This window comes from Phragmites australis, chromosome 2 (genome assembly GCF_958298935.1).
Source record: "Phragmites australis chromosome 2, lpPhrAust1.1, whole genome shotgun sequence".
Classification (NCBI taxonomy): domain Eukaryota; kingdom Viridiplantae; phylum Streptophyta; class Magnoliopsida; order Poales; family Poaceae; genus Phragmites; species Phragmites australis.
The window spans coordinates 46594998-46723950 of NC_084922.1; the positions used below are offsets into that span (position 1 = coordinate 46594998).

Here is a 128953-nt window from a genome sequence, read left to right on the forward strand (position 1 = left end):
GTATCAAAACTTGGGTCTTCGATAGGTTGAAAGCCTCTTGAAATGTTGGGTGAAGGAACTTCTCTCGGTATTATGGGTCGTTCGCACCTCAACTAATAGAGGCACCGGTGAAACTCTGTTCTTCTTAGTATATGAGGCAGAGGTAGTGTTCCCGACTAAGTTGCAGTTTGGATCACAATGATTGGAAAGTTACTTGGAAGAAGGGAAAGAGCAGCTGCAGGTAGATGATATCAACCTCATCGACGAGTATCATGATAGACCATCCATACGAGCAGCTAAGTATTAACAAGCGTTGTGTAGATATCATAGTCAGAAGATTCAACACAAGAAACTCATTGCTAGGGATCTTGTTCTACAAAAGGTGCAGAAACAGACTTGGCGCCACAAGTTATCACCTAAGTGGGAAGACCCTACATAGTAGTCGAAGTCACTCGACCTGGATCAGTGCAATTATCTACTACAAACGGTGAGACACTCGAAAACTCGTGGAATATTGATCAACTCTAATAGTTTCATTCATAAATAAAGTAAATTGAAGGTTATTCAATTACATTTAATTAGACCAACTTTTCCATGACATACTCCCAAAGACGGTATCTAAGGCCTTAACCCATACTAAGAAGTGGTGGCCCTCATGGGACCCAGGAAGGTAGTTTAATTGCCTTCAGACCAGTGTGGCTAGCGCAAGTTGGCATAAATGATTCGTCTAGCCCTTGCAAACAATGAAGATCCACCACTTCCAAGAATTCAAAAATATGTGTTGGAAGAGTGCAGGAAGTGGAGCCTTACTTGCCCTCGAACAAGTTGAGAAACCTCTTTTGCTCCTCCTTTGGGCGATAGCTGATCGCCCTGAGGACTAGCCGTCGGCAAGCGAAAAGGGTCGAGAAAATTGGCCGAGGCGAAGACCCTACCCGTGCTGGAGCAGCTGACTAGCGTTGACGATGTCGAAGGACCCTCCGCGGGACACGAAGAGGATCTAGCAATTGTCGATGGAGCCAATGATTGCGCTTTCTTCACCACTGGAGGCTAGGGGGCTCCATCGCCAAAGACCTTGTTGGCAACCTGGTCGATGATCTCGTCAATATCATCACCATCTTCATCCCCCTCTTATGCAGCATGTGTCACTTGTTCTTCGCACTGCTCGCTCCATGACATTAGTGTCGAGGAAGCGCCGGAGGTGCCGAGTGAAGGGTCAACGACCTCCAGCATTATTTCACATCTTCTTCTCCTAGGTCCCTCGCTCGACTCCTCCTCGTCGGAGGAAATGATGATGGTTCCCAGTGAAACCATGGCGAGAGGCTTTAGGGAGAGAGGTCACGAAAATGGGTCGAACTGTATATGTGAAATCGTTAAGATCCGATAACGCCAGTTACGATTTTGAGGTCACCTTGGTTGTGCGGTATTCATAGGCTGGTGTGTCAGGCGGACAACTATACCTCATAAGGCATAATGATATCAGAGATTATCAGACATCTCATGCCTAACTGCCCACAAGGTTCTGAAGTTCTAGTCAGTCCCATATGTGTTCGGTATTGTCGGAGGATTAACTCCTGTCGCAGGGATCCTAAGGGACCCTTTTTAGAGATTCGGCCGGGGGGATGATTCTGAATAAGTTTGCTAGAGAAATAAATGGATATGAATGCGATGACTGGTGGTGGAATGATCTAGTGCGGAATGAAGTAAATGCACTGGGGGTTTAGATAGGTTCGGGCCGCACGGAGGCGTAACACCCTACTCCTGTGTGGATGCTATAAATGCCCTGAGAATGTTTCTCGGGAATGTGCTAGTTACAAGAATGTCTGTCTATCCTAGAGCCTAGGGCTCCTTGTTCTTCGGCTTCTATGCTCGTACGAAGGTGTTCTTCGATCTGTGTGTATCTGTTGGCTTTGGGTGCTCTTGGGCTTCTCGATCTTCTCTACTTCCTTAACTTCTTCAACCGTGCAGAGCTTGTTGAGCTTTTTCACCGTGTCTTTGTCCGTGCTGCCAGCCGCTTTAAATACCCGCCAGCGGTAGCGTGCCCCGAATAGGAGGGCATGAGTTCCAAGGCACCATAAATGGAAAGGGCGTCATCATAGCCTCTGTGCGAAGTGACGGGGGTTGAAAACGCGCACCGCGCCCGGTCATCAGTCGTCTTGATGGCGCTGGCAGCGGGCGCCGTGGAGAGGGCCCACCGGGCAGCCGCAGAGCGGCCCTGCGTGCCCGCCTTGTCATGTTCGCCTGCCACAGCAGCACGGCAGATGGAACGCCTCGGGCCTCGCGACGCTATCCCGAGGCGCGTCGGATAGCACAGGATGGGACCCGTGCATTTAATGTCCCCACGCCCTTCTGCCAGAATATGGCAGGAACTGGCACTGAGCATGGAGGGTGCAGTTGGAGGTGACAGGCCTCGCGCGCTCTTAAATGCGGCCTCGAGCCTTTCACCGGTTGACACCTCATCGCTGGACCCCTGTGGGGGTCACTGACGGAGGGGCTTCCTGGGTCGTCGGGGAACCGAGTGCTCGGGGATCACTGTTCACATCCCCGAGCACTCTCTCCCGAAAACGCCCTTTCTTGGTCCTCGGGGAACCGAGTGCTCGGGGGCCACTGTTCACGGCCCGAGCACTCTCTCCCGGCCTTGACTGTACGGATCCTCGGGGAACCGAGTGCTCGGGGGCCGCTTCCCGCGGCCCCGGGCACTCTCTCCCGGAACTTCCTTCACTGGGTCCTCGGGGTACTCGGGTGCCCGGGGGGCCACTGCTCGCGGTCCCGGGCACACCTCTCCCGGTACTTGGCTCTCCTGGTCGTTGGGGGACTCGGGTGCTCGGGGGTCACTGTTCCCCTCCCCGAGCACTTTCTTCCCGATCACTTAGTCTTCGCAGATCATCGGGGAACCCGGGTACTCGGGGACCACTGACTGTGGCCCCGACGCCCTCTCCCGAGACTTAGTCTTTTTTACCTTGTGGAGGTGACCCCGCGGGATGGCGCCACGTGGCGGATTGCTGGCCTGGCCTCGGGATTCGGGGACCCCTGGTTCCTGATTCACCGACAGGTATTGAGTTCATGTTCGCGTACTGCTAAGTATGAAGTCGGATAAAGTTTGCAAAACCATCATATTATCTCTTTTTATAGTTTTGCACTAGTTTTCTTTTCCTTACTCTTTTGGTTACCACGAGTGATTACTCGAGGGCCAATGCATTTAGTGATGTGTTTAGTTGAACTTTCGGGTGTCAACGGATATGCAGTCAGCCAGTTCCGAGGATGGTCGTACCACATCCTAATTAGTATTGCATCTACTTATGCTAACTCTATTTCATTAACAAGAAAATAGTAGACAATAGCATACTAGACAAGTATAGTAGTGATGCTACATATATCCCTAAATCACCAGACAAGTTTTCAAATGTTTCAAGTTGAGAACTGCAGGAGATCAGTTGGAAGGACTACCCTCACTATCATTGTTAGGAAATCTAAGCGCTAAAGAGTCGACGAAGATGGGGATTAGGGGCTTGGCGCTTTGAATAATGTTCGCTGCTTCCTCTGTAGAGCACTCGAACCCCTCCATCACCACCGATGTGTAGAGGTTGGGGTTGTAGCTCTTGAGGAGACCAAGTATAGTCTCAGCACTGATGGAAGCCGACTAGTTCGTGCGGTCAAGGGTATGCTCCCTTAGCTTTTGAAGCGTTGTAATAGCAGAATCCTAGCTGGCAGCTATGGCATCCCGATCAATTTTTGCCTTCTAAAAAAACACCCCTGAGTTCTTCCAACCCTTTATCCTTCTTCTTGATGATTTTTTATTGTCTCATGGAGAGCATTAAGTTTGATCTTTAGGTCAACTTCGAGAGTTGGGAAAGCAAACGAAAACAATTCAATATTAGTTGACTTATGTTCGAATTATATATTAGTGATCTACAGGTAAACCAACCGTTGATCTTTTCTTGGTGAGCAATTTGCAGAATATCTTTCTCCTCGAGGGCCTTCTGGTGGCTAGAGTGGTCGATCGCCAAATGTTGATCCTTGGCGATCGCTACCTAGATGCTTATAGTTGTAAGCATGCCAACCCACGCCTCAGTTTGCACCTTAACTGCCTTATTAAAAAAAAAGGAGCAACGACATTCGCAGAGGGGCTAGAAGCCATGGAGCTAGGTTTCTGTGAGGCGAACGCGCTTGGGCGAAAAAGGACGAAAGCTTATGGGAGAAGATTGATGGCGAGAGGATGAAGGATGGCTACCGTCCAAGTTCGTATGGATACATAACCAGAAACTTACCGTCTCTTTGTTAATCACTCTCTTCACTGTGATATCTCATTCGACGTGAAAGGCACTGTGATGGTGTCGTGCGAATCTTTGTATGCCCATCCATGCATATTAAATGCATCTATACCCAACGGTTCAAATTTTGGAGTTTTGTCTTTTAACTCTTCTTAGAGTCATGTACCGATAAGTCAAGTTTCAAGCCTTTTCTGAATCTCTAGTACAGATAAGGGTAAGGTGCTCGACTCAACTATGTTTCCACTCGATATTTGTAATAGTATCTTTCCTACTCGATTCTTTCGACCAAGCTCGATCCACCTTACTCGACCGAGCTTAGATTTGGTGGTACTCGAGTGAGTACTTGTGGAAACCCTCCCTACTAAGCAAAGTTAGAGGGCTACTGTCGAATATCTAACTATAGGGTATATACGTACAAGGAGTACACCATAATAAATCTGGATATTACAAACCTGGATCTGTGGGACCTGGTATACTCGGAGATCTCGAACACATATACTAGAAAGGCCTCGATCGGGTTAACCGACTCGAGTATGACTAGTATACAGGTCGGATTCATCTGATTTGCCTTAGCTGAAAAATAAAGAACTCCCTATCGGCTATGACTGAATCTGAGATGTTACATCGACCTCTATATAAGGCTGAGATCTAGACCCCGGAGGGAGGAAAAAAGCAATCCACGCATACGCAATTCAAGGCGAGCGACACCAAGACCTTAGCAATTGGAGATACTTAGCGACTTCAATTATAGATTAGCCTAAATCCAATCCTCTCCATTGTAATAGGTTTAGACACATTGCTTATACTAAAGATAATCAATATACAATATCATCCACATAAGATGTAGGTATTATTCCAATCGAGGATCTAGACCTGTACATATCGTGTGTCTTGTTTACTACTTAATCCTAGATCTCGAAGGTACTCCTATATAATTTATCTTATTTACTGCTCGATTTCTGATCTAAAAATACCTTTGTATAATTATGAATGTATTATGGGACACTAATTTTCGACAACTATACATCAGATGATGACATGGAGCATGCTGCCGATGGGTTAAGGAGGAGAATACCGCCTGCACCGAAAGAAATTCCGCCGAAAGATCGACACCACGCCTGTCAAGTGGATCACCGGGCAACGGCAACGGGCGAATTGCTCGATCGGGAGGGATGACTGATCGAGCGACGCTCGCTGGTGCCGGGCAACGGATGCTTTCTTTCCTTTTCTGCCTTCCCTGATCCCTCCATTATTTGTTCGTTTCTTCCCTTGTCACCCACGCACGACAGGAGTCCGTGCCTGGTGTGTCTCTTCAGGCACGTGGCCATGGCATGGGCGCAGCAACCATGGACGGTGACAGGGTAGGTCCTCTTTGATCATTTTTTTTACAATGCAACCTCATATGTACAGTTTTTATTAGAGTTTGTAGGTAAAGGCCGAGCGTGGGATCTAACCCTACCGAACTCAGCTCCACCGTAGAGCGTTGTCCCCACGCTTCATACGTAACCGTGTGAGAGCCCAAAAATCGACTACTGAAGATCGAACCTAAAGCGCTTTAAGTGCTACTTGAGTCAGCTGACCACTCGGCCGCTCCTCGTTCGCTCTTCGATCATTTCTTTGACTCTGCGGCAGACTTGACACCGGCATGGACCGACACAGTTGCCCGTTGGCGAAGTTGCTGGCTAAAGCACTTTCATTTTTTTCGGCCTTCTCGTTTCACATGCTCCGATGGGTGTACTGCTTAGACACGTACTGATGCAGCCTTATCGCATGCCTAGCTACAGGGGAGATGTGATCTGACACAAAGCTCCAACTATCCTCAACGGCAGGAAGTGTTTATCCGAGTCATCGATCGATCCGACGGCACATTGAGGGTGCCAGAGAGCAGATCATTGACGAGAAATGGTTCATCATTGGAATCCGAATGGAGTCACAGATGGAATAGGATCCCCTCACTTGAAAAGGAATCATAGTCACGGTGACTTTAATTCCTTGTGAGGCATTGATCTCAAATGCACGGACAAAGGTAGCGCTACAATAACTCTATAGAGAGTTTATCACTACAGTATTTTTATTAATAGTGAATATGATCCTGGTTCGTCTGTACGGTATTATATCTCCTCTCACAAAGCACTGGCCTCGTCTGACTTCACAGACATCCGGATCGGCCATCGATCGTCCATGCATCAGTGGACCATGAGCAATAATTTAAGCAGTGGCCGTGATGGATACGGCGGGCGATCATACGTTAACTTGTTCCAATCAAGAGTTCAGCATGCCTTGCCGCCCAAGGACACCGTGGTTTTGTCCGTACTCTTTGCCGATAAGCACCTCTGCCTGCAGACTAATTACTCTGGCTCTTAACGCTGGCGAAGAAATGTAGGTGGCAATCAAGTTAGCCATATCTGATCTAAAAATGTTGCTACGCCCTCGTAAAAAAAAGGGTTGCTACATGCCGTATGTTGCGAGTGTATCTTGCTGCTTTAGCGTGCATCATTGTTTGGAGCTCGACCATAGACCACGGCGTCATGTTGAATGATGTGCACTACTCAAAAGTCTGATCCTTTGTGATGCTAAAGTGCTCAGAGAATCATCGATCGTGAGTTGGACCTATGAAGAATCACCTCAATGGATGATCCCGCTATTCCAATTGCGGTTGAGACGCTGACTACACGTCAAATGATTAGTATCATCCATCGCCTCGGTGCATTTCTCTGTGTCTAACCATGACAGCTAGAGTGCACACTGTATGCTCCCTATCTCACCACGCTTGCACTTCGTGTCACACACAATTCAAACTGCACTTTGGCTGTAGTGTATACAAGCGCAACTTACCATCATCCATGATTCAATGTAATTTCGAAGGCAACAAGAAACTGAAAATAACTTCAGAACCAAAAATCCGAAATATACGACGCATTAGCGCCACCTTGGACATTCAGATCATCGCTAGCCAAGGATATTTCAATGTTCAACAAGGTCCCAAAAAGTATATCAATTCTGAACAAACAGAAAAAAACGTTGTGCACGATTGTGGATTTGTGGTGGCTGCTGTGACTAGTGATAGTCCAAACCTAGTGGCACCAAAAGCAGGTGTCTCCCCAGTCCTCCCCAGTACCAGTCAAAACTCAAAAGAGGCTAAATTACTATCATATCATGTCTGACAAGAACATGAGACCGAATTCCCCAGTACGTTCGAGTGGGACATGAGCCAAAGTTGTCACAACACAGGTGCAATCATGGAGCAAACCTGCAATAGGTCGTCAATTTTTTTGAACAAAGGCATATTTTCCAGTCAGTCATGAATGTTGCATGAAAATATAGCTTCAGATTGTATGTACTTGGAAACGGACAGATCCTTTTGCTATTCATCAACAGCTGAAACAATCATCGACCATTCTTTTTTTCTGGTTCTCGGATGCATAGACAAGTTTGATCGATGTAATTCCATTACTGTCCACCTCACTTTAAGGCAAAAAAAAAGATCATATGCATGAGCAGGAACGTCCACTGCTGCTGCAATAATTAAGGTTTGTTTCTAAGAACAGATCAGCATGCACTTGATCGTTACACTGTTTAGGAAATTAGTGGTGGGTGAAAGAAAAAGTCTTCCACAAATAAGGTGCAACTAGAGCTAATCTATTGGAGTGGCTCAAGCTTAGGAAGAAATGAAGATAAAGAGAATGCCCTAATGAAAAAAATCCGTCTTTTGGCATGGTGGCTAAGGGTTAGTATTTATATTGTCATTCAGAGAATAAGTGTGCGAGCATATTTCTATGAGGTTGGTAGAGATACAAGTTATCACTATACAACCGGTACCTAGAGTCAATCTCATAAAACATTATTACGGCAAGTGGCAGTGACTGTTATGACAAGTGGTCATAATACTTGGTTGGTCATCTGTTGCGGTGCTGATCTTGACTTAGTATATCAAACCAGCCGTTAATCATATCAATATTAAATGTCGATCACTTCGTAGTGGATATTATATAACCAGTAGATCCTTTTCCCACAAGTCCTACTGGGGGCCATCGCTCCAGTAAGTCTCTGGGAGTTAGCGGCTTTAGAGTGTTTGTGGGCTTCGGAGGAAGTCTCTATGAGGACTCGAAGCCCAGGGGCTTCGGAGAGATTTGGATCCTAATGACCTTTCAACCTAGGCTGATGGAGCCTAAAGGTGTTGGGGGTCTTGACCGCGACCCCCACCACTAGCTGATGTAAGGGCGGTTCAGTGGTGCTTGTTGTTTAATAGCAGTGCAATGCACTTCCAAAGCCAACTGGTACTTTTCAATCCGACAGGGCGTATGCTGCTTGTGCATAGCCTGCTCCTGTGAATGGGAACTATGGCGCCTACCAGTTCACGGGGCTGATATTCAGTTGAGGAAAAAACAGCACGTTGCAATCCAATCAGACATGTAGATACAAATCAGTATTCTCTGGTCGTGTACAAAAATACTAGTACTAGAGAGTATTCTAACAAGTTCAAATCACTTCGCCGTTGTTCGGAATTCTTTATGAGCAATGTGTACATCAGGAGAGCGAGCTTATCTGACAGATAATTTTCCAGCAAAGTGCTCATGTGGCTGAGAGGAGATTTGGCCAAGCTAGGCCTACAGGGGCCAGTAGAGCAGCTTTCAGTTTGTGTTTTTCCTAAGTGAAATGGGTCACGGGGGCTGAATCAGCAGATCTTTGACTCGAATATCAGCGTCTATTTTCGTTCCGCTGTTCTTGTCTCGGTGCTTCCATGTCTGTCAAGATCAGATGATTCATGCATTGCTCAGTGTCGGTGTAACCGGTAAGGAGTGTCTTACGATGCAGGTCCCACATCGCTAAATGTCAGTCGTCAGTAGGTATTATCAAGATTATTTTATCAAGGGATCAGGGCAAGGCTCATGAGATCAGTCCCCTAATCGCAAAGCAAAATCCTGTGATTAATTCTGGCTGGTCACAGAGTAGGTACTTACCTAATCAGTTAGGTCTCAATTAATATTGCTCACTTCAGTATTTTTCTTCCTCAGACACTCGCTTTGGGCGAGTATAGTCGTGGAGCGGCGTGGTGTTGCAGTAACTCATTTTATAGCATTTAATGTCACGGGATGGTCGGACGGGTGAGCGTGGGGGCATTTGGTGATGGTACAGAGCGTGCAGAACGACCAGAGCGGGTGGACATGCTTACCCACCATTATGATGAGTTAGAAATAGCTAGGTTTCGTCAGACGTAGGTCTGTCACCTATTTTAGCACGATCCATTTGTATGAACATCTTTCCCCCTGGTATATACAGGGGTGAAGAGCATACTTGTAGGAACAAGATAACACACTTTATAACAAGTTCACCTAACTCATAAAATAATACATAGAACATAGGGATATTATCCCATGGGAGATCTGAACCTGAATAAATTCGTGTGCTCTTGGTTCTAATTCGATATAAATCCATTAAAAATGTAGATCAACGTGTTCATCATCTGGTATACCTCAGATTCCTTGTCAGGGATCATCCCTCGACAATTGGCGCGTCAGGTAGGGGCGTGCTTTTCGCATTTTTTGGAAGTTTGGAGGCTATGCTTGGGCTACCCACATCCAGATTCATGACGGCTGTGGAGTCCTATTCCGAAGACCTTGGCGGTCGCGAGGTTTTCGTCATGGCGTATGACCCAGACAAGCCCAGTGTGCTCTAAGCATGGGCCACCGAGCCAGAGTCCGAAGACTCCGAGACCGAACGAGAGGTTTGCATGGTGACCTATGTAGCGGGGGGAAACAAAGATGCTCGTGTTGTGGGAATCAGAGGTGAGCCACAGGCCGAAGGGCAAGAGGGAAACTAGTCTAGCGCCAGGCATGAGGATAGTCATATATTACCCCAGCAACAACAACGTCACCTGGAGGAACACCCACATGAGGTATAAACTTTGACGGTGGCATCTTCAAGGCCGTCGCACTGCACATGGAACGTGAGCACTGGAGGCTCCCCCCCCCCTCACGATGTCTTGCCGCTCTACGGTCAGCGGCTCGACTACAAGGCTATGACCCTCACGCAGAACTTGCATATCGCACGAGTACTTCTTAGCCACCCATCGGTGGCAGTACCATAGGGGTCACCGGTAAAACCGTGGCTGCGCGATCTCGCCTTCTTGGTAGAAATCGCCCAGCGCCAGACTGTGGAAGCCGTCACCTCATCCACCATAAGAGATGGTCGAGATGGTGGCCAACAGGGTTTACAATGGGCTCTATGGTAGGAGGAACCCTGGGCTCCCTCAGTGGCAGGGAGTATGAGGAGAACCCCACCACGCTGGGATAGGCCACCTGCTGACCTACACAACTCGCTTCACCATTGCGACCTTTGTGACATAATTCGGGGCCAGAGGGCCACCTGGAAATAGGAGGACCGCGCTCGACGAGAGCAAATAAAGGGAAAGAGACCTTGTCACTCACCTTCCCCTCGCGGGGAGGTGTCGGACTCCTCCATCCCCTCGTCAGGGCCACGAGATAATCGGCTCTCTCCCTGAGCGGGTGCAGCGGCCCAACGGTGAGCGACTCCCTGTTACGAGACGGAGTGCAATGCTTTCTTTGCTCGGCTACAAGAGGTGCACTGGTCGAACAAGTTCCAATAGGTCCTGGCCAAAAAATACGACATCTCGACAAACCCGGATGAGTTCCTGCAAATCTACACCACCATAGCACATGCCACGAGAGGCTACAGGAAGGCCATGGCAAACTATTTCCCGATCGTCCTTGCTAGTTCAGCACGGTCCTGGCTGATGAACCTTCCCCGCGGGTCGATTCAGTCCTGGGAAGACTTGTGCGATCAATTCATGTCCAACTTCCAGGGGATCTACGCTTGACTAGGGGTCATGGATGACCTGCATCAAGTTAAGCAGCGGCATGACGAGTCACTATGACACTACATTCGACGTTTCACCAAATACCATAATACCATTCCAAATATCATGGGTGAGTTTGTGGTCATAGCGTTTCGAAGGGGGGGGGGGGTTAGAGACCAGAAGATGGTTGAAAATCTTGCCACCAAAGAAGTCCAGAGTACCACCGAGCTCTTCGATCTCGTAGACAATTATGCTCAAGCCACTGAGGCCTGAGAGCGCCAAATCGATGTGAAGCTGTAGCCAACCTCTAACTAGCCCGCTTCTTCCAAAGGAGTCGATTGGAAGGAGGAAAAATAAAACAAGCACAAGGCAGCACCGCCCAACGTCACGGCTATCTAGAAAACCAGCCAACTACACCGACGCTTTGAGAAGATTGACCGGAAGAAGGGCAGAGGTTATTGTTCAATTCACCGTACCGATGCCGACGACTTGACTGAATGAAAGTTCATGAGATGCCTCATTGATCAGGAGCTTGGGGAACGCAAGTCCAGATGTAATGATGAGGGTGAGGATGGGGCCAACCCTGACTAGTTGGCTCTGGGCTTCTAGCAGGCCGAGTATATGATTCACCATATCTTTAGGGGAGCTGTAATATATTTCTTGAATAGGGAGTACAAGTCGATGGTCTGCGAAGTATGTGCGACCATGCTGGACCCAAGTCCGCGCCTAAAGTGGTCAGAGGTACCTCTCACCTTCAACCAGGTGGACCACCCCACATATGTTAAGCACCTTGGTCGTTACCCCATTGTTGTTGACCCCACGGTGCATAATCTCCGAATGGGGTGTGTGTTGGTCGATGGAGGGAGCTCCATCAACCTCCTCTTTGACGACGTGTTGGACGCATTGCAAATCCCAAGGAGTGCATTGAAACCATCTCCTCCCTTCTTTGGAATCATGCTTGGCTCTTCGTCCAAGCTGTTGGGGCTGATTGAGCTACTCGTTACTTTCAGCTCATCGAGTAACTTCAGGATCAAGAATGTCCTATTCGATGTGGTGGACTTTGGGACCACTTACAATGCGATCCTGGGGTAGCCAACGATGACCCAGTTCATGGCCATCGTGTACTATGTGTACTAGACGATCAAGATCCCTGGTCCCAAAGAAGTCATCTCTATTTTGGGCAATCCAAAGACGACCCTTCATTGTGACACCAGGAGCCTCAACATGGTTGAGCTAACTCCCGGGTTGTAGCTCGAGAGTGCCAAGCCTAGTGGTCTCCAAGTGAAGGCCCCACGTTGTCACCAATCTTGACGATAGGCTCAAGGTAGTTTGCCTGGACGACGCCAGCCCATCCAAGACGGTCTAGATAAGGGCTAGACTGGACCCCAAATAGGGACTCGTGCTCATAACTTTCGTCTAGACAAACACGGGTATCTTTTCTTGGAGTCTGTCTGATATGCCCGAAGTCCCTGGGGACATAATCGAGCATAAGTTATCTATGCGACCTAACGTGTGACTTGTCAAGCAAAAGATTATCGGTTCGCACCCAATAGAAATGAAGCACTTCGCGAGGAGATCGATAAGCTCCTAGAAGCAGGCTTCATCCAAGAGGTGAAGTACCTGAAATGGCTGGCTAACCCTGTCATAGTCCGAAAGCCTAATGGTAAGTTTAGGATGTGTGTCGATTTCACTAACCTCAAGAAGGCGTGCTCACAAGATATCTTCCCTCTACCTCAGATAGACCAGCTTGTTGATCCAACTGCCGATAGCGACCTGCTGGTACCATCAAATTAGTATGAATAGGGTAGATGAGAAGAAAACCACTTTTGTAATGCCCTTCAGGGGTCTTTTGCTATGTAAAAATGTCAATTGGATTGAAAAGCGTTGGTGCCACTTAGCAGTGATGTATTCAACTCATCCTTCGACCATAGATCAATAGAAATGTCAAGGCATATGTTGATGGCATGATCGTAAAGAGCAGGACCAAGGACGATTTGGTCATAGACCTTTAGGAAACGTTCGACAACATTCGAAAGTACCACATGAAGTTGAACCTGGATAAATACACGTTCGGATTCCCACCAGGGAAGTTGATTGGTTTCCTCATGTCAAGTCAGGAATAGAAGCAAACCCAGATAAGATTACTGCCATCGACCAGATGGGATCCCCCACCAGGTTAAAGGAGGTCTAGAAACTAATGGGGTGCGTAGCAGCATTGAGCAGGTTCATCTCAAGGATGGGGGAGAAGGGGCTGTCGATCTTCAAGCTCCTGAAGAAGCTACCGCTTCTGGTGGATTCCAGAAGCGGAGGTGATCTTCTAAGATCTCAAAAGGTACATCTCTTCCCCGTCTGTACTAACCGCTCTCCGACCAGACGATGAGCTATTATTCTATGTTGCAGCTACATTATAGGTCACGAGCGTGGTCCTGGTCGTCGAGCGTGAAAGTCTTCAATGACCAGTGTACTACGTCAGTGAAGTCCTACACAACGCAAAGGCTCGATATCCATATGCACAAAAGCTGCTATATGCCATACCGATGGCCTCTCGTAAGCTCATGCACTACTTCTAAGCCCACAAAATCAAGAAAATCCCCTCGCTCGCAATTAGAAAAATCCTCCATAGTAGGGATACAACAGGAAGAACACCAAAGTGGGCAGTATAGCTTAGGGAGTTCGATATTCAATTCTTCCCTTGAACGGCTATCAAATCCCAAGCGCTGGTCGATTTTGTGGTCGAGTAATCATCCTCTGAGCCCGTGCAGGAACAGCGACCAGAGGTAGACGAGCATTGGACCATGCACTTCGAAGGGTCGTTTATGCTAAAGGGAGTGGGGGCTGGAGTGGTCTTGAACTCACCTACTGGTGACTCCCTCAGATACGTAGTTCGATTATGTTTTCAGGCCACTAACAATGTTACAGAATATAATAGCCTCTTGTTAGGAATGAGAGCAACATTCGCACTTGGTACAAAACTCCTGCTAGTGAAAGGGGACTCGCTACCGGTTGTAAACCAAGCGCAAAAGGAGTTTCAGTGCTCTGACCCAACAATGATGGCATACCTCGCTGAAGTGAGAAAGCCAGAACAATGCTTTATCGGTTTCGAGGTTAAGCATGTACTGAGTAGGGACAACTTTCTTGCCAATGAGCTGACCTGTCTAGCTTCTTCTCATGCACATGTCCTGGTCGGAGTCTTTAAAAAAAGACTCACATGACCATCCACCGTGGTCTCAAGCCAACATGAAGAGGATGCTTCTCTTGGAAACAAAGCACCCGAGGTAACGCCTTTGGAGGCAACGCCTCCTTTGGTGCAATCCTCGAGCGGCTATCATATGGTCGCCCAGCTTGATTTAGGTACGACTTGGATGGATCAGATTTTGACATATCTTCATAATTGAGCGATCCATGACGATGATGCATCAGTAGAAAAGGTCACGAGTTAAGCCCGCATATACTCCCTCGTACAGATACGCCTTTACCGCAGGGGAGCAACAACCCTTTACTGAAGTGCGTCACTCAGGAAGAGTGGAGCGCACTGCTCTCTAATATCCATGGAGGCATATATGGTAGCCACGCTTCATACCACACTCTGGTCGTAAAAACATTCCGGGAAAGATTCTATTTACCCACGACCCTTCAAGATGCTTACGAGATGGTGAAACGGTGCGAGCCATGTCAGTACCATGGTCGATAGACCAACCTACTAGGCTAAGCACTGCAAACTATACCACTCTCTTGATATTTCGCTGTCAGGGAGCTCGACATTGTGGGACAATTCCCCAAGGCCCCTAGCGGGTTCGAATTCCTGTCTGTGACAGTCGATAAATTCACTAAGTGAATTGAAACCAAGCCAGTTAGGAAGATCACTGCCGCAACAGCGATCAAGTTCATACGAGGGATGGCAGTGTGGTTTGGAAGTCTAAACCGTATAATTATGGACAACGAGACTCATTTCATCAGTAGCACTTTTAGAGACTACTGTGTAGAGATCGGGAAGAAAATATACTACGCGCCTGTGGCACACCCCCAGAGCAACGGGTAGGTAGAAAGAGCAAACGGGATGGTACTGCAAGGGGTCAAAATCCGAGTCTTTGATCGGCTTCAGAGCTGCTCGAGACGTTGTGTGGATGAACTCCCCACAGTACTCTGGTTGCTACGAATGACCCCTAGTAGGGCCACAGCCAAAATTCCATTCTTCCTGGTCTTTGGCGCTGAAGCAATGCTCCCCTCCGAGATTGCCCCTAGTCTCCTCGAGTAATCGGCTACTCGGACGACGACCAGGTGGCTCAACGGGAGGATGACATAAACCAGATCAAAATGTTCCGCGATCGCGCTCTAATTCGAGCAGTCCAATACGAACAGAGCCACATGCGCTACCGCGATCACAAGGTGTAGGAGCAGACCCTAGTCATAGGCAACCTCGTCTTAAGAAAAATCCAGAATAAGGCAGGTCAGAACAAGCTCTCCCCTAAATGGGAATGACCCTACACAATGGTCGAGGTTACCCGACCTGGTGCAGTCAAACTAGTCATGGAAGACGGCTGTGAACTGCGCCATTCTTGGAATATAAATCAGTTGCGTAAGTTATATATGTAAGGCTTGTCAAGCACGAACCTATTTGTCTATTTTGAAGGATCCCCCGGACAAGATCGAACTGCCCTCGACTTGTAAGCTTTTTTGATTCAAATACCAAAAGATCTATTTTGCAGGATCTCCCGGACAAGGAAGGTATTCCCGTCAGCTTGCAAGTTTTCCAATTCGAAAGTTAGACTCCTTGGGTGGCAACTTTGCTGGCGACCAGACGGTCAGGGGCTAGAACAGTCCAGGCTTCCTTTTCTTGCTACTAGCCTTTTTCTTTTTACCTGGTTGCTCATGTGGTGAGCACCGAATTAAGGTAATGAATGAAAATAGTCATCCGCGTAGTATCAGGAATATGGGTTGCTGAGGGATAATGACCATGAGACCACAAGTCCTAACTCGGGTCGAACGATGGGCGCCACCGAAGGGCTTGTCGTGTTAAGGGCTATCGTGACACATGAAAGTGCATCTAGCCATTAAGTGTTGTTTTGGTAATTAATGATAATACCTATGGACTAACAATGTTGTTGAAAATTATTAATAGGTTGTTCCATAGGTGGTGCATGGACGAGAGATATGTATCAAGATTAATGAGCTCTAAATGATGCTCGCGTAAGTGATGACAATACTTATGAACTAACAATTATGTTGAGAATTATTATTAGGATTATTCCATAGGAGATATATAAGAAATGGAGTATGGATTCGTTGAAGAATGTCATGAGATCAAAAGAAATGCATTGTTGTCATTGAGCTCTTAGTGATGATCATGAGATGAATGAGAAGCTCAAGAAGATTGACAATAAGCAAAAAGATTAAGTTACTGTGGAGATCAAGTAACTAAAGGTATGACATTATCAATTAGGTTTTATAGACTAACCCATGTGCTTTGTAATTGAGGGTGAGTTGGGATTAGGTTCCATAAAAAGGCATGGATTGAATTGAGATATTCAATATGTTAAGTCAAAAGAGTAAGATCAAGACAATCTTAGTGGACAACATGTGTGCTTGATGCTTACGGTTCATGCCTAAGTGGTGAACTGGATGAAGATGATATGAAAAAAGAAGTCTTTCATGCTTGGTGCATGGGAAGCAATCAAGTGAACTTTATCAAGCTTTTGAAAGATCAAGTAAAGATAAAAATGGAAACAAAGATGATCATCGTCATCAAGAGAAGAGGAGTTGATATGAGCCTTGAAGAGCTATGAGAACCATCAGGGCTTGTATGATGTGTTCGTCAAGTCTGACAGGATTGTTCAAGACAAAGGTATAACTAGAATAGGTTTTCTAGTTTTGCCGGTCTCAAGAAGTTTGGTGGGAGACCGGGTTATAGGATCGATAGCCGTACTATCAAGAGAGACTGCCAAAAGCGTTGTTCGATTGTTGTGTCGAGTGCTCAAATCATGTGCTTAGTGCAGGACATGTTTATGTTGAGAGTTCACTTTAGCGGTCTAGAGTATCTAAAAGGAGTTTTAGATCTAACCCATTGTGTTATCTACCTTAGTGGCAAAAAGTGATTGTAGCCAAGCCGTAGTGGTGTTTGACATGTTCCATATGGTTCCTAGTTTAATCTTGGAGGATTGAGCTTTGGACAATGGGTGGAAGTGTCCGAATTAGTATTTGGAGTGTTACTAGCTTTGATCAAATATGTTTGAGATCATGAATTCAGTAGGGAGTTGTAACCCTCTGAATAAGCTTTTCATAAAGTCTGAAATCGTCAAAATCAGACTTCAGAATAAAAAGTTATCGCCGTTTTCAGAGTGTTAGCTGTGCTAAAATTGGAAGTTCCGATGTGTTAGGTCGAAAGTTCCGATTTCAGTCGAAAATTATGATGTTTTAGAAATCTGATGCCCTTGGGTTTGGAGTTAACTTTTAATTGGAAGTTCTGATCTAGGGATCGGAATTTCTGATGTGTGATTTTTACCAGGTCCAGGTGCAAGTTTTGCTTGGATTTGACCGTTGGGATACATGGGATCGGAAGTTCTGATCTGTGTAGAATCTTTCTAACGGCTAGTTTTTTAGAGTATGGTATTTGTACCCCTTGTCCTCCTAGCGTGGAGGAGGTTACTTGGCTAGCTTTGTGCAGCTTGTGTGGGGTGTTTTAACTTGGTATTCCACCTTTGAGTGCTCTCCTTCTCTCTCTATGAAGATTCGGTGAGAATCAAGCCTTTGTGACTTAGTGAATAGAGGGAGAAAGGTGTTAAGGGTGTGGTGCTTTGGTAGCCTATGGTTGTTGTATTAGTTGCGTGTGTTTGGGCACTCGGTATTGATCGTGCACGAGTTCGAGAGTCTGTTACTCTTGGAGACAACCGTCTCCTAGACGGTTCTGTGGTGGATTGCCGATGATCTCTTCAAGTGAAGATTGTGAGGAGGCTCGAAAGTGATTGCGGAACTCACAATTTCCGGAGTGGATGAAGAGTTGGCCATAGTGGAGGCGAGGAGTGCATGTGTGCAACCTCGTGAGGAAAAGGGTTGAAAGAGACCCGACTCAAGTGTGGCCAAGCTTTCTCAACAGAAATATAGGATATAGATGGATATCTGAACTTCGGTAACAAATTATTTGCCTCCGTATTTGTTTACTCTTGTACTTTACTTTGATATCCATGCTTGTATGCTTGTTTGTATGTGTATAGAGTTAATTTTAAAATTCTAAAATTTGCTATTTTGAACTGATAGGAGCTTCCAGTTTAAACAATCAGAACTTCCAATGAACAATACCGGATCTTTTGATGAACAGTTATTTCAGAATTTAGATTAGAGTTATCTTGCTTGATTTGAATAACCTTTGTCTCACCTTAGGATTGTAAGCTTCATATTGGTTTAGGGTGATACTGCACTAGTTAAACCTAGCATATTTAGGTTTTTACTTGTGAAAATTTCGTTAGTTTATTTCCGCTACAAGTTTAGGTCAAATAGTAAAATAGAACAAACTTTTGCAAAAAAATTTATTCACCCTCCTCTAAGCGACATCATTATCTTTTCAACACAACAAACCTAGCTAGCGAGCAGTACAGAAAGCCTTGATCCCCTCTAAAAAAAATAACAAGCCAACTGACCATATAAACACAAGGAAAGATTATATAAAAGCAGGTCCTTATGTTGCAAGGTGATTGCTCGGGTAAAGCTCGGGGTTGGTTCTAACGATTTTATTCAGTGTTCCCAGGATCCAAAGATGCCCCTCAACGGGTCGAACAGGATGGTCCAATGAAGGGAGCGAGTTGCATATAGAAATGAGTCTGCATGGTCACCAAGCTCCACCATGGTCCGCTAAACACCGCCAAAGCATGCAAAGACCACCAAAACAAGGTCGAGGTCGGAGAAGTGGTCGCTGACACAGGCAAGGGCAAGACAGGCATCGGAGACTCTAACCTCAAAAAGGCGGTCGCCGAAGGTCTCACAAAGCCTCTGCTCGAGGTCACTTGCCTCCTCGGAGGCCACAAAAAACCAGTCAATATGATCGGTCACAGTATCCCTAGGGGTGGGGTAGACATGAATGCCGATGGCCCGGAGCAACGAGTCGAAGGGGGTGAACGCCCAACTAAGTCAATCATAGAAATACGCCCGCTGATCATTTTCCCACATCGTCCACTCCAAGTCCCTTTGCACCGCAGGCAGTACCTCCTAACAAGCTGGTCATAAATAGGTCACAGAGCACACAGGAGTCAGGTGGTCAGGTATTACTCGGCTCTAAGACTACACGTGGCTTAGTCTGTGGTAAGACTAGCGCACCTCAAAGATCGCTGTAAAAATTCTCTCACTCGACTGTGAACCCGAGTTCACACTCGGCCAGCGCTTCCTAACTACGCTGGTTAATGGTGTCCACGATGGTTGTGGTCATGGGCTCAGAGCGAGCAGGAGATTCGATCAAGTCAGGGACTCTACGACCACATCAATGATGCAAGCCCATTAAGGAAACGAAAAAAACTTCATTCAAGGTATGATACAAGCCTAAGTTACAATCTGATAATTACCCTTCGATAGTCACCACCTGGAAAAGAGGCCCTACGTACTCCACCGCCCTCTAGCACTCCGCATACAGCTTTGCCTCAACTTTGGGACCAACGGCCACAACAGCCTCCCGAATGGCCTCGAGGTTGAAGTTGGGGCCATGGCTGCGGTAGCACTGGAGCACGTACCCCGCCGCGTCTTTTGTCGCCTTCACCACGTCCTCCGCTGCCCGTGTCGTCAGGATGCCCGAGAGCTAGGTGAACTTCTCCACTAGGACATGGATGGCGTAGGCCCAGCCCTGCGCGGACTCCTCCTTCGACTCGTTGGCTTCCAGTCCAACGGTCCTTAGAGGCCCCCACATCGCCATGAAGGCATCTCGTAGAAAGTCGCACATTGTCCGCTCATCCTCCATCAGCTTGGAATGTCGAGCGACGAGCACGACCTTCTCCTCTTGAAATACGGCCTTCTCCCGCTGAAACGCGGCATTCTCCCACTGAAGCGAGCATCTCGCCTCCTTTTCTTTGGCCACCACCGTCTCCAGATTGGTGCATTTACAGTCCGCCGCCTCCTTCTCAGCGATCAGCTTGCTAATGGAAGGCTGGTGACCAAAGAAAGCAAGTCAGAGGCAGGAGTGGGCCCTACAATAGGCTTGGCAGATGTGTGGGTCACCGTTGGTACTTTCGGCGTCGGAGCCACTATGGGATCGGGGGTTGGAATATCCATCCGAGGCACCGAGGGAGGGGTCACGACCAGGGTAGAAGACCTACAACGACAACAAATTGCAAGGTCAAGAAAGGACTCGAAATACCTATGCCTACCAGGATGGCTTACCGCGTGGTCGAGGGGGGGGGGATGAACTCAACTCCTGACCTCACGAAGCCATTGAGTTGACCAGGCGAGGTGCTCTTAAGCGATGCATGTGTGCGCTAGGGCCAAGGCTATGTCGTCGTGTCGACTGGGGCATGTGTGCTGGGGCCGAGCGGACGCCGGTGTGGATTGCTGCGTGTGAGGTGGCCGGGGTGCCCAAGGCCTGTGTTGGGCTGAGCATGGTGCGTGGGGGTAGCTACGCCCCATCGGTAGGACGGCCAGTTGGGCAGCCAATGCTAGCATGGTGTGTGCGCATGAGCAGGCTCAGATGCGGCTCACGGAGAGGTGCCACCGTGAGGCGTCAGCCCAAGGTATAGCGAGTTGACTAGTCTGCTGCGCACCCTAACACTTTAGCATGCAAGTTGGACTGAACCTAGCAAACAGTCGCCACAGGGTTGCAAAACCCCCTTTTCGGAGAACACCAGCGTTTACGTATGGCACGGAAAAAACTGCTCCTGCAAACCAAGAGCCAAAGATGTGTTCCCGGTTGCATGGATGTAGAAGTCTTCGGTTCATGGCTCCAGCTCGGAAGCTTGGATGAAGCAGACGACAAGACCTTAGATACAAGCTTCTCCAGTGCGCCGGTGTACCGCCATCGCACTCTATCCGCAGGAATGGCTGGACGAGTGGACGCGTCAAAATATCTTAAGCTAGGCAGTTTTGAAAAGTATCTCGCCACACCCAAGCGTGCCGTACGTCGGCAAAATCTCCTCTCTGATATATAAAACATGAGATGTGAATACGTGACTCGTTTTACTAATAAAATAAATAAAAAAATTAAGAAATAAACTAGTGAATAATCCTCTCATCTTTTTCATATTCTATCTAAAATCAAATTACGATATCATTACTAACGTATTTATTCGATGGTACTCCTATATCACATTCATATTTCTATAATTTAAATTTATATTTGATATTACTATATTTAATATTTATATTTTTTTTATAACGCACGACGACGAAAAAACGAGAGAACACAAACAGAATCTCGGCATCCCGCCTCAACTGGCGCACGGCCGCGGGAACGAGCGCACAGCACAAATCTCAGCGGCGCGCGTCACTTTTCTCCGCGGGCAAGTGGCGCGCGCCGTCCACAGAATAGATTCCGGGTTCCGGCGCGCTCGGCGCGTGCGTACGTTTTTTTTACCTCCCTCGTTGTTGAATAGATCCGGCTTGTTGCCTTGCGCGCGCGTGCGTCCGCCTCACTCCGCATGCGATGCGAATCGCGAGACGCAACGCGATGCACGCACCGGACGCGAGCTGCCGCGGGGCAACAAGTGGCGCCTGCGCCTCCTGCCCGCGTGGCCCGCCGCTCCGGCTCTGCTGCTCACCACTACTTGCTCCACTGGTCGCCCGCTCGGCTCCCTCCCTCCCTCACTCTCTATATCTACCCGTCCTCTCCTCCCCCATGGCCTTGTCTCGAGGAGGGGCTAAAGAGTTCTAGAATCTAGACTGGGCTTTGTCTTCCTAGCCCTGCACCTGGCCCTGTTCTACTCCGGTGGCATCCTACCTGGCCATGCACTTCCATTTCCCTGTTCTTGGCTTGTATCGCTGATCAGCTCAGATTCGCCAGACACTTCTCTGCCGTTTTATTATCTGTAAGTACGATCTTTGCTTTACGAAGACTGGATGCCTTTCAATTTTGCCATCTCCATTGTACGGTTTCTTTGTGCATTTCTTGATTCAGTCATAGTAGTATCTGTTAAACTGTAAGTTTGGCTGTGTTGTGGGGGTAGTCTAGCAAGTCTCGTCAGAAAGTGGAAAGTGCGAAAATGAAGGATTCCACACTTAGTTGCATGGCTAATATTTGGTCCTTGTATTGGTTTCCCAAGTTGCTTCACAAGTTTTGGGGCAGTGGTAGTCGCATGATGCATAGGCTGTGATTTTGAATTGATCTTGCGAGTAGGAAATGGAGACCTGATGGTGGGGAAGATTCAGCGCTCCATTCTATGGTTCATGACTGTGTCGATGTTCCTCAGTACTTGACAGAACCAGGATTAGCAGTAAAAACTAACGCAACAGAACCATTTTCAGATCATATAGTGGAGTGTATCTTCGCAATTTGCTGCGTTGGATCTTATGTGGTCCACAAGGATCAACTGTTTAAATTGTATCAAAAGTGCAAAACTTGCACATCATCATCATGAGGTACAAAAGTACCACTAGACAATGGCCTTGCATGCTAGAGACTGCGCTGATAAGAACCTTTTCTTTGATCCCGAATGGAATCATTCAGTGCATCCGCTTGCTGGATGAGCTGATACGAACACATACGAGAACTGACCATAACTAACTGAAAGGACGACAAAGGTATTGTGTATATTCACCGTATCTGCAAAAATATCTTATTTGTTACCGCGTAAGTCTCCGATGGATAGCGAGGAGTTTGATAATTCAAGATAGGAACAGAAGAGCGCATATCTCTTTCTAAAAAGGGGGGAAAATATCAGTGTTCAAATTTGTTCTATTGAGAAATATATCAGAAATGTTGGAGGGTTGCCATTGAGTACCCCCAACGCCCTTAGCTCTGCCCACCAGTCCGAAGGCCATCAGCCATAGAACCCCTCCGGAGCCACCACCGAGACCCATGCCTTCATTGCCGTAGACCCCTGAGCCTTGGAGGGGGTAGTAATACTAGCTAGAAGGGGCCCACCGACCAGGTGGTACTGCTATGATGTGATCGACATTTAATACCGATTTACTCGGGCGCCGACTTGACACGCCAGACAGGACTAGTGTCGTAGTCGGCGACCAACCAAAGCATTATGGCTCTACTGGGTTTACCCCCTTCCACCTCCAATAGAAATCAAGAGAAGCTCTTGTTTGGCGACGGAACTATGACTCCAACCGAAATCAAGGGACGTTCCCTCAGGGTGCAGCTCCCGGAGACCCTCGGAGAAAGAGAACTCTCCCTCGTCCTCACCGAAGGCACAAGGCTCCATGCTATCCAAAACCTCGACCGCTACATCGCCGAAATCAAGGCTTGGTATAATCCCAAGGTCACGCCATGAACCCAGAGACCTAATCCTTCAACGGGACCTGGCTTTGGAAAAACTGTGATACAAATGGGAAGATCCTTACCTGGTCCTCAAATCCAATAGACCTAGCTCCTATTGCTTGGCGGACATGGAAGGAACCCCCTCGACCACATCTGGAACGCGGAGGCACTCCACATGTATTACGTGTAGAAAACCTTTCCCTCTCCTCATTTTGTAATATACCAGGGCCAAGCCCTTGGTCACATTTTGCAACGCTTGGAACATCAACCAAATCTTTCCCATCTAACTCGACCTCGAAGGCCCACAGGCCTCGGTAGCGTTGAGTACGAACTTCTGCCACCTCGAAGGGCATAGGCCTCAGTAGCGTAGAGTACCAGCCTCCGCTACTTCGAAGACCAAAGGCCTAGGTATTGTCAAGTGTACAAGCTTCGCCACCTCGAAGGCCATAGGACTCGGTAGCGTTGGGTACAAACCTCTGCTACTTCAAAGGCCATAGGCCTCAGTAGCATCGAGTACAAACCTCCACCACCTCGAAGGTCATATGCCTTGATAGTGTCGAGTACCAACCTCCGCTACTTTGAAGGCCAGAGGCCTCGGTCCATCGAGTGTACAAAGCTCTGCCACCTTGAAGGGCATAGGCCTCAGTAGCATCAAGTACAAACCTCTACCACCTCGAAGGCCATAGGCTTTAGTAGTGTCGCGTACCGACCTCCGCTGCTTCGAAGGCCAGAGCCCTCGGTACCGTCGAACGTACAAACCTCTGCTACTTCAAAGGCCAGAGGCCTTGGTACCATCGAGCGTCAAACCTCCGCCACCTTGAAGGCCACAGGCTGCAATAGTGTCGAGTACAAACCTCAGGTACTTTGAAGGCTAGTAGGCCTCGATCGCATCAAGCGTTAAAACCCTCCTCCGCCTTGAAGGCCTCGATAGTGTTCAGGATCAAACATATGCTTCGATCGTAGGCCTTGAACCAAGAATCTCACGATGCGATCACTAGTGTGATGCTTCGTCACTCTAGTCGCACCTAAGACACCTAAGCATCCCTCTTATCACACCCTTCGGTCGCTACCGGCCACGGCATGCGAGGGGGCTAGAAAAGGGGAAGCTTCTGGAGTGTAGGTACGAGTAGTTATAAAAGGTGAGAAGGGAAGTAAAGTCAACACATCACAATCTTATTTATACAAAAGTACAAAAATAGCACTCGGCGATGTGCCTTACAGTCAATCCAATCCTAATGGGCGAGCTAGGTCGCGGCGCCTTCCCGAAGCACGGCAAGGCGCGGAGGGCTGACTTTGCCCTCTCGAGCCACCAAAAATTAGCAAGCAAAGTCAAAATACATGAAGCAGGAGAACTGAGTTAACATGCAAGGTCTCCGACCCAACCAACCCCCCCCCCTCCGCAAGAAAAGGAGAGAAACAAAAAAAAGCAAGGCCTACTCAGAACTATACCTCCAGCCGCTGATCCTGTGGAGCGTCGCTCGCGCGCGGAGGCTGTTTCTGCGGAGCGATATCCGAACAAGGAGGCAGCCCAGACAAGAAGGTGTCATGTGGTGGCAATGGCGCGCATGAGGAGGCTTTCGGGCGCGAAGCCTGACCTCCCACAAGGGGGTCCGAGTGGGGAGCTCCTAGGAAACTTGACTTCACATGATCAGCTATAAAACAAAGAGTCACTGGTCAGCCATGCTTCACCCATACCCCCAGGTGGTGGCCGTCTAAGGCTACATGGATCTTTGCTAGAGGCACCTCAGGTCGAAGGTCCTCAGCCACAAAGTTTAGGGCTAGCTACTCAAGTGCTTCGAACTGGCATGCCCAGCGTGGTGTCGCAACGCTAGCTGAAACAACGACGCCACGTGGACGCTGGAGCTAGCATAGGCCTTGGCAGTGCTGGCCGTCACCCCCGCTACGGTCTGAGCTAGCGGAGCATCAGGGCAAGGACCTCCGGGTTGAAGGGCAATGGTGAGACCTTGGCCCTGAGGCCACCTAGAGCCCTCTCGATGGCGTGGGCCGCCTCCGTAGCACGCTCAGCCAGCCCTGGCGCTCCACGCATAGGGCTTCCTCCGCTGCACGAGTTGCCCCAGCTTTTGCTGGGCTACGGCTACCACAATTCGGAGGTCCTAGGCTTCGCCTTCTGAAGTGATGTGGCCCGCGATGGCTTGATCAATAGATGCCTTCGTAACCCAACGAGTTTCAGCAACCTCCTGAGCTACAGCCTCCGCACGCTCCCAACGCATTGTCTCTTCTAGCAGACGACCCTCAACAGGCTCCGATCGCTTCTCGGCCTCGTCCAGAGCGCAATGGAGCCTTCTTGTTTCCTCACAAGCCATGTTTTGGGCCGCCATAAGGGCCCAGCGTTGCGAACAAACTAGCGCCTTCTCTAGGAGCAATAACTGCGAAGCACGATGAAGGAGAGATAAGGTTAGTAACCCAAAGGCCAAAACCTGGAAAGCTTCATTTAACAACATACCTATCAAGCCGCAACCTCCAGATGCGCCGCCACCTCCTCTAGAGGCCTCCAAGCTAGAGAAAGCTCAATCTCTCCACTCCTTTGGAGAGACGAGGTGAAGGCAAAGGCGCTCAATGTCTCCGAACGGAGTGTGAAGTCGTCAGCAATCAGGACCATAAAGCTCAAGCCCTGCACTAAGAGCACAGAGGCGGCCGCCGAGGAGGGTCCGAGTCCCCCAGCCTAGCTACGAGAGCCATATCATGGCCTAGAGGGACGCTCCAAGGCGATGAAGTCGTCGCCTCCGGTGTGGCTACCCCAAGTATCTCTAGAGTCGTTGTCAGGTCCTCCGAGGAAGCCAAAACCTTTGAAGTAGAGGCCGAGGTCAGACCTGTTCCAACAGCCCTATAAACTAGAAAAACACATAAATTAGGATACGTAGGAACCGACGCCTGCAAACCGGAAAAAAGGGGGCAACAATACCTCACCCATGCCCTAGTCCTAGAAGTAACGGGGCCTATGACATCCTTGTCATCGAAGGTGTCAACAATCCCACATGCCACATAATCATCAAGGGAGCCCCCCTTCCACCTTGGTCGTGGCCTATCAGGTCTGGGATGTCCAAAGCCTTCCAGAAGCTACCCCCTCTGGCCCAGGAATCATCCTCAGTCGCGTTGTTCGCACCTTTGGAGCCCTCGGCATGTCTCCGACGCTTTGTCCCATCTGACTCCACTTCGAAGGACTCGTTCACTGAGATAGCGCATGAGGCTACAGGGCCAACTAGGGGTCGAGTCCGAAGTGGGATCACGGTGACTGCGACACCCTTGCTTTTCCGGTGACCTAGAGCTCTGCCGAGTCTGGCCACACTGGGGCCGCAATTTCGATGCGGGAGCAGACGTGGTTATGCCACTCACAACTCCCAACCAACTCTAGACGCTAGTCCTGCTCTGCAACAGAAGGTTGGCCAAGGAATCAATCCACGTTCTTAGCCACGTGGTCCAGCACAAGGCACCCCTTTGAAAGTAAAATGTGTCTCATGTCTAAGGATTTAATGCTAGACAAAGTGGAGGACTCACTAGAAGCGACGGTGGGCCTAGAGTATGCATTCAGCTCATCCTCCTCACCTTGCTCAAAGGTGTGGTCCCAATCCACTTGAAGGGGTCGAATCTGTAGCATCGTGAACTCCTCCACAAGATCACGCATGCTTATCATCCATGCCACTTTCTGGAGGAGCGCCACCCTCAAAGCAAGCTAGGCCCCGGAAAGGTCCACCACCAGGATCTGGACGTAATGGATGTCCCGGTTGGTGGAGCGAAGGGTGGATCCAAAGCCTATGCCATAATATAATCAACCCTTTGGCCACTCGATATACCACCGGTCGTTGATGGCTTTCGCTGGAAACGCATCCTGATACTCCTGCCAGAGTTGGAAATTCATGCTGTCAAAGTTGAGGGCCTTCGTCTCCTCATCCTCCATCTAAGTCTTCGGTTGGCAGCTTGCTTCATGGATGGTGGCAAAGAGCTATGCTCGTCCCGAACAGCCCTCCGGTCGCATGGCCCATTTGAAGATGGTCATGCGAGCGATAACATTGGCTGAGACTTGGGGGAGCTCCATATAAAAATAGCGAAGCACCCCTTTGAGGAGCGGCACGGACGAGAAACCGAGGCCCATGTCAAAGAAAGCCTCGAAGGCCACAATTTTGTGGCCCTGTGGTGCCGGGATCACCCCACCCTCCCCCCTCAAGGCGCGGGCGACGGATTTAGAAGATATCTTTCCCTCTTCGACCATCCGGTCGAAGCTTGGCTGTGATAATGGTGGAGGCCCCCCAGCGCGCTGGTTTGTAGGGGATACATCTTACTAGCGCAACGAAGCATTATGCCCGACGGTGGCCCAGGCAGAGGTGGCGGAGTCGCTACCGCCATGGTTTTCGCTGGCGTGCGCACATCGATGACCTCACCTGCCGTTGGTGTGTGCATACCAGCAATGATGGAGGCCGGTTCCGCGTGATGGGCAGCAGCGGGTGATGTTGTCGATGCGACAGTAGGGTCCCCAGATGCCGCACGACCCCTCACCAGGGAACCAACCCTGTCACGGGTTCCGGAGCGATCCATTGAGTCCCTAGGTGTAGGCAAGGAGTGATAGGCAATGGTGGATGTTGGGAGCATTCAGGCCGACAATGTTCGTGCAAGAGCAACGGTTGAGGGGAACAATAATGCAAGATAAAGTCATCGCTTGGTCGGGATCTCTACTTTATAACCCAGGGGAGGAGCTGTTGCGCATGAGCATGCCCCGTCTCTTCACCCACGATCATGGGGATGCGAAAACACTCTCCAGACCCTCCAGCGCCAAGATGTCATGTGTCCCACTACCGTTTGGCAAGACATGACTGCACCACTAACCGCGGGTTGCATTTAATGCCCTCTCTCACTGGTGATAGACATTTAATGCCGATCTACTCACGCGCTGACCTGACACATCGGATAGGATCGGCGCCGTAGTCAGTGATCGACCAAAGCACTATGGCTACTTGCCGCCACAATCGCTGCCACGGTTAGGTGATGTTGTCGGAGTAGCTAATATTTTGACCTGGGCCTGAGTAATGTTCTACTAGACTGGTCCTAGGTCCCGGTTGTATAGTGACATCTTGTATCTCTACTCTGCGTAGGGACATGCTTGTACACTTACACTATGAAAGGCAATATAAATACCAACCATGGACAAATGATACCAAGGGAAGATCTGATTGATCACTCGAGGCATCCCCTTCCTCTCCACTTCTTCTCTAAGCTTGAACCACCCTAGTGAGTAGCTCTCGCCGCATCTTGTTCGCGGAAGACATTTTCTTCCGCCAACAAGAAACCATAGTCGCAAACAACAGTGATGAGGATAGCACAATAGGTTAGATGAAAACGTATCTATTTGATTATGTTTTATTACCTGGTCCCCATGATCATTCAGTAGCTGGGTTTCAATATATTGATACATCTTTTAACCTTTTCACACTTCAATTCCTTCTATTCTTTTCAATGAATGATCACTGTGATGGAAGTGAACTGCATATTGTTTTCGTTAGTTTTTTTAAGGTTAAATACTGTGTACTTTTGTGAAATATCAAGGTATTAGTATTGTCATCAAATCCAGTACGCCACTGAACTAATGCTAGGTTCCCTTATTTTCAGGTAAACAGTGCTAAGAGTGCAATGTCAACCTCACAGTTTCAAATATATTTCTGGTTAATTCTCGTGCTGCCCAATTTCGTAATATCAAAATCCCTACCTCAGGATAGAGATGCACTCTTTGACATAAAAGATCATCTGAAGGATCCACAAAATTACCTTCACAACTGGGATGAATCTCACTCACCGTGCCAATTTTACGGTGTTACATGTGACCACAATTCTGGTGACGTCGTTGGGATATCACTCTTAAATATCTCACTGTCAGGCACTATATCATCTTCATTTTCTCTTCTTCGCCAACTACGCACTCTGGAGCTCGGTGCAAACTCCATCTCAGGAATTGTTCCTGCTGCACTGGCCAACTGCACAAATCTGCAGGTTCTTAATCTGTCAATGAACAGTTTAACAGGCCAATTGCCTGATCTTTCAGCTTTACACAAACTAGAAGTTCTTGACTTGTCAACAAATACTTTTAATGGGGCATTTCCGGCATGGGTCAGCAAATTATCAGGCCTAACTGAATTAGGCCTAGGAGAGAACAACTTTGACGAAGGTGATGTTCCGGAAAGCATTGGAGACCTGAAGGACCTAACATGGCTATTTCTGGGACAATGCAATCTTAGGGGAGATATACCAGCTTCAGTGTTTGATTTATTATCATTGGGGACACTGGACTTCTCACGCAATCAGATAACCGGTGTGTTCCCCAAGGCGATATCAAAACTGAGGAACCTGTGGAAGATTGAGCTCTACCAAAACAACTTGACTGGTGAAATTCCTAGTGAGCTTGCAACTCTAACCTTGCTATCTGAATTTGATGTGTCTCGGAATCATCTAGCTGGTATGCTGCCTAAGGAGATTTCTGGCCTGAAGAAACTGAGGATCTTCCATATATACCAGAATAACTTCTCTGGTGAGCTTCCTGAAGGGCTAGGGGACTTGCAGTTTCTTGAGTCATTCTCAACTTATGAAAATCAGCTCTCGGGAAAGTTCCCTGCTAACCTTGGCCGGTTCTCACCACTCAACACAATTGACATATCAGAGAACTATTTTTCCGGTGAATTTCCAAGGTTCTTGTGCCAAAACAACAAGCTCCAGTTCTTACTGGCTTTGACCAACAACTTTTCAGGTGAATTCCCCGGCTCTTACTCTTCCTGCAAGACACTTCAAAGGTTCAGAATAAGTCAAAATCAGTTCAGTGGGAGTATTCCAGGTGGAATGTGGGGATTGCCTAATGCTGTGATAATTGATGTTGCTGATAATGGATTTCTTGGGGGCATATCTTCTGATATAGGCATTTCAGTCACTCTGAACCAGCTGTATGTTCAGAACAACAACTTCTTTGGGGAGCTTCCAGTGGAGCTGGGGAGGCTCTCCAAGCTGCAGAAGCTGGTTGCTTTCAACAACAGATTCTCTGGCCAAATCCCTACAGAGATTGGAAGTCTGAAACAGCTGACTTATCTTCATTTGGAACATAATGCACTGGAAGGGCCGATACCACCAGATATCGGTATGTGCAATAGCCTGGTTGACATGAATCTTGCAGATAATTCTTTGACCGGAGACATTCCAGACACACTGGCCTCCCTCTCCACTCTGAATTCACTCAATCTCTCCCATAACATGGTCTCTGGTGAAATTCCTGAAGGATTGCAGTCACTGAAGCTGAGTTATATTGATTTCTCCCACAATGAGTTGTCCGGACCAGTCCCTCCTCAACTCCTGATGGTAACTGGAGATGATGCATTCTCTGAAAATGCCGGCCTTTGTGTCACGGACACTTCTGAAGGGTGGAGGCAAATTGTCACCAATTTAAGACCTTGTCAGTTGACCGACAGCCGTCACAACTTCTCAATGAGACGGTTGTTTCTTGTGCTGGTCATAGTGATATCTTTGGTTGTTCTTCTGTCTGGGTTGGCATGTCTGAGCTATGAAAATTACAAGCTTGAAGAGTTCAACAGAAAGAGAGATATAGAGAGTGGCGATGACACTGACTCGAAGTGGGTTCTTGAGTCCTTCCATCCCCCAGAGCTTGACCCTGAGGAAGTATGCAAGTTGGATGGAGAGAATTTGATTGGTTGTGGAGGCACTGGCAAAGTTTACAGGCTAGAATTGAGCAAGGGAAGAGGGACTGTAGCTGTGAAGGAGCTGTGGAAGCGTGATGATGCAAAGGTTTTGAAGACTGAGATAAACACCCTTGGGAAGATACGCCATCGGAACATTCTGAAACTCAATGCATTTTTGACTGGTGGATCATCAAAATTTCTGGTCTATGAGTATGTTGTGAATGGCAATCTGTATGATGCTATTCGCCGTGAGTTCAAAGCTGGGCAGCCGGAGCTTGACTGGGACAAGCGGTACCGCATTGCTGTTGGGGCTGCAAAGGGCATCATGTACCTTCACCACGATTGCTCCCCGGCCATAATTCATCGGGATATAAAGTCGACCAACATACTGCTGGACGAGGAGTATGAAGCTAAGCTTGCGGATTTCGGTATTGCTAAATTGGTGGAAGGTTCACCGCTTAGCTGCTTTGCTGGTACCCATGGCTACATGGCTCCTGGTAAGTTTTTACAAGAAATAGTCTCCTACATGTTATCGTTTCGCATGAGTACTGTAGAAAATATTTTGTCAACGGCACTCAAGTGCTCTAGAATCCATTTTTGCTTGTCCTGGTAAATAATTCAGTCAACTGATATGATGTACTAATCACCAGATACTTTAATCGATGTAGTATTTGTCACTTAAGATATCTTTCTATTGATGGCTGCGAAGTTCTTAGTTGTTTCTTTTGATATTTCTTGATGATTTTGGTATCAATTGTTAAAGTATTTATTTAACAAGAGATGCGTTCATTACTATTCATCCAATATTGACATTTTATTCCTAAAACTATATAACTGTCAGATGTGTACCTTAAAGGTATTAATCTGAAGATTGAGTCTCATGTAATCTTAAATGAACATGCAGAGCTTGCGTATTCTCTAAAGGCGACAGAGAAGAGTGACGTTTACAGCTTTGGTGTCGTACTGCTAGAGTTGCTTACTGGGCGTAGCCCGACAGATCAACATTTTGGCGGCGAACAGGACATCGTCTCCTGGGTTTCACTCCACTTGGCTGACCAAAACCCTGCAGCTGTTCTTGATCCAAAAGTAAGCAACGTTGCATCAGACGACATGATAAAGGCCTTGAACATTGCCATTCTTTGTACTGTTCAACTTCCATCTGAACGGCCTACAATGAGAGAAGTCGTGAAAATGCTCGTCGACATTGATCCTAGCTCCACAACCGGGAGGGCAAAGAACAAGAATGATAAGAAGTAAGAAAAACAGGACTTTTCTTAATAAGATACTACCAGTCACAGCATCAGGGCCTTTAGGCACCCAGTAGCAGCTCAGAGGGGGAAGCTTATTGGGTCCTCAGAATGCCTGACTGGTGAATAACAACAAGTAAGCTTGTAAAATAATCTGGAGGTTAGCCTCTGTAAGCTTGTTCGTAGGTACAAGCTTTAGATCTATCATGTACAAAGTAGTATTGTACTCTGAAAGTTCTTGACAAATGTAATGAGCACCAGTATGATTTACTGCATTGAAAGCCAGATAATGGAGGCTAGCAATAGTTTATGAATGAGGACATACTGTTAAGATATCATATGCTCAATTTTGTCAAAAGGAACAGGACATGGTGACAGGCAAATGACATTTACCGATCATTCCAATACTCATGGAAATTCCGACATTCAGTCCTCTTTCTGCCTCATTTTAGCCACCCTTTTGTATTCAGAGTATGAACAGTCCAAGGGGTCATTACAGTCGATTCAGGAAAATTGAGTCCACATCCTAAGAGATCAGATATCACATCGGGATATGTCAACATCAGATAAAAACGGAACACACAGAATCAGAAGCCAGGTTTCTACATACTTCTTCAGCTCAGAGCAGTTTCTCGCTATTCTACAAGACTGACCAAGTAGGGGCGGAGAGAAGAGGGGGTGCCCCCCACCCACAACCGAAGATTTTTTTATTTTTATTTTTAAATTAAATATTTGCAAATATATTCGTGTGTTTTGAAAAATTGCAAATCTAGCATCCTATCGCTCGTTAGAAAGGTGATAGGTCGATGTGGCCTGCCGGTGTGGACAACCCGTGTAACATCCCGAGTTTTAGCATTTAGAATATAGCAAAATTCACTTATTTTTAGAAATATCTAATTATTTAAAACAACATAAAATTAAGAAATTATATATTTGAATATATATATATATACTTGTATGTATACATTCAAATATATTATTTTGGCTAAGTATTCCAGAGAGCACTAAATTAATTTCTAATTTAATTCTTACAATAATTTTAATCTTATGCATTTTAGTTTATTTTTTTCTATAGTTCTTTGAGTGGAGATTTGAATTTGAATATCTCTCAAAGTTAAATCTATTTCTTAGATTAAATTCAGCCAAAATCCAATTAAATTCAATTATTTTGAACTCAAAACCTCTCCCAATTTCCAAGCCTTTAAGTTCAAATCCTTTTTCCTAATTCAAATAATCTTATTTGAATTAAATGCTAAATTCAAATATTCCCATTTGATTTTACCCCATATCAAATTCCAGAATCTTTATTCCTTCTCGGGCCACTCTCTCTCTGTTTCTCTCAGCGCAGCCCATCTCCCTGGCCCAGCCAGCCCGACGTTCACCCCCTCCCACTCCTCAGCTCATGGGCCGTGACACGCGCGCGCGGCCCATCTCCTTTCTCCCCTCACGCTTGCCCAGCCCGACGCGCTCGCGCTCGCCAGCCCACCGCCCCGCTCTCCTCCCTCGCGCGCCACGCAGATGGGACGACCGAAGCTTCTCCAGCTCCCCCGCGTTTTCCGAAAATCGCCGCCGCCATTTCTTGCCTTCAATGCTCCGCGACTTCTGCGCCCTCCCCCTCTCTCTCCCTCTCTAGCTCTCTCTCTGCTCCTAGCGCACATCGAAAAGCCTGGCATGCGCTACTTTGGCGTCCGCCATTCGCAGTGGTTGGTGGCTGCACTGCCGTGTCGTGCGTTTTCCGGTAGGCGACCGCCGCGCTGTTCAACCGGGAGCACGAGCTGTGCCAGCTCTTCACTAATGCCTCCCCCCCTTTCCTTCTCTTTTCCCCAAAATCCACCACCGCCCAAATCTTCACCACCGCCACTGTCGTAGCCTCCCGCTCAAAGCTGAGGAGCAAGGAGGAGGAGGTTGGCCAGACCGTGTTGCCAGCTCAGACCGAGAGTGTTGCTGCACCTTACCCCTCGGGAGCACCATGCCACCAGAGCCCGGAGCGAAGGTCGCCTCCGTAATCTCCGTCACCAGCCACCTCCTCGCCCCGTCTAGCCTCTAGTGAGGATTCCCACGCCCCTTCATCCCTCGGTGTTGCTAAGAGCTTGGGAGTTGTCCGCCTTCGTGTGGTGTGCGGTTTTGGAGCCGAAGCTGGCTATGGAGGTGAATCCATCGTCGTCGGTGCTCCTTGCCCCCATCTGTCCGGCCTTCAAGCTGCGCAATTGTAGCTTAGTTTAGGTCGTCATGAAGGTGGTCTAGAGCCTTAGGAATAGGGGAGGCGTTGCCCAGTTTTTGCCACTGCCATGGCCATCTCCAGCCGTCGACTGGGCCCGCTCCGGTGATCGGTTGGCGTCGGTGCCCTGGGTTCGCCCAGACCTGTAGATCCCCAACCACCTACCCTTATTGTAGGGTAGCATTGGGAGCTCAGCTTTGGTGAGGTTGCCGGTGAGGGACCGCCGTGATTTCTCACCACCGGCCCCCTTCTTTGCTCCGCTCTATCCGGCGACGTGCGCGCGTGCCACTCAGGCCACCCGGCCATGTTGGCCCGACCAAGCCACTGATGGGCTGACCCATTTTTCCCTCCAATAGCCCAATCCAAAAACCGAGCCAAGGTCCGAGACCATTTTCTAGTGAGTCAGCCTCTATGCAGGCCTGAGCCTAAACCCAAGCCCAAGCCCAGGACTAGTCCAGCCGAGTCCAACCAAACACTGTACAGTGGGCCAATAGGGTACTGTGCAGTGGGGCTCACCCGGGGTACTGTATGGTGGCCCCACATCACTATTTAGTGGATCCCATCATGAATAGTATTATTTTTTAATTTCTCGATTTAAGTTTAGTTTACATCTTCCGGGAGTTGTAACTTCTTTGTTCTTATTTTGATTCTGGTAATTCTTTTGCTTAAATTCATCTGAGATCTATATTTCTATCATAATTTGATATCCATTAGGGCTCATTTGCTTTTCCATTTGGTGTTATTTGACTCTTCTCTAGTATAGATTGTTGTTGATCGTAATCGTGTTTGCAGAATTAGAGGAGTTCATTAAGGAATCGGAGAACCCCGACTTCGACTGAAGTTTAGAAGAAGACTTCAGAGAAAGCAAGTTCTATCTCCTAGATTATATTGAGCCCCATGTTTTCAATAATCTAAATTGATCAACTTAAAATATAACTTATTATCGCATGTGCTATGTATTATGCTATTTTCAACTGCTTACAGTAGTTACATCCTATAAAACAATTGTCATGCCTTAAAATATCTTATCTAGAATACATATCTCCCTAAGATTTGCCTGTCTTTATATATTAACGTCAGATAATGCCGTGACATCTAGCATGCTTAGGATAGAATATATCTCATCGGAGATATCTCTAGTTGAATACATCTCTTCGTAGATTTCACTTCACTGATTAATCAATTCAACTCATATGCCATAAATCTTTAATGAATGTGGAATCCATGATATAGGTGTGATATGGCAGGTGGTGTATGAAATGGGTGAAAACTTTTTTTATGGTGGCAAGTAGAGTAGTCCTCCAGTGAAGGATGTTTTTAGAGGTTTTAGTTACTTTTGTGGTATTCATTACCAGCTAGAGATGCCTATCCCGGTCGTATAAGTACCGAATCATTGCATCATCATGCTGACTCACTCCTGTCGAGGATTAATCCCAGACAATTATTCCAGAGTGTACCGGACAACTGGTGCGTGATCAATATCTTGGACGGGTGTGTATCTGCTACAACTGAAGAACACACAGGGTTATCCAGGTTCAGGCCCCTTGAAGTATAACAACCCTATGTTCTATGTATTTTGTTATGAGTTTTTATGAACTGGTTACATATGAGTTACTCCTCGTATCCGACCCCTTCTTTCCCCTCCTTTACAAACTGGGTCCTATCCTCTTTATATACAAGAGAAGGAGAACTTACAAGTAAGCCTCTTTCAATAGATCCATACCTAGCTAGATATTCTTTTCTCAGACCATCACCTCGTAGAGCGTGTGCGCTGCACCTTGTGCTGGCTGTACTGCGGGCTCATCTCATCCTCTTGGACACATCCACTTTTATTTTACATTGGTATCCCTACATGCCCCCTCGTCGTGAGCCGCAAGCTTATCTACCAAGTCATTCCATCCCAGCCTTCTATGAGCTCGCATACAAACTTGTCCACTTGTGTGGTCATTTTGCAGAGCCTATCCCATCAGTCGCGCGGTGCCAAGTTGGTCTGCAAGACCTCACTCCGTAGCATTTAATGCTACGGGATGGCGCACTGCCTATTTGCACCGACCACGACTTTGTTCGCTGAAGGAGATGCCTCGAGAAGAAAATTACTTGAGTAGAAATCAATAAATGTGATTAGACAGGTTATGTATGGACGTCCCGCGATAAGCAAGGGCTGGTCATGGGATCACAATATATCGCAAGGATGTTGGTCGCGCAAGCCTCGCGCTAATCAAGCGAGCCTTGATCTGGTCGCGCGATGTTCAAGGGTTTAGGAAATATCCCTTGCCAGTCGCCATATCCCTCGTGGGGCCCGTTATCCAGTACACCCCCTTACTCAATACTCTGACAACCCCAGTACAACCACGTGTCATGTATGGACAAGACTTGAATGTTCTATCTCTTGACCAAACTAGACTTTTTACTAAGAGGCCCGGGGGGGGGGGGCAACGGGAACGAAGCATTTTGAACCAGGCTCTTCATTAAGGTCCCGGTGGTACCCTGGCACTCAATACGAGACCTGAAGCACTTGGGATATCTCTAGTATAGTTCGAAAAGGGAAGGTGATTGAAGTGTCTCGGTATAATTCGCTCCTTCGCTTGCAATGGTTGGTGATGAGTATATCATGTTGGTACACTATACAAACTCTACAGAGTATAAATCTATTCGAATAGCCATATCCAGATTCATGAATATACAAAGCAATGATCTCACTTGGTTAGACTCAAGGTGTGTGTATCTTTGATAAGTGATTGTGTGGACTAGATGTCCATATGATGAGGTTGCTGACTCGATCTGCTAGGAGCTGTGTGGTACTAGAGGTACACCAGACACAATGGTAGAGACTACGGAGTGAGGTGTGGCCCCTCCCAAAACTGAACCCCCCATATATACCTTGTTATCTTGTTTACACTATTTTTAAAGTTAATAGTAGAGAATATAACTAGATACATGTATAAACTTATTTACGTTTAAAGCTAAAACTGTAAAACTTTATCTTTGAGTCATCCCTTATGTATCTATCAATCCCTTGAAATAGTTTAAGTACCTTACGTACTCATTCTTGTTATCATTTATATGAGAAAGCAGATGCTGACTTCGCTGGAGACAAATACGCGGATGAGGAGTAGATTAGTGATCGCGTTCGCACCCTAGCTGCCTGTTGCTTTAGGTTGTTGTTTCGTTGTGCTTTTGTTGGCTTTTTAGTCAGACTTGTAATATACTCTATGGTTTAAGATCTTTTTATTGTTGTAACTTTAATACTTTTATATTCGATGTCTACAACGATTATTGTATTATTCATATCAGTTACTTTATCCAATGACTGCTATAGGAGGCATAGGAGATCACAGGAATAGATTCTTACAGGCCGTGCTATATTGCTGGTTCAATGGGCAACATGACTTGTTGCTCTTCAAATGGACGACATGCTCTTGTTTTTTTAAATGAAATAAGGACTGATTTTAAATTAGAACTGTTGCGAATTATTCAGACGAGGAGAGTAGGAGTCAGTAATTTGATTCGTAAAGTTAAACATCTAAAAAAATACGAAGTTCATTGACATGGTTGTAAATTTTATAATGCAAGTGATAAAACATAGGTTATACTGCATAGACCAGGAATTCTCCCCTTCTCTTCTCTCTATTTGTGCAAGTGGGAAACCAATAAAATGAGCATAATGCTCGGTTGGAGGGCCGGCATTCATTATATACATGAGTCCATACTCGTAATTTTTTAAAACAGGTGTTTATATTAGCAAATATTTGGTTTAAAAACATAAGAATAAAAAATTCCCCAACCGAAACACAGGACCCTGTCCCCTAAGCCCAATAACAAAATTAGCCTAATAAGGCAATAAGGAAGCCAGGCAACCGAGTCATCGCACCACGTCACTTCCTCTCGTTTCTTCGTGTCGCCGCCGCCCAGTTCGTTCGTTCGTTCGAAGGAAGCGCTCAAGGACTTCCACAGGAGGCGGCTCCAGGTCAGCAGGTGCTTGCAACTGCATGGCCTGACCCGATCGCCTTGGAGAACATCCCAAAGAAGATAGTCAGATCGAGGCGCAGCCGCATATGTAAACTGATACGCGAAGTGAAGCCACGATCTCGCTATTAGCTCCTGGCTGCTGCTTGCGTGCTTTAGTATAGGGTTGCGTTCTGCGATTCTGCGAAACCGGGAACCGCAGAAAGGTATGTCTCAGTGCTCCCGCCCGGTCATCCTAATTCGCAATTGTTATATGGAACTATGTTTTAGGATTAGATTAATCAGAAATGGGTAAGATTAATTTAATATTAGGTATTTTTTAGTTACGATGATGAATTGATGATACCATGAAAAATATAATTCCTTTTTTTTAATTTCAGTATTCTTTGATAGCATTTAGCTGTTGACTTGTATAGCTGCGATGAAGACGATCCATGGTTTTTATAACCCATTTGTTTCAAGTTCCAGTTGTGCTGAAAGTTCTAAAACATATGCTGTTATACTTATTATCTATACTCTAGTTAATCAGTACATGTGCATATATACTATCATGTTACACTTCTTATCTGATAATTATTGTCAACATTGACGAGTTGGCCCATGTTCGATTTCTAACTCCACCCCCCATGACTAACCTCTAGCTGACAGTTTTGAAAGGGGTGGCGACCTTCAGACTATCTACAATGTCAGTCACAGAGCCTATACCTACTGCCACTGAAATCAGCAAACAAACCATGCTCAAACCCTGCAGAAGATACCACTTTGTCCCCTTGTTGATCTTCTCCTGGGCAATGTGCATGCTTATGGGGAAGTAAACTGTCAGTGGCCAGAAGCTGAATGCGCCGAGGAGCCCCAGCACTGCGTTGAAGAACGGTATCATCATCGCCACTACAGTTGTCGCGACAACTATGACGGCCCTTAAGACGAGCTTGTATGGCGCAACGGTCACCGAACCTCGCTCTATGAGGGGGATGCTGACAGTGTAAGCACTGTTGATGAACTTGGCTTCCGGCCACCGGGAGGCAGCCCACCTCTCAACTGAAGCAAATATAGGCTGCGCATAAACCTGCACGGAGAAAAGAGCTTGAGCTTGAGCTGCAGAGTTCAGTTTAGTTCTAAATCTGACTACTGAAATTCTTCTAATGAGCTGTACATCAATTGAGATGTACTGACCTGGTATGCTCCGACTAGGTGGAGGATGAGGCACATGTTAGCAATGTCAACAAGCCAGAAGGGCCCTAACCCGGCCGCGGTCAAGATGTTGCCAGGAGCATTTGAACCAAATGCAGCATATCCAGCACAGCCAATAGAGATGTAAAAGATGGTGGTGGCTCCAATTCCACACATTGCTGCCTTCTTCATGGTCTTGTTCTCCGGTGGTGGTGACTTCAGAGTATCCTAGATTCGGAACAGATCAAAAGGGCACTTTCTGACAAGAACATTGCTACTTGGACTAATGTACATAACATAATTTTCAGTACCTGAAATTTACTGCGAATTCATTCAGAGTAAGAGTAGCTGCACTATGTATTAGTATGAATCACATACCTGGATCTCAATCAACACTTCTGCAAAAGTGTAAGCAAAGGCAATGTTTCCCAGGGCAAGAAGCACGTTCCACAGCTTCTTGGTTGAGGACACTGCTGCAGCACCTTGAATCCTCCCTCCGAGACTACCGCCGTGAGACACCCACTGCCCCACCGAGAGCCCAAGCCCGATGAAGGAGTAGGCGAACGACATGACTGCCGCGACGACGGACATCCAAGTGATGTGCTCCAGGCTGGGGAACTGGGACAACACCACCTGAACTACGCTGAACACCAGCATGAGCACTGTCCCTGACACGTCACAGTGCGCGCCGTGGCCGTTCCGGTGGAAGCAGTCCGACTGCCCAATCGCACTTTCCATGCGTAAACGGATAAAAGGAAACAAAATTTAGCACATCCTGGTTACGATTCTTCTTCTTCTTTTTTCTTTTCAAAATTGCACAGAGGTTCAGAGGAAACTGGAATTTGGTTACTCACACCATGCTTATGGTTGCAGTGATGGTGTATCCCACCATGGTGCCCCACAGGTTCACGTACTGAGCGATTCCGCACATGAACACCTCTCTGGGACCTGCGATTTTTAGGCACTGTGTTCAGTTAAACAAGGCAAGAAGCAAGAAGTAGGGATGCAGTTATGTTTTGTGCGTGAAGAGAGACAGGGGGGGGGGGGGTGCGCGGCGCGTACTGAGGTATGATCTGACGGCATCCATGTAGGTGCGGTTCCTGGCGCCGGTGGCGGGGTGGGGCGCGCGGTAGGCGTTGGCGAGCAGCGTGGAGGTGTAGTAGGTGACGCACGCGAAGCCGGCGAGCGCGAGGGGCCCCGCCACCCAGCCCAGCTGCGCCACGCTCCAGGCCAGCGCCAGCACGCCGGAGCCGATCACCGCCGTCACAATGTGCGCCGTCGCCGTCCATACCGTCCCTGCAACGAACAAGAAACCGCACCCGAGAATCCTGGTTCACGCCTTGATCGGTCCCGCTCTAAAATCCCCCAAGAACCGGGGTAAAACTAAAACAAAGATCGTTCGGGGGGAAGACATGCACGAGGAACGCTCGCACGCACCTTTCCGCTCGTGCTCCTGCTCGTACTCGCAGCGCTCGATGTCGTCCGCCGCCGCCGCGTTCTTGTCCATCCTCCCTCCCGCCGCGGGAGCTCGCGCGCTCGGGAGTCCCGTGAGGAGAGAGAGAGAGGGAGAGAGAGAGAGAGAGAGATGAACCGGGACGGGGCTTGGTCGTATGCTCGTTTATATAGGGCTCAAACATCGGAAGCCGGAACGACATGCGGCTCGCTCTGGTAAGGCCTGTGCTTTGACCTGTAGAACCCCGGCGCGCCAGTTCAGCGCCAACGGGCTCTTCAGCTTTCACTCCATTGGTGGAGTTCTCTTTCCCTACGAGACTCTCCCTGTTCAGGGTAGAGTTCGGATTCAATGTTTATGTTTGTACTACTCCCTAGTGAACTTGAATTTTGTTGGAATTTCACGCGAACACTTCAACTCCTGTGGATAGGACAAAATATCTTGCGTACCGAATAGGGCGTGAAGCGTTTCTGGCCCAACCCGAGCCGAAGTATTGTTCCAGCTTGCCCAACTTAACGTATGCGTGGCGTAGGCCTCAGCCCAACCATCCACCCGAGCACTGCATTGTACTCCACAAGCAAGCAGATGGTCGAGCTCGACCTGCTTAGCAATTAGGCGTACATGATCTTGGTGTCGCGAGCTGTTTAGCCTCGGATCGGATCGGTACGGTGCGCTGTGCTTGCGTTCTATTTCTTCTTGTCGGGGCCCCCGCCAAATCGGGCACGGCAGTGAGCACTCGCTCAGTGCAACCAGCAAAAACGCGGAGCCATATCCACATCCCATAGCCAAAAGCACAGATCACACTGGTGTATGAACTACAACTGCTAATAATTAATCTAATCGAGTGTGCACTAACGTGGGATATTTTTATTTGCTCGATGAAATAAACTCTCTTTATCTTAGAAATTGTAATTTATGCATGCAGAGGGAAGCCAACACCCGGAAACCCACCCAGGAAAAGGTGAGGTCCTACGGTTTTGCAGACGCGTCACAGGGATCACGCACAGACACAGCGGCGCGTCATCGTCATGCGGTTGGAGAGACGTACGTACCGATCGATGGGCGGGGAAGTCATGGAGGTCCATGCGGATCGCAACTTCCTTTCGCCCAGCGCACGCGCCCACGAACACGTACGGCTTGTCGAAACCAGAACCGAGTGTGCATGCATGCCAGATGCCACCGGCGCGCGCGCGCGCCTCCGACACAATACACTCCATGCTCCTCCTTCCCGTGCACCACCATGAGAATGGTTACCCATCCGAAACACTAGCAGTACGATACGGTCGAGACTAGCTGAAGAGAGCAGTGAGGTCTACATGCCGACGATGTACGCCGACGCAGAGGCTGGGCAGCTATGCTAGTGCTACGTTAGTTAGATCACCGCCGCGCCCGCGTGATGCACGGGCCGGGCAGAGTGCCGACACAGGGTGTTGCGCGCAGATCGTGCTTTCCACGATCACATCTGTCGCCACATTACGAGACTTTTTCTTTACTTTCGGTTGCATCAGATAACAGATGTTGGTTGCAGTTCAGATGCAAGAAATAGCAGGCCGGCCGGGAGTCTGGCCTGTTATTTCTCGTAAGAACCCCTTTTCCGGGAGATTGTAAGAACCCCTTTCCCGGGAGATTGTAAGAATCCCTTTCTTGGATCTCCTACTTCTTATATTAGTTTCAAAATTAAGTAATCGATATGTATAGTATAATAATTATGGTATCATAGTTATATATTATGCACATAAGTATTATGGTTATAAAGTACAAAAGATCTTCAAACTATTTTGTATATTACAAACCTGATCTACGGCCATCAAATGCATAACAAAAAGACTACTCAAAGCTACAGATAGCTAAGGTGGGAACGCGACTATTAAGTTTACTTCTCATTCGCGCCTTCATCGCCAGCAAAGTTAGCATCTGCTTCCTCATCTGAATGATAGCCAGCGTGAGTACAGAAGGTACTCAGCAAGTCCTATACTACTTTAAAGTGTTGATAGATGCATAAAAGATTTCTCAAGGACAAAGCTTTACAATTTAGTTTTAAGCATAAAATAGTTTTATACAAGTATCTAGTTGTATTCTTTAATATTAACTTTAAAACAGGCTAACAAGGTATATCTGGATGTTTTTTCGGTCCTAGGAGGGGTTACATCTCGCTCTGCAGTCCCGATCATTGTGTCTGAAATACCTCTAGTACTACACAACTTTTGACAAATTGAGGCAGCAACCTCACAGCACAAATATCTAGTCCACACACTCACCCATAAAAAATACACACCCCTTGAATCTAACCAAAGTGTGACCATTGCTTTTGTATGTTTATGACCGTGGATATGGCTATTCGAATAGATTTACACTTTGCGGAGATTATACATTGTACCCTCACGATATGCCCAGCATTCATACATTGCAAACGGAGGAGCGAATTATATCGAGACACTCATTCACCTTTCCTTACCGAACTATACTACGAGATACCCTAAGTGCTCTAGGTCTCGTATAGAGTGAAGTCCCTCGATGACCATCGGCGTGGCTGGGATGGAAACTCGTTCGCGAGAACCTAATAGATGCTTGAGTTCTCGTTGCTCACCCGACTCTCCTAGTAGGATGCCCAGCTCGGTCGGGAGAAAAAGGTCAAGTCTTGTCTATACAGGACGTATGGTTGCACTTAGGTGACTTAGCATAATGGTGCAACGACTTGGTATTTATACGGTCGAGGCAGGCATCTTCGATTAACAATGAATACCACTAGGTAACTCAAGCCTTCAAGAGCATCCTCGCCAGAGAACTATTCTATCTTCTCCCGTCAAAACAGTTTTTACCTATTTTACACGTCACCCACTATATCCCGCACAACATCAAAGATTCTATAATCACCAAAGATTCATGGCATATAAGTTGGGTTGATTAAATAGTGAAACGATACCTCTGAAGAGGTGTATTCCACTAGCGTCATCTCCGAAGAGAATGTATTACATCCCAAACATGATAGAAATCATAGTGGTGTCCGACGTTAATATAGATAACGACAGGTAAATCCTAGGGTGATATGTATTCTGAATAAGACAGTAAGGCATGACAATTATTTGATAAGATTTAACTACTATAAGCAGTTGAAATAGCGCAATACATAGCGTATGCAATAATAAGTTAAGTTTTAAGTTGATCAATTAGATTATTATACAACATGGGCTCAAAATGATCAAGGATATAGACTTGCCTTCTCTGAAGTTTTCTTCTAAACCTTGGTCGAAGTCCGGATCCTTTGGGTTCTCCACGAAATCCTCTGGTTCTGCAATATGCGATTATGATCAATCAACAATCTATACTAGGAAAGAATCAATTAACACCAAATGGAATACCAAATGAGCCATAATAGATATCGCATATGATACAAAGGTAGATCTCAAATTTAGATAAATTTAGGAGAAAGAACTGTTGGAATCGAAGTCAGAACGGAGAAGTTATGATTCACGAAAGATTGAATCTAAAATTAAATTCAGAATTTATGAAATGGCACTATTTATAAGTGGGGCTCACAGGTGGAGCCCACTGTATAGTCCCTGGGTGGAGTCCACTGTATATTGTCTATGGGACCCACTGCACATTACCTGGATTAGGCTAGATTGGGCCTAGATATGGGCTTGGGTTGGGTCGTCTAGTGGCCGAACTGAAGGTATTGGGTCGGCCCATCGAGCAACGGCCTCGGGTCAGTTGGCTAGCAGGCCGAGCAGGGTAGGCCAACCTACGCGACGCGGTCAGGCACGCAGGTGCCGCGCGTGTGCTGTTTGCGGGGTGAGCCAGAGAGGAGGCGCCGATGATGAGGGCTTGAGGCGGGGCTTTGCTAGAGGTGTTGGGGAACGGGTAGTCTACGCTAGTCTAAAACAAATATTTTCTACCGTATTCACCCAAGAAATTATGCTAGTGGAAGATCATAGATCGTTACCGCTTGACGCGCAGTGCAGCGGAAGAAAAGTTAGAGTAGACCGATCCAACGTCGTGCGCATCAAACTCCTCGAGCAACTTCTCGATCAATTCCTCGAGCTGCTTCGTGCAAGTGTTTCTGCTCCTCGACCAACTCCGAGCAGGTGGTTGTGCTCCTCGACCAACTCCAAGCAGGTGATCATGCTCCTCGACAAACTCCGAGCAGGTGGTCGTACCCCTCGACCAACTCCGAGTAGGTGGTCATGCCCCTCGACCACGTCACGTTCAACTCACCGAGAAGATCAACGCCGCAATAGTAGTAGCGCCTCTACGGTATCAACACGTACTGGGCAGAAACACGAGCATCGATGTGCTAGCACCGCACGCTAGGCTAGGGTTTTGGGAGATCGTGTGGAAGGCTGCGGCTAGGATTTCGGAGTGGCTCAACCTTAGCACACTCTACCCACGCATCTCCTTATATAGAGCTTGCCAATAGGCTCCCACGTTGGAAGCCTTTTAGGACTCTAACTTCTCATAGATCACAATCCAATCTAAAACCCATATATGAATCCATTCGCATGTTTTGTTCCAACCCATTAAATGTGCGACCTGTTAGGTTCATGTACAAACGGCTACGACTCGGAAACCGCTTTCCAAACCAAAATCAATAGCGGTCCCTAGCAGGACATATTGACTCCCGAGTATACATAAAACATCATATCGGTTACCTTGATATACACATGCACCGATCCATTCGCCTCACGATACCAGTCAAACTCAAGGCGAGATACATGCCACCCTTATGATAGCTCAACCATTCACTCGATCAAATAGTGGATTCATCATGAATAACTTTTTTATCATACTGGCATGGTCATGCACTTTCTCAATCCAATTACCTCGAGGGGTCTAGAGATATCTCTCCCGTTATCAAGGAGGGGCAAATTCCATCTTGATCGCTCATACCCCACGACATGTTTCATGACAAACCCGAAAACTACCTTTATGACTACCGAGTTACAGAATAGTGTTTGGCAACCTCAAAGTATGTCACTACATATTCTGGAAATCAATGACGATCTTAGGTCTAAGGATGTTGCAGGTACACTATTTGAGATAACAACTGATGGCATATCATAAATAATAATTCCAACAGTATCTCAAGGTGGGTCTATCCCCATCATATTCTCTAACATAAATGTCCACATTATTGACCTAATATCTCTATACCTATAATCCATAAAACGTCATCATCAATTAATACATGTGCTGATATTATGTATCATCACAATGATATGCGACCAGTGATCGACTAAGAATAACATCATGATATAAACAAAGAGTTTCATGAACAAGTCACATACTTGTCAATCAATATAAACAATAGTCATTCTTGGAATAACACATTATTCGGTAGTACATGAACATAGACGTGTGATACAATCATCTCTATAATTGCCTCCGGAGCATATCACCTTCAGGAGGAACGTCGAAAAGGGGAAGGAATGGCCTAGACACGACTAGAGTTTGTCACCGGGGATCCCTATGGGACGGCGAACTCAACCATGGGTATCTTGACACCGATCGAGTTACGAAGTGATCCCAGAACAGCGCCGGAGAAGACAGCAGCATCACACAAAACAAGGGTGGCATCTCCCCTGCACTACACGCGGTCTACCTGCAAGGAAGAAGGAGCCTAGTGCTCTTGGGCTACATGGCACGACGATCGGTTCATACACAGAGGGAGCGTGTGCGCTGATGATGAGAGTTCAATGCGGCAGCGGGGAAAGAGTTCGCAGGTGCATGCTGCCACGCAATGGGGGGCACAAGAGTGACTACCTTCTAACTAGGAGGGGAGTAAGAGGGCTAGGGAAGCCCACCGAGCTTGGGAATGGCGAAGGGTAGGATGGCGGCCGATGGTGCGGAGCTTCAGCGACGACGACAACTTCCTGGCTTCGGTTCAGACGCACTCCAGTCGGGCTCCTAGGCAAGGGAGGGCGACACAGGGACGGTGGTGAGCTTTTGGTGCTTCTCGGTAGCTCACGGGGAAGAGACGACGATGGCGGAGCAATAGCGGTGGAGAAATGATGGCGACAAAGCAATGGCAAGGGAAGAAAAGGGGAAAACAAGGCCAGACTCCCCTTTTTATAGCGAGAGGGGTGGAGCAGAGAGGCAACGGTAGCGAGAAGGTGAGGCTTGTCCTCTTGGTTGAACAGCGCGGTGGCGAGACAACGCCCACCTCAATTCACGTGGTATGGCCGCTCTGCGCCGGCCATGCGCGTGCGGTGGTTGCGGAAGTCACACAGTGTTAGGCGGCTCAGGTTGTGTGAGAGAAAGTTGAGAGAGGGGAGAGACCATAGAGAGGGCGAGGGGACGAGAAGTCAACGACACATTAAATGCGTCGATCGCAATGGTGAGACAGCGTGACGCGGTGAACTGGAGGTGGGAGACAAGCGTGTTGACAGCGGTATCCACGCGGCAGGCAAACAAGAGCGGGTGTAGAGAGGTGCGCGCGATCGGATATTCAGCACGTGGGCAACACGGGAGTTGGGCGTGGGCCGAGGGAGCGAGCGCATGAGCGGCCAGGCGAGTGTGTGCTAGGCCGTGCTGTTGGGCCGTGTAGGAGAAAAGGAAAAGTGGTGGCCTGTGATGGAGTAAAGAATTTAGGAAATGATTTTTGGATAAATTCAAGTTGGGATTTGGGTTTGGCATAAATTTAATTAAGAGTATTTGAATTACGGATTTGGATATGAAGCTCTGACTTTGGGAGGATTTGAATTCAAATCTTGGATTTGGACTCAAAAGAGTCTAAGAATATAATTGAATTTGAGAGTCATTCAAATTGAAATCTCCACTCAAAGAACTAGAAAAACAAGAAACCAAAAGCATATGATTCAATTTAATGCAAGGATAAATTCGAGAAATTAATTTGATGCGCGTTGAAATACTTTAGCCTATATATATATATATATATATATATCCTTGATTTTATATTAATTTAGAATTTTTTAAATTTGAGTGAATTTTGCTATAGTCTGTATTCTAAAACTTGAGTGAATTTCACCACATTTCCTTATTATATTTCTCTATTGAATATTGGGCAAAATTGTTTTTCTTGTTTCCCCCCTCATGTTCACGATATTAGTTAATATGTGGGTGGCCATCCTTTGTATAATATTTCCTTTTTTAGTTTGTCTCCTGACCCCATGACATAATTGAGAGAAATTTAAACTAATGTTCTGGTGAAAAGGCAGCGGTATTTTGGGCTAATTTTGTTATAATGGTATATGCTGGTATTGGGAGTATTTTAGGTTATTTTTTTCATGATAACAGAGATGGGTAATTTAGGAGCCTGTATCGAGTCACTTTGAGTTAATTTTTTTATAATGGTAATGGTGAATAATTTGGAAATATTTTAGATTTAATGGCTATTGTATTCAATAATGATTAGAGTACATCAAATCGATGATCGGATGTTTTCCCTTTTTGAGAATTTTTCATTTTTTCTAGCACACCTCATTTAATAATTAACGTGGAGGCTATAAAAGGAGACTCCAATCGGTAATAAGAGTAAGATGGTATTCTTGTTGTCATGATCCATGCATGGCCTACTCGAGAGGATATATTGGGATAGAGATAATCATGCACATCACCCTCACCAGGTGATACTCCAGTAAAACCCATTATCTGTCATATCCTCATCCAACGCAAAAACCTAAATTATGGTGAGGAAAATCTATGGATAAAAAGATAGCATGGGGGTGAAAAGATCCTATGCATGCAGCTGCGATTTCTAGTTTAACCTTGAACCATGCAATGCGCAGGAGGCAAGAATGGCACGGCACACAACGATCCAATGCATCTAGACTAGACACCATAGATTTGCATTCCACTTGCGAGTGCCAGTCGTGTAAGCGCATTACGCGCGGTAAAGTGATGCGACTGTGTAATGTTGTGACAAGAAAAAGGAGCCGACAATCATTTTATCTTCGCTGCTTTGTTGTACTGAAACACGCCGGTCTATCTAGCCCACAATGTATATACTCCATTGGATGAAAAGGCACCATGCTCCTTTATTCTTCTTTTTAAAATTTGATGCCCGGTTTTCACTAAAGAGCTTTTGCTACCCAAAGTTTCCGACCAAATTCCATGCCGAGTGTTCGAAGGAATATAAGGGTATCGTCAAAAGAGGAAACAAAAAGGAAGTAGAGTTCTGTACGTACACCATGCATCTTTCAATACTTTTAAATGTACTAATACTAAATGCAAAATCTGGAACTATTTTTCGTTTGGTTACGAGCTGCTGGTAAACGGGTTTATCGGTACCGGCAGTGGTGGAGCTTGAAGAGAAAGTAAGAGGGGGGGGGGGGGGGCAATTCAATCACCATGTATCAATTCCTTGTGACTGAGAACTAATTTAGCACTTAATAAGCATTTACTCACTCTAGTAAAAAACTTGATGTTTTAATATGATACGGTCTTTGATGCTTTCTGTTGACCACTACATCCAACTAGAACGTATTTATAAAATCCAATAAGTTTGTGAGTTTATGATTAAAAAAATGAGTGAATTGTATAAAACTATAATTATTATGTCATTTAGAACATAAAACTACAAATATTATGTTTAGTAACACAAAATTACAAGTATTGTGCACTATTTTCATATAAAACTTGATTTTAATTAGATTCACCAAAAAATAGTCTTATGCTTCTCTAAAAATCTAGAACTTTTTGTACGTGTTTTATAATTCATGTGTAACTCATTTTAATTAGATTCACCAAAAAATCTATGTAGAATTTAAACTAAAATTCTTCAAAAGGCTACTTTTATAACTCCTAACAATTGTTAGGGCCTCAAATAAAATCTCAAAAATATGGAAAAATTCACTAATATTCTTCTTATATGATGAACTAATTTCTAAAATTATTTTCAACCCTAAGTTATATGGTGAAAATGTGAGTTCCTTCGTAATACTCTATTTATATGATGGACCAATTTCTAAAATTATTTTGAGCCCTAAGTTATATGGTGAAAATATGAGTTCTTTTGTAATGCTCTATTTATATGGTGAAAATATTTTATAGTTTTGTATTATAAATAACACAATATTTATAGTTTTGTGTTACAAATGACATAATTCACTCTAAAAAAATTGAAGGCAAATCCACACATAATTTTTATGTTTTGAAGCTAAATATTTTAAAAGCTATTGATGGTCAAAGTTTCCAAAGTTTTACTAAATATTGTTCAAAACATCATATATTTATGAGCGGAGAGAGTATTTGCTAAATATCAGTGCATAAATAAATGTTTATTGGAAATAAGGAGGGGCCAAGGCCCCCTTGCCCTCTACTAAGCTCCGCTAGTGGGTACCTGTACAATTTGATTCGACATTCTTATGCAGAACTTTCTTTTAAGTTCAGGCGGAATACAAGTATCGAACAATTTCAGCCAATTAACAGTAAATTTCGGCCATTTACCATTTTGAATTCAAATTGACTGAAAGCTAAGATTTCAGTTACCGTTTGTAAGCGTGCTTGGGTCATATGACACTTTCTCATTCCTTTTCTTTGAAAATGATTAAGAAACATTTGATAAGCACTTGGTCTGGTGTACTCCTTTGAAGATTTTTTTTACTTTTATATTTTTATATAAAAAATTATAAATATAGATATCTGTTTTGAAAAATTGCAAACCTAGACTCATGCGATAGGAATATGTCGCACGTCAACTGACGATAGGTCAACATGGCCTACTAACATGGACAGGCATGGCTACCTGTCGCATGTTCAATTGATGACATAAGTCTAGATTTGTAAATTATTTAAAAACAAACGGATGCACATATTTGTAATTTTTATTTAAAATATCAAAATAAAAAAAAAATCTTGTTTTGAATCCAACTCACGAGTTTTTTTATTTTTATATTTTCTAACATAAATATTTATTTAAATATAATCTAAATAAAAAAAATTATGAAAATAAACATCTACCGCCCTCTTATGAAGCAGTTAGACCCTTATCACCCCTTAAGAGCGCGGTAAGCAGTCCCGTTCGTGTCACATGCCCTTACCGCCCTTCCTTCCATAGGTACAGCCCACTGAAAGGGTAGTTAACGCCGTGCATGCACAGTAACTGTGGGAACGGTACTAGGTGACTCCAATTTCCACTCATATCTTCTCTATTCAAAATAATAGTCTTCTGTTGCTCTAAAAATCATAAATTTTTTTGTACGTGTTTCATAATCCATATGCAACTCATTTTAATTGAACTCACACAAAAATACTATGTAGAATTTAAATTTAAATTTTTCAAAAAAGCTACTTTTATAATTTCTAACAATTGTTAAGACCTTAAATAAATTTCTAAAAATCTTGAAAATTTTACTAATATTTTTCTTATGTGATGTGATAATTTCTAAAATTATTTCTATCCCTAGGTTATATGGTGAAAAAGTCAATTCCTTTGTAATGCTATATTTATATGTATTTTTTATTTATGGTAAAAAAATAGCATTATAAATAAATTTACTTTTTCACTATATTACTTCAAATTGGAAATAATTTTAGAAATTATCACATCACATAAGAAGAATATTTGTGAATTTTTCTATTTTTTAGAAATTTATTTGAGGCCCTAACAATTATTAGATGTTATAAAAATAGTTTTTTTAGAAACTTTTAATTTAAATTTTACACAGTCTTTTTTGGGTGAATTCAATTAAAATGAGTTGCACATGTATTATGAAATACGTACAAAAAATTATAGTATTTTTTGAGAAACAAAAGACCACTATTTTAAATAGAGAAAATGAGAGAAGAAATTAAAGCCACCAAGTATTGTTCACACATGTTACTGTGTATGCAAGGGGCTAACTGCCTCTCACGTGGCGATTAGTACTTTACCGTTTCTTTAGATAGCGGTAGACGTTTATTTTCGTAAATTTTTTAATTCAAAGTTTATTTAAATAAATATTTATATTAGAAAATAAAAAATAAAAAAACTCTCCAACTCACGGCAACCTTAGCCCAGACAAAGCCCAAGACAGACGTCCCAAATGCAACCTGGCTGGGCTTGTTGGGTGAACTAGACGAGGTTATTGCTTGGAGATTTTGTTGCGTACGACAGAGGGAGAACACGGCCCAGTGTAGTGCGCCCGTTGGGCTAAAGGAAAAAGGTCCACCGAAAATATTTGCATTTCACGAGGCCCAGCAACAAAAACGTTAAGAGTGGCGTCGCCCGGACTCGAACCGGAGACCTTCAGTGTGTTAGACTGACGTGATAACCAACTACACCACGACACCAACATGACGTAAAGGTTTTCCATTATATAATTTATTTATTAGAACTCCCAACGATTAGCTCCACCAGCGTGGATGCTTTCACCCCAAAAGCATTTATTTTAGCTGTAAATTGTAAAATACAGTTTATAGATTATAGATTTTTATAAGTTTTATTGTAATAAGCTGGATTCTTAAAAAACTGAAACTGTTTGTCATCCTAGATTGTAGAAAAGTTGGATTGCTGTTTTTATTGTGTAATATTTGTAATACTCCTAGCTATTATGAGTGTATATTTTTTCTATTTATCATTTTGTACACTGTTTTTCATATTTATAAGTATGAATGCACAAATTAAAATAGCAAATGATACATCATTCATACAAAAGTACATATCAATAATTGCATTCATCAGTGATATCTCTTGGCATAAACGCCGCCTCACCACGAACCTGTGCACCCACTCCCCTAAATCCACAGTGCCCATATCCCCGCACGCGGACAGAACCGACAGCAGCGCCACCCCATCAGGCTCGATCTCCTCCATCTGCATCCTCCGGAACACGTCGACCGCCTCCTCTGGCCGCCTCATCTGCGCGTATGCCCCGATCACCGTCGTCCACGACACCACACTCCTCTCCGGCATAACATCAAACAGCTCGCGTGCGCAGACCAGGTCCCCGTCTTTCACGTACCTGGCCATCGTAACGTTCCATGCCACGACGCCTTTGTCGACCATGTCGGCGAACACGCTGCGCGCAGCGGCGACGCGGCTGGCCATCATAACGTTCCATGCCACAACGTCTCTGTCGACCATGTCGGCGAACACGCTCGCAGTACACCTGGACGAGGCTGGTGGAGACGAGGGCGTCGGAGGCTGCGAGGCCTGCACGGAGGAGCAGGGAGTGGAGCTGCGGGCCGAGGCTCCCGCGGAGGTGGGGGAGGCGCGCGACGGCCCTGAGGGTGACGTAGGGGTGGAGGCGGCGGGGAGCGCGACGGCGTGGGTAGGCGGGCGGGGCGCGAGGCGGAGGGAGGCGAGGAGGAGCGAGGAGAGGAGGCGCGGGTGGCGGTGGCCGCAGCGGTGGAGGAGGAAGGCGTGGGCCTGCTGGAGGTGACGCGCGGAGGGGAGGGGCGGGAGGCAAATGGCATTGGCGGGTAATTTCATATAAAGTCTAATGTTCTGGTGATTGTGACTTTCACAGTAGGTGGAAGCTAGTGAAATTTAGAGTGCTGGATTATTATAATTTTGAGGTTTGATTATTGTAATTTAGAATTATAATCTAGTTGTTTGGCACAACTGTAGATTAAATTGTGCAATCATAATTTTTTAATCTAAAACTGAAATATATATATATATATATAGATAAATAGATAGTTATTTCTACTTCAATATGCTATTATGAGATGTAGATAAAGCTTATACTAGTGGTAGGCTGATAGCACAGCAACACAACACCAACTGAACCAAGCGGCACAGAAGCATGACCGTTCAGTTGCATGCATGCCCGCGCTCGTCCATCAGAATACTTTTTTTAAGCAACATGGTAGTTGTACTGGCCTTTCACATTAGGTAGAAAAGAGTTTAGAATAGTTGTAACAAATATTTTAAAGATAGCTGGATACTGTCTATAGAACATGAACCCAAATGACCTAACACTATAACAGCAAAAAGAAGACGAGCTACGTAAACAAATCTTTTAGATCCTCTGGTGCTGACCTGACCCCTTGTTGCTAATAGCTAGATGTCCATTTTCTTCGCCCTGAAGTTCATTTTCACGAAATCCTCTTCGCATCCTTCGAAGACGCGCCGATTTCTTTCCATCAGAATACTTCAGAGCTGCGTCTTGAAGATGGTGACGTGGCCCAGTCGCTGCACCATGTCGGCCACCGATCCCACCGCGGCGAGCAGCGACACGACGAGCGCGCCCACGTTGAGCGCCTGCAGCGACACCCACTTGCGGCTGCCGGGCGCCACCTTGGCCTGCGCAATGTACATGGTCACTGGGAAGTACACCGTCAGCGGCCAGAACGCGATGGCGCCGAGCAGCCCGAGCACGGCGTTGAAGAAGGGAAGCATCAGCGACACCACCGTGGTGCCCGCCACGAACTCCGTGCGGACCACCAGCTTGCACATCGTGAACCGCGCCGCGCGGCCGCCGCCCAGGGGCAGCCGGTACTCCCTGTGAAAGAAAGCCGAGTCCGGCCACCTGCTACCCAGCCATTTCTCGTAGCACGCGAAGATCGGCTGCGCGTACACCTGCAACAAACAACGCATATCCATCATACAAACCGAGAGCATGCGATCGATCTGAACAAGTGACGCGCGTTGCAACTTGCAATGACACGATTTGTCACCTGATAAGCTCCGACCAAGTGGATGACCACGGCGACGTTGGCGACGTCGACGAGCCAGAACGGCTTGTCGAAGCCGGTAAGGACGTTCCCCGGCACGCTGTTGCCGAAGGCCGCGTACCCGATGCACCCGAGTGACACGTAGAAGATCGTCGTCACGCCAATGCCGTACAGGCTTGCCCTCTTCATCGTTACGTTCTCTGATGGCGGCGACTTCACGGTGTCCTGCAGATCAATTAACGAGCAATGCCAATGTTACGCTCGACGACGCACATTACTGCTGTCACGTCGACCGCAACGTCCATGAATATACCTGGATTTCTATGAGAAGCATGGAGTAGGTGTACGCGAAGGCGACGTTCCCTAGGGCCTGCAGGGAGTGCCACATCTTGGTCGACGCGGAGACGCCGGCGGCGGCGCCGATCTTGACTCCGAGAAGGGTACCGTGGGCCCCGTGGTTTGCCGCGAGCTTAGCGGCGCTCAAGAACAGCCCGACGAAGGAGTAGGTGAACGACATGACGGCGGCGACCACTGAGATGAGCGTGAGCTTCTCCAGGCTCGGAAGCTGGGACAGGACGACCTCCACAAGGCCGAACAGCACCATGTACATCGTCCCGGACGAGACGCAGGCGGCGTCGCGGCCTCTGTAGTGGTGGCAGTCCGTGCGCACGACGGCCCTGACATTGCCACGCAAAAGAAACATCGTTCAGCCCAAAGCACTGTACACCATTGAACTAGGATTTTCAGAGATTTCGGCCAAGATGCAACTCAATTACATGATGCTTGTGGCAGTTGTGATAGTGTAGCCCACCATTGTCCCCCAGAGAAGTGCGTACTGAGCAAGGCCGCACACAACCACATCTCTAGTACCTACGCACACATGATCAAAGCACTTCTTTTCAGTTGTCAAAATCACATACATTCTGCCAATGTCCAAGAAATGCAGATAAGTCCCATGATTGGTTACCGAGGCAGGAGCGGACAACGTCCATGTAGGTGTAGTTCCGTTTGCCGTGGACAGGGCCCGGCGTGCGGTAGCAGTCGGACAGGAGGAGGGCGGTGTAGTAGGTGATGTACGCGCAGCCGATGAGGACGATGGGTCCGAGCACCCAGCCCATCTGGGCCACGCTCCACGGCAGGGCGAGCACGCCGGAGCCTATCACGGCGGTGATGGCGTGCGTCGTCGCCGTCCATACCGTTCCTGTAAAATGTTGAGGTCAGTTAGCATTGATCACGGCCTGCCAACATACAGAACGTCATGTTGTAGGCTGCAAGACAACGTGTCAGTTGCAATCTAAGAACATTTTTCAGTAGAAAGGGATGGGTACAGGCGTTTTTAGCACTGAAGTCATCATTACATTCGCTAGTCGACTCCTAACTCCGTTTTCCACTAGGTAATTCGTCATCATTTTCAATCATTTTTCATAAACAAGTTGAACAAAGTGAACCCATTTTGATATACTGCCCATGCGCTGGATACCATTACATAAAGCAAACCAACTGAACTACAAAAGTTGGTGTATATACGCATAGCCCACATGAATCGTCAGGCCCTAAAGAAACGCTGTATCCATTGGCTTCTAAGACCATTTCCAATAGATACTTAAAAGTTCATTCTGTATAGCACTTGAAGCCGAGTCTGCTAAAGACATTTGTCGCCCACTCGATCGGCAAAAAGTGCTACAATATTGCGGGCACAGTTCTTTGAGGGAGCTGCTGGAGTCAGCCTAAGCACTACCAAAATAGTAGCAATTATACAACTAAAGCACACTTATAAAATGAAACGACTAAAGTAAGATTTTGTGCTACTCGTGTTATATTAGCCCAACTGGAGCTGCACAAACACACCCTTTAGTTTTTTGAGCAACGTAAGCATGCACCTGAGAAGAAGAAAAACCTTTTAGGTAACTGCATGCATCAGATTGCTTATGTGGAGTACGATGTGGCACCCAACAACCTTGCAACAATTGAGAATTCTGGTACTTGCTTTCAGGCATAAAATAGTCAAGCAAATAAGCCAATAAGATCCTGGCAATATGGAGCATCATCTCACCAACAATCCTATCCATACAGACTAGCAAGATGGTCAATGTTAATAGCATGGCTAGCATCGCTATAATATTTTGTCACGATAACATTTAATTAAAAAGTAGTCTCTTATGCTTTTTTTATGAGGTTAGTGTCATTTAGTTACAAAACACATAAAATTAGAAGAAGAGAAAACAATTATTAGTGGAAGAGAAATTTATTTATGTTTCAAACTTGTCCCCGAATCTTATACATGTATTGGTTCGATTCATATATGTTTTGATCAACCGCTAAAATCGAAAGTTAGGTGTAGCAACTCAACCAAAATCAGAATAGGTTTGTCTTGCTTTCGTACTGTACCTTGCTTGATGCTTGTTTGATGCGACAGCCTTGAGCTACAAAGCACTTCTTAATCTATTATCTTAGTAAGAATTTTAATTTTTTTTCATTATTTTTATTATGAATTTTAGTTATTAATTAGTCGTATTTTACATGACTCTTTATTTAGGTATTTGATTTTTTTCTAAGACTATATTTGATATGGATCTTTCTTTTTTTAGACCGTTGGATGTTCGTAACAATGAGTGATCTAATTTTTTTATTAATGTGGTAGTTTTATGACCTTAAAAATAAATATGATAATTCTTTTTAACACTCAAATAATAATATAAATACATTCCGCACTTTACTTGTCAATGTTTAAGAACGATCAACTCTCCACTTAAAATCACAAGCTCTGTTTAGGGCCACAATGGTGCACTGCACCCAAAATGCACACACCATACTATTCGTAGAATTATTATTCCTGATGAAAGTGGATAGAGCACAGGTTGCAGATTTGCGGTCATCCATTCATACACAAGGCAGACATAGGCCCACATAAACACTTTCTAATAGACTATTACCGATACGACGACGATAATGTTCTCCATTCTTTGCGGGATTCCGATATACTGCAGGATAATGATCGTAACAACCATCTGTGTGACATGATCTCGCACGCCTCTAAGTCTGCAAATAGTTCTGGAGGATTAGTACTTAACAACTGGAGCTGTGCAGGAGTAGTACGCCACTACACTTGTTGTTTGAGTATATGGGGTAAACGCAGTGCCTGCCAAGTCACTGAATTCTGGATATTGCAAGGAGTCTAGTGGCTGCAGCGAAATGGGGGCATAGGACAAGGTTACTGCATCAATACTATGCCACTAACGATGTTACTATAATTCATAAACGGTGCGGTAACAGAAACTTCACGCAATGTATGACATTTTCAGGTGCTGCCTTTATTCAGTTAATGGAAACCTGGCGATTCTCATTTTTGAACGGGCCTTATGAACGTCAAAGATTAATTCTTTAGATTGGGATTGTTTCATCTAAATAATGGTTTTCAAATCAGATTATGAGAAGATACTTGGCTTGGAAGATAAGTCTTCAAGATATATACCCATATTTATACATAATAGCTAGAAAGAAAAATATGACAGTTGCAGACGTGTTGAAATTAGAGCCTTTTAATATGCCCTTTCGTAGGGCTTTAATAGGACGTAATTTAGATGACTGAATTTTTTTTTTTCAAAACTGGCTTTAGTGCAAATTAATGATCAAGATGATGTGTTTAAATGGTCTGCAAAAACGTCTGGAATTTTTACGGTAAAATCTATGTACAATTCTTTGATGAATCAAGGCTTCCATGGCATCTACCGTTTCTTGTGAAAATTAAAAATTCCTTTAAAAATAAAGGTTTTCCTCTGGTATTTAATTAGAGGGGTTGCGCTAATAAAAGACGATCTTCTTAAGCGAAATTGGCATGGTAGTGTCCAATGTTGTTTTTTAACAACAATGAGACTATCCAACATCTGTTTTTCGATTGTCATTTTGCTAAGTTCATTTGGAGAGCGGTACAGGTTGCTTTTGGTATTTCTCCCCCACAAAGTATTTCACATATCTTTGGTGACTGGTTATGCAATATAAACCAAAAGTTGAAATCCCAAATTTTGGTTGGGGCATGTGTTTTATGTTGGGTTATTTGGCTAACCAGGAATGAAATTATTTTTGATAAATCAAAGCCAAATACTTACATGTAGGTAATCTTCAGGGGAACAAACTGGATCAGACAGTGGTCCTTACTTCAAGAGGAGGAAGCAAGACACCAAATGAAGTGGGCGTGCCGAATCCTGGAGACCACGATAATGGAGATTTTCGTCAAGCATGAGTGGATGTTTACTAGGAGGTTTGGTCCGTGAAGTTGCTTATTTGATCATATTCTTACTTATGTTTGGTTTCGTTTTAGTTGTGCCATTTGTTGATTTTTTTTTAGCCTATGGCTGGAACGATATAATAATGGATGGTTGTGTGCATGCCTAATGCAGAGGCCGGAATTAAAAAAATTCCCTTATCTAAAAAATTCAGTTAATCAGGTATAGCATGCAAAAGGCACATGTGCTCTGTATTTCTCTTTTTCGCGGGTGCGGTTTTCTGAAGGAAAATGTTGTGCTCAAGAAACGTTAAAACTCGATGAGTCACGTATGCAAAAAAGCATGGCAGGTCAAGGAAATCGCGCTTAAGAGTGTTCATGATCGTAAGGAGGTGGCAACTCTGCTCATCACAAGCAAATTAAAGTTGGCTTTGTTTCACTGAAATGTTTATCCAAGATAAAATGGAGCTCTTGCGTCTTGATGATATACCGTTACATTTGATTCTTTCTGTTCTGTACTACTATAAAACCACAAGTTCAAACTTCTATACATGGAAAGATGTTGGCTAGTGGATGCAAAGCATTCTGACAATCCATTTATCAGATCGAGGGGCTGCAATTCAAAGTTGGTCCCTTCGCTCTAATTATGCCATATATCTTTTACATATTAAAAATTCAAGTAAATTTTACAAAACTACAAATAAATTGGCAAACTGTCATAAAACTACAAATTTAAGGAATTATATCGTAGAACTACAAAGTTAGTTCATCATTGTATCGCAAAACTACATATTTAAGAAGTTGTAACGCAAACCTACTGATTTTGCTTGCAATGTATCACAAAACTACAAATTTAGTGTGCCAAGTATCATAAAACTATTATTTTACAGGCTAAAATCTGTAGTTTTGCGATATATTGACAATAAATCTGTAGTTTTGAGACAAATTTGCACACTAAATCTATAGTGTTGCGATACATTTCTTAAATATGTAGTTTTGTGAAACATTGGCATATAAAATCTGTAGTTTTGCGTTACAACTCCTTAAATATATAGTTTTATGATAATTTTGTCAAATTATATGTAGTTTCACGAAATTTACTCTTAAAGAACCTAACTATTGCATTACCTCCATCCTATGTGTCCTGACTTTATGAATTTTTTGAAACAAGGGTCCTGGCTTATGGGTAATCTTTCTACTCTTAACTCGGTACATGGGTCCTATTTGTGATATGACTAGTACCATTCTAATTGTGTAAGCTTTGCAAGTAAAGACGTCCAAATGGTGGGCCGGTTCGAGGCACGGTACTGTAGGCACGGCACGAGGCCACGGGCCGTGTCTGGGCCGAGCGTGCGGCACGACGGGCCGGCACGGCACGGCCCGGTCGAGTCGGACCGGCACGGGCACGGCCCAGTCCGGCACGTATTTTCTATTATATATATATATTTTTAATTTTTAGCTATTTTTAATATTTTTATATTTTTATCTATTTTCTATATATATTTTTATATTTTTTATTTTTTTATCTATTTCGGCCCGTCGGGCCGACTGGGCCATCGGGTCGAAATCGTGCCCGGTCCGACCCGGCACGGCACGATCACCGACGGACCGTGCCGTGGGCCGAGGGGAAGGCACGCGGGCCGGCACGGCACGGCCTGTTACTGTAGATGGGCCGTACCGTAGCCGGGTCGTGTCGAGTCGGGCCCGTGCCGGACCGGCACGAATGGCCTATTTAGCCATGTTTATTTGCAAGTAACAAATGTCAAGGGAGCAGTTCAAATTTTAAATGACTGGACTGCAATGCCGCTAGCTGACAGTGCGTGTCGGTCTCTTATGAACTATCTATATTGCAAAACCAAAATGGAAAATATGCTACTCCCAAGTCCCAATGCGTGAAGCTATCTATCAAATCATGACCAAGATCCCACTTCTGCTCAGATTGATGCATGTCCATGTCTCCAAGCTCCAACAGCCTCGGTTAGCTAGTACTACTAGCAGGTTGTGTTTTTTGATGATAGAATGTCAAGATCCCGGTCTCTGCACCGTGATGTGCCCGTAGCCATATTACTAGCAAGTTTTGAATTTCGTTAAGACGAAGAAGCAAAATGAGTATGAGGAGGACCTGAAAGACATGCATGCAAGAGAAGAGATATCTGCATGTTTCCTAGGTTTTGAAAGCTCCTCGGTTCCCCTGTCGAAAGAGAGCCAGAGGCCATGCACCGACGACGCACGTTTCTATCCAGATTAAGCAACGACAAGGATATGTAGATCTACTGCATGCCGTCGAGGTGATAACGCTATCAAGGTTGCAAAGCAATCGTATAGGGTCCCTGTGAGGCGTGAACCGACACGATGGATGAACAACTGAACATGACAGCAATCACAGATGACAACACATGAGTTGTTCTACTGTCTCTTCTTCTCGCTAGTATCTTGCTAGATAACACGAACTGTTATATTGATGTGTCCCTTCTTCTTACTGATACTAGTAGTGTTTCCTATGGATCTGAGGCATCGAGCAAACCATGTTTCGTCAGTACGAGGACATGGCAGCTTGCCAAAACGGAAGCACGGTATTGACAAAGGATGGCAAATAAACAACGAAATGAACAGAAAGGAACCAAACTAAAACGCATAGCTCTATAAGATCTGTATGGAGGAGCAAGGTTGTGTGGTACCTGTTCTAACGCGGCCGTCGTCCTCCACCTCCTTCCTCTCGACCTTCTCCACGTCCATCTCTCTCTCTCTCTCTCTCTCTCTCTCTCTCTCTCTCTCTCTCTCTCTCTCTCTCTCTCTCTCTCTCTCTCTCTCTCTCTCTCTCTCTCTCTCTCTCTAACTAAGAGCTGAAGGATTTCCGAGGCTGGAGTGATGGGTTGGGCTCAGTGCGCTGCAGCTATATATAGAGCTAGCGAGCTTGCACCTGACCAGCCTTTCACTGTACTTTATTCTTTTAATGCACGGATGTGCTCAATTCGACCATCTTCCTCACGAAAATCCCACGAATCCTAGGGCTCAATCAATTCCGGTAATTATTGAAATTGTTTGTTAACTGTTTTTCTTCCATACATGTATACACTAAATTCTATTGTATAAATTTGGAACTGTTGCATTTCAGCCAATCCCATCGATCTCATGATGCATGCGCTCCATTTGGACCAGGCGAATTCCAGATTTCTACTGCAATTGAACTCTTTGCTGTGAAAATCAGGTCATATTTGTTACAGCTTGTGTTTCTGCATAATCCGCTTCTTAAAGAATCCTGTGAAAAACAGATTCTGCTTCTCCAAATTGTGCAGTTCATTCTCAGAATCCACTTACTGATAATCTGCTACAGAATCATCTGAAATACACCAGTAGAAACTGTGCCAAACAGAACCAATCAAGACAACTATATTCTAGGCGAAGAATTGAATAACATGATTTGAATATAAATCAAGTTTCCTCTATTCGTACCATCAATGCCAGCACGTTTTGATGTGTTTAACATTGTTTTAACTCTTAAATTTGAGGTGCAGCACACATCTAGATGCAAGATGAATGGTGCGGATGCAAGATGTATGTGCCACCTGAGGCACTTTTGCTTTTCCATATAGCTGACGTCTTTCTCAAAACTTAATTGTAGAAGCAACACAGTGGGTGGGGTGGGGTTGGGAAAAAATGATGCTCCTCTGGGAAACGGGAAATATTTTTAGTTCCTATAAGGGAATTAAAATGAAATTCCCCTAAAAAATTCCTGTAAAATTCCTGACTCCAAAACATGCCATAAAATGATCAATTTGATTGTGTTCATATGCCTCAAATTACGTGGCAAAGAAAACCACAAACCATTTTATTCTTGGATCAACTTTCTCCGATTTTGTACCTATATTTTTTTTAAAAAAAAAAGAGGCTTCAAGAGTTTATTTGGGCTGAAAAACAAAGCTGTTTGCAAGTTGCAACCCAGGCTCTCCAGTCCTATTTTACCTGGAGTGAAAAGAAAGGAGGCCCTTTGAAGGCATGCACAAGCTTCCAAAATGGGAAATATAGTCGCGGAAGGCACGTAGCAGCCCCTGCAAACTGCATGAGGCCGCCGTTTGATCTTATTGAGAATAAATGTAAAGACGGTAGAATATAAAGTGATTGTCTATATTGATTTATAATAGTATTTACATATTTATATATGCTAAAAAGATATGTCTATTAGAGATATCTCTTCCTAATAGACGTAACTTTTGATAGTTGATCACATGACTAACACCTAAAAGGTGTCTATTCATAACACTTCTCATTGAACAATTATTCTAGTTGTAAACTTTTTGTTGAAAACACCTCTAAAGCCCTATAGGAAAATATGAGAAGAAAATAATATAGTGATATGTCATTAAAACTATTTTAAAATTCAATGAAAAAATATAAGAACAAAATGATATGTCATATATTAGTTATTGCTTCGTTAAGCTGATATGAGAAATCTAGATAGGAAAAACTCATTAGTGACATTAGAGAACAATAATTATGATCTATGAATCATATTAAAATCTTCGAAAATCTCTTAAAAAATAAGAGTAATAAGGTAGATATTGCCTTATTAAAAACTCATATGAGAATATCTTGAAAGGGAAACCTCATAAGTGAGTTTAGAGAGTAATATGTGTGATATGTGGTTCAAATATGTCTTTGATATCTTCTTTAAAAACCCTGGTAGTGAAAATAGGAAATATGACATATATTCTTGTGTAGATATTGCCTCATTAAACCTTTTATGAGAAATCTTATGAGTAAAAATTATATAGGAAAAGGAGTATAATATGATGTATGAATCGGTTAAAATTCAAGAGAAGACTGTTTTGATCCTTGCAAATCTCAAAGTCATCGCATATCAATACTATGGACATATTGGAATGTTAAAGTTGGTAACGACTTTGAGAATAAATTTGTAAGGTTATCACAAGATTTAGTTTACAAGATTTCTATGTCTCCGTTATTTTGCAATTAATGAGGATAGAACAATTTAGAGACAATATGTTTAGTTATATTGCTCTTTATGTAACTTGTTTGTATCTGAGCAACACAAATAGTATTATCTTTGTAGATAATAGTTGATGATTCGATGAAACTAATACCATATAACTGTTGTATGTGGTTGATCATTCTACGCAACCATACACATGTATGTGATGTTTCAAAATATTAGATAGAAGTAGTCACTATAATATGTTTTGATGACTCCTATGATAAGACTATATCACCATAAAACTAGTCTGTGATACGGCGTCATAGGGATCGATTATATAGCCAGAATCTGGATATCCCACTATAATCGTATCTTGATTTTTCAGATAGAACACCAAGATCTTTAGTGTCATAAAGATATATGTGGATATCCTTTTTGACTCACACCTAATAGTGTTGTTGGACTTTTACTATTTAAGCTAGCAAGTTATCTGCAAATGTAATATCAAACTTGTTGCGATTTGCAAAATACATAAGCGCTTTGATGGCATTAAGATATAAAATTTTAGGTTTAATATCTTTTCACCGTCAACCCAAAGTATGAATTGATCTTGATTCATATTTAGAGATTGAGTGACTATAAGTGTTTTAATGGATATGATTGTCCAATATTATTTGGATATTGGTGGACTAATTGATAAATATTCCTGAAGGAATATGCTCAAGTTGTAGACTTAAGCGAAATTTGGTTTTAACCAAATCATTCGTCTCAAATTCCGTCATAAGATGATTATATACTTTGTCGTGTGTTATTTGAATATGATACAAAATTCAATTGAAATTTCATTATGAACACACATATATATAATCGTTGTAATTAGAGTAACCCTTCTATCGAATGAACTCATTTAGTCAGTTGTACTACAATCAACTTAACTACTTAAAGTTATAGAATGACTTAAGTTGTACACAATATAATATATATTACGATTTGTATTTAGATTTAGAATGTGAAGTCCATTAGGGACTTATATGTTCAAATCTATCCAATTCATTTGATCTGATAATGATATTGAATATAGGAAAATAATTTTCACACATATCATAGGGTATGTAGCATCGTAATTGATGTTGGGTCTCTGCGCGAACCCTTGTGCTACATGCCTCGCTATATCACCACCTTATGAAATAAAAATCTATTTTCCTTCTGTACGGAAGATATGTGTTGTTGAACGAAAATAATTCTTCTTAATTACCATATTTTGTTTGAACAAGTTGAGTGCTGAAGCACTCTGGATAGGACTTTTGTTCTGATTCCAATTGAAGGTGTATGGTCATTTTGACGAGAAATATATATCGACAATCTGTAGTCTTTAGTATTGATTGATTCTATAGAATCAATATAGTTTGTGGAAATATTATCCTGTTTAACTCCTTGTATTTCTCAAAACATGGAGTTAGGGTGTTCCCATGACCTCTCGTCTGAATTTGTGTATATATTTGTGCTAAGCATTTGGACGCGTAATATCCATAGGTGTTTGGATACTAAATATCCATAAGGTATCTATCAATTTGATGTCGATTTGTATTTACTATTGCAAGGTACCTAGAACTGGATGATCCACTTCTTCGTGGGCCCTCGTGGATCCGATAGGAACTCGGGCACGTAGGCGGGTGCGTCGTCCGTCCGCTGCAGAGGCACGAACCGCTGATGCATGACATTCATCCAGTCTGCATCCACGTCGACGACTCCAACGGCAGCTCCGGCGCAAGGTAAGCCTAATAGGTAGGCTACGTCCTGCAACGTTGGAGCCATCTCGCTGCAGGGGAGGTGGAAAGTGTGGGTCTTAGACCTCCATAGGTCAACCAGTGCAACGATCAGCGAGTGGTCGAAATAGAATTGCCTCACCGCTGCCTCAGGGTTCTCTGTCACTCAGGCCTCAACCAAATGACACAGCAGTAGTAGTCCAGATGCTGCCAACTTACATAATTTAGAATATAAAGTGAACGTAGGGCATGCAATAAATAAATAAACTGACCCATACATAGCTAATTAGCGACATACTAATGCTTCCAACGACCGTCGACCGTAAGTAGCTCCCCAGGGTCACGTGGTCGGAAAACTCCTAATTTCGTCTGGTGAACGACAGACAAGAAGCTACGGTGCTTCTTATCCACTGCAGGGTCAAGAAGTTCAAGGGTTGGTGGGTGCGCCATATCCACATTGAAACCAAATATATATGAATATATTACAACATGTATACAAGAATAATATACATTGAAACCAAATATATATTGAAACCAAATATACATAAATAATATAAAAAATCTGTTACATGAAAATATATATACAGTTACGTGAACAACATATAACATACACGTACACAAAATTACATGAATATATTACAACATGTAGGTACATAATCAAATACAAATGTAGAGTCTAAATACATCGTAGATAACTAAGATGAATACCTTACAAATATAACATCAAGATATGCTAAATACATTTACATTTGATTGTCATCATGACCTCACCTACACAACAGGTGCATTTTTCAGACTTATTACATCATTTTACCCTTGAACTCGCCTTGGATTCACCACTGGGAGCACCGAAAGCTTCTCTACAGATAAGCCACAGCACTGAACAATACAAACATGAAGTGATGCATGTCTACTACGTACGGGGGACGGGCTGCTTATTGGAAGTACAATGCTACAAGCGTATGCAAGACCTTAGGGGGTGGATGCTTCCCATGCATTCAGCAACTGGCCGGTGTTCTACTACCGGCAACCCGAGCCGGTCGTCAATCCTTCGTGGTGAACCTGTAAGAAGCGTAGGAGATGGTGGCGTTGGTCCAGCTGTGATGGATCAGCTCCGCCCTCGCGCTGTCCCCGGCGGCGCCGAGCGCAACGTGCAGCGGGTAGAAATGGTCCGGCCACGGGTGCGCCACCTTCCCGTACGGCGCCTTCTCCTCGTACAGCTTCACGTCCTCGTGCCTGACCATCACAGGAACACAATCAATTGGTACGGGTTGGAGCACGAGACGAGACGAGATGGTTGGCCCTTGTGGTCGTGTGGCTGCCATCATGTTACCTTCCGTTCAGGAGCGAATCCTTGAGCCAAGTGTCGAACTCCGCTGCCCACTGGGGCACCGGCGAGTCGAACGGGCCCATCTTGCGCAGGTTGTGCGTGGCGCTCCCGGACCCGAGGATGAGGACACCATCCTCCCGCAGGGGCGCCAGCGCCCTGCCGAGGTTGTAGTGGTACGTGCCGTCGCGGTCGGTCTGCACCGAGAGCTGGCACACCGGGATGTTGGCGTCCGGGTACATGAGCATCAGCGGCACCCACGCGCCGTGGTCGAGCCCGCGGCTGTGATCCTCCTTCACGGGGCCGAACCCGGCTTGCTCCAGGAGCTCTTTGGTCCGTATGGCTAAGTTCGGTGCCCCTGGCGCAGGGTACTTGAGCTGAATCAATGGACACAGTGGGAAGAGTTAATTTAGTATCAAAAATTAAAGTTCAGAGCAGCTCATGCATGCTACCTGGTCTGAACTAGAAACATCAAACATGTACTTTGATGTGTAATGCCAAAAAGAAGTTCAATGCAGCATCAGTAACCAATTGGATTTTCTTTTGGTAAAATCTACTCAACGTTAGATCAAACCAAAAATATAGCGGTTTCATTCAGTGAGACTCAAAACTGCAATTTGATAGCAAACCACGCTGATCAGCATGAGTATGCGAATCTTTCTGATGCACACGGCAAAGTTGCTCTAGTTGGGCGGGTACCAGTGCATTGTTCTATCCAGCTATCAATGCTACAGAAAAAGCTTCTCTTTGCCTACCTACTCGTGTGGAGCAGACGTACCACACACGTTCTCTAGATACATAGACTTCCTTCCTGTGGAGTTGAAACTTGAAAGCTAAACAAGCACCTAAAATCACTTTAAAAATGAATTGTACTCAACTAAGCTTACATTACAAGAGTATCAAAGCCCCAAATCTCAATTGACCTCAAACCTAACAATTTAGGAGCCTGGGGGGCACTAAATTACCAATCTTTGCTGCACAGTTGATATCTCAACCGCTATCTACATAATGAGAATATGGTACAGCATAGATGCTAAACTACAGTAGTAACAGTACTGAGAGAGTTCAGTAGACGTGCGTCACAGCAAAGCGCACCTTAGTTGAGTAAAGATCATTTTCTTGCTTTTGATTTTGAGATCTTACATTATTAACACAGAAATATAGAATCGTGGCTGGCTGACTAATCGACCCGGCAAATGCTAGTGACAAGCGCACCTTACCTACTTTGATTGATGCGCATATAACCCCATCAAGCATGTATATTTGAAGTAGCCAATGTATCAGGAGATGGGACATTTTTTTTAGATAAATGAAGCTTTATTTCGAGATGGGACACTGGGGGTTGGTGAAATTCAGGCCAGCTACATGTCTGCATATTTTAGTTTGCTGTAACCAACCAACCATCACAAGCTTAAGCTCAAGGGGCTGAGAACATGCCGGCAACTATCCCCATTGACCCATGATATTGCACACGGCATACGTAGCACATTTTTCTCATCGCAGTTTGGTACTCCACATGTTCAGTTAACGAAACCATTGGTAATTGGTACTTGAAATGCAGTTTCAGATAAAAATACACACATGATCTAACCATCCATTATATATAATGATCCCTGGAGAAATGCGAATAGTCTCCATTTCTGCGCCTGCCGACCAAATGATCTGATAGGTAAAGGTAACTAAAAGCATAGGCCATCTTTTTCTAGCAGAACCATTTTAACTACAACATTGGGACAAATCCACCAAGTAAACAAACAATCAACTGCTAAAACCACATAATACTGCAATAAGCCGTTCTGCAACAACTGGGAAGCAAAATGGGGAAGCTTCCCATTCTGACGTTTTCTCCCCTGGACACATTGCATTCCAATTTCCAGAGAAAGACAAGAACTCGTCGACAAATCCAAAACACAGAGCAATCTTGCCTACGCGAACCGAACAAAATGCCCAATTTCGCGCCCCGTCATGGTGTCAAAACGAGAGGATTCCCAAGGGGATCGCGAAGAAGAGAGAGCAGGGTGGGAGGGAGGCGGACCTGGTACATAGGTTTGGGGAAGCCGTAGAAATCATGGATGGTGTCGTTGCTGCCGCGGATGACGTTGACCGCCGGCGTGGCCGTCTCCCAGTGGCCCGAGACGACAAGGATGGCGCGCGGCGGCTGGTCGCCCGCGACCCGCTCGGGCAGCCACGACTTGAAGAAGTGCCGCGCCGGGATCTTGTCGTCGATGGGGAGCGTGGGCGAGCCGTGCGACAGGAAGAAGGTGTCCATGGCCGCGGCCTGAACCGGTGCTGCCGGCGCGCGCCTCTGGCCCTCGGTGGCCGCGTCTGGCTCCGCGATGTTGCCGCGCCGCTCCTGCGTCGCGTGTCGCGCGTTTGGTTTGGGTCTGTGTTTGGCTTGGCTCTGCCCCATCGTCTCGCCTCGCCGGTCAATTTGTGCCTTGCCTCTTGCCTGACCCGCGGGCGTGGCTGGGCCGTCGATCCTTCCGCGTGGGTCGCGTTCGATTTATTTTTTGGTGGGAGCAGGGCGAGTGATTGGAATTGGACGCCTGGAAAATTGTTTAAGGGGTTGGTGGATTTGGCTCGGTTTGCCGGCCCACCTCATGCGTCACTGTTGCGTGTGTAAGCAATGACGCAACAAGGTGCATTGGCCGACGTCGCGTAACAATGAAAGGAAACGGGTTTTTGTCAGATGGGCCGCTGGGTACTGTTCCGGTAAATCTAGGGTGCGTTTGGTTGGATATAGTTAGATGTAACTTTTTTTAGGGTAAACGTGAGTTGTATTGATTAAGGAGATGGATTACAATCAAGATCGCTAGTTCGGCAATACAAGTGGGTACTTACCTCAGCCAGACAGAAGAATGAATATTTATCCTAGCTAAATGCGCTAACAAATGCGCCACTTAATTTCGCTCACACTTTACTGAACAATCTTCACCTCTTGAAGCATTTGTATCGGATCCTTGCTTCTATGATACGAAATGCAATTTCAGACCTGTCCTCCTTAGTGCTTTTTAAGGCATTCACCACACGAGAACAATCGGACCCTAGAAGTACTGGCATATGAACCCAATGAGATGCAAGACGCAATACTTCAACACATGCTCGAACTTCAGCTTCAACTGGACTAGAACAATGAAACAGGACACGTCATGCAGAAAAACATACTCCACCCGTATGATCTCTAGCTAGCATACCAATCCCAGCCTCCCCAGTTTGCTCAATAAACGCACCAACATTTACTTTTACCCATCCATCTTTCGGGGGTATCCATGTATTCCTAGACAAGTCCTCAATAGTCGAACTTGAGATACATGGATCACGCCATATTCGAACTTGTGAGATCCATAGACAACGCGCCATATAACTCCTTTTTTCAGCAAGTCGAGTCCATGTATAACAGTCTGCTATGTGCTTGACGCATTTGAGAGAAAGGCAGTGCTGATTAAGGAGCCTCGAGGATAATATTTGGCCTTAAGAAGTGTTACACATAAGCTGTCCGGAAACTGAATAAGATGCCGGACCTGTCGTGCAAGCAAAACTTGATTAAACAAGCTTAGAGTAACTCCAATAACCCATCTATACTTCATCCTTATATCTACATATGAATTACCATCTATAAAAATTCTCTCTACATATTACTTCACCAGTCTAACAACGTATCCATATTTCACACTCTATATTCTCTCTTATTTTTAATAGTATTCTATAACCCGTTCCCACCACTTATCTCCCTCTCCTTAGACTATCTCCCTCTCGCTGCTCTAGTACATCTGCCACTCCCCATGTCTGATTCCACCAAAATCAAGCCAAATCGTCCCGATCCCATTTAGATCCAAACAAATCAATGCCACACAAATCATGCTGGAAATCAACGTTCGAGAGCCAAATTCCGTGCTTCTCGAGCATGGCGATAGGCTCGTCGGGCAGACCGAGCCTAGACATGGTGAGCTCATCCTCGTCCCCCTGGAACCCCTCCCCCGCTATCGCCTCAACTCCCTCATCGCCATCGCTCCCGTATGCTCCCTCCTCATCCTCGTTGTCGCTCCTGAGCTGAAGCAGCTTGAAGGCGTGCTCGCTAAGCACGAAGTTGGGTGCGTCCACGACCGACGCCACCACCCACCCGTGCCACTAAAGTGCCCAACAGTGGAAGACAGCGGCATGGGGAAGTGCGGCCTAGGCGGAGCCGGAGGCAGGGTCAGAGAGGGCAAGGACAGGGAGCATGAGGAGGGACATTGATGAGTTTCATCGCTGCTCATCTGTGCTGGTGGTCCGTCATCGCCATTGCTCCGGATGATGGCGCGAGCGCACAGGGGAGAAGACAGTTGGAAAATGGCGTGAGGAGAGAGGCACTCACATTTGGCGTGTAGGAGGCCGAGGATGGAGCGCGTGTTAAAATGGCGGGACTGATGCAGGGGCTGTTGGAGATGTATTTTTTGGTATTTTGACTTGAGGAACATATGACAAGTAGGGTGACATAGCTGCTGAAGATGCTCTTAGGTCTTTGAAACCCATGCCACCACAACACTTCTTCCGAATCATATGATCCCAAGCTACACTTCATCAAAATATAATCATGCGATATCTTATTTTGTTGATTTAATTACAATAAATATAATCGTACACGGATCGTAAATCAGATAAATAATTTATGAGATAATGTCATTTAAAACGTGCTAAAAAAATAATTTACTCTAATTAACCAGAATATACCGTATCAACAGGGATAAAGCTCATCTAAAACATGCATATTTCTATCCAATATTTTTTGGCGGATAAACTCATTCAATATATATAAATATATTCTCTCAAACTGACCATCCCTTCTAAGTTGCTCTCCAATTAAATACCTAAAAAATTAGATAGGAGATATACAATAAACTAAACACACTCCTAACTGTTGGGCAAGTCTTGGTTGACTTACAGGCTTGCTGCTGTTCTACTCAGGCCTAGACCAAAATAGCTACCTAGCCTACTGGTCGGTCGAATTCGATCTGAGCTTGAGCCTTTTTCGGGGCTGGACCAGATCTATGTAGGTCTAAGAAACTAGGGTGACACTTTTTATCATCTTCTTTCTCGCTCACTCTCCTTTTCTTATTCTTCTTCCATATAAAAAATTAAAGAGAAATTGAGGACTCTCAAGTGTGACCGGATAGAGGCTTTGAGCCCCCAGCTCTCAGAAAACTCTCTCCAAATTTTCTTCCCTACTTTCTAGTGTGCTTCAATCAATTCTCTAAATTTATTTCTCTATAATCCACTCACCTCTATTTTATCAATATCTTGTAACTAATAAATAATTATTTTATATTTAAACGATGTTATTTTTAACGGCTATATTTTTAACAACTATATTTCCAACGGCTACATTTTTCACCTCTATATATACATACCTATTCACAACGCGTGTGTTTGTGTAATAATTGCTCTTATAAATTCTCACAACACATGTGCTTATATGGTTACTAATCTTACAACGCATGTAGTTGTGTGGTAACTGCTCTTAGAAATTTTCACAACTATGTGCTTATGTGGTAACTGATCTTACAACATATATGCTTATGTGGTAACTACTCTTACAAATTATTATAATACTTGTGCTTCTGTGGTAACTGCTCTCACATATAAATAGAGTATTACAAAGAAACACACTCTTTCACCATATAACTAAGACTAAAAATAATTTTAAAAATTAGTCATCAATAAGAAGAATATTAATAAAAATTTTCAGATTTTTGAGAATTTATTTAAGGCCCTAACAATTGTTAGAAGTTATAAAAGTAGTCTTTTTTCAAGAATTTTAGTTTAAATTATGCATAGGTTTTTTTAGATGAATCTAATTAAAATATGTTGTATATAGATTATGTAACACATATATAAAGTTCTAGAATTTTTTAAGCAACAGAAGATCACTATTTTAAACAAATAAGAAGTAAAGGAAAATTGGAGATGATAAGTACTGGTCATAGTGGGTCCATCTTTCATCATGTACTTTCTTCGTAGCGAACGGCAGATAGCGAGCCTCTCCACTTATTGGATGTGATGAACGAGGTGCAGAGAATAACGAGCCGCTAAAATTAACGAACTCGATAGTTTATTTGCCAAAAAAATAGGATATCAAGTAGGATAAGGAATAGGTGGAAGATGCTCTAATCGTGTGACCTCATGCGCAGTGGGTTAGAGCACGTACATCGGTCACTGCTAAGAGGTAGCCACATGAGAGAGAAACTCGTTGGATTCGATGCCAACCGATACAGCATCCAAAGCTAGCGTCATAAATAGTAGCAGCGACGCAAAAGTTAACCTCGGTGCCAATCAACAGTGGTTTTGATGACTCTACTAGAAATAGAAAAAAACTGAACATTCAACCATCAATTACTTTGCAACATATTTCTTTTAGCTGGACACTTTCTACTGGATCTCAGGCTGGACCCTGTCTACTGAATCTCAGGCTGGACATTTTCAACTGGTAGGTTGTTGCCATGAGCATTACATATATATAGGCATCACAATCAATTATGTAACACATTCCTCAAATGGATCCTTCCCAGCAACGTAGTTTCATGAACATGCTCAATTCTTCAAGCTCTATGGACCACAACTTCCCATCATCCCAATTCTCCATGAATTATCCACCTCCACAACACAATCACAATTCCCCCCCCCCCCCTCTCAATTCCCACAAAACTTTAATGGATTTAGTGCTCCAGAGGGCTATCATCAAGCAATCCAAAGTAATTTCTAAGGTTTTCCACACTAAGGAAGTTCCAGCTAGTTTGCACATGAGATGTTTGGAGCTACTGGAGGCCATTCCTCATATCCAGTTCCACCCACCGGTGTGATAGGCATACAAGCTCCACCATCACATGGTCCGAAGGTTCCAGAAAACATCGAAAGTGGCGAGAACAATGAAGATGAAGAAAGGAGGAGCACACGCAAGAATTTGCCCGAGCAAGACAACATAAGACTTGTGAGTGCTTGGTTGAATAATTCTATAGATCCGATTAGTGGTGCAGGAAAGAAAGGGGATTTTTATTGGAAGAAAGTTGTAGAGGATTACAATGATAGAAACCCCATACAGAGAAGATCAGCTTCGAGTTAGAAGGATCATTGGAGCAAGATGAACAAGAAAGTTGTGCACTTCAATGGAGTGTGGTCTCGACTGAACCTTGTGTACACAAGTGGTCAGTCAGACAATATGTTGATGGACAAAGCCCGAAAGCAATACAAACAAGAAGCTGGCCACTACTTCACACTAGACTATGTCTAGAAGGTAGTTTGTGACAAACCCAAATGAAGAAGAACCTATCTAGTGGACAAACCTAATGCATCTGGATCAAAGGGGCCTGAAAGCTCTCCTTCCATGCAAGACACGGTTCAACAGGATGCAAGTGGAGACACTAGGCCTGAAGGAAACAAGATAACGAAACGGAAGAAGAAAGCCAAACAGCAGAGTTCTTTTGAGAACATTCCCGGTGACATGATGCAACAATACTGTGAAGCTCAATCACGTAAATCAGCTGCACTGGAGAAAATTGCAGACGCGTCTCAAGAGAAGGTCGAAGCAGATTTAATGGACAAGTATATGAAGTTGATGGTTCAAAATACTTCGGATTTCAATGAAAAACAAATGGACCAACACCATAAGCTTGTTGCTCATTTGGATAAGAAACTATTTTCCTAAGACGAGTATCTTAGGCCATACGTTTTAATTAGTTTTTAGATTAAATAAATTTCTCCATTAGCATTCACTCTCCTACTACTACTTTTGCTTCTTATTTAGCTTTATTATTTTTCAATAAACTAAGTTGTAATCCCTTTTCTTCAGACTACATGTATTTATTTTTGGTTATTTATTGTGGGAGTTCTGAAATTTCTTTGGATGAAATCAATTTAAACCAAGAGATGAAAAAAATTAATGAACAAATAAACAAATTAGTACCCACAATCACATCCGAGTTGCAACAAATCAAAAAAATCGAGAGACATTGCAAAGCAAGATGACTCTTCTTTGGATGAGTCTTAAGATTCAACAGGAAAACAATTTAAACCAAGAGATGAAAAAAAATGAACAAATAAACAAAATATTACCCACAATTACAACCTAGTTGCAACAAATAAAAAAATTGGGAGACATTGCAGAGCAAGATGGCTCCTCTCACGAGCAGCATCGAGCTCCCCTCACCTCAGGAGCAGCATCGATCTCCCCGCATCGAGATCGCGCCTCCCCCATGTTGCAAGCCTACATGTGTTGGAACAAGGATTTCTTTGGAAGCAGAGAGAGAGAGAGAGAGAGAGAGAGAGAGAGAGAGAGAGAGAGAGAGAGAGAGAGAGAGAGAGAGGGAGGGAGGGAGGGAGGGTGGGGTCACGGGTGTGCTGATGTTGGGACTTGGGATGTTGGAACTAGCGGTGTGGTGCTATCCAGCTCGGCTGGTTTCCATGTGCAGCATGGACATGGATATGTATATCTGCGATTTTCTTGCAAAGTCCCATCTCAATGATAAAAACAATGCCGTAGTCGATAGAAATAAGAGTTCAGCTTATCTAGTTGTTGTAACAACTCACATCTCTCCCCCGTAAATATCTCTGCTATAGTTGTTGTAACAATTCACATATCTCCCCGTAAATATCTCTGCCAAACAGAGGCGTCGGCACAAATATTTTTTGCAAACACACCTGCCAAACTCTTCTCCTAGCTCTAGCTAATTTTCTATTTTGATAATCTAGTGTCCAAGTGAAGTGCGTTCTCGATGTCCCGAGATTCGCAAGCCCGTTCAGATGATTCAGAAGGTACAACTCCTAAAATCAACCCATTGTCTAGCATCAACCTTCACGATCTCATCCTGGAAGAAATAGTTGATCCAATTGAAGAGAAGATTTCAGATGAAGTCGAGGCTGAAATTCTTCATCAACTGGCCAGAGGATCCACGCATCATCAAAATTGTAGACGTCGAAGGTATATCGAGAGAAGTAGGGAACAAGCCCATGAGCGTCTCATGTCTGATTACTTCTATGACAATCCATGAGCAGTTCCGTCGAAGGTTTCCGTATGAGGAGGCCTGCATTTGAGCGTATTGTGCACACACTCAGTAGTTGGAGCCCATATTTTCGCCAATCAAGAGATGAAACAAATAGGCAAAGCCTGTCACCTTGGCATAAGTGTATAGTGGCAATACGAATGTTGGCATATGCAGCTTTAGCAGATTATATTGATGAGAGCTTGTGGGTTGGTTGTAGCACTGCAATAAAGTGCTTGGTCCTATTTGTTCGGGGTGTGAAGGAAAACTTCGGTGCATGATATCCTAGAAAGCCAACTCCTAAAGATATTCAAAGACTACTGCAAATAAATGAGACACGTGGATTTCCAGGTATGTTGGGAAGTATTGATTGTATGCACTAGGAGTGAAAAAATTGTCTGGTTGCATGGCAAGGCCAATACACTCGTGGTGACATAGCTTGCCCCATTGTCATGCTTGAAGCAGTTGCCTCATGGGACCTTTGGATATGGCATGCTTATTTTGGTGTTGCTGGTTCTAACGATGATATAAATGTGTTAAACCAATCACCGCTATTCACTGAGGTGTTGCAAAGAATAGCTCCTCCTGTTAACTTTACTGTCAATGGGACGAAATATGATATGGATACTATCTAGCTGATGGAATATATCCCGGGGCTACTTTCGTCAAAACCGTCTCCCTACCTCACATTGATAAGCACAGGTTGTTTGCGAAGAAGCAAGAAGGAGCAAGAAAAGATGTCAAGCGGACATTTGGAGTACTACAATCTCGTTTTGCTATTTTGCAATGCCCGGCTCGTTTTTGGTACACAACATGTCTATCAGGTATCATATATGCTTGCATCATATTACATAATATGATAGTTGAAGATGAGAGGTATACATATAGCGTCTATGAGGATATGGACTTTGATAAATTATTTGATTATGATCAAGAGAATACGGAGGAAATCTCATGTTTGAATCATGGGCCAATTCAAGGATTCACCAAGGTGCTTGAAGCAAACGCTGCAATCCACGATCGATCAGTACATCATCAATTGAAGAGGGATTTAATAGAGCATATATGGCAGAAGTATCCACGTGAGCCTATTGAATAATTTTATTTCTACTTAAGTTGTATTTTAGTAACATTTCAAGTTATTCTCTTTATGTAAAACCAGATTAATATTTCTTCTCTATTTTGTAGTATCATGGAAATATATATTGTCATTATATGGATTTATATATAAATTAGAATTTAAAAAATTAATAATGCTTTAGCTACCATGAATGAGTGCTAAGGGATACAACACAAGTAGCTAAAGAAGATATGAAACTAGATAACTAACCTTAGCACCTAATAGAGGGGGTAACTGATGCACATACTCATACTCTAAGGGGGCGCCGTGGCCCCTCACGTCCTTCGTGCGGGCATGGGCCACGACGTTGTTGAGCCGATTCGTTGTTGTCATGTGGTCCCAATGCATGGGCGGATCACATGCGGGGTGGCTTTGAGCCGAAGTATAGGTTTTGAAGGACACAAGAAAGGTAATTAGGTTTCTTGTGTTCTAAAAAAAGTTAGGTTTCCTGTACAAGTCTGTTTAATAACTTTAAGTTACCTTAACTCTCTTCATATGGTGCTTGTTTTCAATTCCATTTACACCGTTGTGTTACTTATGACAATATCTTAAAAATAAGACATATTATACATGTTTTATGGACATTCATATTTTACATATAATGGTAATACCAAATTACATATACAATTGCTAATGAAGTCTCTACGTAAGTTGTATCGAATATTCACTAAATATCTCATTTAAAGTGCTACAAAATCTCCATGTCAGGTGCTTTAAATAACCACAGAAGTTGCTACGCCATCTTAGGTTGCTACACATTTTTACGTGCTACAAATATTCATTGAAGTTGCTAAAGCATAAGTCTATACAATCACGTTGTTTGAATTTATTAGCTCACAAGTTGCCACCTCTATCTCTCTATCTCTATGTTATGAGTTGTTATCTATTCCCCACACACATTGTTATTTTCTTAGGGCAAGTCTAATAAGGGTCGATACACCAAGCACATTAGCTTTCTCGCTGACATGGAGGAGAGAAGGGTGGAGAGGGAGGCGAGCTTGGCACATCTAGGGTCAACCGATTTAAAGCCCACGACAAGCTTGCTTGCAGATCTTGTCGTGTCCTCACGCGGTTTGTGGGGACTACCCTCATCAAGCTAGTGGTGCGGCCATAGATTCAGCGAAGTGCTCGGTGGAGAGGACCGAGAGGTGGTGCAGTGCTCGGATCTAGACCGTTGTTTGGGACCAACGGTAGATCTATCTTAGCCGCACATGATCTAGGGACGATGGCGGTGGAGTCTAACGACCCCGGCACATACACATACACAGAGAGAGAGAGAGAGGTCGAAGTGCTCGGTGTCAGCATCCCAGATCTGGACTTCAAGCTCGAGTCGACGAGGTAGACAACGCTGACGCCCACCATTGCATAGAGGCGGCGAGCTTAGCCACCGCTCAAGGGCGAGCTGGTGAGCTTGACGGTGAAGAAGAGGCCTGCAGGTGGACACGCTAGCTCACTGAAACCGCCACTGCCGAGCTTGGCTGTGGGCCACCCGCCTTTATTTTCTTTTCCCATCAGTTGCTTGCATCGATTTCTTCTCTCATACTTTTTTCACATAGTTTGCATCGATTTCTTCTCTCATACTTTTTTCATGAGATGAACTTCTTTATTTGGTATTGCTTCTAACTTTCATTCCTTCCTTGTCATTATCATCCATTTAATCAATTAAAAAACACAATTGCCCTTGGGAGAAAATATCCACTGCAGTCTGATCACCTTGTTATTTTCATATCTATTTTTCTACAATAAAAAATACAACAAATAACCACACTAAAATCATCTAAAAAAATTTCTACAAATTTAGTACTCACCACAAAATAATTCTAGCTTTTTCTATACCTAATCATAAATATAACCGTGCAACTCCCTTAATGGTCTACAAACAACAGAACTTCAGAAAGTCATATCTCTGGACCTATTCATTCAAATTCAGTATTCAAAAATCCTATAAAAACATAAAAATAATTTCTACAACTCTCTAATACATCACATTCTAATAGCGGGCCTCTAAAAAACCTAAAATTCGATTAGCTATCGGTGGGCGCACCCAAAGCCGTCGTTCTCTTCTCTAAGAATAAATGTATCTTTTCTATAATCCAAATGGACGACAATAATGAGAAATAAATAAAAATTAAAAATAGTAACCAATAAAGAAATTCATTTTGTGAAATGACAAATAAAAAATTATCTTATCTTTCTACGGCAAATAAGAAATTTTCTTTTTCTTCCCGTCGGCTTGAGATGGAACAAATGGGGATGTCAAGAGGGAGCGCGCAACAGACGAGCTAGAGGCCGGCGCGAGCAAGGGTGAGTTATGGCCTCGCCATGGTCACTGTATCGGCGGAAGGAAAGTGGGGGAGAGAGGATGGATAGAAGTGGGCCCAGTGTGGAAATAAAAGTATGCATATTGATTACTGGAGACAAACAAGAGACTATCGTTGTCTGGGCTAGCTGTTAGGTAACTGATGTGTGGCTTGCTCTATTATTGGACTTGCTCTTATCAGCGAGTTGTTACTGATATTTTATTTAATTTTACACCTCAAAGTAGATAGTTATTACTTGGTCTCTATAGAAGTTGCTACTCAACTGCCACATAATCTTTAACTAACTTACTGACAATTTAGATCTAGTATAGAGGATCTTTTCAACAAAATTTACTTTATATATTACTTTTCTCTCCAACAGACTCCGTGTATCTTATTCTCTACTCTCTCTAATTGCAAATATATGTCATTTTAGCCTCCTCAACTATTCTCTAAATATAAATCATTCTCAAACTTCTATGCACTTTTTTCTCTTTTGTTCCATTCTTTTTTTTTTAATAAATGCTATCACTCTCATAAATGAATGAGTTATCTTTTCTAATACAGAATAAATAAGGTGCAACAAAGTCATTCGATCTATTTTCTTAATCCTTGTGCATAAGTTTAAAATGACCGACATTTGCAATCAGAGGGAGTATATTTTAACAGCTCCCTTTCCGACCTCACTTACAAATAAACCCCACCTATCACATTCTTTCCACTTTCTCTCTCCTTTTCCTCTCCCTCTCCTCTGTTCAGAACACAAGAGCTCGACATGCTGTCCACACAACTCTAGAGAGCTCTCTACTGATTGTCTTCCCAGGAAGCCTCCTTCATTTTTTCAGATCTGGCCCCTCCCCTTCCTCTCCGGTTCATTCAAGGAGGGCAGCAACACTAGGTTTCTGAGCTCAGAGAGAAATATTCACCAGTAACGAGACAACACTAGGCTTGAGCTCAGTGATTGTGGCAACATGGCCTGGCAAAACACCCATCTGACCAGTTGTAGCTGGTACAATTACTATGTCAACCTCCTTGTTGGTGATCTCGGACTTGTACAGGAGGACGAAGTTGACAGTGAGCTTGGTGGGGATGGCGGCTAGCGTGGGTGGGCGCACGGCTGCATCAGGGTCATGGGCATCTTCGGGGCCTCGATGTCGGGGGCCACCTTCTTCCATGCCTCCACGAACGCGAAGTCCTCGGCGACCTGCGTGGGCACCCACGCCGTGGAGAGCGCCCTGCGGCCGGTGACGGCGGCGCGGGAGGTCAGGCAGCGGGCGGTGCGGTGCAGCATCTTCCTGCTCTCCTCCGTGGATCTTCGAATCGTCTTTGAATCATGCAGTCGGGAGGACGATGAGGTGTTTGGAGAGGGGTAGGCCCAGGGGCGTTCGCGTTTTGGGAGCGATGGGAGGCTCCTAGAAATAGATAATTAGATAGGTGATTTGGGGTCGGTAAATATTAGAAATGATATTAGAAAGTTGTTAGAGATGTGTTTTAGAGTCAAAGTATTATATTTAGCTATAGAGAGTTATTTAGGAAATCTTTTGAAGATACTTTTAGTGACTTACTAACAACTTCTTCAGTACCTTAATAACTGTAACCTGTAAATAACTTTATACATAAGTTGCGACTAACTTTATGTATAACTTACTAGTATATATACACATATTTCATACTCCTAGGAGTATGTACTCCCACATACAATATATCACATAAACAAACACTTTATACTCTTTTATCATTTTTAGTATACTCTAATACTAATTCTAAGGTACTCCAATATGAGTTGTATGAAAAAAAATCAATGTTAGCCTTTCATTTTTGCTATATACTCTTTTTTATATATAAAAGAAATATATACGCAAATTATGATAAAAAATCATGAAATCTTATAAAAAAAATTGTGGGATTTGTATTGTAGCATCTTATAATTACTAATGAAGTATATTTATAGTGATAAAGAAGTATAACACACGTGTAAAACTAGCATATGAGAGGTGAGAGTACATACACCCAGTAGTACATACTAGTTTTCCTATATATATATATCACACCAAACACATGTTCAATATAAGTCTCATTTTGTTAAGTTCATCGTAGTGGTGCCAATAAAAATGAAAAACGGACACTAAATCAAGAAGTTATGATAATTTAAAGTAATTGGCATGAAGTAGTATACCAAAGAAGTGAATCCGATCACGATGACGCCATATGAAAGCGACTTGCGCTTGTTTTATTTTGTTTTTCATCAATTATCGGGTTGCAGTAGGGCGGAAAAAGAGAAAAGCGACGGGATGCGAGAAAAAGCAAGCGAGAGGGGTCGTCGCAAGTTCGTCCCAGCGCTGTGCGACAGTTCATGGCGACCCCCTCCAAGGAAAAACCTCAGACGCCTTGGCATGTACGCCACTGCGGTCATTGCCAACCCCATAAATGCATGGAGCAAATCCATTCGTCCGGTCGGCATCATTCAAACTTAGCAGCCCGTGCCACCACTTGGAAATCCAATTAAGCGCTCCATCACGAATCACGAGTCAGGAATCCTCCGAGAAAGAAAGGATACCTTCCGCTGCTAGCCTACCATCTACATGATCAAGTTGACTTGGACCGGGACCGATTGTCAAGTATCGTGAATGTTGTCTCGATCCATCAACTTTCTTGAAGATTTCAACCTTACTAATGTCACGAAGATGACCTGTTTCTAGATTGCTTACCAGTCCATCCTGGCTGCAGTATAAAAAAGCTTGGAGCTCCAATCCTCTGAAGAGGCAATTCGATCGATCCCCATGGCGGCGAGTTCAACTAAGAGCTTGCTGCTCAGCTGCCTCATGATCTCCTTTCTGCACCAGCTCCAGTTTCAACTCCCACATGTTGCTGCAACATCGCTCAAGAAAAGCGACGGCAAGGGCAGCCGCGGGAAGACCCTCAGCTTCACGCTGTACCAGCATGAGACCATAAACAAGACCGGCTACATCGTCGTCGACGGCGTGGCCGGCGCGGGCGTCAGCCAGACCACCACGCCCTTCGGCACCGTCTACGTCTTCCGCGACGACCTGACGGTGCACGCGGACAGGGCCTCCCGGGTGGCCGGCGTCGCGGAGGGGAGCTCCATCACGACGAGCCTCGACGGGCTGCAGAGCCTGTCGCTGGCAAAGATCACGGTCGATCACCGGGGCCACCGAGGCTCCGTGTCGGTCCTCGGGGGCACCTATAACACCAAGCCGTCGGACTACCCTGTGGTGGGTGGAACCGGCGACTTCGCGTACGCGCTGGGCTACGTACGGTCGTCGCCGGTGGACTTGCGGGGACGAACGGTGACGTACAAGATGGAGCTTCACTTATATTGGCCTCCGTACGCCCACTACGCTCCAGTTCCACAGAAGCCTATATAGGTGCAAATAACTCGACAAGTCCACACGCACTAGTCTAGCTATTGCTACAGCATACATGTACGCTTTTTTTTAATCAGTATAATAAAGTTAAAGGGTTCTTTTACGGTACATCTTTTACCCTAAGGCTAACTTCAACGAAGTCGGTAAACTATCCGCAAAATATTGTGTTCAATACTTTTGCCGATTATGGTTTCATATTTCCCTCCAATAGCTACTCTAAACTCACTTTTTCACTGCTACAGTAATACGGGATAAAAAATAGGGATCAGTAAATTTGCGGCCAAGAACATGATCTGAAACACTGTAGCTAGAGTATGCGTGTGGGTTCAAGGGAAAGAGGAGGGTAATGGAAGATAGAAAATAAAATAGCTGTTAGAGATGGAAAAAATAGTGGATGCTGTAATAGTGTTAGGAAATACTGTAATAGTATTATAGATGATGAATTTTTAGATTTTCTGTTGAAGATGGCCTAAAGAGATAAGAGAGATAATGAATCCTAGCCATTGATTATCAAGGTCATTTTAGAGAAAAGGAAGGTTAGTTTGCTATATGTGGACAAAGAAAAAAATGGAATGTCCTAAATCAGTGCAGCAGTATTAATCAACAATCAATTAAGTAGGCAGATTCATATTTAAGTTACCGTATGTATGTAACACATAACTGTATTCAATATATAGAGTTTTATTAGACAAAGTCTAGATGGACATACGTGGTGGGTATAAATTTAAATTAGCTTGGTGTTTAAATAAGACATGTAAGGTTTCACTATAGATTAAATAAAAAAACTAGATGTATTTCCATTGTAGTCTCAATATTGTGATTTCAAATTTGAATTCTAAATTTTATTAGAAGAATTTAATAGTTTATTGTACTATCCAATTTGAAATATTCATTATTGAGGACGTAGATGTGTATGATAGTAAAATATAGAAATCACTAAAAAAATAGATGAGTACGGTGTATAATACTATATAGCAAGTTGTATTATTGTTGTCACTAACTACCATATTTAGAGCCACACTATTAATAACATATGTAGAAAATATTCTTCTTTCCTTATTTACTATGTGTTAATTGACATTAATAGCCTTTGCATGGTATCTGTCGGAGGGTTAACTCCTATTGCAGGGATCTTGAGGGACCCTTTTTTGAGATTCGGCCGGGGGGATGATTCTGAAAGTGTTTGCGGGAGAAATAAATGGGTGTAAATGCGATGGCAGGTGGGGTGGAATGATCTAATGCAGAAAGAAGTAAATGCATTGGAGGGATGTTTAGACAGGTTCGAGCTACACTGAGCGTAACACCCTACTCCTGTGTGGATGCTATAAATGCCCTGAGAATGTCTCTCAGGAATGTTGCTGGTTACAAGAATATTTATCTATCCTAGAGCTTCAGGCTCTTTGTTCTTCGGTGGTCTCAGCTTCTATGCTTGTACGAAGATGTTCTTTGGTCTCTGAGCAAGTGTCTCTGAGAGGTGTCTGAGAGTTCGAGCGTTGTCCTCGGTTCTTCTGTTATCTTTGTTCGCGCCCGTCGGCTTCCTTAAATACTCACCGGCGGTAGCGTGCCCCGAAAGGGAGGGCACGAGTTCCAAGGCGCCATAAATGGAAAGGTAATCATCATGGCCTCTACGCGAAGTGACAGGGGGTTGAAAACGCGCCTCCCGTCCGATCTTCAGTCGTCATAATGGCGCTGGCAACGGGCGCCGAGGAGAGGGCCCACCGGGCAGCCGCAGAGCGGCCCAGCGTGCCCGTTCGGTCTTGTACGCCTGCCACAACAGGGCGGCAGGCGGGACGCCTCGAGCCTTGCGACGCTATCCCGAGGCGCGCTGGATGACGCGGGATGGGACCCGTGCATTAAATGTCCCCACGCTCTTCTGTCAGAATGTGGCAGGGACTGATACCGAGCGTGGCAGAAGCAGTTGAAGGTGACAGGCCACGTGCCCTCTTAAATGCGGCATCGGGCTTTTCACTGGCTGATACCTCATTGTTGGACCTCTGTGGGGGCCACCGACGAAGGATTTCTTGGGCTGTCGGGGAACCGAGTGCTCGGGGATCACTATTCACCTCCCCGAGCACTCTCCCCCGGAAACGCCCTCTCTTGGTCCTCGGGGAACCGAGTGCTCGGGGCCGTGCCCGAGCACTCTCTCTCGGAATTGACTGTTCGGGTCTTCGGGGAACCGAGTGCTCGGGGGCCACTGTTCGCAGCCCCGAGCACTCTCTCCCGGAACTACCTTCCTTGGGTCCTCGGGGTACTCGGGTGCTCAGGAGCCTCTGTTCGCAGCTCCGAGCACACCCTTCCCGGTACTCGGCTTTTCTGGTCGTCGGGGAACTTGGGTGCCACTGTTCATGACCCCGAGCACTTTCTTCCTGGCCACTTGGTCTTCGCAGATCATCGGGGAACCCAGGTACTCGGGGATCACCGCTCATGGCCCCGAGCGCCCTCTTCCGGGACTTAGTCTTTTCGTACCTCGCCGAGATGAACCCCACGGGAAGGTGCCACGTGACGGATTGCTGACCTGGCATCGGGATTCAGGGACCCCTGATTCCTGATTCACCGACAGTATCTCATAACTATTCTCTCATATAAGGTAAGAGAAATATCAATTATTAGATCAACTAAAATAGACGGTTCATATCAACTTAGGTGTATTTAAAAAATCCAAATTAAATAGTATTTTGATACCTTTTCTTTTTATCGGAATAGTTTGATAAAAAAGAATAAAAAATCGATGCTATAGGTGCAACTAGCGGGGCGGCCTGCGTGGCAAGTATCAAGAAATCAACGTGCATTGATTGTCGTACCAATGTCTTTATCATCAATTTGTACTTTAATTTATGATCGGTCTTCTTTTTTCACTAATATATTTGTTTTTAATATATATAATTTAAATTTGGATCTATTGTAACAATATTTTTCATCTATTCAGATCATCTCTTGACTCTATTTTCTTGTAGATATGGCTCCTCTCAGGCACTTCCCTATTCTCTTTACTATTCTAATCGAACAACTATTGTTTAGGTTGCTAGAACAAGGTCCATCGTCTGCCCAGTTTGCGGATTGCACCTTTCCATATCATTTTTCTAACGTCACGACCTTGAGGTACACAGAGCCTAGTGCAGCGGAGCTTGTATCCTCCTGTACCATTTCACTCTCATGTCTTATTCTGCATATCAATAGCTTTGACAGTGTTTCTTGTCATTGTCATAGGCTACGGTTCCATCATCAGCGATCAATAGGCTACGTCTTGTTATGCTACGTAACGTCACAAGCTTGAGCTATATGGTTCAAGTTCAGTGTAGCAATGCATGTATCCTCTTCTACTGATTATTGTCTTCGTCGATGTATGTCATCTATTTTGTTTGGGAGATGGAGATAACATGTTACATTCTTTTTTTTTCTTTGAGAGGAACCTTATTTTTTTTAACGGTCTGAATAGACCTGTCATTCTCTTGAATCGGTTCCTATCTCTTTTTTTCTTTCTTTTTACACCTCTTTCAATTTGAGCCGCTCAAGTTAGATGTGTGAGTTCCCCATGAATGGTAAGCTTGTGAAGACTACCCAAAAGCTTTAGCTTCAATTCCTCTAAGATGCCAAGATCAAGTTGACACTTAGCCACTCTCGATACATTGTTTTTTGTGATGTCTAATATGAGAGAGAATAAGAAATTATTATTATTTGAATACATACATATATATTGTTAGTTTTGTAAGGACTCTCAAACAATTTACTATCTCACAATTATTTAAGATTTTTCAAAGAGCTAATTTCTTCCCTAAGAATTAAGCACATTCTCTCTCATCTTTAAATTACTTACCACATTATCTTTTTTGTTTAAATAAATATCTAAGAAAGTAATATTGAAAGGGGCTTTAGTAAACCAAGAAACAAGCTACCGAATCAGCGCCCTAAATTTATCGAGGTAGTCAGGTAAAAGTAAGGTGGCAATCTGGTACGATTTAACGAAACGAGATAGCCAGGACATCAGCCCTAAAACTCTAAAAATAAGTGAGGTAGCAAATCGATCGATCGCCATGGCTACGAGTACTATAATCGTGCTGCTCTGCCTGATTACATGCTTCGTTCACCAGCTCCAATTTCAATTCTCACCTGTCTGGGCTGCTACAACAATGGCCGACAAAAGCGAGATCTTCACCGTGTACCAGCACGACCACCTCAACGAGACCGGCTACGCCGTCGTCACAGGACCCGCCGGCGCTCCCTTCAGCGACACCACCAGGCCCTTCGGCACCATCTACGTCTTCCGCGACGACCTGACCCTGCACAATGACAGCTCCTCCGCGGTGGTCGGCGTGATAGAGGGGAGCTCCACCACGACGAGCTTCGACGGGCTGCGCAACCTATTGGCGGCCAAGATCACCCTCCACCACCGCGGATACCGGGGCTCCGTGTCGGTCCTCGGGGGCACCCACAACACCAAGCCGTCGGTGTACCCGGTGGTGGGTGGCACCGGCGACTTCTTGTACACGGTGGGCTACGTCCGGCAGTCGCCGGTGGATTCGGACGGACCAAGGGTGACGTACAAGTTGCAGATTAACTTGTACTGGCCTCCGTACGTCAAATTTGCTCCAGTTCCGTAGTAGTAGCACTATAGTGTACAGGCTACATGTACGCCTAATATATGGTGTATTTTTTCTTTTTTGATCAAAGGAAGGGTGTAATTTTTACCTTTTAACCCTTTTAGAAAACATTTTTTTACAAATGAACCTATCAGAAGAAGATGTCCAGAAATAGATTCTTTTTACAGCGCTATGATCTTTAACACCGTTGGACTATTACATGATGCCACCAAATTTAGCTAACATGTTGTAGCACGGCGCCAAGCCAAAGGTCATGGTGTCGTAGTTAAATGGCACGGCGCCTTGACCTATGACGCCATGTATAAACGCATAGCATCAGGTGTTTTGGTGCCGTGCTATGGGGCTTCAGACGACACGCAACATGGGGTGTGTCGGCCACAAGTGTAAGAAATGCCCATTCCATTCTGAATATATACAAATGTACTTATATCTGACAAGACAAAATTCCACCTCGTTGAATGTTTATGTACAAGGATAGCAGAATATTGTATCCATATTAAGGACATCATAGGTAATTTTGAATTGTTGGATTAGATTACAATGAACTTTTCGGTATAAGAGGTAAGAGGGTGTCCCACCTAGGGTTCATAAATTTGATAAAATATGATCGATATTCGCTAAATTCGACCTATGCGAGTTGCATCACATTCATAAACCGATTAAATATCGAGATTTGAATTCAAAATTTTCAAATCCGAATAGAAAAAATAAAATAAAATAAAAAATCCTAAAAACAATAATGATAATTCTAAGACCTTCTGTGAATTTGTTTTTAAAACAAATAAGATTTCCAATAAATTTTGTGAGCAGAAAGTTTGATAATTAAAAAATAAGAAAAGAAAAAGAAAAAAACAAGCCATGATGAACTAGGTTAATTTGTTAGCCTAGTTGTTTTATTGACTTAATAGAACTTTAAACAAGCCACGATGAACTAAGTGAATATTTATTAGCTTAACTGCTAGAAGATGACAATTAGGGTTTTTACGTGTAGGTGAGTGCACGTGTACAGACATAAATATATGTGTGATACTTACGTTTATATGTATGTGAGTATGTATACATATATAAGTAAGTATAACATTGGGTGATTATATGTGCTTAAGTGTCAGATTAATATTATAATCTATAAATACTCCATGGTTATCTAGTATTTATTCTTAATTATCTAGTATTTCTTAATTGTCACTCTAATTAAGCTATATGTTATTGCTATGGTAAAAACATACATGTAATTAATTAATTCGGTTAATTTATTGCATTAATCTAATTAATCAATTAATTATCAAAAGGGTAATCAATATTTAATTACTAATGTTAAATATTCTAATACATTCTAATGACATAAATTTATTTATCTAGCAGCTACACTAGTTAATTTATTACATTAATTATACTAAGATTAATCTTATAGCTTAAGGCATGAATTAACAATCTATTGTAAGCATTAGTAAAAGATTAATTCTATAGCATTCCAGAAACTATTGTTAATTATTAATTAAGAGGTTAATCCTACAATTAATATAGGAAATTAAATATATGATTATAGCCTAGAACATGATTAAAGGATGACTTTATACCTAATTATAAATATTGAAATACCTAAACTCAACATTATTTAATAAAAGACGAAACGTAAACCTAGGTTAAAAGCTGTGACAAAATAATTACCGGACAAGAAAATTAAATGAACTCCAAAAATTATAAGATTTGGCAGAGAGATGGATTATGGTTTTAGAGAAATATCAGCGAAAGAATTGCCAAAATTGGAGTTAGAACAGATGAGTTATGGCTATCGGAAGATTTGCCGGAGAAGGAAATTTCTAGAAAAGGATAAGGCTACTATTTTGTGGACTCGGACCACAGATTTTGTGAACAGAAGGGAGGTTTGTGAGGGGGAGTCCATGGTGCATCAGATGCGTGGACTTAGTTTGCGGCTTTTGTGGACCGGGGTCCGTGGCAGAGGGCGGTTCATGGTGGACCGCACCGGTGGACTGGCCAGACCAGCTAGTGGGACCCACAGTCAGTGTGATGGAGGTGGATAAAGGCTGTCGTGCTCTTGCCCGTGTGTGTGGGTGACTCACTGAGGGAGAGGGGGACCGGAGGGAGTGATGAGGCATGCCGTTAGAGAGGAGGGGGAGCTCAGCGGAGAGATGGCCAAATAGAGGGAGAGCTAGCAGGGAAATGAAGTGGGTGGCATTCTCGCAGGCGCACGCGTGGTGATGGCGCGTGGGCAGGACGTGCAGTGTAGCAGCGGGCGAGCGATCGTAGGCGAGAGCGCTTGTCGAGCGGCATGTGGGCCGGTGGTGCGAAGGTGACACGCGTGGGTGGCTAAGCTGGGGTTGTGCACGGTCGAACGGACCGAGCAGCTCGGCAACCGAGCGAGGCCGAGGCACCAGCTGGATGGGCGGCGCGCACGAGCGGCACAGGACACGTCGGGAGATGCCTAGAGGGGGTGAATAGGAATTTTTGCAAAACTTCGTCCGCTTTTGATAGTTGGCCTAAACTTACAACGGAAATACACTAACGGACTTTTCACAAGTGAATAACCTAAATATGCTAGGCTCAACTAGTGCACAATCACCCTAAACAAATATGAAAGCTATAATCCTAGGGTGACAAAGATTATTCAAATCTAACAAGATATGCAATAAACTCTAATAGGATGTTCTGATTTTACTATTTATCGGGTGGTCTGATTTTACTGTTCATCGATTGTTCTGATACTATTCATCAAAACTTCCGATCAATGCGAAATAATATATTTGAATCTCAAGAAATTAACTCAATGCACATAAAATAAGCATACAAGCATGGATATCAATGTAATGCACAAGAGTAAGGAAATACAGAGATAAATAATTTTTTACCAAAGTTCGGATATCCACCCACGCTTGAGGAAGCTCGATCACACTTGAGCCATATCTCTTTCAACCCTTCTCCTCACGAGGTTTCAATCCTCGTCTCCACTATATCCAAATCTTCCTCCACTCCAGAGATGGTGAGTTCCGCTATCACTTCGAGCCTTCTTACAACCTTCACTTGAGGAGATCACCGGTAATCCACCACCGAGCCATCTAGCAGACAGTGGTATCCAGGGGTAACAAACTCTCGAACCCACGCACGATCAACACCAAGTACTCAAACATATGCAACTAATACGACATGTGCGAGCAACCTAAGCTCCACACACCTCACACACCTCACTCTATCCTCTCTAAGTTACAAAGCCTTGATTCTCACAAATTCTTGATAGAGGGGGGAGGCGAGTACTCAAAGATGGACCATCAAATTCTAACACCTCTTCTGAGCACCATAAAGCCAGCCAAAAAGTCCCCAACATGCTAGGAGGACAAGGGGTATAAATACCCCATTCTGAAAAATAGCTGTAGGAAAAATTCTGCACATATCAGAACTTCCAATCCTATGTATCCCAATGGTTGAATCTGGGCGAAACTCACTCCCAAACTTGGGAAAATAACACATCGGAACTTCCGATCCAAGAAAGAACACATCAGAACTTCCGATTTTTGGATAGGAACTTCCAATTAAATCAAAATCAGGAACCCTAAAACCCCAAGTTTTTGAAAATCAGAAGTTCCGACCCATCGGAACTTCCGACACATCAAAACTTCTAAAATCAGCACAACTGACACTCTGAAAAAAAAACGGCAATAACTTTTGATCTCAATATCCGATTTCGATGATTTTGGACTCTACCGAAAGCTTATTCAGATGGCTACACATTCTTACTAAATTCACAATCTTAACAATATATGATCAAAACTAGAAACATTCTGAAAACCGATTCGTACACTTTCACCTATTGTATAAAGCTTAATCCCCTAATATTAAACCAGGTACCACATGTAACATGTCAAACACCACTAAGGCATGGCAAAAACCACTTTTTGCCACTAAGGTTGATAACAACAAAAGGTTAAATCTAAAACACCTTTTAGATACCCCGAAGTCATAAAATGAACTCTCAACACAAACTCATCTCGCACTAAGCACATAGTTTGAGCACTCGACATAACAATCGAGCAACGCTTTTGATAGCCCCTCTTGATAGTACGGCTATCGATCTCACAATCTGGTCTCCCACCAAACTCCTTAATACTGGCAAAAACTAGAAAACATATCCTAGTTATACCTTTTCCTTGAGCAATCCCATCAGACTTGACGAAAACATCACCCAAGTCCCGACGCTTTTCATAGCTCTTCAAGGCTCATCATCAACTCATCTTCTCTTGATGACGATGATCATCCTCACTCCCATCTTAATCTTCACTTGATCTACAAAAGCTTAATGAAGTTCACTTGATAACTTTCCACGCACAAAGCATAGGAAACTTCACTCTTCGTGTTATCTTTATTTAATTCACCAGAAAGGCATGAACCACAAGTATCAAGTATATAAGTTATCCACTAAGCTTGTCTTGATCTTGCTCTTCCAATTTGACATATTAAATATCTCAATTCAACTCATTCCTTTTTATAGAACCTAACCCCAACTCACTCTTAAGCACAAAGCATATAGGTTAGTCTATAAAATCTAATTAACAACTTTATACCTTAAGTCATTTGACCTTCACAAGTAACTTAGCATATGTTAGTCCATAAAAACTTAATTAACAATCTCATACATTTAGTTACTTGATCTCTATAAGTAACTTAGGGTCTGTTTGGTTGGACTGATGCTTTTGGCTTTTGGCTTTTCTGGCTTTTGACTTTTGGCTTTTGACATTTTGCTATTGGCTTTGCAATAAATTTTTAGCTTCTCAGCACATCAAAAGCCAGAAAACCTCATCTCAACCAGCTTCTCACATTTTTATTTCATTTCCTTAGAAGCCAACTTTTTAGCTTTCCAAAAGCTAGCTCACAGCTAGGATGTTTGGTCCGGCTTCTGTCTTCTAAGAAGCAGAAACCCAGAAAAACCGAACCAAAACAGGCCTTTAGCCTTCACGCTTATTGTTAATATTTTTGAGCTTCTCCTTTATCACATGAGCAACACCCGAGCATCACCTAGAGGTAATTCAATTTTGATGCATCTCTTGATCATATGGTATTTCTTAATGAATCCATGCTCAAACCTCCATGCATCATCAATGACACAACCTACTAACAATTCTCTATGCAATTTTTAGTCCACATGTATTATCGTTAATTACCAAAATCACACTTAGGGGCTAGATAAACCTTTAGCCGGTGAGACCGGGCGGAGCACGACTAGCAGCAGGAGGAGGCAGCGTGCAGCGCAGGCGAATCAGCGGCGGCGCGAGCGGGTGGGAAGATAACACAGTTGGGATGGCGTGGCGCATCGGCTTGAGGTTGGGCGAGGCTCGACCCAACAGCGTGTGACGATTACTTGAGCCGGTGGCGCGACTTGCGGCGCGGGTTGGCGGCGGCGCATGGAGGACGTCCTGAAGGAGCAGACAGGGGATGAGTGCAGTGCTCACTGTCGATGGATGACGCGAGAGATGATGGTCGCGGCACAGCTCGCCAGCACCGGGCACACGGGTGGCTACATAGGGGGGCAGTGCGCACAACGACGGCGCGGCACGGTGGAGTTGTGGCTGTGTGTTGTCCTTGTGTGTGTGCAATGAATGGAGAGGAGCAGAGGGGGGGAGATGTTTCTGCCATGTGATTTGTGCTTGTGAGTGTGGGTGATCTTTTGCAGGGAGAGGAAAGAGAAGGCAATTTTGCCTTTGCTGCCTTGGGGTGAAAGATCACAGGGAGGTGATGGCCGGTGGACTATTGCCGCCATGGTGTGAAAACAAAGGCAGAGTGGCGGCAGTTGTGTGAGAGAGAGGGAACACAAAGTGATGCGAGAGAGAACAGATAGAGATGAAAAGATCTTGAGTGAGAGAGGGAAGGTGAATGAATGTATTTGAATTTGAAAACTAAATTTATAATAATTTAAATCGATTTGGATTGGGATAATTTAAATTGAATTTGAATTCGAATTGATTTTGGAACAAAAATTTGAGATTCGAACTTGAACCAAGATTCAAATCGAATTGAATTGAATTGATGAGGCGATTAAACTGGAAAGCATTTGAATATATCTCGAATGATTCGAATTGCATTCAAATACAAAATCGACGACGATTTGAATGAATCTGGATTTGGATAGGATTTGAGATTGATTCAATTAGAATATTTGAAGTTGGATTTGAAATCGAGTTTTGCATTAATTCAAATAAGGGTATTTGAATTAGGAAAAAGATTTAGATTTGAACCCTTGGGATTTGAGAGATGTTTGAATTCAAAAGAATTGAATTGTGTTAGATTTCCGCTGAATCGAATATGAGAAATAGATTTGAATTTGAGAGACATTCAAATTCAAAACTTCACTCAAAGAACCATGAAAACAAAATAAATCAAAATGCTTATGATTCAAATTATTGCTGGAATTAATTTAAAAATTAATTTGGCGCTCTCTGAAATATTTAGCCAAAATAATATATTTGAATATATATATATATTCTTATTTTATGTTGATTTAATAATTAAAAAATTATAAATAAGTGAATTTTATTATTTTCTAAATAATAAAAATCGGGAAGTTACTATACTTCTTTAAAATACATGGTGAGCTACCTCGGACGGACCAAGGGTGATGTACAAGTTGGAGATTAACTTGGATTGGCCTCCGTACGTCAAATTTGCTCATGTTCTGCACTATATTGCTACAGGCTACATGTACGCCTAATTTACGGTGTACTTTTTTGGATCAAAGGAAGGGACATGTATTTTTTTAGGTATAAAAACATGTAGAACCAAGTACAATTAGGGGTACATACTGGCAATCAGCCTACGACACGAAGCCATCAGTTTTTGGTGGCGAAGCGATACGACGCGTACGATAGCGTGGCGTTGGATCAGCTCCGCCTTGCACCCTTCCCCGGCCGCGCCGAGCGCGACGTGCAGCGGGTAGAAATGGTCGGGCCGCGGGTGCGCCACCTCCGCGTATGGTGCCTTCTCCTGGTAGCGCTTCACGTCGTCATGCCTCCCGCCGAGGAGGGACTCCCTGAGCCAGGCGTCGAACTCGACCGCCCACCGCGGCGCCGGCTCGTGGCTGGTCGGGGCGAACGTCCGCAGGATGCGGCGCAGGTTGTGCGTGGCGCTCCCGGACCCGACGATGAGCACGCCGCCCTCCCGCAGCGGCGCCAGCGCCCGGCCGAGGTCGTAGTGGTACGCGCCGTCCCGCGCCGTCTGCACCGAGAGCTGGCACACGGGTACGTCCGCCTCCGGGTACATGAGCATCAGCGGGACCCACGCGCCGTGGTCGAGCCCGCGGCGGCGCGGTCCTCACTCACTGGCCCGAACCCGGCGTCCTCGAGGAGCTGTTTGGTTCTTTCGGCCACGTCCGGCGCACCCGGCGCAGGGTACGTCACCTGCACGGTAACATTGTTACGTTTGTCTGTTCGAAGGTGAAGTCTTAGCACGGAATGTTGTGGCCGGACACGACGAGGATGGCGCGGGGTGGCTGCGAGCCGGCGAGACCGGCGGGAACCCAAGACTGGAGGAAGTGGCGCGCCGGCAGCGAGTCGTCGATGGAGAGCGTGGGCGAGCCGTGGGAGATGAAGAACGTGTCCATTGCCATCGTTGGCCGGCACGGCAGCGGCGGGGATACGATCCTAGCTAGCACGTATTTGGTTGCTGTGATGCGAAGGTGATTCCAGGATTGCCACTTGCTGCCTCTTTTAAAAAGGAGTACTCGATCTTGAAGAGAGTTGCGCTGTTGCTTTGGTTCGCGCGGCGACGTCCTGAGTTGACAGGAACTCGTTGGAGGTGCTTGGTTGGCCTGCGGTCAAGCCGCTCTACTGCACAACTCTGGTTGCGGTCCTCTCGCTGACGTGTAATGTTGTAAGCATGACATAAGAATGCGTATTCTGGAAAATAAGAATGTGTTTTTTATAGAGAAAAAAAAAGAATGTGTATTCGGCTTCATAGGAAAAGAGAAAAGCAGTTTTATAATGAGACAGTATATCGGACCGCATTTAAAAAATAATATAATATTGTATTTATAAATGTAGCATATATATCTGGTGCCTCATTCACCGAATACGAGTTTTTGGTACATCGCACACCAAAAAATGGTGGGTTTGGGTATTTTCAGCGCCTCATGTGCCGAATATAGCCAGTCCCTACGACGTTATCATCTCTGCCATGTGTTGTCTCTTGTCGCTTCTACCGCCTATGGTTTGAGAGCTCTACAATCAATCTGGTTGCATGCGAGGGCTATGTACCTACCACCTGCAGGTAGCTACACTCACATTAGATATATGACGGAAAGCAAATCCTAACTTTGCTGCATGCATCTATCTAATATGTGACCCATAGCGGCAGCAGCATACATGTCCCCTCTCTCTAGCTCTCTCTCGGTCTGCAACTGCTAGTATTAATGAGCTTGCATTTCTATTAGTCATTTTTCTTTGCATATCAATACTAAGTTACTTTTAGCCCCGATTACACTCGCCACATCGGACATGAATGGAGCGAGAAGAACGCTTTCTTAGAATTGATTTGTTTTATACCCAAGTGAATTGAAGCATTCCGGAACGTCGATCTATAAATCTTTCATGCGTGGATGGATAAGCCTGAAGGTGAGTTGAGTTTTGTGTTGCTCAGTGACAATGCGTGCTCGAGGGAGAGTTATTGCGGTATCAGGATGAGTCTTAGGGAATCCTATTGCACCTGCCGACAGAGAGAGAAAGAGCAATGTTGTCATTTTAGGATAGAGGTATTGTCATTTTATACTTAAAGCTCTGTTGTGCGGTCACTTTGTGGCTAAAGGCTGAGTCAGGACATAGGTACGAAAATATTTCATGAACTGTAGTAATCTTCCTAAAAATCATGTGTGTGGTAGATGGAAGAAAGGTCATTCAACTATTTGAATGCCATCAACCAAATGATCCAAGAAGGGATGCATTCGATAACCGATTACTAACACTTTTGGTTCGTAGGCAACAAAATTGGCATGAACAACTACGAATCAATTATTGTTGTTGAGGCTCGTGACCTCGTCCTTGTTGCTGAAACATGAAATGGTGTGGCAATATTTCCCATTGTATTATTGATCTCAAGATGCCTAGTTCATAGTTGTTGTTATATCATCTCAATATGATGGTAGAAAGTGGCGAAGCAAATTAGTGAAAGAATGTCAGTTGTGTTGGTCAATGCTATCAGGGTAAGATGTTTGTCGTCTCCGAGGTGATGATGAAAAGTTGTAAGGATGGATACTAGCAAATTCACCATCATCTTCAGGGTCATTAGTATCCTGTAGAGATGGAGGCCTCAGAGGGAAGGGCTATTGTGGCATGAAATCGTTGTTGTTGTCATCATCTTGAGCTATCACGATAGGAGCACGTTCTCTTGCAGTGTTCATTGAATCTTCTTCTGTATTATTACTAGAATGTCGAGATATTGGTGGTATGAAATAATCATCATCGTCATCCTTGTCACTAGTTGAATAGTATAGGGCGCCACTATACCCCTTAGGTTCGCTGATCTTCGTCGTCTACTACGCGAACCAGACATCACACCCCTGCCGAAGAGCATATACATTACCAAGAAGTTTGGGATGTCCGACCTGGATGTTGCTATCCTGGTATCCCTAGTTAGATAAGGTGTTATACTCAACGTCGGCACAATCCAGCAGCCCAGTACCACGAAAGTACTGGATCGTCGGCACTAGGTCATTGTTGTCAGTAGCTTCTTCATCCCTATTACCACCGACTTCATTATCCACGCACCCTGCATCTACTTCAGAAGGGTCCACTCCAATCCCTCTGTACCAGAACTGCTCTCCCCGACATGCACTCCCTCCTCTTCATGCATCACCTGCTAACCAGATCCTTCTATGCTAGTCACTACATCACCTTCAATTAGTTGTGAAACTATGCTTATGTACACCTCCATTTCAAAGTTCTCCTCTAATGACTTGCACGACTACAAAGCTCATGTGTTGTTCCTTCTTGTCTCGAAGAACGTACGAACAACGACCGAGATGTTTTAAACAAGCCGTGGCCGCACACCCTCTAGAACAACAGTATGAGACTGGTGGTTCACACATAAAATGCTCATGACATGTGATTTCAGGCCATCTAGGTCAGTAGGTAGCTCAACCGTACTATACATATACTGATAGTTCTGAATTGTTATGAATCTCCTGTATAAAACAGCAGGACATTCTCCATAATAAATATGGATAGTTATACCGTATCTGCTAAACAAATATACATGTAATAAAATAACTACTTATATGTATGTACGATACACAACTAATTACGCTTCTCTATAAATAATAAGTAAATTAACAATACAAATTAAATAGTACATTACTTACCAATGCTAAATATTTAAGTAATTAACAATGCTATTAAATCATCAATATTAAATTCAAATGAAATATTAATATTTAACATTAAATTAAAATATTTAATAAACATTAACTAAATAATAATATACAACTATTATGATTAAATATATAATAAACATTAAAAGTAATAATAAATATTTATCGAATAATTATTACATAAATATTAAACAGTAGGAATATCAGAATAAGAATAAATAATACATATTTATTAAAATCACAATTAGTATTTAAACTTGCGTGTTATAATTATTTGACAACCATTAAATAAATTCATAATACTCTATTTCAATAATATGATTAATCATATTACTCTACTTAACCTTAGTGATTAAGCTAATTAATCAAATTACTTGAATTAAAATAATTAATTTGATTAATTGTATAACTCTAATAATTTTGATTAAATTACGTAAATACTCTAATTATATTGGTTATTGACATTCATACAATTATACTAAGAAAATAATCTAATTGTATTGATTAATGAAATTTATGTTATTAAACTAAGTAAATAATCTATTTACACTAATAATCAAATTCATATAATCAAACTAAGCAAAAAATCTAAATACTCTAATTTATCAACTTAATATAATTAAATAAATGTAATTGAACGAATTAAACAATCCACATTCTTTAATTACTACTACTAATATAAGTATTAATTAAATACGTAATCTAAGTACTTACTATAACTAAAGTGAGCACTCTCAAAATGTTCAACTCGCGCTGCTGCTCCTCACATTGCTACTCTCCTGCTACTCCTCCTCTCCTCACACTACTGCTCCTCCTCTTCTCGCGTTGTTGCTCGCTCAACTGATGGCACTCTCATTTTATAGCACCAACTAAAAGCACCGAAAGCACGGGACAACAGCAGCATGCGGACGAGATCAACGCTGAAAGCATAGAGAAAGGGGGTCCGACTGTATTCGGCATATGGGGTACTGAATACGGCACTAAATACGACACTGTGCATTGTATTTGGCACCTCATATACTAAATACAGTCATTTTTTATACCTCATATGCCGAATACGGTGCATAGTATTATATTTGGCACATGAGGTGCTGAAAACACCTTGGTCAGTCCTTTTCCAGTGCACGGTGTACAAAAATCTATTTTTAGTGAATGAGTTATCGAATACATAGGTTATATTTACAAATATAGCGATATATTATCTATTTTTATAAATACGGTTAGGTATTTTTATATTTTTTCCAACACGCTGGGAGTGTTCGGCCCGTATAATTGTTTCCACTTGATCAGCCCACTTGATTTGGGTTGTACTTAGCTGCTGTTGATCGGCCCGAATGGCATATTAACGTGACAATGTAGATTCTTCTTTTATTCCTTTGCACTTAATTTGAAAAAAATGAAACGTGCCTCCAGTGCAAATGCGGAATGTCTATATTTCAAGTGACTGAAAACAAAACAAAACAAAAAATCAGTCACCAAATCCCACATTTCAATAATCATTGTGATTCATGCTTGAAACTTCCTCTATGACAACATTCGCCGGCAATGATTAATTACTAAAGGCGAGAGGTTATGGTTTAAAGTCTTACAGTTCAGGGTTCACCCATCCAAGACTATAGAAGGAGGGAGGGGCAGTGTTGGCCCGATATTGGTGTCGGCGTAGCGAGTCGGTGGTGACACCACCGGTTCGCAGTGAGTAATTTGATAGCGTTGTCGAGCCTAGGAGAGGTGGCACGGATTAGACAGCGCCATGTGTAGTTTGATGGTGTCGTGGTGTTGTAGGGTTAAGCTGATGTATATATCATGTTGCAAAGTGGATGTGGATAATGGGATATTGATCCAAGGGTGTAATCATTGACTGAGATTTAGGGGGGGGGGGGGGGGACTTCTTAAAGATGAGCCCACTTCCCACTCAACTGTCGAGTGTTCTCGTAATACCATCCCTGACTGGAGCTCTTGCCACACCGGGACCGGAGACGTGACAGGTTTCATTGGCCACGTACTCAACGTCGAAGTGTTCTCGCGCAAATACCCCCAATTTTTTTTAAAAAACAAACAGGTTGATATGTAACTACGGAGGCCCGATTTGCCTTGCCCGTCAGAAAGAAATGGAAGATAGATACCGCGGTGTGTTAGGTTGTCCAACTATGTTTTGTATGGATGTATTATATAAGTAGCTTAAGAATAAGTGAATGAAATCATATTTATTGAAAAGAATAGTATTTGATTGATTGTATTTGTTTGAAAAGATTGAGCTGAGTTTTTGTTTAGTTGACTGAATCTAAATTCATATGAGCGGATACAAGAGTTAAGATTATGATTGGTCACTTATATAAAGATGATTTTATGATACTGACAAAATAAGTCTACCTGCAGAGTTACTCGCGTCAGAATAAATCGTATATTTGCACCTATTAAACCATGCTATAACAGTAGATACTGACAAACAAATTAATTTTTTTTTAAAATTCTACGTATTTACTAGGTTAGACCAGAATGAGAGATATATGTACAATCAAACACACCCTGAATCACTAGTAACCTTTTTGGTTGCCTGCTTGAAAGGCGAGGCCAGGCCCCACACGTGCAGGCGCGTGTGCCTTGCGCATTTGGTTGCCTCGACGATCACGCTGGCCGGGCTCGAGCGATGCAAATTCGTTGTGTCGGTTTGGCTCCGTGCAAACGGAATTCATTTCCGCCAGGTCTAGCTCGCTCGATGCAACTGTATACGTGGTGTATATGTGTATTTTTTTCATTTAACTTTCAATTTTATTTAGAGGTACATGGTTCAAAAATTCTAAATATTTTTACGAGCAAACTAGAACTCATTATAAATTTATTTTAATTAACCCTAGGTTATTTGATGCAGAAGTAAGTTCTTTTGTAATGTAATATATACCAACACAATCTCTTCTCAAATTAAGTACATACCACTAATTAAATAGATTTTATTATATCTCCCTAATATAACTAAACTCAATCTGACGCATTAGATACCAGGCAGGCTGAGTATACCAGCAACCAAACGGGCCCTGGTGACACCGCTCACACGACCGCCGCCGCTTTGCCCTTCACCTCCCCGTTCAATTCTAGCTTTCCCCCGTCTGGATTCTCAAACACGGCAGGGCAGCCGCCGGGTCAACTCCCACCCTTCGCCTCCACGACTCCACCCGCTTCTCCACTCCCCGCTGCGGATCCGGCGCGGCCCCCTTCCCACCTCTGCACGAAGGTTAGGTGAAGCTCTACTCCGGTGTTCCCTGTGCGCGTCTAGCGGTGTAGGGATCGGGGGGAATGGGAAAGCGGCTTTGCCCGTCACTGCCTCCGCACGCTCCGGGCCGATTACTTGTGGGTGCTGCGATGGGTGCCCTTTCTTGGTACTGATGCTCACCGTTTGGTTTGGTGCTGTGTTTGAAGGTGGGCAGCAGTGCGCGCGCAGACCATGCTGCGGTACGATCAACCTGCAAGATCCGGGACCGGGATGGTTCGCTTGTTAGGTGCGTTCTGGTACTCGTGCTTGTGCTTCACTTGTTTTCTGTATGTTGTGTAAGACTGTTCGTACTGCAAGGAAAAGAGAATGGTATATATGGCCATCATTTGGTTAGTGTTAAACCGCGGTCGTCACTCATAGGAAACAAGTTCAGAGTCTGATAACTGTTCATCCAATGATTGATAGCCAAATTCAGTTAGTCTGTTTTGCATTGCTGTTCCAAACTGTGTGGTAAAGCAGACATGTCAAACTGGTTAATGATTTGTTTGAATGTTTTCTTACATATCCTCTGATTATGCACTAAATTTTTTAGCATTAGTTTGAGATTCATGTGTTTTTCTTTATGGTGCATCAAATCCCAAACTCAAACTACTAGGTGCTAGAGAAACCTATCACTTAGCTACAAGTTTATGTCTAGGTTCTTCCCTCCATTTCTTTGGATATTTTTTGTCAGGTAAACTTATTCGTTGTCATTTGGCAAACTAGCTAAAAATTCACAGTATCTGTTTAGTCAAACGACTTCCTCCTCTCATATTCCAAGTTGTTATCATGAATATTGCTCCCAATATAGGTGATGCTCCTGTTTTATTTGTTTTTCTAAAATCACTTTACATGGTTAGTTCCATTTCCATTTTCATTTGGATTAAAACCATATTGGATTTATCACTGCAGCTTTCTTATGAAGATTAGTAAGGAGCGAATGAAGATGAGGAACAAACAGCGAAAATCATATGCTCTCAATTTTGATGCAGGATGTCGATCCTCTTTATCTTTTATTCTATGGAGCTTGGTGGGTTTGGGTCTCATTGTATGCTTCCTTTCCTTTACACATCAAGCAGACAGTGGGCAGAACCGTATTTATTTCAGCCATCTACCTGCGACCAGAGTATTGGAGGAAGTCGAGGAGGAGCACTTTCGCTTGCCACCTCCTCACAAGTTGAATCCTCGTGCAGTGAAACGGCGAGGGCCGCGTAAGCAACCAAAGGTTATTGACGAATATCTGGATGAGTCTTCAGCGATACATGCCTTGTTCTTTCCTGATCAAAGAACTGCAGTGGACCCAACAAAAGGTGGAAATGGTAGCATGTACTTCTATCCCGGTAGAGTGTGGCTGGACACTGACGGAAACGCCATTCAAGCCCATGGTGGCGGGATTCTGTATGATTACAAGACTGCCAAATTCTATTGGTATGGAGAGAACAAAGATGGACCAACATACCAAGCTCACTCCAAAGGGGCACATCGGGTCAGCACAAATTCTAACATTTCTGTCTTTAATTTATGTTAGTTTTCTTAGCATTTTGTTCGGACATGATAAATATCACTGCAATTGTTGTTTATGTTACCTTTATTTTGTTGATAATCAGTAGTTTTCGCCTCTATTGCAAATGTAAGTTACTTTAGGCTCTTGCACAAGAATTAAGGAAGTAGATCAAATGACTTAGTTGCCCTTCAATTATTCTTAGAGAAGATGTCTGATTCATGGCGGTTATTACATTCATTTAGCAAGGGCTCAAGAGAAGAAGAGAGTAAAAAGTTCTTAAAAGTCATGCAGTTACTAATATTTAGAGGAGTGGGAAGTATTCATTTAACGAATGTAAATTATTTTAGACCATTGTGCAGGAATTAGGAAGTAGATCGAATGACTTGGTTACACGTCAATTAATCTTAGAAAAGATGGCTAATTCATAAGTGAGTTATGCAGTGCCTAAAAGGCTGCTTAGTAGATAGACATGCAATGATGACTGTATTTTCAATTTCCCAGGTTGACACCATTGGAGTAAGCAGCTACTCCTCGAATGACCTATGGTCATGGACTCACGAAGGAATTGTGCTTCCCGGGGAGCCTGCTAATGTCACCCACGACCTTCATAAATCAAAGGTGCTTGAGAGACCTAAGGTGATATATAATGATCACACTGGAAAATATGTCATGTGGATGCACATCGATGATGCAAATTACACCAAAGCATCTGTTGGTGTGGCTGTCAGTGACTCTCCCACTGGACCATTTACGTACCTTCATAGCTTTCGCCCACATGGATCTGAAAGTAGAGACATGACAATCTTCAAAGATGATGATGGAACGGCTTACCTCTTCTACTCTTCTCGTGACAATACTGAGCTTCATGTTAGTCCATTGACGAAGGACTATCTCCACATCACAGCAGCAATGAAGAGAATATTATTAAGGCGGCATCGGGAAGCTCCGGCTGTGTTCAAGCTCCAAGGAACCTACTACATGGTCACCTCTGGTTGCTCAGGTTGGGCTCCCAACATAGCACTGGCACATGCTGCAGACTCGATCATGGGCCCATGGGAGACATTGGGAAACCCATCTGTTGGAGGCAGCAGTTTTTTCCGGTTGACAACGTTCTTATCTCAAAGCACATTCGTGCTTCCTCTCCCTGGCTTGCCTGGTACATTTATCTTCATGGCTGATAGGTGGAATCCATCAAACTTGAGAGACTCCCGGTATGTTTGGCTACCTCTGTTCATTGGAGGATTGGCAGATGAACCGCTGGACTACAGTTTTGGTTTTCCCCTGTGGTCAAGGGTGTCGATTTATTGGCACAAGAAATGGCGTCTCCCAGAAGGTTGGAGGGTGCGGTATACGTGACATTCATCGCGTGCGCAGTGAATACATAAGATAGCTATACTTCACAGATGCAATAGCGGGGCAGATGTGGTTCCACTAGTAGATTATTCAGAATCTTACTAGAGGTTTCTGATCAGTGATTTTCTCAGGCTTTTGTACACAGTAGGCTCCAAAACATACTTTTGTTTGTGTAACTTCTATTGGAAAGAAAGAAGCGTTATGTTTCAGCCTTCTGTATGGGCATCTCCAACTCTGTGCTGTTATTTCACGTTGCTGCTGCTGCTGCTGATAACAAGTTGCATGCCCTGTCATCCTCCTCCTTTTTGCCTCTTTTAGGTGGCGCATAGGGGCTAAGCTAGTTTCCCTAGCTTGATGCAAGTATCAGTATCATGAATTCCCCACGCACAGATGTATAAGATTACACAGCATGCGCCAACTTACATGAGATGAGGAAACGGAGCCAACAGGTAATGGTATCCATTTAACAAGCATCGGTTTGAAAACTCAACTGGAAATATATCACATCTTCGACAGTTTACATAAACAGCTGGCAACATACACAACAGAATCACATCCACAAGTATCTGAACTTCTGAAGAAAACAAACGGATACCCGTTGTTCCACTAAAAGTGCCACAAGAAAAGGACAGCGCCCAATGATATCAGGCAAAAAGGATAACACATCACAACATTTTAAGTCACGAAATGGCTCATGAAAATTCAATCGGCTATCCTACCACCTCACAATCTATTATATCTTAACAGAGCAAAAATTACAACTGCATGGTAATCGGAAAAGCAAAAATTACAGGCAGCTGGCTGGTCGAAAAAATTTCAAAGTTGCTTCTGGTGAGTACAGTAGGCTTCAAAATTGAAACACTAGGTATGTTTCCTCTTCTTGGTCTTTGACCAGCTAGAGGCATATTTCCTCAATCTATGAAGTATACTTCTCTCGCTCACCCGCAGCACCAGAGAATGATACAGCTCCCTTTCACTGACACAATAGCATGTTCGCAGCCTTTTCTCATCATCTTCCAAAGTGTTTGAGCCATAGAGGCTCTCCCTCATGTCAGCAAGTGATAAAAGTGCAGAACAAATGTTCTCGCTATGCAGTAATTTCTTCACAACAGGCAGTTTCTCAAGCCCATTAAGTTCAGAATTTTGGTTGGAGCTTGTTGCTTTGACAAACTTAACTACACTACTAATACTATCATGCTCTTCATTGCCAGTTAGATCATGAGCCACACAGATCAACTTGTCATAAACATCAGGTTTCAAAGTGATGATATAAAGCAGGATTAAAAGCTCAAGCTGGGGCTCTCCATCATATGAAATCTCAAAATACTCGGCATCTTGGCTGGTGCAACCAGAATAACCCAGATTACGCCATAGTGATACCCTTGCTCTTGCATGCCGACTGGAGAACACGGATGTGCACCACTTAGTAACCAGTGCTAAGTCGATGTTGACAATATCATAAGGATTGTCAAGTTCTGTGAAACCATATCTATGAAGCAAAGCAGCATTCCCCATGGTACCATATGTATTATAAACCTAGAATGTAGAATGAGAAGAAACAGTCACATTACTAGTCCCATGAACAAGGTAATGGAGATACATGTCCTTTGGATCTCTAAATTAATGGTAAGATGGTAACTGAACATTACCTCCTCTCCTTCATTGACATCTCTTACAATAATCATTTCCAAATCTTCATCATTAACTCTCGTGCCTTAAGAACAAATGCAAAAGTATAAAATTAATGAGTGAAGCTGTCCACCAATTACTTACAAATCTAGATAAGGTCTAACGATATACATGCATATGTTCACGAATATAACCTGAAGAATTGGTGGAATTTTCTATAGTCGACTGGTCATCAGCAGATGCATCGCTTTGGTCATCATCATCTTCACTGTTTGAGTCTGCTGCATCTAACTCAGACGTGAAGTGTACATGTTCACCATCAGTCTTGTGATTGAAACTGGGGAGAGGGTGGAAAAAAAATATGATAACCAAATAGGATGAAGGGCATTTATGGGTTAATTTTCGGACTGCAGCTACCTTACATTACATTAACCCTACACAGAAATAGTTGACCAAATGCATGTCAAAGTGATGTGGCATTTCCAATGAAACCAGGTAAATAAAAATGAGTTAATTACAGAAGTACTATGTTACTTACAGGTCAGCCAAGGGAACCATGCCAGATCCATGGTAGCTATCTATCTGGAAGGACCTTGAAGAAACAAGAGTCTTTGCAGAGAAATATTTTTCTAGGCTAAAATCATCTGGGTCCACATCCAGCTCTCCAGATGACATGAGAGGCTCAATGCATTCCTTCCAGTCCTCACAAAGGAATTCCCTGTCTTGCTTTACTATCTGCCTAGAAATTTGCCGTTCTTAGAGTCATTTCCATGTTTAGCCAAGAACAGAAAAACGTAAACATGACAGTGAAAGCATTGCATCAGAAGGTACAGTGTTGGTGCAAACAACATTAGAAAATTTTTAACTAGCTCGTATTATGGAACAATTAAATGAAAAGGTATATTCTCTTATGGAGTACAATACAAACTTAGCCAGCTAGTGCAAGATAAATCAATTCACTTAAAAGTATCTTACTTCGTTGAAGCATCGATTATAGACATACAGATACCAACGGTACGGCTTAGTGTGGTACAGAAAAGGGTTTCACCTTGTCTAGCTCGGTACCGGCTAGGAGGCGCTCTGCCTCGTCAGCGGGCCACACGAGCGGCACGGACTCGTGGTCGGGGAGCAGGCGGAGGTAGGCGTCCCACGGCGAGTCTGCGCCGCAAGCGCGTTCGTACATGACGGCGACGACGAGCGCGAGGCTTCCGCCGAGCTCCGCGGCCTCGATGGCCCCCGCTGCGCCGGTGGTGCGCGGGGTGAGGCACGCGTGCCGCGGGATGGTGGTGACCAGGTCGCCCTCGCGGAGCGGCGCGACCGCGCGCACGTGGACGCCGCCGGCCTCGGAGGCGTCGAGGCGGAGCGCGTCGCTGCAGACGACGCCGTGCGCGCGCATCCATCGCTTGAAGGCGCGGAGGCGGCTGTGTGGGACGCAGAGAGAGAGAGAGAGAGAGAGAGAGAGAGGCGTTAGACGGGTGGATGATGAGGATTGATGAGAAGGCTGAGGAGGGGCTCTCACCGTGGTGCGGCGGCCGCGGCGGCGGCATCCATGGTGGCGGCGTCGGGGGTCCTGCACTCCTGCCCGTCCTGGGGTGTGGTTTCCCCGTTTTGTCTCGGAGAAGCGTGGGAGTCGCGGCCCGGCGGCCGGCGAGTGCATAACCGAGAACGGAGCGCGGGCTGAGATGGGCTGCTGATGGGCCTTTCTCGGCCCGAAATAAAGAGTAAAAAGCCTGCATGCGCGCGGATTTTGTTACAGAACAAAATTGAGCCGCATCTCTGCACCACCAATTTTTTTTGTTACAGCGCAATTTTTTTAAGAACCAGATTATGGTATTCTATGCTCCATCAATTTTTTCAGATTTTTTCATGAATATTTCGATAGTGCTTTGAAATTCGAGAGGAATGCAACGTAATTTTTTGTTTAACTTGTCACCTATTGGAAGAGATATAGTTTTATCTTTTTAAAACATATGTCGCCTTTTTCATAGGTGGCAATAGCCTATTTTTATAATTTTTTCAAATAGATATGTATTTTTGTATTTTTTATTTTCGAAATATAAAAATAAAAAAAGATCATCCACGAATCACGGTCAACCGGCAAACGCATAAAAGAACTACGCAACAGTTAGTGGCAGTATTCTTCTTTAAGAAAAAAATAAAAGGGTAGTAGCAGCATCGCTTCTTAACCTTTGGCAAGCGAACTAGAAAGACCTAGATTAGGGTACCATGATCACAATTCAAATCCGCGACGGATCTTATTACTCGACGACGCTAACGTGCATCAACATAAATTCTGTCAGGCGGTCACGCACCTGAAACATGATATTTCGTCTTTATTTCACTATCTTGCACTACTGGTTGGCGTATTGCAAGTCTAAACGCTCAAGTCGAAATCTTCCTGGATGCTTAGGCCGAGGCTGCACAGCACACAGGTGGCTTAAGGTCTACGTGTCGAAATCCTAAATTCAGATATTCGATTCGGTAAAAAATAAATAAACATGTGAAATAAAACTTAAAATTTAACATAGTGTTAAAATCCGATTTGAATTTGAGACGTCGGATTCGGAAAAAAAAAATAGACATAGATGTCACAAAGCACTGCCTGTGAGACTGTTCACCAGCTGGAATGCCCAACCAGCCAACCTAGCCGACCTCCTGTGAACAGTACGTGTCCTTCACTGTTCCCTCCGGCCACAAAAACTTATTTGTTTGGTTTCGTAGACTGCTGAAACGCTTGAAAAGAAATTTTTAAAATGCTAGTTCATGCTCGGATTATGCAGCGACAGAAAAAATCATTCTGACGGAGGTTTTCCTTCTTCAATTCCAGAAGCTAATCGCGAACGCGTCAAAGAGCAAAAGATATGCAGGATTTTGCGCTGAATATTCCCAGTGAATCTATTCCCGGATGCTTACACACACAACAGGTACGCTACGCTGCGTCACGGCTCCGACTGAAGTCTGTCTCCATCACCATGTCATATCCCATAAATTGCCACAAATTTTCCTCCCTCTCCTGGCCGGTCGACCCCCTTCTGTGATTCTAATTTCCACAGAAGAGAGGTCATGCAGCTTCAACTCACCTTCATATATCTCTCTGTCTCTCCACCATTAGAGAGCTCGTGAACTCTTTGCAGTAGCTTGTTTCCTGAAGATCATGAACGGTTCGGATGAGTGGATGTTCGAGATGGATGCTGAGCCTCCGTCATCACCACAGGCCATTCCCATGCATCACCAATCTACATGCCACATCCTGGAGGTAGATTATATGTTTATTTGCTCTCACAATCTCTAATGATCAATGTTCCTTTTTTGTGTTTTTGTTTCGCCGTTTCTGATTCGAAGGTCTGAATCTTTGCTTCAATACTCTGTTCTTTTAGCTGTGCATTACTCTGTTTTGCATGTCTATGCCAGGCTATTCTTGAGCCTAGCACACAAGTGGAGATGGAGATACATGAGAGGGCCATGAAGCATGTGAGAGAGATAGGAGAGGAGAGGAAGAGAAACAGCTTGAAGAGGAGGCTGATGATGAGGCTCAGGAAGGACGGCTAACCTCTGCAGGTCTTCTTGGGTTGCCACCACTGAACACCCTGGAGGTGAAGTGATCATCAGAGAGAGAGAGAGAGAGAGAGAGTCTTAAGGCTAATGCCAAGCTGTTGGCTTTCTATGGTGATAGCACAATATTTTGCTCCTTTTTTTTTTCTTTTTACCATTTTTGTTCTTCCTTGATCTTCTTGTAAACTTCGAAAACTGGGCTGGGTTGCCTGCAGAGAATGCTGTCATGGAACAGCATGCATGAAGACCTATGTGATTTATCTGACTGAATTTCATCTTCCACCAACCCCTTTCCATTCTTTTCATCTTACTAATAGTATTCTTTTAACAACTAGTGGTACAAAGACGGTATCATCCCATCAACAGTTAAACTTCCACTCTTTTTTAAGGGACCATGGCACTGCAAAGGATCAGTGCCAACATTAAGTATTCTTCATTTCCTGACAGAAAGAGTACTATGCATAATCACGAGCTAATCGTCATTATCGGTTAGAAACATCACCGTAATTAGCTGAGCCGCGATAATACTGTGCTGTTTGCTCTGCTGAACGCAACAGTGAGCTGAAAAGCTTTGCACTGTTTCTCTTTCTCGCAGGTGATTACGAGTACATCGACGTGGTCACGGAGGGGGAGGACGGCGCCGGCGCCGGCGCCGGCGCGGCCACCTCCTCCAGTCGGCTAGTCGTCGACATCGACTTCAGGCCCCTGTTCCAGGTGGTTAGACCGGCCCCATGGTACGCTCATCTGTGGAGCCGGCTGCCGCCCGTGTTCGTGGGTCCGTGGGGGAAGCTGCGCAAGGCGGTGACCCTGCTCTGCGCGGCGGTCGCTGCGGGAGAGCGGCCTGAAAGTCCCGCCGTGGCGGAGGTCCGGCTACATGCACGCCAAGTGGCTCCCCTGCGGCGTGACGCTGCCCGGCGCGGTGTCCCCCGCGGTCCAGTGGTCGATGGGCAACGGGCGTAGCGGCGGGTCCCGGAGGTCAGGCGGCCTCGCGATGGAGCTGTCCGGCTCCGGCGCTGACGCGAACGGCAGCCAAGCTGGGTCCGTGTGGGCGTAATGCTCCAGTAGTTTAAGCTGCTTAGGTGTGCAGCACCAACTGTAACCATATAGGAAAGTTTTACAAGCGTAGTGTTGAGACTTTGCACGTTTCAAGGTCTGCTTCGACTACTTGTAAATGATTCAAAACGGTGGAGCGAGTTGAACTCTAGAAAACTCGATGAGCTGATTCGAAGCTAAGATTCAGTTTAATACAACTTTTAGCATTCTGCGACACCATGGAATAGAAAATCATCTTGAGGTGGTAGGGGGACAAAGAGGGAGAGAAAGAGAAGGAAAGTGTAGTTCAGAGCGCGTGTTTTCTTCGCCTCGAGTGCAGCTGGTAGCTCAGACTACAAAGATTGGCCGCCCATGCGCTTGATATTATCTATAACATCATGTATCTAAAATTCGCTTACCGTTCAGTTCAGTGTCGCGAGAGACGAACCAATGTATGTATAGCATATTTTTTAAACTTTTATCATCACTTATTATACGAGAACAATGGAGTGAATGTGATATAAGAGTGTCTTTGTTTCCTAGAAACCGTATATTTACATCTGTCAAATCAGATTGAAATAGTATATACGAACAACCAAACATATTTTACTCTAATTTATATATATATCCATAGGCGAATACCCCAAACTATTAAGGGCCTGATTGGTATGGTGGATGGCCTTAGGCCTAGATAGGGGTCCATTACATGCCCACCCGAGCCAGTATTCGTGGCTGCACCCTGGTGTGTTTGGTTTGCTGGTTTGGCATGAGCCTGCCTCGACTGTGGTGGTGTCAGATTGCCAGATTGGTGAGGTTACCGCAAGGTTTGGGTGTTGCCTCCATGAGAAAATGGCAAGGTCCGGATGAGTTTAGCTGAGTTCATGGCATCTGTAACAATGGCTAATAGAGATCAGATGAAGAGATTTCGACACATACGCTAGCACCGATTACCATACACATGATTACACGGTCGAAGTTCAATATAGATTATCAATTACAGCCACTGAAAAAGATCAGCATAATTTGTCTGAACATTGCCCAAGAAATGGGTACATTAGCTTGTCTGAGCATAACACAAGACATGGTCACATTAGCTTGTAGCACATGAATAAGATAACCAAGAATTGAACAACGATCAATACCTCCTTCCATGAGCAGAATTGAGACTTTGTAGTTGTTTTGCCCCCCTTAACATCAGGTTTGGCAGCATTTCCACAAGACATGGTCACAAGAAGCTGTAGCTGTTGTAGCAACAATTCTTGAAGCCAACCAGTTGTTCATGGCACATTGCCCACGATCTATACACCCCAAGAGGCGCCCGCGACACACAACATACCAAGCCATTTCTCCTTGCATATATCATAGTTACACAGTAAAGACGGTAGCAATTTGAGCATAAAACTGAAAATGAGTACAACTAGTGAAACGTACCAGAATTGGAGGCACTAGCCATCATATGCCGAATAGCATTAGGCTAGGCTACTTCACCAGAATCGTTAAAATAGGGAAAATTTTATTGTGTAACCGTTACATAAATCAATTTGTGCAACCAACCAATCAAAACCTTAGGTTATAAGTGTAAAAAAATCCAACAAAAATATGATAGTATAGAGCTTACTGTCATCTACCATCTTATGAAATTTAAGGTCAAACAACAACTTATACGTAGAGAAAATTAAGTGATTCATACAAATATAATATTAACAGATGGAATTTCTCTTTTTTTTCTCCTTATTTAAGTTGTTGTTTGAGGTAAAAATTTATAAGGTGGTAGATGATAACGTACTCTACACTATGATATATTTGTTAGAATTTTTTACAACTTGCAATATAATATTTCTATTGATTGGTTACACAAACCGATTTGTGTAACGGTTACACAATATAATTTCTCTGTGAGAGACGGGCTCCTGCATCCCGGCGGAGAGGAGGCGAACTCGTCCCCAAGAGCGGAGGAAAGGTGAGCGCGTCGCTGGGACAGTCAGTATTACATAGATAAACCATCCATTATTATGTTGCTCTATGATTTCATAGGCTCACGTGTCATAAGAGATTTTTAGATGAAGTAATGTCTTTATTCTAGCCTCAACATAAAGCATGTACCAAACCATCTATTGTTACAGTCTAAGTCATAGCCCTGGGAATAGAAGTCTTACGCTCAAGAATACCAACAAATGTCACACTATTAAAAGGCTTAAACATAAATGAAGGAGACTCAAGGTAGACATGCAGACATGTGAAGCAGGCACGTACAAGCCCAACCCATACCATGCCCACACGTGCAAAGCTTCTCACTCATGAACATGCTCGTGGGCAGGAAATGGAGAACATACTCGTCTCCATTTTACCCACGGTACGTGAGTTACTAGGTGAGATTTCTCTCCCTAGTTTTGACACAGGTCAGAACAATGGAAGTGGACGCATGATAACTGGCTTGGGCCTGAGACCACTGGGCCACCGAGCCAGAGTCACTAGCAGGGTTAGATTGCCTTCGTTGTTCGATCATAAAAGTGCGACGACAATTTTTATTTTTTTATATTTAAATCAAAAAATTATAAATATATACATCTATTTTGAAAAATTAAAAATCTAGACTTATGTCGCCGTTGAATTTTTTTTTCCAATGCACAAGTAATTTTTGGATAGCTACATGATAACATGCTCTACACACAAAAAAATCAGAATTTTTCATGGTCATTTTGATAGTATTTTGAATTTTAATAGTATTGGAACATAACATTTTTTATTTTTAAACATGCCTCCTGTTATGACAAGTTACAGGAGTCTAGATCTGTAATTTTTCAAAATGAACTTATATATTTGTAATTTTTTATTTAAAAAAATTCCAAGTGCGAAAGCCCCCAACTTTTGACATACAAATGAAAGCCTGTGGGCCGCTTATCTTTGCATGCTGCCTAAGGTGCACTTGAGGCGACAACAAGCAGTCGGCCCTCCATGGTATTTGACTTGCTACGATGATATAACACTGGAAGAGGTTAAAGAGGGCCGATCAGGAAAGAACAGAACTTTTGTACTGGGCTTGGGCCATAACCCATAGGCACCTCTTTAAGGCCCCAAATCCTTTCTTTCCTTCTCTCCCGATGGCCCAAGAGGCCAATGCCTCACGACATCTGCATGCACTATACGGACGATTGGGCTCTCGTTCACGGGGTCAGCCTGACAGAGGCACTTCCCTTTCGCCTCATTTTCACGAGGTACTTGCAACAAGCGTGCTCGTCAATCAGCATGGTGTGCAGCGCATGCTGTTATTGATGCTGGCCTGCCAAATCCGTGAAATCATTTCAAGCAACATGGGAGTAACTTTAGCCGTGCTCCACCGACTACTATCGCAGCCCTTCCAATCTCTGTCCTTGCGTAGTCCCTTGAAACGGTACTTCATGACAGGGATAACATCATGATTGGGCATCTCGAGGGGCCGGCACAGCTGCTCCCATCGCTGACTCACAGTCACGCGTTGTCCCCAGTCCTAATTCTTGTCAGCAGCAGTAGAGGAGTACTGCACTTGTACCACTCAAAACAGCTTAAGCCTTAAACCCGTCGTCAGAAACTTTTGTTCAGAGAGTTCTACTCATTAGCCGGGCCGAGCCCACGTTAGCTGCGAATCGGCCCACGCCAACCAAAGCTGTCTGTGTCCACCGCTACCTGTCCCACACCCGCTCCCACGTAAGAACAGAACAGCCGCTCAACTTGAGATGATGAGATCAGAAGTGAAAACCAAACCAAAACCACTTTAAAAGGACAAGACAACGCAAGCTGCTGCTTAGATCACCGTCTTCAGTCCATCAACGACAATAGCGCCGCTCGCCGCGCGACCGGGCGATTAGTAGCTCAACAGCTTCCTTATGCTCCACTTTTCTTCCAAAGCAAATTTTATAGTATTTTATCTTTAAAAAAAATCTTCTCTGTAACAATATGTATCTATTTTCTCTTTTTTTTTAACATAGTTATTTAATCACAAGATAGATAGTACATGAGATTATTTCTGAATAAGATTTCATAAAATTTGTTTCTCTTTTCTTCACCCACAAAGTCCGTGATCCAATGAGTTGTTTGCTGATAGAGTAGTACATATATCCCTATTATTTTTTACTTATTATTTAGGACAACATATATATATATATACAATAATTTTTATAATTATTTTTTATAAATAAAAGTATTTTTATAATGAATTAATTCATATCATTTGCGTGTGTCGAATTCTAATAATTTCATGTATATTAATAATTAAAGTTTTTAAAATTTTACTACATGCATTAAAAAAACGCGGCTCTGCTTTTGCGCGATGATGAGTTTTTTTCTGGTTTAGGGAATCGTCGGTGTCGCGGCGCTCGCCCCTCGAAAAGATTTCGCGGCCTGCGGATTTAAGCAGTCTCGCAGCTCTCGCTAGCGGTTCGCCATGTCCGTCCCTTTCGCGGCAGGGCGGCCCCCGCGACGGGACAAAAGCGGCCTCGAATGGCTTGTCAAGCGGTCGATCCGTATCACGCCAAAAGCATCCTCAAGGACAGCGTGATTCACGAAACACCGCTGCTGAATAAGCCGTTCTGTCCTAACGACATGTCCAACTATTTTTTTTTATTTCATTTCTTTCTTGATGTTTCTTTCCGTTCTTAATTTTTTATTTTTTCTCATCTTTAATAGTTATTTTAAAAGATTTGTGAAGAAAAATCAAAGAATCGTAAGGTAGAGTAAAAGATCTGGAGAATCCATTCTTGAAGGAAAATTTAAAAGAAAATCGTCAGAACGTTGAAGAAAATGAACAAAAGGAATATGATTCGTGAAGGAAATCTTTTAGAGGTCTAAAATCATCTTCAACCATATTCATCCATTTTGTTTTCTTTCTAATTCTTTTTTTATTTTCATTTTTTTTATTTTTTTTTATCTCTAACGGCTTCATTTTAAAGAGAAACGTAAAGAGATAGTAGAGAAAAACATAAATTGAAGAAAATAAGAGAGACGATCAATTTGTGAAGAGAAATTATTAAACATTGAAAGGAATCTAAATAAAAAAAACAGAACTCGTGAAATAAAATCATTAGAGATGATATAAGTTGATGCGGAATCCTACGGAACATGGTACCGAAGGATCTCTGATCCTTGTTCACCGATGTGTGCAACAGTGATTTTGGAGTAGACGAGTATTGTACTTTGTCGCAGGTCTGATGCGCTACTAATGGGCCCATCCGACCAGGAATGGAAACGGGTGCCGTTCGGCCCATGCTACGCAGCCCCAGCCCCAGTCGCCCCATACCGGAGCATGTATCGTTAGCACTTGAAGAAGCTTTAAATCGCCTTGCTGAGAAGAGAACACAGAGTATTCATTTCGTTGTGTCGTGTCAGATCATACGTACATATATGAACTGCAACAGGTTGCCTTATTTGTGAACGGGTGGGCGCTGTACCGAACTGATCCGAAGGTATGGTCCAGCTCTGTTCCTGGAGTAGTAACTCCTTCCTCTCCTCGGCTAAGCATGTGTTGTTCGGCAGTAACATTTTTAGGAGACGATGGGGCCCTGTTCCCAACTGCAGAAGCAAAATGTTCATAACAAAGCAACAGGCCTGTGTGCTCAATAATCTCTTAGCTTTCTCAACGATTTGGACTCTGGAGTCTGCAGGTTGACTCTCAGCGAAAAAGACGATGTCCTTTGCACATACATATCCATCTTCCGAAGTCGAAGGGTTTAGCATTGCATCGAGTAGCAGATTAGATGAACTAATGGGACTCTCTGGTTGACTGACCATCCTTGAGAAACTTTTAGGTGAAGGTCAGATAGAACTACTAGTTAGGAGTTGCCGTGGCCGTGTGGGTGCATCCTCTTGACGTCCTAAGTTATGGCTCATGCAAACGATGGTAGTGCCTTTTGACTTGGACGAGTCCCGATCCATGCCGAATCCAGACCTGAAGACTTTGAACTTTCATGCCGAATCCAGTACCTAAACTTGTCTCAACGAACGGGCCAAATCAAAGCCCAGTTCCTTAACTACTTGTCCGCCCTAAAGGTAGGCTGGTCTTAAGTAAGACGCGCGCACGCACGAACGAGGAAATAACGCAGCATATATTTGGTTATCGCCGAACGTACAAGTAGTACTCAACAACTTGGCATTGACTAGGAGTAATATTGGTCCCTAACTTATGCCAGAATTCAAAGGTTTGGTCTCCCTCCGTGTGAAGAATGCATGAGTAAACCACACGCAATCTTAGAGCTAATCAGTAATCAACACTTCGTTACCGTTACCACTGGGCGGGGATACAGAAATCAGACCATCCTTCTCCCATGTTTGACGCGAATATCAGTGGCCCGACGATGATCCAGTAGTAGGATCCTACCTGAAGTCCTACTCTTACCTATTTTAAACCTTAAACTATCGCCACTAGCGAGCCCTGCGTTGGATCAGCATGAATTTACTCCTTTTAACTGAAAAGCTTACAGCTAACTCTTTTTGACAAGCACAGTTCGAACACATCCTGGGACATACAGACAAATAGAACCATTTCTTCCGTGCGAACGATTTCCGACCCTGACATTCCTATCCGTTAACATAGAGCACCCCAAATTTGCCAACTGGATACATACCATTCGAGTTGCTGGCGGTGTTGATGGAGGCGGTGGCCCGCCCGTTGGCACCGGGACCCCTGCACGCGTATGCTTCCAAGCAAACGTCCCCAGCTGAGGACCGTGGCGCGTTTGGCGGCCTCGCCAGCTAAGTGAAGTGGGTGGGCCGGTGGGGTGCACTGCCCGCCTCCCCGTCGCGGCATTGTTTCTGTTACGAATACACTCTTTGGGTGATAGTCAAGTGATCAATTAGAAGTAACTAATTAGCAGTTATTAATCTTAATAGTCATAAACATAACTGTTTATGTACTATATAATGTAAATACTATTCATTAATGAAAACATGTAATCCTTTTCTTTATCTTTCCCTATTCTTCTACCTTATTATTGCAATATGTTGTTAGACATGTTAATCTACACGTAGCATAAGCACACGGAGGCACGACAGCCTCTCATGGCGAATCCATTTTGCACATGGCACGTACGTACGGGCAAGCCACAGCGTGCTAGCAGGTTAAGTAATAGCGAGCGCTGCCACTGGGGTCAAACGCCGAGATGGGCTTCCGCGAAGTCCTAATGATACGGCCAGCTCTCGCTCTCTCAGTGTCAGGGCATCTGGTCGGGTCGAGTACATGCCGGTCGGTCGTCCTGACGTGCAAATCACAGGGTGGCAACGCGTGGTGCCCTTATCCATGCACGAGCATGAGCGGATGGAATCTGTGCCATCAGATCGGGATGCTGTATCTGAGCCCCTTGTTTATTAACCCCAGCCCGACCCGGAACTTAATTTAATCCAGTGCATGAAGATACGATCGGCACGGTGCACTATCAGTTCTCGTGATATACAGGGCCAGTGATACGAGCGATCGCGTGTTTGACCGGCAGGATGCAGATGCCACCGCACAGAGTCTCAGGGGATTTTCTGCTTGGGTGTCCGAATCTGAAAATCATCAGCACATTGTGTGAACATGCATAACCAGTGTTTATGGCTGTTGCATCCGGGGAACCGGCCAGCGTTTATAGATTGTGGCTGCTCGGTCTGTGTCAAACTGCTAGGATCTTAGCGCAAGAAAGTGAAACATGATCCAGGTTTGGCGGACACCGGTAGATCTGGGCCGCCCATGATCTAGCAAATCGAAACAAATAGACATTGTTACTTCTAGAGTTCTAGTCCTGGATTGTTGATCATTTGGTTCTGCTAGTAGGAGTAAGTTTTTCCCTGGGAATCGACCTGCGGTCACATTTATCTTACCGGATGACGACAGCTGGACCACGTGGAGTTCCATAACGGAAACGTTCGTGCAAGAACTTAGCGGCGTCGAGGAAGGAGACCGCCGGCGAGACCAAGTCCCGGAACCCGCTGATGTGCGTGGACGACGAAGACGAGGAGTCGTCCTCCAGTCAGCACAGCTCCCTCGCCGAAGGAATGGAAGGACCTGGTTCCCCAGATCGACAGAGGAAGGAGGTGGCAGAAGGGTTGGGGGTGGACGCCGAGGTCACGGTGGCGCTCAGCGGGGTCTGGTGGTCATTGGTGCCGGAATGGCCGCCGACCAGAGGCTGGTGGAGGTAGGCAGGGGGATGAGGATGGTACGGAACAAGAGTTCTCGGGGGACATCGCTTCCCCCGGCATGTTTCCATGAGTTTAGCTGAGCCCTCCTGAATATTTGGAGCAAGAACTCATTGAAAGATCGTCAAAGAGTTATACAGATGGCAGATGGCGATGGTGCACTGTGCATGAGAAAGAACCACATGCCAACAAAACAAAATCAATGATAATGGAGTAGCAAAATGGAGTACTCACACAAGCCTATAGTTTTGATGCAAAATAATTCTTCAGAAACAGATTTGATATGCTAGCTGGTCATCCAAGGCTATGGACAAGCAACTGATCCTACCAAGAAGTTAAATATCGATTGGAATCAAAACAATTTCAGTTGTCCTGCTTGGACACGAAATATAAGATGAGGATGGGGATGTTATCGATCGAGGAATTGGATTGGTTTCCTGTCATGCATGTGACAGCAAACGAAGAGCAGCATCGCAACACGCCTTGGCAAGTGGCATCAAATGGTCACATTCTTATCTCTTAGCAACACATGCCATCCGATGGGGAGCCCGGAAAGTGATTTGTCACCACCCTGGTTAGCAGCATCAAGAACCAACTGCAATCTGCGGCATCAAACTAAGTACTTCCTTAGTTTAAAAATAGTAGATATATATTTTTTTAAAAAAATAAATTTTATGTACTTTAACTAAAATTCAATCAAATTATAAGAATATCTGGTGTATTATTGGAGAAAATGCCTCAGCTATGGATACCCGACGATGTAGGATGACATACTATGATGACTATAATTACTAAATTGATATAGGCATATAAGAGAAGCAAATGAAAAAAATAGACTCACATGTACATAATTGTATCATAGGCTTAGGGGCAAGATGTTAATTTTACTTGCCACTTCTCTCTATAAAATGAGCTCCAAGGGATGTGCACTGGGGCAATTGATTCACTCATTTTTTTTTCACAAATTCTCTCTCTTTTCTTTTCTCTTGGCTCATTGGTCATCTTCAAGCTTGAGCCCTTCATTGGGAGGCTCTTCTCACGCTCTGTTCAGGGCATATTTTGTGCCCTAACATGTATAAAAATTATATAATTATGGTTATAATTTAAAACAATTTCATACTATATAGATTTTATAGCTATAAATAATATATATTATAAAAAAATTAGTCAAAATCTAACTTTAAAGACCGAGAAAAAATACATTCTCAACGGAGTAGGATTTAATTGTGCTTGCCGCGATCGGACGATTGTATAATCTTCCTTACCGTCTTTATTAAACGGACCGGGGGATCTAATATTTTTTGTTTTTAAATTTTGCAAGCCGTTGATTCGGATGCCACTAGTCATACTAGGTGAAGGTGGTTTGGCAGTCCGCGCAGAAAAAAAAAAACAGTGGCATATGGATGAACGGAACATGCGTACGGTGAACCAAGTTAAAAAGCCCACTGGGTAGTTCTACCTGAGTAAGATATTACCTGTCGAATTGGAGATTAATTTCTGCGTCACGGGATGTACTGCAACGCATCTGCAGAAATAATAGTTTTAGTTGATGGTTGTAAATCAAATTTCCTTTTTTTTTTGCTTTTGTAGAATTAAAATTGTGCTTTTGACATATGCATATTTCAGTATTTGCAGAGCCGGTACCAAACAAAATTGTGGACCAGAAAGGGGAAATACTTCACGTATTCATTCACCCAGTGAAAATATCATGTTTTTTTGCGGAAGTGGCAGGAGCTGCCTAATTAAATTAAGAAGGAAAAGATAATCGAATTACAAAAGTCTAATATTGCAGGAGAGTGAACACCTATGTCACATACGAGAATAAAAAAACACAACATGACAGCCAAACCACGCGCCAAAAACAAGGGCTCCTTCCTTGTCTAAAAACAACATTTGTCTACTTTGTTTGATATCATCAACGATGAATACCGCCTACCTCGTCTGTCTATTTAGCTGAGTTCTAAAAAAGATGTTGATTACGTTCCTTCCCTACATACCATCAATCTCGTAGTGATTTGTTGGGCGGAACCTGAATGTGAGAAGGCAGTTGAACTGTTGAAGGCAAAGAGAACCTAAGATCGGACATGAGTGGAAAATATCATTTTATTCGCCTGCCATGAACGGTGCTACGATCGACAGAAGCTCTTTCTCACCCTCCCTAACTTCCATACCCTTCGCCAAATCCTAGACAAGACGTGGATGCCTTGCCCCGTCACGGGACTCTCGACCGAACCGGGGACTCCTGATGACAACGCCACCGATGCGATCTCGACATGCTAGAGCTAGACCAAGCAACACTCCAGCCCATCCAGTATCCACACCGCCACCGTCTGCTAACTTGCTTGCATGCTAAGACTCGCGCGGCTCCTGCGGTCAATGTGAATCGCGTCTCGACGCGATCCGGCCATGCGGCTCCCTCCAGCCCTTCCGCGAAGGCACGCGGAACGTTCTGGGTCGGGGAGCGCGTCTGGGCGCATTTCTTTCCGCGTGTATCCATGCATGCGCTGCACTGCATGGGTCCGCGAGGGAGGTGGCAGACGGCGGCGGGTGGGGGCAGGAAGCGACCGGGAGTCCATCTCGGCGTCTCGCATCGTCACGCCGGGCACCACAAGACCGGGAGCTGGCGGAGACTACTATTTTGAGCCGCGTTGGGTGCCGCGTCGGTCGTCTCAGTGCCAGGGGATGGCTAAGAGGCCACACCGTCCAGTTCTGTTGGGGTACAGCCATCGTTCTGTGTAAGCATAGACGGAGATGGGAGGTGCGTGAGAAAATGTAGCATAACCTAATGGACCGCCTTGGAAATAAAAATGGGCGTTCACTAGCCAATGGAATAGTAGAACTTGGCGAGTGCAACAGTGGATGGAGGCGTGGGGATCATTCCAGATGCGTGAAACCTCCACGTCCCGATAATGACGAGGAGACCATGGCGACGATGTGCCTTAGCCGTTGGGCCGGCAGGGACTTTTGCCATAAAAAAAATTCCGTTATGTCTTATGTCTCTTTCGTAGTTTCAAACTCTTGCATTGATCTCCCGGTTTTGTTGGGTAAACGTAGCACATCCATCGAAGGCCTCACTCATGTACAGTAACTAGCAAGTTGTCCCATACTAACAGTATGACTAGTCTCGCTGTAATAGTTTATTACGATAAAATTTGATTAAAAATTAGTCTTTTTAGTTTCTATGAGATTAGTATTATTTAGTTACAAAAGACATTAAATTATAAGAAGAAATAAAAATTATGTTAGTGAAAAAAGAAATTATTTATGCTCCACATTTACCCGAATCATATACATGTATTGGTTCAATTTGTATACGTTTTGATCAAATCAAAATCAGGCATCAGGTGTAAACAGTGCAACCAGAATTAGAATAAGTTTATATTACCTGCTTGCAGTACCTTGTCTGCTGCCTAATTGATGTGACGACCATGAGCTACAGGGTGTTTTTTAATATATTATCTTATTAAGATTTTTGATTTTTATATAAATTTTAAGCTATATATTAATTGTATTTTACATGGACCCTTTATTTAGGTATTTGATTTTTATAATAATTTGATTTTTTATAAGACTATATTTGATATGGATCTTATTTTTTCTATTCTAACCCCAATTTTAATTATTATTTATTTTTTTATTTAGACTCTTATTTAGATATTTTGCTTCACAAACCGTATGGAAATCGAACTGCTATTTTTTTCATAATTTTTCATTCCGAATTTAGGCATTTATTAATTGTATTTGATATGGACTTTTGTTTCCGAATTTAGTTATTTATTAATCGTATTTGATATGAGTTATTTGGTTTAATCTGAATCATTAGATGCTCATAACAATAAATGGTCTAGATCATTTTCTTTTTTCTATTAACGTAGTAATTTTGTGATCTTGAGGATGAACGTCGTAGCTTCTTTTTTACTTTAAATAATAATATAATAGACACTAGTAGCCGTGCGTATTCCTAATCTCACATCAGTTCAGTTCTTACAAGAAGATAAGTACTCTTGCGTGGCGTACGTACGCCATTGGTTACGTGTGAGTTGTGACATGCATGCAGGAGTTAGTCAACTCGTGTGCCACTTCTTGTCTTTGCCTTGTTCCCTTAGTTTCGACCCAACATTGGACCTAATTAGACCACAGACACTTCAGGCTTCAAATACGCGCCTAACCATTGTTCGTCCATCATCGTGTTGCATTCGAAAAGTATCCCAGTTGTCTCTGCACCGTGCGAGCAAGTCAAATCGTGATTCAGCGAACACATGCTTGACACATGTCCATGCCAACACACATCCTGTTTCAATCCCAAAGGACAACGCGTTTGGTGTCAGTTGACCTTTGTTTCGTTCCTACTTCGTAGCAAATACCAGGCCGCCAGTCTAGTATAGGAGTACCGTATATATACTCTCGTGCGGCTTAGCTGCCAACTAAAACTATATGTCATCCATATCAAGCACAAGCACATCCAGTGGCACGCATGACATCAGCGGCGAATTCGTCGTCTAAGCATACCATCAAAACTAAACAAGTCCGCTCCAAACCAAAGTCCTGGTCAGGTTCGACGTCGAACCTTGAAGGACGACCAAACGTTAGGCAGCTCTGGGTAGTAAACACAGCCAATAAGGGTGCCAAATGTGATGTGAACATCTACTGCTACTACGTTCCTGCAATCACCAAGAATATTGTAAGGAGAATGCTAAAATATCATTACGCTACTTGACATATATATTATTCCAGTACGGTTGGTGAACGACGCGAGTCGACAAAGTTGCCGCCCCATCTATAGGTCCGCTGGAACTTGTGTCCTCGATCGATCCGGCTCGTAGCTGTCGGCGACGATCGTCATCGCCATTCGCCAGATCGATTATCCTTCGTGCTGAAATCAGCGCAAGCACCGAAACGGACCCTAAAAAGTTAAAGAAAAAAGGGAAAAGAAATCAACGTGTGGGATGGTGCAACGGCGCAACAGAAGCTTCCGTCGCCATTGACAATGCACACCGATTCAGCGGGTAGAAATTTCAGTTGTTGATACCTTGCTTTCAATACAGATAGAGGGCCGTTGTCTTTGCATTGCTCGCATGGGCCCTCCCTTGTGCTACATTCTGTAGCTTGATAGCCACAAATTATTAGCGAGATATGCTAGTCGGATAGAGTCCAAATCTTGTAAAATATGTCCAAACAATATCTTGCTATCGCCCAAAAATATTGCAGCGTTGCACAGCCCTAACTCTTGTTTGCCTGCCGGAGACTTGGCCGCTAGTGCAAGCATGGCCACGTTGTGCATGGGACCGAAGGCAAAAAGAATTTAGAATTCGTAAACAACACTATGTACAACGGGAAAAGGTCACCACTCGGTTCATCACCCTCGCTAGATTGGCAGTAGAATGCATGGTGAAGTTTTCGAGGTGACAATTGTTTTCTGTTTGGCAAAAACTCCGGATTGAAATGGCCTGTGATAGCCATTTAATTTGGACCAAGAAAAATTAGCATAGACCAGCTAAGATTCGGCCTAAGAATAATGCGACTGTTGCATGTACATGACGCCGGCGACCGATAGGTCTCTCCTGCTTTCAGAAAATTGACACTTAAACGAACTGCCTACAGTTCTACATCACGCGGAAAATGAAGAAAGATGATCTACACTACAGTTTACACGCTCTGAGTGGATTTAATTCAGCTCGGTGGCTGTTGGAGCGCAAAAATAATCATAAAAGCCAGCAATTTTCTGATGTCCCCCCCCCCCCCCGCCTCATATTTAGGGGACCATAGATATGCATTAAGTTCAATCAGCAACAGTTTGACATGGAAATCGTGGTCCTACACATTCTCTACTGGAAAGTTATAGCTCAATTCTTTTATTTTTGTCACATTTTGTCTCCGGGATGAGATAGGAACCGATATTGCGAAGTATTCCTAATGGCATGTGAAAGGGACTAATATTGCAAACTATTCTTAGATAAGCCCACAAAAATGCGTTGGAGCTCATGGAGTATCGGATTTGTCCTACCAGTGTGGTGGTTTTTTTTTTTTTTTAAAGAACTAGATAACAGTGCTATACATTCTATCACTCCATTTGGAGGCCATGCAATTTCTGCCGACAAAGAGGAAAGCAGCAATGGAACATTTCGTACACATCTTAGACTTCTCTTTTATAAGGGCACCCTCATGATTTACCGAATTTCGTACTGAGTAGGAGTAGATATGCTTTCTACATCTAAGAAAACGAAGTTCTTGAATCACAACCCAGACTCTGAACTGACTCAAGAATTACTATCATATAAAAAGCGGTGATAAAGAGTAAGGAGCAAGGGTGGATCAAGGGCTCCAGCCCTCTACTGCTTTGCAGGTAATGAAAGTTCCGCTAAGCCTTCTAACAATTTTTTGCTATATGGATGGGGGAGAGGAACAAGAAAATAGAGAAGAGAAGAAAAGGAAGAAGAAGAGAGAGAGAGGTGAATGAATTTCTTATCTGACTCCTCTGCAGCCACCACGGTAAAGAAATAATGATGTTGAAAAAAATAAAAAAAAATGCCTGAAATGCTCGCCAAGTGAGCAAAGAAAAAGATGGACAAAATCAGTCGTTCCTTCCATCGGAAAGCAGAAGTGGATGCGCACGGTAGCCATTGCCATGTCAAATCGTCCACTGTCCGCAGACCCAAGCCCTTAGGTGGCCTTGGTATTTTGAATTTAGAGAATTTGGAAGGGCATTGAGACTCAGATGGTTCTGGTATGACTGGACTGCCCCCAATAAGCCCTGGATTGGCACAAACATCTCACGCGACAAATTTGACAAGCAACTCTTTAACGTGCGCACCTCTATAACTCTTGGTAACGGGGAGAAGGCGAGTCTTTGGCACAGCCGTTGCCTGGACGGGGAGGCATCAAAATTCCTTGCACCAAGCTTGTTCAGCATCTCTCGGCGCAAAAACAGATCGGTTTCGTAAAGAACTCACAAACAACTGGATTACAGCCATTCGTGAGAGAATCACAAATAGCACACAACTAGAAGAATTTATGGCACGCTTACAGGATGTCCACCTCCTTGATGATACCCGGATTCCATCTCCTGATGGTGGACCACTGACGGCCAATAAACTGCTAAATCAGCTTATTTAGCGCAATTTCGCAGGTCTTTTTTTTTTTTTGGAAATGACGGTATGAGCTCTGCTGATTTTCTATTAAAAGTTGATCTAATTTATAAGAGAAATCAGATCTGACAACCATATAGCTGTATAGTTTAATTAGATAGGAAATCAGCGAAAAACCCCCATAAATACAGCTCCAAAAACGACGAAATCCAGAACAGGTCATCGTTACCAAACTCGCCGCTCCAGCGGCACAGTAGCTCTGACTTCCCACGACGGACCTCAACCGCGGTCTTGTTCTCGTCATACCCACGCCCATGACCACCGCTGACATCACGAGAAATAGCCCTGCCTCATGTCATCGTTGCCGAGCTCCACCAGAATAGACGTAGCAGCTCCAACTTCACCTCAGGATGCTCTTACTGATACATGTGAGCCGTCTACCCAAACACAAAACGAAATTCCAAAGAAGCGACAACCTCGTCGAAACTTCTGAGTCTTACTCACTATACAATACACGAGCCTCATTTGGCGTGCAAAGGTGGAAAACAAATCCAAGTATTTCTCTTGGATTATGAATAAGGGAAGATTCTTACGGCGGACAACCTCACCATCAGGAGCTGGCCACACCATCAAACCTACGTACTGTGCAACCATGAGCAGGAAACCGGGCACATTTGTGTCTCCATTGCTCCTTCGCTATTGAGATTTGGGAAATTATCATGGCATGGTGCGGTTTTAATATTCTTCTGCACATTCAACTGAGCTCCTATACAAGTATTTTTGACTGGTGGTCAGCTGCTTCCAGCGAGGCCATGAAGGAAGAGAGATTTCAACGATATCTTACCTACATCATGTGAAATATTTGGAAGAAATAATAGACGTGCTTTCCAAGTGATAACTTCCAATGCGAGAGGTATGGCCTACCTAGCCAGAGAAGATATTGAATTTAGGAGAAGAGCTTGGTTGACCGCCTATCTATAAGTATTTGTTGTCTGTATTTTGGTGGCGTAAGCGTCGTCCTTGTTTCTCCTTCATGTCCACTCTAGACACGGTGTCGTTGCATGGGTAGCCTCCCTTGTGTTGGTAGCGTTACCCGCCGGCTAACCCAGCTTGTATAAACTCCTCTTCTTCTCCTTAATTCATCGGCAGAACTCCTGCCTAATTTTCCCCAAAAAATGATCATGATTTTAATTAAAAAATTAAAAAGGCTCGCTTTTGATTTTTGATAGTACTCAACTTGGGCCTACTCAAGGATAGAGTACTTTGCCTCCTTGGAAAAATGGTGAGTGTTTTGATGCTAATTTCAACATTTTGGCAATAAAGGCAACTGTTTGATGCACAAAGCAATGTCAGTATGCCAAACGCCAACACACGGATAGCAATGGCTACATGGACAACGCCACAACGGGGATAAGCAAGGCCGCCCACATCCTCATGTGTCCTTCATTTGTCAATGTCGTGATAAGAGGTTCATGTAGACTACTACTTCATGCTTGTACACAAATATAAGAATTATCCTTCAAAAAAATTAAAACCCCAAAAGCTTGATGTATCCAGTATCCACCACATCCTGTGCAGACCTAGCTTTGGTACAGCAAGTATGCATACTTGTACACTGGTCTGTATGGATATAGTACGCCTGACGAATACAGTGTTTGAAATACATAAAAAAAAAGGAGGAGGTAACATGCACATCACGTGAATAATTTCTCACCACATTTTCTTCGAAAATGCAGTAAACCCCACTCGAAATCTCGGTACAACCAAAGGACTCGACAAGCACAGCACCACGGCCACGATCACTTCGCTTTCGAAGAGATGCAATTTTTTATTTTTTTTACTGCCGGGATGTTGCGTCCATGTGTCGCACTGATCCGTATAGCTGTCTGTGTCTGGCTCCTCTCCCAGCCTCTCTCTCCCTTGTCTTTCTCCTTTTCCTGCGCCAAGCATATGCAAAGCTATCCTGCGAGTTTTTGTCTCATGAGGCCAGATGGACACGGTCCCCCCGCTCCGACCGCATCCGATCAGGGCCTTTCCGTCCGCATCGCCACAGCCCGGCCGGGTCGCCTTCACGTCCTTTTCGTGCCTCTCCCTCTCGCATGCAAGCGCCCAAGTTTGTTTCCCTTTCACCTCGTCCGTTGGTCGCCGACTCGTGAGCACGCATGTACTACCGCGACGGATCGCTCGCCAACCTCCCATCGCTGCTGCCGCTTGTCGAATCAACCGTATCCTGGTACCGTGGCTTCACGTACCCGTTGCAGCGAGAGGCGCGCGCGCGGGGCACGGTGGGAACATTAAAACCGAGCGTGAGAACCATCGTCGATGCGTTGCGAGCCCGGCGAGAGCGCGCCATGGGCGAACAGGACAGCCAACCACCATTATGAATCGAGGTCGGCGACCTGTGGGTGCCAAGAACGAGGGCCTCAGGAGATGGTGGTAGCTGGTGCTAGTGGGAGAAGCACAGAACAGGGTTCTTCACTCCATGTGGGGCAGTGGAAAAATTGAGAGAATGCTGTGCCGTAGTACGCTAGACATGTGGCAGGAGGGCGGTTGGTGGACACGGGCACAAATCTAGAAGGATTCGATGGCCAATGCGGTGTGCTTGCCGAGGATTATAGTAAATAAACTAAGCACGCGTCGATCGCCAGTAGCTGACGAGGCGAGCAGATCTTGAGACGCATCACGCATAGGACCCCTACGAAATGATGCTCTCAGATGGAACTGGAGTCGTGACTGTTATTATCTATCGTTTAGCAGTAACTTTCTAGTCTGGACCGAAAGCTTGGAGTTGGTAACTGGTTGGAAGCCTTTTAATTTTATCTTTGCCATGTTGCGTTTGAGTTGTGGTTGGCTCGGTTTTATAAAATGGCTGTGATAAGAGTTGCGGTTGGCTCGGTTTTATAAAATGGCTGTGATAAGAGGATGTTTTATAAAATAATGTCATGTCTCTCTTTCTGCTCGGTCGCTTTTTCCCTTCTAAGTTCACAACCAGCCATCTTTCTTTCTCCGGAGAGTTAATAAAAGCGCTATGCCAACTACTACCTACAATATGGCGCACAATAACTAGAATACTCTTCCTTTTCTGGTTAGATGCATAAGTATATTTGCAACTTAAGCATAAGCAATGGGCCTGTGCATTTGATGCAATGATGTATAGGCTACTTGCGTCACTGCCTAATACTACCACTAATAATTGTAGCACTGATTTGGTGAGTTAGAAATTGGGGTGTGACCGTATAATAGAGAAACGGTGCAACTAGTAATGTGCCAACAATTCCTTTTTACCTCATCTAAAAAATACGTTTTACTTAATGAGAGGAATGCGAAAGCTTGCCTGCTAACAACACTGGTAGTTGTGTGTGGAACAAATTCTGCAAAGCACTATCCGTTTCATGTACAGTGATTTTTGGGAGCATAACAGGGTACGAGTCGGATGGAGCTGGGACTGATTCCTTGTGTCACCATCGAATTAAGATTGTGGAACAGAATATCAGTTGGGCCGACGTGGTACGGCCATTCATGGCGTGAATGGCACAAGCCACCTTCCACTTCCATGGCGATTTTGAACGAGCTAGCCAGGGCTCGAGCACCCAATCAATGTGCTGGCATGGCGCCGGGAAAGTTGCTTTTGCGCT

The 128953-nt window shown here is 44.2% G+C and overlaps 9 protein-coding genes, 1 non-coding gene and 2 pseudogenes across 13 annotated transcripts; 5 read left to right on the forward strand and 7 right to left on the reverse strand.

Annotated features, from left to right (window-relative positions):
• Positions 1–21818: 21818 nt before the first annotated feature.
• LOC133909297 (receptor protein-tyrosine kinase CEPR2-like) lies at positions 21819–32701 on the forward strand. The gene is made up of 3 exons (XM_062351665.1): positions 21819–22055; positions 29075–31637; positions 32045–32701. The coding sequence occupies exons 2-3, from the start codon at positions 29096–29098 to the stop codon at positions 32395–32397; spliced, it is 2895 nt and encodes a 964-aa protein (XP_062207649.1). The 5' UTR covers positions 21819–22055; positions 29075–29095; the 3' UTR covers positions 32398–32701.
• Positions 32702–39045: 6344 nt separating this feature from the next.
• Positions 39046–41335, reverse strand: LOC133909298 (amino acid permease 8-like). The gene is made up of 6 exons (XM_062351666.1): positions 41179–41335; positions 40804–41037; positions 40596–40689; positions 40120–40471; positions 39745–39969; positions 39046–39637 (listed from the first exon to the last, which is right to left on the reverse strand). Exons 1-6 carry the CDS (start codon positions 41246–41248, stop codon positions 39209–39211), a joined length of 1404 nt encoding a protein of 467 aa, XP_062207650.1. The 5' UTR covers positions 41249–41335; the 3' UTR covers positions 39046–39208.
• An 11011-nt stretch (positions 41336–52346) lies between these two features.
• Positions 52347–52420, reverse strand: TRNAV-AAC (transfer RNA valine (anticodon AAC)). The gene has a single exon. It is a non-coding gene; the product is annotated as a tRNA-Val (tRNA).
• A 317-nt stretch (positions 52421–52737) lies between these two features.
• Positions 52738–53524, forward strand: LOC133908253 (uncharacterized). The gene has a single exon (XM_062350255.1). The coding sequence runs from the start codon at positions 52738–52740 to the stop codon at positions 53509–53511; it is 774 nt and encodes a 257-aa protein (XP_062206239.1). The 3' UTR covers positions 53512–53524.
• A 395-nt stretch (positions 53525–53919) lies between these two features.
• Positions 53920–61822, reverse strand: LOC133910185 (amino acid permease 4-like). Of its 3 annotated transcripts, none has more exons than XM_062352699.1 (7): positions 61649–61753; positions 57682–57787; positions 55716–55949; positions 55525–55618; positions 55062–55425; positions 54752–54973; positions 53920–54653 (listed from the first exon to the last, which is right to left on the reverse strand). In XM_062352699.1, exons 3-7 carry the CDS (start codon positions 55864–55866, stop codon positions 54228–54230), a joined length of 1257 nt encoding a protein of 418 aa, XP_062208683.1. In that variant the 5' UTR covers positions 55867–55949; positions 57682–57787; positions 61649–61753; the 3' UTR covers positions 53920–54227. The 3 variants fall into 3 exon arrangements, with proteins under 3 accessions (XP_062208683.1, XP_062208682.1, XP_062208681.1); XM_062352697.1 differs by lacking the exon at positions 57682–57787 and adding an exon at positions 61807–61822 and having other exon boundaries at positions 53921–54653; positions 61649–61726; XM_062352698.1 differs by lacking the exons at positions 57682–57787; positions 61649–61753 and adding an exon at positions 56629–57293.
• Positions 61823–66176: 4354 nt separating this feature from the next.
• On the reverse strand, positions 66177–69533 carry LOC133909299 (extradiol ring-cleavage dioxygenase-like). Its single transcript, XM_062351667.1, has 3 exons — positions 69032–69533; positions 67003–67373; positions 66177–66905 (listed from the first exon to the last, which is right to left on the reverse strand). Exons 1-3 carry the CDS (start codon positions 69404–69406, stop codon positions 66713–66715), a joined length of 939 nt encoding a protein of 312 aa, XP_062207651.1. The 5' UTR covers positions 69407–69533; the 3' UTR covers positions 66177–66712.
• A 10588-nt stretch (positions 69534–80121) lies between these two features.
• LOC133910186 (ATP synthase subunit delta', mitochondrial-like) lies at positions 80122–81042 on the reverse strand (annotated as a pseudogene).
• Positions 81043–82134: 1092 nt separating this feature from the next.
• Positions 82135–82921, forward strand: LOC133909300 (dirigent protein 3-like). The gene has a single exon (XM_062351669.1). It carries the CDS (start codon positions 82208–82210, stop codon positions 82811–82813), a length of 606 nt encoding a protein of 201 aa, XP_062207653.1. The 5' UTR covers positions 82135–82207; the 3' UTR covers positions 82814–82921.
• Positions 82922–86791: 3870 nt separating this feature from the next.
• On the forward strand, positions 86792–87411 carry LOC133910187 (uncharacterized). The gene has a single exon (XM_062352700.1). The coding sequence runs from the start codon at positions 86845–86847 to the stop codon at positions 87409–87411; it is 567 nt and encodes a 188-aa protein (XP_062208684.1). The 5' UTR covers positions 86792–86844.
• Positions 87412–93979: 6568 nt separating this feature from the next.
• On the reverse strand, positions 93980–95138 carry LOC133910188 (extradiol ring-cleavage dioxygenase-like; annotated as a pseudogene).
• A 5632-nt stretch (positions 95139–100770) lies between these two features.
• LOC133909302 (uncharacterized) lies at positions 100771–104110 on the forward strand. Of its 2 annotated transcripts, none has more exons than XM_062351671.1 (4): positions 100771–101003; positions 101189–101268; positions 101934–102507; positions 103027–104110. In XM_062351671.1, exons 3-4 carry the CDS (start codon positions 101941–101943, stop codon positions 103879–103881), a joined length of 1422 nt encoding a protein of 473 aa, XP_062207655.1. In that variant the 5' UTR covers positions 100771–101003; positions 101189–101268; positions 101934–101940; the 3' UTR covers positions 103882–104110. The 2 variants fall into 2 exon arrangements, with proteins under 2 accessions (XP_062207655.1, XP_062207656.1); XM_062351672.1 differs by having other exon boundaries at positions 100786–101008.
• A 426-nt stretch (positions 104111–104536) lies between these two features.
• On the reverse strand, positions 104537–107114 carry LOC133909301 (ribosomal lysine N-methyltransferase 3). Its single transcript, XM_062351670.1, has 6 exons — positions 107027–107114; positions 106556–106928; positions 106046–106242; positions 105702–105844; positions 105528–105592; positions 104537–105414 (listed from the first exon to the last, which is right to left on the reverse strand). Exons 1-6 carry the CDS (start codon positions 107056–107058, stop codon positions 104740–104742), a joined length of 1485 nt encoding a protein of 494 aa, XP_062207654.1. The 5' UTR covers positions 107059–107114; the 3' UTR covers positions 104537–104739.
• Between the last annotated feature and the right edge of the window lie 21839 nt (positions 107115–128953).

What these genes read in the sequence shown, in the direction of transcription:
- LOC133909300 (XM_062351669.1), top strand. Translation starts at nt 82,208, where the DNA reads ATGGCGGCGAGTTCAACTAAGAGCTTGCTGCTCAGCTGCCTCATGATC.
- LOC133908253 (XM_062350255.1), top strand. Translation starts at nt 52,738, where the DNA reads ATGAATGCACAAATTAAAATAGCAAATGATACATCATTCATACAAAAG.
- LOC133909299 (XM_062351667.1), bottom strand. Translation starts at nt 69,406, where the DNA reads ATGGGGCAGAGCCAAGCCAAACACAGACCCAAACCAAACGCGCGACAC. An exon ending in TCCCCAAACCTATGTACCAG is followed by an intron (nt 67,374 to 69,031) that starts GTCCGCCTCCCT and finishes CCATTGATTCAG; the next exon opens with CTCAAGTACCCTGCGCCAGG. An exon ending in GATTCGCTCCTGAACGGAAG is followed by an intron (nt 66,906 to 67,002) that starts GTAACATGATGG and finishes TGTGATGGTCAG; the next exon opens with GCACGAGGACGTGAAGCTGT.
- LOC133909301 (XM_062351670.1), bottom strand. Translation starts at nt 107,058, where the DNA reads ATGGATGCCGCCGCCGCGGCCGCCGCACCACG. An exon ending in AAATTCCACCAATTCTTCAG is followed by an intron (nt 105,593 to 105,701) that starts GTTATATTCGTG and finishes TTTGTTCTTAAG; the next exon opens with GCACGAGAGTTAATGATGAA. An exon ending in ATGTCAATGAAGGAGAGGAG is followed by an intron (nt 105,415 to 105,527) that starts GTAATGTTCAGT and finishes TCTACATTCTAG; the next exon opens with GTTTATAATACATATGGTAC.
- LOC133909298 (XM_062351666.1), bottom strand. Translation starts at nt 41,248, where the DNA reads ATGGACAAGAACGCGGCGGCGGCGGACGACATCGAGCGCTGCGAGTAC. An exon ending in TGCCGTCAGATCATACCTCA is followed by an intron (nt 40,690 to 40,803) that starts GTACGCGCCGCG and finishes TAAAAATCGCAG; the next exon opens with GTCCCAGAGAGGTGTTCATG. An exon ending in ACTGCAACCATAAGCATGGT is followed by an intron (nt 40,472 to 40,595) that starts GTGAGTAACCAA and finishes ACGCATGGAAAG; the next exon opens with TGCGATTGGGCAGTCGGACT.
- LOC133910187 (XM_062352700.1), top strand. Translation starts at nt 86,845, where the DNA reads ATGGCTACGAGTACTATAATCGTGCTGCTCTGCCTGATTACATGCTTC.
- LOC133910185 (XM_062352697.1), bottom strand. Translation starts at nt 61,706, where the DNA reads ATGGACGTGGAGAAGGTCGAGAGGAAGGAGGTGGAGGACGACGGCCGC. An exon ending in CGACGGCCGCGTTAGAACAG is followed by an intron (nt 55,950 to 61,648) that starts GTACCACACAAC and finishes AACATTTTACAG; the next exon opens with GAACGGTATGGACGGCGACG. An exon ending in CGTTGTCCGCTCCTGCCTCG is followed by an intron (nt 55,619 to 55,715) that starts GTAACCAATCAT and finishes ATGTGTGCGTAG; the next exon opens with GTACTAGAGATGTGGTTGTG.
- LOC133909297 (XM_062351665.1), top strand. Translation starts at nt 29,096, where the DNA reads ATGTCAACCTCACAGTTTCAAATATATTTCTGGTTAATTCTCGTGCTG. An exon ending in CCATGGCTACATGGCTCCTG is followed by an intron (nt 31,638 to 32,044) that starts GTAAGTTTTTAC and finishes ATGAACATGCAG; the next exon opens with AGCTTGCGTATTCTCTAAAG.
- LOC133909302 (XM_062351671.1), top strand. Translation starts at nt 101,941, where the DNA reads ATGAAGATTAGTAAGGAGCGAATGAAGATGAGGAACAAACAGCGAAAA. An exon ending in ACTCCAAAGGGGCACATCGG is followed by an intron (nt 102,508 to 103,026) that starts GTCAGCACAAAT and finishes TCAATTTCCCAG; the next exon opens with GTTGACACCATTGGAGTAAG.